The sequence below is a fragment of the Toxorhynchites rutilus genome, chromosome 1 (assembly GCF_029784135.1).
Source record: "Toxorhynchites rutilus septentrionalis strain SRP chromosome 1, ASM2978413v1, whole genome shotgun sequence".
NCBI lineage: Eukaryota > Metazoa > Arthropoda > Insecta > Diptera > Culicidae > Toxorhynchites > Toxorhynchites rutilus.
Genome location: NC_073744.1, coordinates 204,116,588 through 204,246,132, shown reverse-complemented (window position 1 = coordinate 204,246,132; position 129,545 = coordinate 204,116,588). Strand labels below are relative to the sequence as shown.

Here is a 129,545-nt window from a genome sequence, read left to right as displayed (position 1 = left end):
ACAACCATGTACTTAGTTTTATGAATGTTTAATTTTAGCTTCTTCCACGTCAACCAGTCATCTAGATATTGCAGTTCATGGTTCATTTTTGTGTAACAATCTTCCAAAGTATCTGCCACAACGAATATTAGTGTGTCACCAGCAAACAAGTTCACGTCGCTATAGTTTAACACCTGTTCAATATCATTTATGTACAGCAAGAACAATAATGGTCCCAGAACACTTCCTTGAGGGACTCCCAAATCAACTGGCTCCGCCGAAGATTTACAGTCTTTATACCTAGTGATCTGTGTTCGCCCGTAGAGGTAACTCTCAAACCAATTTAATGCAGATCCTACTACAAAATAACTGGAAAGCAAATCTATTAATTTTCGACGATCAATTGTTTCGAATGCCTTTTTAATGCAATAAAGACGGCCAGAACAACTTTCTTTTTCTCGATAGCTTGCTTCCATTACAATAGCAACAAATTCAGAGCCGTTTCACACGAATGGTGTTCCCTGAATCCAGATTGATCATCAACCAAAATCCCGTTTCTAGTTATATGCTCCAAGAGCTGTTCTTTAACTACTATTTCTAGAATTTTCTCGTACATTGGAAACATGTTAACTGGCCTACGGTCTTCTGGCCTAGACGAATTTGGGAGTTTAGGAATAGGTATGACGATAGAATTTTTCCACCCATGCGGACATTCGCCCCGGAACATTGATTCATTTACTATGTGAAGAAGATTCTCCTTGATAATATCAAAAGCATCTATCAACACTTTTTTGCTGACATCTTCAACTCCTGCACAGTTTCCTAAAATCCATCACCAATTTCCTCAGTGCTTCAATGTCAATGGCCCTGAAACATCTCAACTGGGAAGACAGGTTAGTGTAAATGAGTTTTGAAAGTTGGTGCTACCGGGCGACCAAGTAACTGAATACAACACACACCAAACCGTGATAATACGGTTGAATTATTACCTCGTATTAGATATAATAAAGGGAGTAGTTGAAGAGCAAGCATTCGCGTAAGACCTCTTTAATCGCATATCCGAAACTTGGACAAGGTGTCTATTCCGCTGGTTGGTTATCGGGAAGTGAGTCCGGGAAGTAGTGGGCCAATAGTGGAGATTGGCCAGAATCCGAAAACGGACTAGTTTACAAGCTGTAGACAGGATATAAAGCCGCGCGAGTTAAGAACCCTGAGTGAGATACCGCACAAACGACGTCTGTTACACAATTGAAGGAGTAACAAAAGGACCGCATGGGTGTACATGCAGTTGCCGGAGGTTGAAATTGTGTGTCCTGGTGATTAATGTTCCAAGAAGACCAAGGCTCGGAGGAGTACGAAAGTGGTTCAGATTCACCACGACCAGCAGATCAATTTGTAACTGTACGAAAAACGGAAAAGATGGTGAAAACTCCAGATGAAGGGCAGGAGACTGCTCAACTACGAGAAGAGTTGGTCGCTAAAGAAGCTGAAATTACACAGTTGCAGCAGCGCTTAGCACTGACTACCAGTAGCCATGTGAGGGCGGTAGATCGGCGGCCAGATTTTCGAGAGTTACGTGAGCTAGTGAGTAAATTCGATCCGAAACAAGCCACGTGTCTTTCTGCAGAAGAGTGGATAGAGGAGATCGAGACCACTGCTGAACATCACGAATGGGACGGTCCGACTAAACTACATTGTGCTCGTCTGAATTTGGAAGGGTCCGCTAAGTTATGGTGGACTGGTGTGCAAAATGAAGTAGCTACATGGGCACTGTTTTCGGCGAAGTTGACGAGAGCTTATCCATCGGATCGTGATCCAATCTACTATCACACGCAGATGAACAAGCGTCGAAAGCTGAGAGATGAGACAATCGAGGAGTACGTCTACTCTCAGGTGGCTTTGGGGAAAAGAGCTGAATTTAATGAAGGTGTAATAGTAAAATACGTGATCGCTGGATTGGGAGAGTTCGCGTCTAAATCCCGAGTGCAATTGGGTGGTCGAATTGAGACTGTGGAAGAGTTAATATCGCAGTTGAAATGGATGGAGAGTATGAACAGTACTCCGACAGATCTGGTTGGAGTATGTGTACCTGAAAGAAAGAAGGAGAAGGTGGTCGCGTGCTATAGGTGTAGGTAGACGGGACATAAAGCAATATCTTGTCCGACGGTTCCTGAGAGATGCTGCTACAATTGTGGTGTTAGTGGTCATATGGCGAAAAATTGTCCGAATCCGAAGCCGCCGAAGGCTGGACCATCACGGATGCAAGTAGTGGACGAAGAAAACAACTTCGTGCGAGTCGTGGAATTGGGAGACATGAAATTGACTGCGCTCATCGATTCCGGGTGTAAAGTATCCACGATTCAAAGTCGATTCGCGGAAAAAGTTGGCAATATCGAAACGACCAACACGACTCTAGTTGGCTTTGGGGGAAAGAAAGTTAATGTGGATCAAATTGTAAGAACGGTAGTGAGACTCGATGACATTGAAGTGCCAGTGAAGCTGAACGTTGTTCCAAATTGGGCTCAAAGCACGGCACTGATTCTTGGTCGAGATATGCTAAATACAGATGGACTTATAATGGTGACCCGCAAAGGCAAGGTGGCGTTTCGCCTGGACCAGGAGCAACACACCGTTCATGAGCAGATGGTTGTGGAAGTACGGCCGAGGAAATACGAGACAATGTTCACTATAGACAGTCAAGTACCACACTCGAAAATAGGAGAAGAAGAGATAAATGCTGACGGGCCTAAGAAAGAAATTCTGGTATTAGTGAACCAATTTCGATCTTGCTTCGCGACGAACATGCGAGAGCTAGGAGTCGCAAAAGGTACGGAGATGAAGATAGTATTGAGTGATAAGGAGCCAGTTTACATCAAACCACATCGCATGGAGTACGCGCGAGAAACTGCTTTGCGCGGCATAGTAGAAGAGTTGATTGATGCAGGTATTGTCACCGAATCGAACTCACCCTACAGTAGCCGAGTCGTGATGGTGCCGAAAAAGGATGGAACATTTCGTATGGCAGTCGATTACCGACTGTTGAATAAAAAGACAGTGAAAGACCGCTATCCTATGCCCGATATTGAGTGGTGTCTCAATAAGCTCAGTGGGGCAGAAATGTTTATTACGGTGGATCTTTATTCTGGATATTACCAAATTCCAGTAGCAGAGGACAGCCAAGAGTGTACCGCGTTTTCCACTCGTGACGGCCATTACCATTTTCTACGAATGCCGTTTGGATTAGCAAATGGATGCTCAGTATTTCAGCGAGCTATGAATCACCTAACAACGAAGTTGCGGAAGGAGGGTATCGTTGCCTATATTGACGATCTGGTAATCGGTGGGAAAGACGTGAAGGAATTGCTATGTAAATTCGAAAAATTGCTCGGAGTGCTTAAGGAGAGTGGATTTACCATTAATTTGAAGAAATTGCACTTCTTCAAGTCGTCCGTCGATTTTCTCGGTTTCGAAGTGTCAAAGAACGGAATTCGACCTGGTGCCATTAAAACATAGGCCGTTCAGGATTTTCCCGTGCCGGAAAGTGTATTGCAAGTGCAACAATTTCTCGGATTGGCTGGATTTTTCCGGAGATTTATTCCACAGTTCAGTGTGGTTGCAGCTCCATTATTCTCGCTGTTGATAAAAGATGCCAAGTTTGAGTGGAAAAGTGACCAGAGTGACGCGTTCGAAAAACTGAAAAACGAACTCGGTGAGCGACCAGTATTAGTGTTGTTCGATCCGAATCGAGATTTGGAACTCCATACAGACGCATCTCAAGAGGGCCTGGTTGGTATTTTGTTAATGCGTATGGATGAAGGTTGGAAACCGATCAGCTACTATAGTAAGCGTACATCAGAGACCGAACGAAAATACCACAGTTACGAATTGGAGGTGTTAGCAGTAGTGGCTAGTGTTGAACGATTCAGACATTACTTGATCGGGAAGTTTTTCGTGCTCCGTACTGACTGTAGTGCAGTGAGAGATACGTATGAGAAACGTGACATGAATGCTCGAATCGGGAGATGGTTTTTGAAACTGACTGAATATGATTTTTGCATGGAGCATAGACCAGGAAGCTCCATGAGACATGTGGACGCTTTGAGTAGAAATCCTGTTGGAAATGGTGAAAGTATTGAACCTATTCTGTGCGATATGATGCCCATCGATATAAGCCACAGTGACTTTCTAGTGGCACTACAGAGACAAGATCCTCGATTGTGTGACATTATTGAAGTGTTGGGGAGAGCCCCGTTGACCGATGAAGAGAGACAAATTCAGCAGTGTTATCAGTTGGATCGGCATCGTCTGATAAGAGTGGTGGAAGGAGAAAAATGTTTCGTGGTTCCAAACCGTATTCGTTGGCGTCTAGTGCACGCATACCACGATGATATGGGTCACTTCGGAGAGGAAAAAGTGTTGAAACGACTGAAACAAAAATTCTGGTTCCCGAAGATGCGCAAGTATGTACGGTCATACATACAAGCGTGTCCACAATGCGCGTTCTATAAAACTAAAGGTGGAAAGCCAGAGGGATATTTACATCCCCTACCCAAAGAACCCATACCATTTAGAATAGTGCATATGGATCATATGGGGCCATTTGTCCGATCAGCTAGAGGTAATTCGTACGTGTTGCTCCTCAGTTGCGGATTCTCGAAATTTGTGGTTGTCCGAGCGGTTCGGTCGACGAAAACAGAACCGGTGTTGAACTTCTTGGAAGATGTGACAGCAATATTTGGAACGCCGAGTCGCATCATCACAGACCGAGGTACTGCGTTTACTGCGAAAAAGTTTGAAGAGTATTGCCGAGTGAACACTATTGAACACACTAAAACAGCAGTGGGATCGCCTAGATCGAACGGACAGGTTGAGAGAGCAAACAAAACAGGGCTCGACGCAATTCGTTGTATGGTTGGTGGAAAGAGTACGCGTTGGGACGAGCAGCTTCCGAAGATTCAGTGGTCGATAAATAACATGCCGAGTTCGACCACAAACCTTACTCCAAGTGTGTTGGTGTTGTCTTATCAGCCACGTGATTTACACCAAAACGCCATCATACTGACTCTGCAAGACGAAGCAGATAACATGGTGGAGGATGCTTCTGAACTACGACAGCAAGCGACGAGAGCGATCGAAAGGAGACAGCAACTACAAAAGCGGTATTTTGACAAACGCCGCAAAGAGCCGGTGAGCTACGAAGTCGGCGATATGGTATTAGTAGAACGCGATCTTACGGCGATGGGCCATAGTCGGAAATTAGAATCGAAGTTTAAAGGCCCATATGTAGTAAAAACGGTGCTGGGGAACGATCGCTATGAGCTGGAAGACATACCGAACTTGCACGGATCGCGCCGAGCTAGAACGACGGTGTATGCAGCTCTGAAAATAATTTTATATTATAAGGATGAATTTTGGTAGAAGTACTAGACAATTTATAGTAAAAGGAAATTGTAAAGGGTCAAAGGGTAATCAATCAATGAAGGGTTCAGTGATTGGACTCACTAACGTTCACTTAGCAAGAAAACGTGAATGTTTGAAAGTATTCAAATCAAAAAATCTATTTTGGGCGGGACGAAGTTTGTCGGGTCAGGTAGTAATACCATAAAAATGAATCCATTATAGAGATGGCTCCAATTAACCCATCAACGATCAATCTGTTAAAAGTATTTTTTGTTTAAGTCATTGGTATAATTTTGATTATTGTCGTTCAAGAAACCTCAATGTTCATGGTTTATTTTTCCAATCCTCCATTTTCCGGGAAACGACGTTTATGGTTGATCCCGTGTCGGCTCCCCGAACTGTTAAATGTTCTCAACGTAATATTACTTGCGTAATTTTTATTATTAAAAAAGACGAGTGGGTAATGTCGGGGACATAACCGGAGTGACGTAGGACTATACACAGGGGACAGCTTTTGTTAAATATATATTTTAAATATATTGTTTAATTTCTTCTCCTACGTGAATACCTACCTATCTACCTGAAAAATGGATTAGTTTACTGTTTACTCTTTATGAATATGTTGATGGTTCTGAAAAAAACCTTTGGTGTTGTGTTTTTGTTATCACTCGATATTCCTATCTTGTTCGGTTAAACCTTCCTGTTTAGCTATTGCGTTTGCCACTCGCCACAGCTTTCACAGTTGGAAAATTTCTTCCCATCCAGCTTGTGACATGTTGTTCAGTAAATTACATTTAATGCGACGTGCCGGAGAACACTTTGCCACTCACTGAAACTAATTTTTGCCTTGATGAGCGCCGAACCGAAGCTGCTCTGTTCTGGATGCGGGTTTTCTGATTGTCGTGAGCAGCTTTGCAAGCCAACTCGAGCACTCCGACGGCCGAAACTCTATAATCGCTGTTAGGTATACTGGTGCTCCGGCACCAATCCGTTCGGCCTAGTTACCCTTTCGGAGCAATCAGTGAATGCGACCAACAGGGAACTGGAGACCTGCACGATTCGAGCGAGACTTTGCCTTTCCCTTAACTTGTCCTCCTTTGTTACGTCCACGATGCCGATGCCGTACAACCACACGGGTTTACGGTTTGAAAGAAAATAAGATATTTTTTTGGGGTCCGCGTGTTTTATACTCTAGCGGTACACACTCACAGGATAGATACAAATCGGCATATTCAGCCAGAGGGGCGAGTCCAACGAGACGAACGAATGAGCGTTAAAAGAGAGCGATGGCAAAAAATACATTCATTACGATTTGTTCGCTCGTTGGATTCACATGCAGGCTACAAAGGGTCCTTTTCAGGATCACAAAATTATCTTCAATCTAAAGAGTTTATTGTTTTGTTATCACTCGATATTCCCATCTTGTTCGGCTAAACCTTCCGGTTTAGCGATTTGTTGCCACTCGCCACAGCTTTCACAGTTGGAAAATTTCTTCCCATCCAGCTTTGTGACATGTTGTACAGTAAATTACATTCAATGCTACGTGTCGAAGCGCCACTCAGTGTCGCATTGGAGACGATTTTAACCTGTAATTGAACATTTGCGATGAATGTGGTACAGTGTCGACTTTCAATGTGGGGTCATAATTTGGATCTCTATTTTTACAAAAATGTCCAACTAAATATGTCGCATTACATGTCCGTCCAATTAGCTAAATGTCGAACTAATTGTAAATTACTGTACCTTCAATCTGGAAACAATTTAAGAATTGGTGAAAATTGAATAATCAGGAAAGTCCCCAACTATCAATAAGCTCAGAACAACTGCCAAATTCACATACTCATCAGATCCTGGCAAACAAATGATGAAAACATCAATTTGTGTTTTATTATTATTTTGGATAATGTTTTAGAAAGCATTGAACTGTATTTCCTAAACTCTTTTTTGGAAGGTTTAATGGCCCTGACAAGCGCCTTGTTTTATGGAATGGTTCCAATTTAGAAAACTTAGTACTCGTGTTTTTGAAAAAAAAACATTTCGAACGCCCTCGATGCCGCCTTGTTGTGGATTTGCCACCAAAGCAGTTTGTATAAAGAACAAACTTTTTTCTTCTGCTACCTGATGCCGTTTTGCGATTGCGTTTGCCACTCGCCACTCGCTGCAACTGCTTGTTGTCTTAATGTTCACCGAACCGAATGTGTTCTGTTCCGAATGCGGGTTTTCTTATCGTCACGAGCAGCTTTGCCAGCTAACTCGATCACTTCGGCGGCCGAAACTATATAACGCCGGCTAGGTGGACTGGTGCACTGGTACTAACGCGCTCGGCCTAGCTACCCTTGCGGGGAACTCCAGATCAACACGGTTCGAGCGGGATTTTGCCTGTCCCTTCACTTTTCCTCCTTTACCATGTCCAGACATGGCTGCTTGGGTTGATTTGTTGATGTGTTGTGATGCGAACCGATGTGGTGTACGGTTTGAATGAGAATGATCGTTACGGCAGCGGAGGGGGGATTTTTAAGCTGACTGGCTGGCTCGAGAATTATGCATGTGTGAGACTGCGACCAATGTTTCGTTCATTTTTTTCTTTTTCCTTTCCAATCGTGCTTCATTCTATTTCGTTGCTGCTCTGGTTGCCCGTTTTGGTCGGTACGATTTGAGGAGCACAAAATAGACCAATCAAAAATGGGCACATAGTGCATTTTGACAATGCTTGATATTTCACAATTATTCAGTTATTTATCTCAAGAAAAATGAAATGTTATTCGTTATGATAGATGCGTAGATATATTTCCTATCGATTGATGCAAAAACCTTTGCGATCTATTGAGAAATGCTCGAGTTATAAGCGTTCCAAATCTTGCATTTTTTCCTACTTGTTCAGTGCCTAGATTTCCATTTCACCCCCTATATCTTCGGGTTAGACGTAGTCCTACGTCAAAAAATCATCATTGAAATAGAAAATCCATATCAGAAAAATAATGTTCCAGATTCCTTGCAGAAAATTTAAAGAATATTCATTTTAAAATTTAAAAAAAATTCTCCACAATTAAAGAATGATAAGAAGATTTTTTGCGAAGGAGGTTATGATTTTTGGAAATTTTATCATAAAACATTCACATTCCCGATTACTGTTCTGTTTGGCATTTATAGTAACGTTTGTAGTTAAAAACATTGAGTTGCGACAATATTGTGCACATTTATTGATCATTGAGGGAAATTCTTCCAACAGATGCGGTACTACAAGGAAAACACAAAATATAATCAGTAACCTTCACCAATTCCTTATATTATGGAAATTTGTTTTCCATTTTGAAAATATTTGCACACAACAACTCGCAACTGGTAAGGACATTCACTCGATATGCTCGTATTTGGTCCTTACATTTGGAAATGAAATCTTAGAGCAAGTGGTTAATATCATACTGCTATGTTTCTCCTAGACTAGCCTTCAATTTTTCCCTTATCCTCAAATGGTTTAAATTAACAAATATTGGAAGCACACTCATTTTACCATACATATATTCTGTACTTCCTATTCTGAGGAATGGGTGTAGTCGTGGAGTATAATTTTTATACATCACTGCGAATGAGGCATGCGTTAATCGCATGCTAGAAATGTAAATGCAGTGATCTTTCGTGCCGATACTGTGGAAAAAGGAGATATTGCAAATTAACCCTGTCCGTTCAAAAACTTATTGGGTATAAATAGTCCTTGCGCGATTTCTAATACTCCAATTCTTTGTGTGGACACCGACTGGACAACATCGTTGCTGGACGAGCTGAACGGCGAGGGATCGAGTGCCTTTCTCAAGGCAAGAGGGCGGAGGTGGTAGCGCTGAAGTAGAGTAGAGTAGAGTTTTCAAAGGGCCTTTCTCAAGGCTAGAGACGAATGAACTGCAAAAGTTTAAAGTCTCTATAATACAATACCTTCCTTCCTTCCTTCTAATACTCAGTCTCACTCCAACTAGCGAGCAATCAGCAGCATCTAATGCTGATGTCACACACTACGGTTTTGCTCGACACAAACCTCAAAAGCGAAATCGTTCCACACGATGAATCGATCTCAGATGATCGAACAGTTCAAAATCTACATACTATAACCTTTTGAGAGGGTATATATAATACATTGCGTTCCCCTGGATTAGCAGTCACACAATATAGTAAGTTCTGTTTGATGAAAACCTCCCTCCAGGAGGAAACGATCATCATCATTATTTATGAAAAAGCGTGTACATGTACATATTTGCGCACAGACTGTGTTGGTCAGACGATAGCTCGGTACCAGGTCCCCAACAGACTGTCTCAATGACTGAGGAAATATGAAACTCTTACTTGTTCCATATTTCCAGATGTTCTTCGACTCCTATTTCGATTGTGCCTTCAGAATTGTGCTTCCTGTAGCGATCAGACAGTTTAAACCCGTTCGAATTGCTTTAAGAATTAGGGACCGATTCTGAACGGGGAGTATCACAATGTCGACTGATACCTCTTCGATTCGCAATCACTGATTGTTTTCATAAAAGACAGTATGACAAACCCCTGATGTTCACTCGATCAAACCATTTTAGTGATCAAAAAAAGAATCTCAAGACGAGTTGAATTAAATGATTCTATAGTCGCACATCGACAACGCGGTCTTAATTAACTTAATTAACGGTCAAAATTAACAGCAATTTCAATGACAGATACATCATCTCTTTCAACAAGACGAATAAATGTTAAGGCATGGATTTAGAGCATTATTACAAATATTTTTTTTATACTCAAAATACGGTAAAAATTGTTAAAAAGACGGGGCAATCCAAAATGGTTCGAAAAAACGGTACTGTCCCGTTAAAAACGGTACATTTGGTCAGCCTATTTTAAAAGGAAAAGATAATCATCGTTCATTATTCATATGTGAAAATGTGTTTATTTCCCCGTAAAATATATTGCTTTATTTGCATCATGAACACATACAATTTCTTCCAGTTTTATATTCGCAAATAAAGAGAATATCCGGCTGCCGGATATTTAGAAGCGAATGAACTAAAAAATTTTAAAGCCTCTATAATGTAGAAATTAGCAGTGCGCCCCTCGTTTGATATTACAGTGCATCAGAAATAACGGCAACGCTGCCATAACACATACATTGACATCAAGACTTTTTCTTTTGTTAAATTTCATTCGATCTATAGATACAGTGAGAAACACACGTGAATAAATTCGATACTAGTTTTTCTATTTTACTTTGTGGTGTAAAATACTTTTTCTTGATCCGAATTAATCTAACAGGTTATGGGCCCAGTAGCGTATTGCGAGTGGTCGTAAAGTTTGTTCGATTCGGAAAATAAAAGTGAAGTGCTTTCGTATAATTTTTTTTTCTATCGCGTGATTTGGAGACAAGATGGCGGATGCAAAAATCGTGCTGGAAAGGCTCAATAATTTCAACTGGGCAAGCTGGAAGTTTCGCGTGGAACTGCTGCTAGTTAAGGAAGAGCTGCATGATTGTATGATGCAACCGAAGCCGGCGGATCCAACTCCACAATGGAAAACGCAGGATGGAAAAGCTCGTGCGATAGTCGGGTTGGCATTAGAGAACGATCAGTTATGCCATGTTATGAGTGCAGAATCAGCGAGCGATATGTGGGTAGCATTGAGGAGCTACCATGAACGAGACTCTCTAACCAATAAAATACATGTTTTACGAAAATTATTTTCATTGCGATTGACAACAGGTGGAAACATGTCACAACACCTAATGCAAGTAACGGAGCTGGTGCATAGGTTAAACTCGATTGGTGAAAAGCTGGAAGATCATCTAATTGTTGCTATCATAATGTCGAGTCTACCCGAAAGCTATGATGCACTACTTTCTGCCCTGGAAAGCCGTCCAGTAGAAGAGTTGAAACTTGAGTTCGTCAAGGGTAAACTTTTAGATGAATGGAGGCGTCGTTGTGAAAACAAAGTCCAAGACAAAGCATTGAAAGTGTTTTCTCATAGTGATGGCAGTTCAAAGAAAAGTAAACTTTGTCACTATTGTAAACAAGAAGGACACTTAAGGCGATTTTGTCCGAAACTGACAGCGGACAAGCAAATGAAAAATTGCGAGAGTGCGAAAAGTAAATTTCAACAGAAAGCGAAGGTCTCTGTGATACAGCAGAATAATGAAGATAACCTCGAAGTGTGTTTTACGGCAATGGCAGAAGCGTGTTGCTTTACAGATAGTGCTAACGAGCCGGGAGAAAACAAGTGGTTGCTAGATTCTGGGTGCACTAAGCACATGACTGGCAGAAAAGAAAATTTACAATTACTTTCGGAGTCGAACGAAATTGTTTGTATGGCAAATGGTACAAAAGTTCCAGCGAAAGGTATCGGTGTTAGCAAGCTGAAAGTGATTTGTGGAAGCAGTGAATCTAGAGACATAACTATAAAAAATGTGCTGTTCGTACCAGGTCTTGCTGGAAATCTCTTGTCAGTGAGTCGAATTATTGATGAAGGCTTTGATGTCATCTTCGGATCTGACGTTTGTAAAATACTGCGTGGGGGTAAAGTGATAGCGATCGGTGAAAGAATAGGCGGTCTGTTTTATTTGAAGCAACCAAGTCAGCAGTGTTTGTTATCAACAGCTGTTCATTCAAATACATGTCAGCATCTTTGGCATCGGCGCTTAGGTCATCGCCACCCATATGCAATAAACAGGATCGTCAATGAAGGAATGGGAATCGGTATAAACATACGTGACTGTGGTATTCGATCTGTATGCGGAACATGCTGTAAAGGAAAGATGTCGAGGGAATCGTTTCCAATTTCGGAATCCAAGTCATCAGCGGTTTTGGATCTTATTCATTCCGACCTTTGTGGACCGATGGAGGTCACGACACCAAGTGGCAACGAGTATGTAATGACGATGATTGACGATTACAGCAAATTTACAATCATTTATCTCTTGAAACATAAGTCAGAGGTGTATGAAAAGATGTTCAGTTATGTTAGCTTAGTGAAGAATATGTTTGGTAGAAAACCAAAGGTTCTGCGAACGGATGGTGGTGATGAATATTCGAGTAATAAATTGAGGCAGTACTTGAAAGAAAATGGAATTGTTCTACAACAGACTGCACCTTATAGTCCGCAGCAGAACGGAAAAGCAGAGAGAGCTAATCGTTCATTGATGGAAATGACACGATGCTTGTTATTGGAAGCGAAGCTAAACAAGAAGTATTGGGGAGAGGCGGTGATGACTGCTTGCTATCTGACTAATCTTCTGCCTTCTTCCAAGTTGGATTCTACGCCCTATGAGCTATGGTATGGAAAGAAGCCTAAATACGATCATCTTCGAGTATTTGGATCGAACGCTTGGGTTCATATACCAGCTGAAAAGCGCAAGAAATTGGATGAGAAGGCCATTAAGCTGAAATTTGTCGGATATGCGGAGGATAGGAAGGCTTGTCGTTTTCTGAACATAAGTACCGACCGAATCCAAATTAGTCGCGATGCTAAATTTCTGGTGCTGGAAATGGATTCTCAGGAGTCAGTGCCGGTGACGACTGAACCCCAATCTACTGATGTTGAAGTAATGCTTGGCAGTGGTAGAAAAGCAAATCAACAAGAAGGTGAAGCTCGTGGTATGGACGAGGATCGAAATACTTTGGATGCAACATTACAACCTGCAGATACCAGCTATGATAGTGCTTCTGAGAATGAATTTTTCGGTGATGCATCCGGCGAAATAGTGTTTGAAGGATTTCTTCCGGAATTGCGTCGTTCATCGCGAATCAATAAGGGCAAAAAAAAAAACAAGTCGTTTTGATTTAGAAGCTAATGCTGTGTGTCTTGTTAAGGAGGAGCCACGAAACGTAAATGAGGCTAGAAAATCAAATGAAGCAGCCAATTGGGAAAAAGCTATGCAAGAGGAGATTACAAGCCACGATACCAATGGAACGTGGGAATTGACAGAGTTGCCTGTCGGAAGAAAAGCAATAGGCAGTAGATGGGTGTATAAGGTAAAATGTGATGCGTTCGGAGAAGTAGTGAAGTACAGGGCTCGTCTGGTAGCGCAAGGCTATTCGCAGCAGCACGGGGTTGACTACGAGGAGGTGTACGCCCCGGTTACAAGCAAAACCTCCTTCCGGGCGTTACTTGCAGTTGCGAGTTTGCACAACATTCCACTTATACATCTTGACGTGAAAGCTTCATATCTCCACGGCGAGCTTCAGGAGGAGCTGTATATGAAGCAACCTCCTGGCTTCGAGATACAAGGAAAGGAGAATCAAGTGTGCCGTCTCAAGCGTAGCATTTATGGCCTGAAACAAAGTGCCAGATGTTGGAATAATCGATTACACAGCATATTAATTCAGTTGGGATTTCACCAGAGCAGCAGCAGACGCGTGTTTGTATACAAAGGCAATCAATGGCAAGTTGGCCTATCTATTAGTGTATGTCGACGACATCGTTCTTGGTTGTGTCGATGGAACATCCACTCGTTTAATTTTGAAAGGATTAGAAGAACAATTGGATATTACGAATCTTGGTGAATTAAAATATTTCTTGGGCATGGAAATAATACGAGAAAACGGAAACTACAGTTTGAGTTTAACTGGCTACATCGAGAAGATAGCTGCTCGATTTGGAATGACCAATGCTAAATTTGCAAAAACTCCAATAGATGAAGGATTTTTGAAGCAGGAATGCAACGGAAAATTTGAAGATCCATCAGCGTATAGGAGCTTAGTAGGTGCGTTACTGTATATAGCAGTACATGCACGACCGGATATCTCTGTGAGCACTTCTATTTTAGGCAGACGAGTAAGCAGTCCTTCACAGACAGACTGGGTAGCTGCTAAAAGGGTGGTACGCTACTTACTTGTCACCAAATTTTGGAAATTATCGTTTACTGGCGACGCAGGAGAGCTGATTGGCTACACAGATGCGGACTGGGCAAGTGAAATATCAAGTCGAAAATCTACTTCCGGATTTGCCTTTCTGTTTGGTGGAGCGGCTATTTCGTGGATAAGTCGGAAAACAGTGTTCAGTGACTCTCTCTCTTCAATGGAAGCGGAATACGTCTCTTTATGCGAAGCGTGCGAGGATGATATATGGCTGAGAACATTACTAAAGGACTTGGGCGAGGAGCAGCATAATGCGACGGTTATTTATGAGGACAACCAAAGTTGCATCGCTTTGATCAAATCGGAGCGAGTTACAAGAAGATCCAAGCATATTGATACTAAGGAACAGTTCGTGAAAAATTTATGCGAAGAAATGAAAGTCGAGATTAGATACTGCTCAACGGACTCGATGGCGGCTGATATACTTACAAAACCATTAGCGGCTCAGAAACTTCGACGTTTTGCTGAAATGCTGGGAATGCAGACAAGGATTAAAGGAGGACGCACTGAGGAGGAGTGTAGAAATTAGCAGTACGCCCCTCGTTTGCTATTACAGTGCATCAGAAATAACGGCAACGCTGCCATAACACATACATTGACATCAAGACTTTTTCTTTTGTTAAATTTCATTCGATCTATAGATACAGTGAGAAACACACGTGAATAAATTCGATACTAATTTTTCTATTTTACTTTGTGGTGTAAAATACTTTTTCTTGATCCGAATTAATCTAACATATAATTCATCACGTTCGTTCGTTGTCGGATATTCGGTATCCGGTATCAGGCCAAACTATTATCTGTTTCATCACTAGTCGATTCAGTATTTCCCGGTTAACGATAATGATATTGTTCTTACAGAAAATTCCACATTTTGCATACAGCGACGAGATTGATGTGTCCCAATTGGTACAGCTCCGGGACGCGCTCAAAGCAGAAGCCCTGGCCCAGGGAGTGAAGCTGACTTATATGCCTTTCTTTGTGAAGGCCGCTTCCAATGCCCTCAAGCAGTTCCCCATCATAAACAGCTCCTTCGACGAGGCCAACGAATGTTTAATTTACAAGTCGTACCACAACATCAGCATCGCAATGCATACCCCGCAGGGTCTGGTTGTACCTAACGTCAAGAACGTTGAGCAGAAAACAATTCTGGAAATTGCAGCCGATATGAATGCCCTGCAGGAGCGGGGCGCCAAAGGCGCTCTCACACCAGATGATTTTCTCAATGGAACATTTTCGCTGTCCAACATAGGAATCGTGAGTCTTGTCAGTAAATTGCAAATCGAGCTTTAACTATAGTTTATGTTCTTTAATCTCTAGGTCGGCGGAACCTACACGCACCCCTGCATCATGCCCCCACAGGTCGCAATTGGTGCTATCGGGAAAACTAAGCTGCTGCCCCGATTTGATGCCTCGGGAAGCGTGATCGCGGCGCACATCATGAACGTCAGCTGGTCGGCCGACCACCGGGTAATCGATGGAGTGACTATGGCCAGCTTCTCGAACGCGTGGAAGAAACTGCTTGAAAATCCCCAACTTTTTCTGCTGACAGCAAAATAACAACGCGTCGTGCCATAATTGAACGATGAAAACGCAACACGCTTGCATTTGGAGAAGATGATTAGTCCTAGACTATTACCACTATTGCATTTATTAAGTGATATACAGAGAGATATTATAACGCACTTTTAGATTATTTTAATTTGTATATACGGGGAAATATACTGATTGCACACCGATGATATCGCGTTTATTAAACTTACATTTTATTTAACAAAAGCATGTACAGAGGAACTTTCGAAGTTCTAAGAACCATCCTGGGCTAAGTCATTTGCCAAAAAATCAAACGTCTGATTGAATCGAAAAAAAAACTAAACTCACGGAACATTCTTTGGTCCGTGATTTCGTGGCCTTAAAATTAACTTTCACTTGATAGTTGCTGCTGTCCACCGCTGAATGTGATGCATTTTGAATCTGCTGCTGCTGTTGCGGCTGTGATGCTTCGATAGTGGAATGAAGTGCGACTGTAAAGTCGGGTTCATGTTGAGTACAACGGCGCTCCGATAATTATGCTAACTATGAGACAGACGGTATTTGTCGTTCCTCGTAGTCAAAAGTTGCATTTCCTGACAGCTTCTGGAACACTACGTCTGTCAGTTTTGATATGCTAGCGACAGGAACTCATCGCGTCGTCGCAGGTATTCATTGTAGCGGATCTCACCGAACCTAGAATTAACAATTAAGATCAGTTAATTATATCTGTATCTCTCAATCGTGTCAGATTACCAACAATGGGATTTCGACCTTTGAAATATCGTTCTCTGTGTGAAAATCCCATTTCGAATCGAACACTAACAATTCACTTTTTTGTGGAAATAGGTTTCTCGCCTTTCATTCTTTGTACGTCAACGATAAGGCATTACGGTTTCTCGTTGAAGGTGCTTCCAATCATTTGGATTTGAGCATAGATCTGATTCCTTTGAAAGAACCTTCTTTCTTGCTTTTTAGTTTCTTTGAAAGAACCGCTACTTGATGTAGATGAACGTTCCCTATTGCCTAATCTCTATCAAATCTGTAATGTTAAGTTTTTTTTCACAATCTCAAAGTTCGATGCTGAATTCAATCATAACATTTTTCGATTCTTAAATTTAAAAATTCCTTTAGAACTTGATAATTAAGGTTCCCATCTGCCGAAACTTCTTGAAGTTACAAAGTAATTATTGAGACCATACGAGGAGTTGACATCTTCTGTTCGTTTGCAACCAAATTTCCAACTTGGTTTTTTCCTCTCTATTATATAGTACTTTCAACACATTTTGGCTGGTTCGTCACTTTTACTTCCATTCTTGGAAGAATGTCTGAAGTGAGAATTGAACTCCTGACTTTTAACGTGACAGGTATGGATGTTAACCTCCTTCAACTTGGTATAAATTACAGATGATTAGCAAAACTCGGCCAAAGAAAAACTTGCAGCGAAAACCATTTTAATTTATGTTCATATCTGGGATAATTCACATTCACATCACAGAACCTTTAGTTCGTCGCTTTATGTCCAAATACTCTTTTTTTTACGACAGAGGACATCCATAAACTTTTTAACGGTATCCTCTGTCACCAGTTTTGAGGCTTTTTCCATTTTTTGGTGAAATCTTCCTTCTTATTTACTTTTTTCTTTCGTATTCTGCACCTTCCTCAGATTTTGTTTCACGATCGCCTATTATCTTTCGGTCAGACAAAGTATTGGGACAGTGTTGATGTTGTTTTCTTCTTCTGTCTTCTTGTGTAGGAACATTAAACCACTGCGATCATTAGTTTGATTTATTGTGCCCATGTCAGGGGCGGCTGATCACTGTCTTCGTGCCAGCGGGGACTCGCAGCTTACATATATTTGCCAAGCGGATTCATCCAGACACATTGATTTTGAAGTCTGTGTTGGGCAAACCGTAAATCGGGCCAATCCAAACTGGGTAGTTAGGGCGTTTAGATAACGCTTAACATTTTACAGTTTTTTAATTGTTTATCTAATGAAAAATAACATTTTATTAATTGTGTTAGATGCGTAGAAATATTCCCTGTCAATTGAGGCAAACATATTTCCGATCCATTAAGAAATGTTCGGGTTATAAGCTTTCGGAATCTTTCTTTCTTTTCTTGCATGTTCTGTGTTTAGGTTTTCATTTTACCCCCGTATACTTCGGTTAGACGTAGTCCCACGTCAAAATGATGGCCCTTCTCAAAAAGTAGTCTAATTCTCATTTGAAGATTTTAGGTATGCAAAATTGCTTAACTAACTAATGTCTTTCCACCCACAACGTTGCATTGTTATCTGAAATAGTGCTGCCAACTCTTAAGACGAGTTGGCATGAAATCCGTCAATTATTGCTTAAGATGCATAAGAACGCATATTTCTAGATAACGTCTATGTTAATGGAAGGCCTACTTCCCTCCCTCGTACCGTGACCAGGCTGAGCCATTTTGGTACTGAACTAAAATAGCTAGCTAGTTTGGTTTACACTAAAGTAAAAATGGCACAGATCGCGCATCCTGCGAACTAAATTTCAGCAAGCTTAAATTGATGAAAAATTATCTGCGTTCTAAAACGAATAATAAGTATAGTATAAGTATAAGAGTATAAGCGAAGCTGGTAATGATATTCCTAGCCCTCTAAATACTAATAAATTGCTCAAAGTGAACATTGGTATGAGTGAGTCCTTTACCCAAAATATCACGATCTCAAAACTAGTGGAAAAATCGGAAAAAGTGGTATTTTTTGGGGTGCCATTTATAGGTGCGAGTATAGAAAAAATACACTGTTCTCCCACTCTTCTGAAAAAAAATCCATCGTTTTTTCGGAATTACTTTCAATGTTTGTCACTGATGCAAATTTTCATTCGCAGAAAAGATGCATTTTTTTTATAACGTTCCTGCCGATATTGACTAGATATTAGCATTTTGTGCCATCTCTTTGAGACGAATTTCATGCCAACTCGACTTAGGCAGCACTATCTCAGATAGTAGTGAAACGTTGTGGGTGTAAAGACATGGGTCATTTAAGCAACTTTGCATACTTGAAATATTCGAAAAATAATTAGACTACTTTTGGAAAAAAGCCAATTTTTTTTCTTAATTTTTACAAAAATTTATAACTTCAAAACTATTACACCTACAAAATTCTTGTCAAAGGATGAAATGTAGGAAATTGTTTAAATTTTCACAAAAAAACACCAAAAAATGTTTGAAAAAAAATTTCGCTGACAAAAGTTATTTTAAAAATTATAATTCATTTTTCTCAAAAACAGGAAGTGGGTTATATCTATGGTATAACCGCAATGGTGACGTAGAACTATCGTTGATTTAGTGATCATTTGTTTGAAGTTGAATCTGAATCCATTCTGAATGAAAGAATAAATGAATATTTGGGAGACTTCGAAAACGAGAGCGTTACGTTGGAGGTACAAGATTTTATGCATCCAATATTGGATATGAAAATATCCTACTGATGGGGAAGAATAATCTTCAGAAGCCATCCTGCTAATTGCACTTGATTGAAAAATAACAGAACCAAATGTATTTGGTCGCAGAAAAACATAAAATAAAAACAATAAAATAAACTCTTTCGCTTGCATGTTATTTACAATGCCAAGGGAAACTGGCAGATTATTTTGCAGAAGCGATATCTTTCCGGACTCTTCTCGAAGTCCACCACCAGTGGTTAATGCTAACTCGATAACCACCTGTTAATTGCACTTGATTGAAAAATCACAAAACCAATTGTATTTGGTCGCAGTATTATATGGATAGAAAACGTTAAAATAAACTCTTTCGCTTGAATGTAATTTTAAATTCCAAGGGGAACTGGCAGATTATTTTGCAGCAACGATCACTTCTTTCCGGATTCTTCTCGATAACCAGCAAACGTAAAGAGTTGCGCGCGTGTATGCGTGTGTGTGTGTGTGTATGGCAATTGCTCCGATGCCTCAAGCGGAACCTGGTATTCTCTCGGTCGTCTTCTCTTCTCTTTCTGATGGATCGGCTATTCTGCGCTCCTTCACAGTCCAAACAAACAGAATGCGTTTCAGGTTAGGTCAGGCCAAGTAATGAATCCCTTGAACCCTCACCATCCAGCTCGTTCAACTCGTTCAGTAACGATGATGTCTTGTCGATGTCCTCACAAAAAATGAATGCGTCTCACCACCAGAATATCGCTTAAGTATGCTTTTTGTACGTGACTGAATCGAAAGAAGGTGTGGTTTACGATGGCAATATGGAAGGCAAACTAGAGGCGAATGAACTCTTTGAGTTTGCAACTTTCGGCGACTGAGCCAATAATTGATTGAAAATTATATGATTTTCGCGATGCGAAACATTTTCCATTGCGAGCGCAAACTGTATTCGATACGAAAATATCCTACTGATGGGGGAGAATAATCTTCAGAAGATTTCCTGCTAATTAATTACACTTGATTGAAAAATCACAAAATCAATAAATTCGATCGCAGCAGCACTTTGTGGATAGAAAACATTAAAATAAACTCTTCCGCTTGAATGTAATTTTCAATTCCAAGGGGAACTGGCAGATTGTTTTGCAGTAACGATGACATCTTTTCGGATTCTTCTCGATTCTTCTCGAAGTCCACCACTAACTAATGCTAACTTTATTACCACCTGTTAATTGCACTTGATTGAAAAATCACAAAACCAAATGTATTTAGTCGCAGTGTTATATGGTTAGAAAACATTTAAATAAACTCTTTCGCATGAATGTATTTTTCAATTCCCAGGGGAACTGGCAGATTATTTTTCAGCAACGATAATATTCTTCCAGAACCTTCTCGATGCTGGATGGCATTGAAATGAAAGAAGTTCCGTACGTATATATGTGTGTGGCGGCTGCTTCGATGTCTCAAACGGAACCGTTTTTCGATGCTGGTATTCTCTCGGTCGTCTTCTCTTCTTCTGATGGATCGGCTTTTCTGCGCTTCCTCACAATTCCAAACTAACTGAATGAGTTTTAGGTCAGGCCTGGTAATTAATCTCTTGATCACTCGCCGTCCAGCTCGTTCAACTCGTTCAGTAGCGATGTTGTCTTGTCGATGTCCTCACGAAAAATGAATGCGTTTCACCACCAGAATATCGCTTAAGTATGCTTTTTGTCCGTGATTGAATAGAAAGAAGGTGTGGTTAACGATGGTAATTTGAAAGACAAACTAGAGGCGAATGAGCTCTCTGAGTTTGAAACTTTCAGCGACTGAGCAATAATCGATTGAGAATTATGTTTTTCGCGATGCGAAACATTTTCCGTTGCGCGCGCATCCAATATTGGAAACGAACATATCCTACTGATGGGGAAGAATACTCTTCAGAACCTTTCCTGCCAATCACACTTGATTGGAAAATCACATAACCGAATGTATTTGGTCGCAGTGTTATATGTTATATGTAAGCACCTGTTAATTCGACTTGATTGAAAAATCCCAAAACCAAATGTATTTGGCCGCAGTGTTATATGGATAGAAAACATTAAAATAAACTCTTTCGCTTGAATGTATTTTTCAGTTCCCAGGGGAACTGGCAGATTATTTATCAGCAACGATTGAATCTTTCCGGAATTTTCTCGATGCTGAATGGCATCCAAACGAAGAGTTTCGCGCGTGTATGTGTGTGTGTGGCGGCTGCTCCGATCTCTTCCCGGGGAACCATTTGCGGCATCACTCTCCTCCTGATGGATTCCCTTCTGGCCTAAGGTGCACAAACAGGCTCTTGGTGACACCGTTCATTCGCGCTTTCATGATAAACGAAGAGCTTCACCACAACAGCGACAACATGCTCCAATCGCTGTTCAATTAGAACTGAGTGGATTTCCGAGTGGCGCTCGCTTATATACCGATTGGTGATTTCAATAGCATGTTTTGAAATAAATTTTAAGACTATTGAAACAAGTTTTTGGATAAAAAAGAAACAAGTATATAACGCGTAGACATTTTATCTTTCGAATGAAGTGTTCATCATACCATTTCGTTCAATTGTTTAGGAGCTATTAATGCTTATTTAAAATCTCGGTCTCCGGCGTAACGCTTTCGTTTTCGAAACTTTGGTTTTACACCCCGGTATAGAAATGAAAGACGTAGTCCTACGTCAAAACGTTTTTTTTAATTTCCTAAAATATATATATGATGAATAGCCCTTAAAATTTCCAACAAGTCGTCCATACATCGGAAGATTAACACTTTTACAGGGAAAAAGTTTTTCTAACAACTTTTTTATATTTTTTTTGGAAAAAATACAACTAATCCTAATTTTGTTTAATGTCAAGATAGCGATATAGTGTATTCGACAAAGTTCCAAATCTTGTTAAGATATAAACTTTTGTCGATGACATCAACTTTCTATCTTTTATAGTTTTTGAAATATAAGTCATTTTTGTATGAAGACTCCTGAAAAAAAAAAATGTTTTGCTCGTAACATTTTTGTGTGTAAATTCTCACGTTTGACGTGATCTTGACATGTTTGATAATTTATGATAATTTATACATAAAAATGTTACGAATTAAACATTAATAATATTATTCCAAAGAAAATAATTAAAAAAAAAGACGGGTGGGTAATGTCGGTGACAAAACCGGAGCGACGTAGGACTATACAAAGGGGACAGCTTTTGCTAAATATATATTTTAAATATATTGTTTTATTTTCTTCTCCTACGTGAATACATACCTATCTACCTGAAAAATGGATTAGTTTACTGTTTACTCTTTATGAACGTGTTGGGGGTTCTGAAAAGAACCTTTGGTGTTGTGTTTTTGCTTTTTTTTTACAAACTTGATTCTTGATTTTTTTTCTGAAGGCTTTGTACTTATTAAATGTTCAACGTCGGGCATCTTTCGGCGTATACACATATCGTACAATCAAAGTGATGGCTGTGATAGGGAATGCATAGGTGGTCATCAGCTCGTTCACTATCATATATTTCACTATTGAGCACATTACCGTACCTTAAACTGTGGTTTCGGAAACGAATGAATTGTAAGATTTGTAGTCTTGCCTTGATGAGTTGAGGGGTAGAGTGAAATGAAATGAAATACAGTTTGAATAGATAATAATAATATATAGTGGTTTTGAATTTAATGGTATATAGTAGAGCTGAAAAATGGATAGGTTTATTTAATGTATTTGTCCTTATTGGTGAGTGAAGCTGTGAAATTAGGGAATCAGTTAAGTAATGGCCTTTCCCTTAACTTGTCCTCCATTATTACGTCCACACATCCACGTTGCTGCTTATTTTCTTTTTATGATGTGATGCGATGCGATGTTAAACGATGCCGTACAACCACACTGGTTTACGGTTTGAAAGAAAATGAGATATTTTTTTGAGGTCCGCGCGTTTTGTACTCTAGCGGTACACACTCACATGATAGAGACAAATCGACAGACTCAGCCAAAGGGGCGAGTCCAACGAGACGAACGAATGAGCGTTAAAAGGCAGCGATGGCAAAAAAAAATACATTCATTACGATTTGTTCGCTCGTTGGATTCACATGCAGGCTAAAAAGGGTCCTTTTCAGGATCACAAAATTGTCTTTAATCTAAAGAGTTTATTGTTTTGTTATCACTCGATATCCCCATCTTGTTCGGCTAAACCTTCCTGTTTAGCGATTGCGTTTGCCACTCGCCACAGCTATACAGTTGGAAAATTTCTTCCCATCCAGCTTGTGACATGTTGTACAGTAAATTATATTTAATGCGATGTGCCGAAGCACCACTCAGTGTCGCATTGGAGGCGATTTTAACCTGTAATTGAACATTTGCGATGACAGTGGTACAGTGTCGACTTTCAAAGTGTCGCATTGCATGTCCGTCCAATTAGCTAAATGTCGAACTAATTGTAAATTACTGTACTTTCAATCTGGAAACAATTTAAGAATTGGTGAAAGTGGAATAATCAGGAAAGTCCCCAACTATCAATAAGCTCAGAACAACTGCCAAATTCACATACTCATCAGATCCTGACAAACAAATTATGAAAAAATCAATTTGTGTTTTATTATTATTTTGGATATTATTATAGAAAGCATTGAACTGTATTTCGTAAACTCTTTTTTGAAAGGTTTAATGGCCGTGTTTTATGGAATGGTTCCAATTTAGAAAACTTTGTACTCGTGGTTTTGAAGAAAATCATTTCGAACGCCCTCGATGTCGCCTTGTTCTGAATTTGCCACCAAAGAAGATTGTATAAAGAACAAACTTTTTTCTTCTGCTACCTGATGCCGTTTTGCGATTGCGTTTGCCACTCGCCACTCGCTGCAACTGCCTGTTGTCTTGATGTCCACCTAACCGAATGTGTTCTGTTCCGAATGCGGGTTTTCTTATCGTCGCGAGCAGTTTTGCCAGCCAACTCGATCACTTCGGCGGCCGAAACTATACAACGGCGGCTAGGTGGACTGGTGCACTGGTACTAACGTGCTCGGCCTAGCCAGACCAACACGGCTCGAGCGGGATTTTGCCTTTCACTTCACTTTTCCTCCTTTGCCATGTCCAGACATGGCTGCTTGGGTTGGTTTGTTGATGTGTTGTGATGCGAACTGATGTGGTGTACGGTTTGAATGAGAATGATCGTTACGGCAGCGGAGCGGGGATTTTTAAGCTGACTGGCTGGCTCGAGAATTACGCATGTGTGAGACTGCGACCAATGTTTCTTTCATTTTATTTTCTTTTTCCTTTCCAATCGTGCTTCATTCTATTTCACTGCTGCTCTGGTTGCCCGTTTTGGTCGGTACGGTTGGCACATAGTGCATTTGGACAATGCTTGATATTTCACAATTATTCAATTATTTATCTCAAGAAAAATGAAATGTTATTCGTTATGATAGATACGTAGATATATTTCCTATCAATTGATGCAAACACCTTTGCGATCTATTGAGAAATGCTCGAGTTATAAGCGTTCCAAATCTTGCATTTTTTCCTACTTGTTCAGTGCCTAGATTTCCATTTCACCCCCTATATCTTCCGGTTAGACGTAGTCCTACGTCAAAAGTTGTTGTTCGAAAAGCTTTTTCCATGTAAATGTGCCCATCGTTCGATGTATGGAAAACTTGTTGGAAATTTTAAGGGCTATTTATATCTTTTTTTCAGAATTTTAAAAGCATATGTTTTTGGGAAAAATAAATTTTAATTTTCAAAATATTTTCAATGCAATTTTTTTCAAAAAATTATTTGATAATTTTTAATGAAAAGTAATTTCCTACATTTCATTCTCTAACCAACTTTTTGTAGTAGATCTTATAATTTTTAAATTTAAAAAAAAACTACAAAAAAATCTATTAGACCTACGAAATTTTAGTCACATATATGCTAAATGGAACGTAGGAAATTATTTTGGTTTTCATTAAAAATTGTCAGAGAATTTTTTGGAAAAAAATTTCATTGAAAAAAAAATATTTTGATAATTCTGAAAAAAAAAAAGATATAAATAGCCCTTAAAGTTTCCAACAAGTTTTCCATACATCGGACGATGGGCACATTTACATAGCAAAAGTTTTTCGAACAACAACTTATTAATTTTTTTCTTTGAAATAATACTAGTAATGTTTAATTTGTAACATTTTTATGTAAAATCTATCGCATTTTACATGCTCTGCTAACTTTTCTCTATTTAGAAACATGTCAAGAACATGTCAAACGTGAGAATTACGAGCAAAACATTTTTTTTTTCAGGAGTCTTCAAACAAAAATGACTTATAGTCCAAAAACTATAAAAGATAGAAATTAATGTCTTCGACAAAAGTTTATATTTTAACAAGATCTACAACTTTGTCGAATACACTATATCGCTATCTTGACTTTAAACAAAATTAGGATCAGTTGTATTTTTTTTCAAAGAAAATATAAAAAGGTTGTTAGAGAAACTTTTTCCCTCTAAAAGTGCCCATCTTCCGATGTATGGACGACTTGTTGGAAATTTTAAGGGCTATTCATATATATTTTTGGGAATTTTCAAAAAATACGTTTTTGAGAAAAATGAATTTTAATTTTTAAAATAACTTTTTTGTCAGCGTTATTGGTATTTTTTTAAATGAAAATTGAAACAATTTCCTACATTGCATCCTTTGACATGAATTTTGTAGGTATCATAGTTTTTCAGTTATAACGTTTTGTAAAAAATTAAGAAAAAAAATTACTTTTTCCAAAAAGTAGTCTAATTATTTTTCGAATATTTCGAGTATGCAAAGTTGCTTAAATGACCCATGTTTTTACACCCACAACGTTTCACTGCTATCTGAGATGGTGCTGCCAACGGCCATTCGAGTTGGCCTGAAATTCGTCTTAGTCAGTTTAAGAATATATTTTAAGCAATAGTCGATGTGATGAAGTCGCACCCAAATCAAATCAGCACCATCCGATTAATTACACTTACAGAAGCGACTGGATGTGCATGAACTGAAGTCTCTCAAAGCAAAATGAACGATTAAATTATACTCACCGAATAAAATCGAAATCAATATTCGAGTGTTCCGCTTGAATAAGCGCCCAAACCGCCCAAAGGAAGTGCGAAGCCAGCGCAAACTGATTCACATGCACGTAAAGCTTTTCCAAATCACTCTCCGTGCATGATTCTCCGTTAAACTCCTCCAGGTATACCCTCAACCATTGCAGCTGGAATTCCTTGCTTGGATAACGATCGTAATCGATCTCATCGATTCCTAAAATGGAACAAACATCTAAAAAAAGCTCGCTTCTGAATCGTCAATCATGCCCTATCTACCTGCAAACTCGGTGAAATGATTCCCGATATCGAAAGCCTGATGATTGTACGCCGCGTACTCGTAGTCGATGAACGTGACTCGATTCGTGTCCGAACTGAAAATGACATTCCCCAGCAGCAGATCGTTATGGCAGAAAACAACCGGGCTGTCCAGCCGGCGCAATTTACCGTAAAGATCGTCAAAGTCACGTCTCAACTGGGCCGCACTTGGGAATATCTTCGATATCCTACAAATATTGAAAACAGCGATAGGTAGCATCGATATGGCAACACTTGATCGTGAGAGTCGCAGACCTTCTCCTACTAATCGAGAGAAAGAGAATGAAGCTCCACTCATATTCAACGGCAACCTCATCACTAAAGATGGTGTTTTTCTACATCCCGTACAGTAGGAATGAACCTTACAGCATCATAAAGGTATCGAATCAATTCCATCTAGCGCGAATGATTGTGCTATAAACGGTAAGCGTGCGCACTTTCATTGCCTCGCAAAGTGCATCTAATTTACTATGCAAACTTCGTCTGAGCAACGCACAAAAACGTGAGGCAATGGGCTATCACTACTCACCTTGAATGCTTTGATGGATCGCTAAAAGTCGGCGGTATTAGCTTGAGGAACTGGTCGATCTTCGCTTCCAGCATTGGTTCCCGGTTTCCGATCGATCCATCCTTAACTTTGTGCATCTGGGCCATTCGTGTGGCCACTAGCCGAGCGATTCTTTCCTCCCGACAGCTTTCCGGCGTGAGCGTTACTCCGGGGACATACTCGTAGGCGAGTCCATTGCGGAAGGTGGCGTAGAGCGTGGGCGCAAAGCCGTACCGATGGAGCAGGCGAATGTTTTCCGTTTCCTTTGTCCGATCAATCAGCAGGTCGGTTTTGTTGCCATACACTCGCACCAGCACCACATCATCCGAGGTCCCATCGGCGTCCTCGTCGACGTTGTTGTTTTGATTGAAACATCCGACCAGCTTGTTCGTGATACCGTCCGTGAACAGCTGGGAAATGCAAATTAGACGAGGGAAATCAAAGATATAATTGGAGCATTGTCATATGTGATAATGAATAATAGCAACAACAAAAAACTTGAAGTGGGTTATATCTGTGATACAACCGCAAGGTAGACGTAGGACTACCGTTGGCTCTGTAATCATTTGTTTAAAATTGCATCTCGAAAGTATCGCGACATTCGAATTTACGCGGGTTCGTATATTCAATTCTAGATTTTTTGTGGCATTATGGTCTCTCACTTATGCTGACCGGCTATGGCTCTGGCAATGTTTAATGGAATGGGATAGAGTGGATCACTCTATAGCTACAAGAGCTGTTCTAAAAGTATCACAATTTTTGTATACCCACGGATTACTTATATTCGATTTCAGTTGTTGACGTGCTCCGGCTTCCGGCACGCTTTGCGTCGTTTACATCTTTTCGACACTCCAATAAACGTTGTTTCGCTCCAAGGTAAGTTCACAACATTCGAAATGTGTTCGCTAGGGTGCCAATGAATGCATGGGAAAAAATCGACCCTAAAATTCCAAAAAGTTACTCTATGCAAAATGTTCACCACCTCGAAAAAACACCCTTTGCCGAATTTCAGCTCAATCGGACTTAAGGGAGAGTGGCGCAAAACGGTCAAAGTTTGAGTTTTTTAAAAATCAAAAAATCACCCAAGGGGGAGGAAATCGGGGTTTTCGGGAAAAAAAATTGATGCCAAATGTCTTAAAATTGCATGAAACGTCGTGATCTAGTGTAGATTGGTTGTAGGTGATTCTAATCTACCCCACTTGTGTTGGATGCATGACGAGGATATAAACTCTTTGTTGCCGGTGAATGCTTCCTCCGAGCAAGAAATCGCGCTGAAAGAGTTGGTTGTGGGATGCGGTCTCTATCAGATTAATGATTTGACAAACGTGCATGGAAGACTGCTTGATTTAGTGTTCGTCAATGAGAAAAATGTCGATTTATTCGAGCCCCCGTTGCCCATGCTTAACATCGATCATCATGATAAGCCCTTCGTCTTGAAATTCGAAATCGCTAGTGAAAGCGACAGCTCGAACGTCTCGGATCCTTACGATTTTGATTTTAGTCAATGCGATTTTGCGTCGCTAAGTTCAACGATCTCCGCTGTTCGTTGGGACGAGTGTTTGAACGGGTGCAACATCGATAAGGCTGTTGCCATTTTTTATCAACGTGTGCTTTCAATAGTCTGTGATGTCGTCCCTGTGAAGAAACGACGTCGATCCGGTAGGAAGAGACAGACATGGTGGAACAACGAGCTGCAGCATCAACGAAATCGTCTCCGCAAAGCTAGGAGACGCTATTTTCGGTCGAGATGATTTTCGGTAATGATGATGGTTAACTTAAACAATATTTGTGAAATCTTCAATAGTTTGAGCCCGCGCGCGTTAGCACACATAGACAACTTGAGATAGAACATATGCAAAAACAATTCTTTTTAATGAAAGCATTCAAATGGGTTTAATGTGGAAACCAGAGGTAAGCTAGGGATAGCTCAATCGGAATACTTGTAAATTCATCTTCTCAATAGATAATTATAACAAGATTTTTCTGTGTTGTGGCAGATCTTATTGCAGATTCAGGTTGACACGTTTATACCCCAGATTGAATGTAGGGCCTGAAGTATCGGCTGGAATTAGGCTTAGGTTTGCTCAGCTGTCTGGTTTCGAAAACGATTAACAGACCGTTGTCGGGTATCCAGTGAAGCGGGAATTCCTTTGTAAATTTTAGGCTAATGCTGACGTAGGTATTGGGTTCAATTCCTGATCGGTCAAGGATTTTTTCGGGTTGGAAATTTTCTTGACATGCCTTGGGATATGTAAAGTAATGGGCCTGAAGTATTGGCTAGAATTAGGCTTGGGTTTGCTCAGCTACCAGAACTCGGAAACGATCGCAAATGCAGGCCGTGACCGGGGATCTGATAAAGTGGGATTTCCCTTGTAAGTTCATGGCTAATATTGACATAGGCATGGGGTTCAATTCCCGATCGGTCCAGGGTCTTCCCGGGTTGGAAACTCTCTCGACATGCCATGGGTTAAATACGTTAAGTTGATAACATAAATTGTTCTTCAATTAGGAATCTATGTTTGTAATATAACCAGTCCGTTTGTTTTGTTTTTTACTTCAATGTGCTTACTGGTTATTTTAATAATTGTTACATAAAGATCAACAAGAGAACTCGTACAGTACAAACTTTTTGAGGAGATCATCATTATTATTTCATTATTTCATAAAACGAGGAAATTATTGTCTTTTGAGTGTATGTGTGTCCGTGTATTTTTCTTGTCAAGACTATGGTGATGATGGTATTTTTTTTTTTTTGCTTTTATATATATCTTAGTTATTCAACTAAATTTAAAAAATAATTGTGAAGTCTGCAATAGTTTGAGCCCGCGCGCGTTGGCAAACATAGAGAAACGTGAGATTGAACAAAAGCAAAAGAATTTTTGATCGAATAAAACAAAGTCATTCCAAGGGGTTTAATGTGGAAACCTGAGGTAAGCTAGGGATAGCTCAATCGGAATACTTGTAAATTCATCTTCTCAACAGATAATTATATCAAGATTTTTCTGTGTTGTGGCGGATCTCATTGCAGATTCAGGTTGACACGTTTATACCCCAGGTTGAATGTAGGGCCTGAAGTATCGGCTGGAATTAGGCTTAGGTTTGCTCAGCTGTCTGGTCTCGAAAACGATTAACAGACCGTTGTCGGGTATCCAGTGAAGCGAGAATTCCTTTGTAAATTCTAGGCTAATGCTGACATAGGTATTGGGTTCAATTCCTGATCGGTCAAGAATTTTTTCGGGTTGGAAATTTTCTTGACATGCCTTGGGATATGTGAAGTGATGGGCCTGAAGTGTCGGCTAGAATAAGGCTTGGGTTTGCTCAGCTACTAAAACTCGGAAACGATCGCAATTGCAGGCCGTGGCCGGAGATCTGATAAAGCGGGATTTCCCTTGAAAATTCATGGCTAATACTGACATAGGCATTGGGTTCAATTCCCGATCGGTCTAGGGTCTTCCCGGGTTGGAAATTCTCTCGACATGCCATGGAATGAATACTTTAGACAAAGGCTTAAATTGTTCTATCGATTAGTAATCTATGTCTGCGGGATAACCAGTCCGTTTTCTTTTCAATTTAATGTGCTTACTGGTTAGTATGATGTAATAAACTCAGTAACTCAATTATTATCAATAAGATAACTCGTTCCGCTCAAGCCTTTGTAGGGGAAAGAGGTGGGACCATCATCATCATCATCATCATCATCATTTATTTTCGGTCGAGGAGTGAACTACGCAAAGCTGAGCTTCGTGACCTTGAGAGCGAATATAACTCTTTGAATGCGCGATGCTTTAGCAGCTACATGAATCACACGGAAACCAGGATTAAGCAAGATCCCAAATCGTTTTGGTCGTACGTCAGAAGTAGAAAACAGACGAAAGGAGTTCCACATCACGTCTTCTACAAAGGAATTTCTGCCGAAACTCCTCTCGAATCGGCAAACTTGTTTTCGCCTTTCTTCAGCAGTGTGCTAAGAAATGACCGACCACTTTCGTCTGAAGCATACCTGAATAGTTTGTCTCGTTATAGTTTAAATATGGCACCTTTCAACTTTTCTGCCGACGATGTGCTGAACAAACTGCAGGGATTGGATGTAGCCAAAGGCGCGGGACCTGATCGTCTATCTCCGTTTTCCGTCAAGAACTGTACCGACGCGCTAACCGTTCCTATCACCATCATTTTCAATCGTCCCATAAAGGAGGGTGTTTTCCCAAGTTTTTGGAAAACTACTACTATCACTCCTATACATAAAACTGGCAGTATACATGACGTCGAAAACTACCGCGGCATCTCTATTCTGAGTTGCTTGCCTAAAGCCTTAGAGAGTCTTATCCACGATTCATTCTATCCTTACGTGCATCGGATAATTTCTGAGCACCAGCATGGATTCGTGAGAAACGTTCGACCACAACAAACTTGATGGTTTATGTCTCTTCGTTGGTCACCGGTCTGGAAAAGCGGCTGCAAATCGACGCCATATAAAGGGTGTGTCACATCAAATTGCATCACGGAAAAAACGCTGTAGAAATTCGCTCAGTAGACCGATCCTTTTGAAAATTTTAGACAGTAAAATAAAAACTATTAAACAACTTTTTTCATTTTCTTTTTATTCATACTTCGAGCCCAAGCCCGTATGCTCGCACCTTCCTCTTTACCCCGTCCATAAGGTTCTGTACAACGTCAGGTTGTAGTTTTTTTTGAACAGAAATCCATTTTCTCTTGAAGTCCGCCTCCGATTTGACAACTTTTGGGTTCTTCCGGAGGGCCTGCCATATTTCTCTATTGGGCGAAGCTCCGGCGCGTTGGGCGGGTTCATTTCCTTTGGCACGATGGTGACCCCGTTGGCTTCGTACCACTCCAACACGTCCTTTGAATAGTGGCACGAAGCGAGATCCGGCCAGAAGATGGTCGGGCCCTCGTGCTGCTTCAATAGTGGTAGTAAGCGTTTCTGTAGGAACTCCTTAAGGTAAACCTGTCCGTTTACCGTGCCGGTCATCACGAAGGGGGCGCTCCGCTTTCCGCAAGAGCAGATCGCTTGCCACACCATGTACTTTTTTGCAAACTTGGATAGTTTCTGCTTGCGAATCTCCTCCGGAACGCTGAATTTGTCCTCTGCGGAGAAGAACAACAGGCCCGGCAGCTGACGAAAGTCCGCTTTGACTTAGGTTTCGTCGTCCTTTACCAGGCAATGCGGCTTCGTCAGCATTTCGGTGTACAGCTTTCGGGCTCGCGTCTTCCCCACCATGTTTTGCCTTTCGTCGCGGTTAGGAGCCTTCTGAACCTTGTATGTACGCAGGCCCTCCCGCTGCTTGGTCCGCTGGACGAATGAACTTAACAAATTCAGCTTATTGGCGACATCCCGGACCGAACTTCTCGGATCACGTCTAAACTGCTAAACTACGCGCTTGTGATCTTTTTCACTGACGGAGCATCCATTTTTGCCATTCTTCACCTTCCGGTCGATGGTTAGGTTCTCGAAGTATCGTTTTAGTACTCTGCTGACCGTGGATTGGACGATTCCCAGCATCTTACCGATGTCCCGATGTAACAACTCCGGATTCTCGAAATGAGTGCACAGGATTAATTCACGACGCTCTTTTTCGTTCGACGACATTTTTCCAAATTTACGAAAAATTGACAGTGAAGCATGGCCAACGTGATCTATACACTCTTATCTGATTATAAGCGAAAGCTGAAGATATAATTCCTAAAAATTAAATTTCTACAGCGCTTTTTCCGTGATGCAATTTGATGTGACACACCCTTTATGTCGACTTCACAAAAGCATTTGATAGAGTTCCTCATTCTCTTGCGGTGGACAAACTTAGCAAAATGGGCCTACCCGCTTGGTTAACTCGCTGGATACTGTCCTATTTTACCGAACGTCGTGCGTACGTGCGCATAGATGGAGCAAACTCGGTCCCTTTTGACATCACATCCGGAGTGCCCCAAGGTAGTAACCTGGGACCACTTCTATTTGTGCTGTTTGTCAACGATCTCTGTCACTCGATCAATTCGCAGAAGGTAATGTTCGCCGACGACCTCAAATTCTACCGGGTAGTGTCATCTATAGTTGAGTGCTATGCCATCCAAGCTGATATCGACGCATGACTAAACTGGTGAAAGCAAAATGGAATAGAGGTCAACATAAGTAAATGTAATGTCATCTCTTTCTGTCGGACAAAAATACAACAACATTTGACTATAAAATGTCCGCAAACAGCATCGTCAGAGTCAGCATTGTAAAGGACCTCGGAGTGCTTCTTGACAGTAAAATAAACTTTTCTCAGCACATAGCAGCAACAACAGCTAAAGCATACTCGGTGCTTGGATTCTTGAAAAAATCTATTGCTTGAAGACAATCTTTTGTGTGCTGGTACGTAGCGTACTAGAATATGGCGTTCTTGTGTGGACGCCATACCATGCCGTTCAGGTTAACCGAATTGAGCGAATTCAACGGAACTTCCTTCGTTATGCGCTTCGCTTGCTACCGTGGAATGATCCTATCCGGTTGCCACCCTACGAACAACGTTGCGCTCTAATACACCTTCCGACTTGGAGAGTAGACGTATTCTGCTGCAGCGGCTTTTAATATTCGATATGCTCAACGACAATGTGGACTGCTCAGCACTACTGGAAAACATAAATTTCAACGTTCCGGCCAGAACAACGCGGTTTTCAGTTTTTCTTCGTCTACCGGTGCATCGTACTCTTTTTGGACAAAACAACCCGTTGGATGTATGTTGCCGTCGTTTTAACGAAGTGTCTTCAAATTTTGACTTTGCTGTATCCAAGAACGTATTTAAAAATAGGATTAATCTGTCTTTAGGACTTATATCGAAGACAAGTATAATAAATAAATAAATAAATCTCGAAAAAAATTTTTTGTTAAACGTCGGCACTCCGGGACTTTTTTTCGGAGTACAGTGGAAACGGGAATAGGTGCAAAGAAGTGAAGTGAGATGTAAGCGTAGTGGGGACGTAAGTGTAAGTGGATACGGAAATAAGGCCCAAGGTCTTTGACATTAAACGCTCACGCAACAAATTTTGATAACTTCTACTAAAGTGAACCGATTTTTATTTTTAATAAACGAAAATAAAGTTTATTTTACGATATTTTCGATGTAACCACCCCTTTTTCGATAATGTGTTTTAAACGGTGAACAGAATTAAATTCCTCAAAATTTTGTGGTTTATTAGTATAGCAACGGTCCAGAAGAAGTAATCGACGACGAGAAATGTTGAAATTCTTACCATAAGAACACAAAGTTTCATTAAGGCTTTAGTTGCTCGAGTAACACGGTTTCACTAAAAATACACGTTCTTGTAAATTGTACATCTTGACACTAGAAACTATCCGATCAGACTGAACGTGTAGCCAAATATTATCGTCCCGAAGTGGGGAATGCAGTGTTACCATCGACGGAGCTAAAAAAAATGTTCATAAGGAGCTATTCGATTTTTTTTTGCGTGAGCGTTTAATCTGAAAGACCTTTTAATATGTATTAAGAAAAGTATATAATGTAATTAGGTCATGTTAATAAATGTAAAATAGAAGATTTTTTCATCAACTCTTAAAGATCTTGTTATCCTATTGTATAAAACGTATTTTTGATGGAAAAGTTAACTTTAATTCATATGTTTCAAAAGGAGTTAATATTATTTCGGATAAAGTGTTTTGCACAATGCTTAGCTTATGTTTTATATGCCCCATGACCATTTAACGCAGCAACACTAGCAACTCGAATGTAAGTAAGTAATTATAACGGTTCGAATATACAATTACAATTAATTAAAACGTCAAGCAATTTCAAGCAAATGAGAAATATTAGTCTAACTAATTATTTCTCTCAATATGACAATTAATCGATTAGGTATCCGATAACGATTAATCGTATCGAATAACAAACTACTGAAAAGTATTCGATTAGTTGATGAATGATCGAGGATCCCTACCTGCATGTATTCGCGACGACGGTTTTTCCAGGTGCCTTGATTTTGCATTCGTGTTCAGGAACACATTCCGATCATCACAAAAGCAATCATTATCAATAAGCTAGATTGTTATGATTTCAATAGCCTCTTTTCAAAGCAATTTTTAAACTATTGAAACGATTTTTTGGACAAATAAGTGACAATCATATAACGCTTTGACATTTTAGCTTTTGAATGAAGTGATTATTATACCACTTCATTCAGCCGGTAAAGAGGTATTAACGTTCAAAACCTTGCATTCCAGCGTCACTCTCTCGTTTTCCAAGCTTTGAACTTACACCCCGGTACAGCAATGAAAGACGTAGTCCTACGTCAAAATCTAGGGGCGCAATATCCGCGTGATCAATTCAACTTCCATTGAATTAAAATCTGACATTAGAGTAATTAAAAATTTATCAGCATGGTCAAAGGCAATATCAATTTCTGCACTGATCTGACATCGAAACGATTGTGAATATTGCTAACGCGTCATTAAGATTGATAAGACATTCCACGGGTAGCATCAAATCATAATGTAGTAATAACATCATATTTAGAGTAACCGTTTTTAACAATAAAATGTCTCACATGCTTATAGGAGTAAATTCGCAAAAATAAGTATCATGGTGTTTTTTCACACGGTCCAACAAGCGTTCTACTTCGCTGTGACTCCCATTTGCTATTGGTTAGGTGGCTAGACGAAGTAAATTGCAATTGCAATGGATTTCCGGAATGAGTTTTCTACTACCAGTGGCAATGAGCAAACCGGTTTTAGAGCATGACTCAAAAGTACACGGCTTCATTGCGCGCCTCTTTGTTACATTGCTGAAACTATGATCGTTTCAGAAGATTACCTCTGATTTACTGCCAAATGTTTATTTGTTCATCATGAGACTTGTAGGACAGAGTCAGATGATTCGCTCAAACTTAAAACATAATCTGTGTCAAATGTTATCATTCATCATTAACCATCCCATAGAACTTTGGTCCCCGACTTTGTCGTAGAATTAATCGTTATCAGAAACGCGTTCTTCGGTTTTCTATTTGTTAGAGGATGTAGGAACCATAAAGAAAATTAATATTTTTACGCGTTACTCACCTTGAAACGAACACAATCCGTCATCCAGTGTGGCCGAATGACATTAAGTACTTCCTTCGCGCCCCCGATCACATCGTTCTCATCGATGGTCAGATCTAGCTTGAACACTTCGGCCATTTATTCGTACTCAATCTCGACCAACGTATTTCCTGGATAGTAGACTAAACTAGTGATTCCCCTCCGAAGAGCCTTGTCGCCAGGTTGCCCTAGGATCGACCAAAAATCTTGACCTGCAAGATTATGAGCGCTTCGCGAGATTCGTGGTTCACTGCTGCCCGTTATCAGGCGCCCTCGGTTGATTGTCAGAGCAAATATTTCCCGACGGAATGTCAGCTCGTCTCTCTGATTTACTACTGGTGATAACCCGTTCCACGTCGATCGGAACACAGTTTGCACGCGCTTCGAAGTCAGAGTTGCTGCCCAATGGCCTAATGCTGATCTTAGGGCGCGCACCACTGTAAAGCTTGAGTCAATATCTCGTTTAGCACCTGTATGTTATCTCTTGCAATTATTTGGTTTCATGCGGGGTGATTTTCTGTTCAAATGCTTTGGTTTAGGTTTTGCACACGAGTGAACCCAGATCCAACGCAGAAAAAGGACGTCGAAATGAATCGAGCAATGAAAACAAACTGTGACAGTCGGCGCGAGACAAAATTATTCAAGCAGAAGTACGAGCATACGGAGGGAGTCAATCGCAAAAGTGACCAACTGTTCGTGTTATTCTCGTCTCTCTTTATCATTATCTCCCGACTGGATTTGTTCAGACCCAACCACGCGGGACGCTTTTGCGGCTCTCGTCTGTGGATGCCTTGCGTAAAGCGTGCATTCTTCTGCTGGTATACGTGTTACCGCGCAGTCGCATGAATTCGCAACTCGGCATGTGTTTACGACAAATTCGTTCGCTGTGTGCTATGTTGGTCCACGAGTCCAGCACAGGGTACAAAAATTTGATGTGATACTAGCTGACCCGGCAAACTTCATCCCGTTCAAAATGGATTTTTTGTTTTCAATACTTTCTAACATACACGTTTTTTTACTAGGCGAAGGTTTATGGATCCAATCGCAGAACTATTCATTGATTGATTTTCTAATTGACCCTTTACAATTTCCTTTTACCACAAACTTCCTAGTATTTCTACCAAAACTCATTATAATATAAAATTATTTTCAGACACAATTCTCGTTCAAGATTCTTCATTTACTTGCAAATAACATGTTTCTTCGTTACATGGAATACATGTTTGATACAGAAAGTATGATAAAATGAAGACAGCTCAAATCGAACTATTCCTCTCTCGCGTTTTTCGCTTACCAATACATTTGGCGATTCATTTTTATTTATATAGTTAGGAGATTTGGGAGTCCGTTTTTTCATCTGAAAATCCATTTCTACTTTCGAAAAAAGATCACTTTTGTTAGCGCAAACATCAAACGGACTAAGAACGCTTATAACGATGTAATTGTAGAAAATTTGGGATTTCAATTCTCCGGATTTTCCTATTTTTCTTCTGAGTTTTCCGAAAGTTTTGTCATGTTTAGTTATTATTATGGTTAGTTGAGATATGTGTAATATTTTTATGGGACCCTCCTTCTCCTTCCAAAGCAGGGAGGAGTGTCAAACCATCATAGAAACATTTATTGTACTCTTAAATTCTCACATTCCAATTCTTGTTCCATTTGCCCTATTAGTTCTCGAGTTATGCAGAAATTTGTGTTCTGTTTGTATGGGAGACTTTATCTGTCAACGAGTGTCAAAGATTTGACCTCCGAACAAACAGTGTACGGTTACCTTAAGAATCAGACAGAAAGACAGACAGACAGAACTCCATTTAGGAAGAATAAGGGTAAAACCTACACTCTAAGCATTTCCACATATTTCCAAGACATCCCATGTTTCTTCAATTTTAAATCATTACAGTACCCCTCTACAACATTTCATGAACCGTTCTACAGTATTTGTTGATCTTTTTGAGTAGAACTCGAATTTTGATAGAATACAAAAATTGATGCGATTGCGGGTAAGATCGACATCCTGTCGGGGTAAAACCGACGCGTTTAGAGAAACGAATGAAAACTTGTTACAATAATTCCAAAGTATTACGAGGTTATTTATATACCATGGGGACACTTCAACAGGGTAGGGAGGGGATAGTTGTCAACTATATGTAATTAAATTGCTCAGTTTTGGCATGATAAAAAAGCAAACAAATTCATGTGTTTCAACTGCAAGAAAATTCGAGCATTCGACACATACGATGAGTCTCGAAGTCTTGGCAGGAGTATCCCCGCTTACTCTTCGGTTCACAGAATTATCTTACAGATTTCTCATCCGTTGCAAGATCATGAATCCATTGGTGATTGATAACTTCTACTCCAACTGACTCCTCAGTCAAGTTTTATGTCTTTATACTATGAGTACCTTACCTATGAAGTGCACCCTTCACAGGGCATCTCCAACCAAGTTTGCTTCCCATACTTTTGCAATTCTGTCATTTTTTATCTGTCCATGAGACAAAAAAATCCATGGAATCAAAGATCATCTACGATCCAATGTTATTCCGTCGATATTTTCGGAAAAATATGGGAGAGTTAGATCTGATAAAATGTGCTTTACCGACGGTTTATTCATAAACGAATCTACTGGCTTCGGCATCTTCAATAAAAATTCCAGTGCCTCTTTCAAACTCAAAGATCCTTGTTCCGTGTATGTCGCTGAACTGGGTGCGATATACCACGCACTAGGGATCATTGAAACATTACCCATCGACCATTATTTTATATTTTCAGACATTCTCAGCTCAATAGAGGCAATCCGCTCAATGAAAGTTGATAAACGCTCATCTTATTTCCTAACAAGAATAAGACATCTATTGAGTGTTTTGGTCGAAAAATTATTTAAGATTACCTTAGCATGGGTTCCCTCTCATTGCTCGATTCCGGGAAATGAGAAAGCGGGCTTGTTAGCTAAGGTGGGCGCATCAGAAGGCACACTTTTTAGAAGGCAAATTGCTTATAATGATTTTTTCCACATTTCTCGTCAGTACACGCTCGTAAGTTAGCAGCACATGTGGAGTGAAAATGAGTTCGGTCATTGGTTACACACGATTATCCCTAAGGTCTCGACGAGTGCATGGTTCAAGGGGTTGAATGTAGGTCGTGATTTCATTTGCGTGATATCTCAGCTTATGTCCAATGTCCAACCTAAACGCGCATCTTTATCGCAGCAAACGATCTATGTGATTGTGGCGATGGCTACCACGACATCGAGCATGTTGTCTGGTCGTGTATCCGCTTCCATGCTGCCCGCTCTCAGCTTTCCAAAGCATTGAGGGCACTAGGCAGACAATCGGACATCCCCGTCCGGGATATCTCAGGTAGCCGTGATCCTGATCTTCTGAGTCGTCAGCGCAATGCGAGACCTTTTCCGCAATAGTTCCGGGAATTTTCAGATGGTACTAAAGGGTGTGTCACATCAAATTGCATCACGGAAAATACGCTGTAGAAATTTAATTTTTAGGAATTATATCTTCAGCTGTCGCTTATAATCAGATAAGAGTGTAGAGATCACGTTGGCCATGTTTCACTGTCAATTTTTCGTAAATTTGGAAAAATGTCGTCGAACGAAAAAGAGCGTCGTGAATTAATCCTGTGCACTCATTTCCAGAATCCGGAGTTGTCACATCGGGACATCGGTAAGATGCTGGGAATCGTCCAATCCACGGTCAGCAGAGTACTAAAACGATACTTCGAGAACCTAACCATCGACCGGAAGGTGAAGAACGGCAAAAATGGATGCTCCGTCAGTGAAAAAGATCACAAGCGCGTAGTTAAGCAGTTTAGACGTGATCCGAGAAGTTCGGTCCGGGATGTCGCCAATAAGCTGAATTTGTCAAGTTCATTCGTCCAGCGGACCAAGCAGCGGGAGGGCCTGCGTACATACAAGTTTCAGAAGGCTCCTAACCGCGACGAAAGGCAAAACATGGTGGGGAAGACGCGAGCCCGGAAGCTGTACACCGAAATGCTGACGAAGCCGCATTGTCTGGTAATAGACGACGAAACCTACGTCAAAGCGGACTTTCGTCAGCTGCCGGGCCTGTTGTTCTTCTCCGCAGAGGACAAATTCAGCGTTCCGGAGGAGATTCGCAAGCAGAAACTATCCAAGTTTGCCAAAAAGTACATGGTGTGGCAAGCGATCTGCTCTTGCGGAAAGCGGAGCGCCCCCTTCGTGATAACTGGCACGGTAAACGGGCAGGTTTACCTTAAGGAGTGCCTACAGAAGCGCTTACTACCACTATTGAAGCAGCACGAGGGCCCGACCATCTTCTGGCCGGATCTCGCTTCGTGCCACTATTCAAAGGACGTGTTGGAGTGGTACGAAGCCAACGGGGTCACCTTCGTGCCAAAGGAAATGAACCCGCCCAACGGACCGGAGCTTCGCCCAATAGAGAAATATTGGGCGATTATGAAGCAGGCCCTCCGGAAGAACCCAAAAGTTGTCAAATCGGAGGCGGACTTCAAGAGAAAATGGATTTCTGTTCAAAAAAAACTACATTCTGACGTTGTACAGAACCTTATGGACGGGGTAAAGAGGAAGGTGCGAGCATACGGGCTTGGGCTCGAAGTATGAATAAAAAGAAAATGAAAAAAGTTGTTTAATAGTTTTTATTTTACTGTCTAAAATTTTCAAAAGGATTGGTCTACTGGGCGAATTTCTACAGCGTTTTTTCCGTGATGCAATTTGATGTGACACACCCTTTAATAGCGTATTAGAAATATTTTCAATGCATATTTTTCTAATTTTTCAACTGCCTATTGACCATTCTTCATTGAGTGTCTAGATGGCTTCCAAAATGCTCGCGGGGAAAAAATACCACCCCTATTCTATATTTCGATCGACTTGATAAAATTCCATTCTGTATTCCGTTCAAGTTGTTTTTGCATTTCGTTCAATCTGCTTCTCTTCGAACATTAAATGGTCCAATAATAGGGAACACAAAATTATATCTCGAACGAAATAATGGTTTCGAACGAAATGCAAATCCGGCGGAATGCAGAATCGATGTATACATCAGAAATCTCACGACTCATTCATTTTTTTTTTTACTAACCTTGTCCGAAAAGTTATTTGAATTGCTCTTTGGTTTTCCTTTCGAAAAATCGAACAGCAACTAATTTTTCTGTGGAAAGCTACCATATGGTAAGGTTTTGGCATCAAATAATAGCTCAGTTTATTAGCTATCACTTACCATCAATTTCATTCGATTTTGTATAACTTTATTGGACAATAAATTCGGATTAAAGCAACTATGTGCGAAAAGTACATAATCTCACATAACCTAATAAATAACAAAACTTTCTAAAATGCAAAAATATGTAAACTTTCTTACAGTATTACTTTAATAAAAGAACACACATTGTGATGGAGAAAAAAACATTGGATTGAACCTCCTACAGGATCATACATGTAGGTTTTAGCCAATGTTTTTGTTTGGCGATTTTTCGGTTTTTTGTCATTTTTCGGAAAACGGAAGGACGGAAAAAAATAATTCTTGAAGACTTGGGTTTCTGTAACGTCAATAATCAAAATTACACCAATGTAGTTCGTGAAAATAATTATTTTAACAGCTTGGTCGTTAATGGGTTAAACTGCTGAGAAAACTTTCTCATAAATTGAATAGAATATCGAAAACTATTATATCTGTTTGATATATTGTTATATACAAGTTGTTAGGTAGCTGATCCGAAATATTTCAAGTGATAGAGGATCGTATTTGGTGAAAAAAATCTTCCACGCCTATGGTCGAATCTCATCTACGAAAGAATTATTGAACTTTTCCTTGAGACCGTTTTTTTGCCTTAAACTGACTTTAATTTAAAAATTACGCTGCTCAGCACGATTCAATTGCTTTCATTTGAGAAAATTGTGCATAAATTATTTTTTTTTTATTAATTCGTTAATTTTTTCAGGATCAGTAACTTAAGTTTAAAGGAGCCGAATTCTTAAATATAATTTTAAAACTATATATATAAACAATTTTCTTACATCTATGGTTAGTAAGGGGGAAAACCGATTACTCGCGGTGTACTCGAGTTTAGAAGGGTGACATATTTTTAGGAGAAGGATGTGATATAAGGAAATTGTAACAATGTTGATGAACACTCAATTCTTAAATCTGTTCGTATATCTATAGTGTTTTTACATTTCAACTTATTCTACTATTTATAGCAAGGAGACGAATTACCCGCAAAGGAAGGAAGGAGGGTATAAGGACATAGGGACAATCACACACGAAGATCGATAGCTTTAAGAAAAACATATATATGGGACATGTAATCAAGGTCTAACCGAGCCAACACATCTCTCACCGGTACATTGGACTGTCTTCCTCGGGCCCGAAGGGAGTTTTCTAAATTCGATCTGGCGACCAGATACACCTCGCACGACCAAACAACGTGCTCGATGTCGTGATAACCTTGGCCACAAACACAGAGATTGCTGTCGGCAAGATTGAAACGAAAGAGTAGTGCATCTAACGAACAGTGATTGGACATGAGTTGGGAGAAGGTGCGAATAAAGTCCCGACTCAATTCCAGACCCAGTTAGCGATGGTATTTTTGCGGACTAAAGAATAAAATTCATTGAAGGCGATTTGACGCTGATAAATATCGCCTTCAATTGCACCTACCTTTGCTAATGAGTCAGCCCTCTCATTACCCGGAATGGAGCAATGTGAAGGGACCCAGACAAAGGTAATGACATAACAGCGTCTGGTTAAAGCACTCAAATTTTCTCGTATTCTCTCAAGGAAGTACGGCGAGTGCTTTTCCGGCCTCACTGAACGGATAGCTTCGACAGAGCTAAGACTATCCGTTACAATGTAATAGTGTTCAACAGGTCGTGAGGCGACGCTGTCCAGCGCCCAATGAATTGCTGCCAATTCAGCAATATACACTGAGCAAGGATTCTGAAGACTGTGTGAGGTGCTAAAAAATTCGTTGAACACTCCAAATCCTGTGGACTCATTTATAGTGGACCCATCAGTAAAATACATATTATCACAATTGATACCCCTATATTTTTCATCGAATATCGTTGGAGCGATCCTCGATCGTTGGTAATCTGAATATCCATGGATATCTTGCTTCATGGACAGATCAAAATGCACACAGGAATTGATGTAGTCAGGGAAACAAACACGGTTGGGAATATACGAAGAAGGATCAACCTGCATGGAGATGAATTCATGATATGAACTCATGAATCCGGAGTGAAAATTTAGCTCGATCAGCTGCTCAAAATTTCCGATCACCAATGGGCTCATGACCTTACACCGGATGAAGAACCGAAGAGATAATAAATTGAAGCGATCTTTTAGTGGGAGTAGGCCTGCCAAAACCTCGAGACTCATGGTATGCGTTGAGGGCATACATCCCAACGCGATACGGAGACAAAGATACTGAATTCGCTCGAGTTTAATGAGGTGTGTTTTGGCAGCTGATTGAAAACAGAAACTGCCATACTCCATCACTGAGAGAATAGTTGTTCGATACAACATAATAAGATCTTCGGGATGAGCTCCCCACCAGGTGCCGGTAATTGTACGGAGAAAGTTTATTCTTTGTTGGCATTTTTTACTCAGATACCTAATATGGGCCCCCAAGTACATTTGGAGTTGAACCAGACCCCAAGATACTTGGATGACATAGCATGAGTGATCGGTTTACCCAAAAGTTGAAGCTTTGGTTTGGCTGGTCTATGCTTCCTAGAAAAGACGACCATCTCTGTTTTCTCCGTGGAGAATTCGATCCCTAGCCCAATGGCCCAGGTTGAAAAATTGTTCAAAGTATCTTGTAAGGGTCCTTGCAGGTCGGATTCGTTTGGTCCTACGACAAACACCACTCCATCATCTGCAAGTTGTCTTAGGCTGCAATTTTGTGTAAGGCAATTGTCGATGTCGCTTACATAGAAGTTGTACAAAAGGGGGCTTAAACATGAGCCCTGGGGGAGGCCCATGTAAGAGACCCGACTTACTGCCGAATCTCCGTGAGAAAAGTTCAATTGTTTCTCACAAAGCAAGTTGTATAACATATTATTCAATAGAGGCGGCAGACCCCGAGAGTGTAATTTGTCCGACAAACCCTCTATTGAAACAGAATCGAAGGCCCCCTTTATGTCCAAGAATACTGAAGCCATTTGTTTTTTTTCGGCGTAAGCCATTTGAATTTCTGAAGAAAGCTACGCAAGACAATCATTCGTCCCCTTGCCCCTGCGGAACCCATATTGTGTATCTGAGAGTAGGCCATTCGTTTCAACCCATCGATCAAGGCGAAACAAGATCATTTTCTCCAACAATTTCCGTATACAAGACAGCATTGCTATTGGGCGGTACGAATTGAAATGCATAAATTATGTTGTGAATCATTTAAATTTTTGCAAGATAAAAAGAAAGATAACAGTGTGGTGTCAAGGAAAGAATCGTAGAATGGTTGGGCAGCTTCAATTTGGTTGATAGAAACAATCCAGTTTATCATGCATTTTTGGAAAATTTATAAAAACCTATAAAAGCACAAAAAATTAGGTTTCATCTTTACCTGTAAAAGTTACTTGGTTCCATTAATTTAATTTTTTTACAACTGCATTCTACCCAAAATTTTCTTATCCTTCAAATGAGTAGCATCATTACCTGGTGGATGTATTTTGAACTGATGGTTGTATTTAAAAAAATATTCTTCCTGTCCACGTGGACTCGATCCATACCCCCTCCCCCCTCTCCGTGGACAAGCGTGGACATTGTCTTACCCCCTACCCCCCTAAAGTTGCCCACGTGGTATGTGGACAGCCCCACTCAATTTTCGAGTAATTTAGATAAACCAATGTTTTTTTTTTCAAATTCAAAAATGTTCGCTCTATGTTTGTTGCTTTTCTCAAAATAAAAACATGTCTTCTCATCTGACATTAGATGAGTACACACGAGACGAGTGTACTCGTCCTTGGCAGCTTGGCAACGAATGGGTTCATATGAGTTTTTGTACTCTTACATCCTCACATTCCAATTTTGGTTCTATTTGCTCTATAAACCCTTTGCGGTCGTTCGGGACTTACGGTGAACGGAAAGATCTACAACACAAAATGCCTGCCGGAAGTTGCCATCTTCATTCAAAAATCACATCCAGACGAGGATGTGGTATTCTGGCCGGACATGACCTCCGTCCAGTAAGCGAAAAAGTCGCTGGAGGAGATGAACCGCTGGAAGATAGATGTTGTTCTGAAGTCCACCGGTCTCCGGACGTTCCCAAGCTGCGTCGCATCGGGAATTTCTGGGTGAACCTGAAGCGAAGGGGTTCACTCCAACAAGTTCGTGGCGGAAACGGAGGAGGAACTAATTAATAAAACTAAGAAAGAACTGCCCAACAGGTCGTTGAAATACTTTTATAGCATGGTCAGTAGAAATATGTTTTATGGAAAATTTGTTTAAACTATCATTAAACTATCATTTGTAGTTTTTTTTTATGGTCATTCGAAAATTTTCCATTTTCGAAATACAAGCTTCGGAAGGTAAGCTTTTTTTTATAACGATAAATCGGACTACGATTCTAAACGCAACACTTCCTGTATAATAAGTAGACGAAGTAATCTTTATTTTCCAGAATTATCAATGATGCGTCAGTTCAATGTTGAATATTTTGTAATACAGTTTGAATTTTTGTTTTTATTTTCATCTTCTTAAAACATGGTTTGGAGGAACGGATCCAGTTAGCGAAAATCTCTCCTATTACTGATTAATTGTTCGACGTATCGTTTTGCTAGAGTGATTATGACAACTATAGTTTTAAATAGCACTGATAATAAAAAGTGGGGGAAATTTAAAATACATTTGCGTAGTAAAGAATAAGATTTTTAAAGCTAATGGTTACCATCGTATTTTGTCTACGTGTTCTCACGAGTTTTTTTTTGTTCGTGGATTCGGGTTGATTTTGTTTCCCTTTTGTTTCTCTCATTTCTGGGATTACATAGCTTGTTTTTTTCTTGTTTTCATTCTCCAAAGGGTATAATTTTGTTACACTAATAATAATTGTAGTAGATCATAGTTTTTTTTCCTCGATATCTTAATTAGTATGCTTTTGTTCTTAAATCATTTTCGTTTCTCTCAACCGTAGGAGACGGTAACAAATACAGATTGAGTTTATGATTTGTGCGGTCACTTCTCTATGCGCGCCAGATTGATAACGCAAAAGTAAAGAGCAGGCAGCACTTAATGTTTTGCATATATCGAAAACAGAACACATATTACACATATTATAATAGTTCGCATTTGAAGCGGCGGCTCGAACCGAGCTTGTTGTGCTTTCGGTTCTTCTTCCCTCTTTCCTTGTCCTTGCGGATCTCACGCACGAGCGTGTAGAAAGCGTCATCGACCCCCATCCGGGTTTTGGCGGACGTTTCAACGAAGGGAACTCCGTACTGTTTCGCCACCTGAGAAAATACAGAATAAAATTTGGGAATGCTCGATTGTCAAGACGAAGGACTTACATCTCTCGCCTGGTTCATGTCGACAGCCCACGCCTGTAGATCGCATTTGTTCCCAACCAGCACCATGGGAACCTCTTCGGCATCCTTAACGCGTTTGATCTGTTCTCGATAGGTTCCTGTTTTGAAACGAAAGCCAAATAATGTTGATTGTGCACAAAATTAAACAGAACCGATTTAACTTGCCTATATCTTCGAAGCTTTTGGCACTGTTGACAGCAAACACGAGCAGGAAACCTTCACCGGTTCGCATGTATTGATCACGCATAGCGGAGTATTCCTCTTGACCAGCAGTGTCCAGTATGTCCAGCAGGCAAGTCTCGCCATCTATCGACAAGAAACGAAAAAACAAACATTGATGTCGAAGGTTATTATCCACTTAATTGCACTAACGAAACTGATTGATCTTCTCTCCGCATATGACTCATTGTTGTTCTCGAATTGTTTCATGTGCGCTCGGAAGGGTTGTTTCTTCATCTTGCATTCCACCACTTCTCTACCTGTGCCTTCCACCCACAACCCGGGCGGAATGACTAATTGGTTCCATCTTGCAAACAATACAAACTAACAAACACAAATTTTCCACCGAGCACACATTAATTAAACAAAGTTCTTTCGCAGCCGATCGCATCGAATTGAACATCCCATCATAATATCCCTATCAAGCAGTAAATAGAGGAAGAAAAAAATCAAATCCACAAACGAACTCACCGATTACCACCTGTTTGCGGTAAGAATCCTCGATGGTTGGGTCGTACTCGTCCACGAAGTGGTTCTGGATGAGCTGTATCGTAAGGGCGGATTTGCCAACGCCTCCAGCCCCAACCACCACCAGTTTGTATTCGGTCATATTTGTTGCTGCACTGCACTGCACCGACTAAGAGTAGTAGTGCCTGCCTACCTACCTATCTGCCTTCCTGCCTACCCGGGTGGCCGTCGGAGAGCGTCGCGTAACCACACTTTCGACTTCGAGATTGTCTTACAATTATTTTCTTCACGGCATCCACCCCGATCCGATGGTTTGGTGGCGCTTGGTTTGCAGCGAAACAAACAATCTTTTTTCTTGCTCCGTGATCGTCACTCCGTCACCGTCTTCGTCGTCGTTGTTGTTGGTTTTTGATTGGTTTGACGTTGGTGTCAGATGTGACAGCTGAATGCGGGAGCTGCAGCGCTTTGAGCGAAAGAAGCGCTAACTGGGGGAGAGTAGGATAAGTATTGGAGAATTCTACACTCAACCGAATATGTGGTTAGTTGAGGGGCCATCCACATCCCACGTGGAGAGGAAAAGCATGATTTAAGACTTCCTTCTCCACTTTAGATTTTTTCAATTGTGTACATGCCCCATTATCTCTGCTTAATCGTTACCGTCAACTCAATACAGAACCTTTCCGCTATCATTTGAGGAATCATCAGAGGATGCGTTTCACGATGCGTAGCAACACAAGCAACAAGTTTGTTCACTACCCAGCAAACATTAAATCGTATAATTTTGCACGTACTAAGTCTTACAAGTTCATATCATGAATTCGTCTCCATGCAGGTTGATCCTTCTTCGTATATTCCCAACCGTGTTTGTTTTCCTGACTACATCAATTCCTCTGTGCATTTTGATCTGTCCATGAAGCAGGATATCCATGGAATTCCAGATTATCATCGATCGGGGACCGTTCCTACGATTTTCGAAGCAAAGTATGGGCGTGTCAATTGTGATAATATGTACTTTACTGATGGGTCCTCTATGAATGAGTCCACAGGATTTGGAGTGTTCAACAAATTTTTTAGCACCTCACACAGTCTTCAGAATCGACGTCAGAATCTATCGTGGCGCTAACATCGATTCAGACCACTACCTGGTGATGGTCAAACTGCGTTCTAAACTGTCAGTCGTCAATAACATAAGACACCAGCGCTCACCACGATACCACCTACGACGACTACAGGAGCCGAACGTTGCTGCAACATATTCGCAGCGTCAGCAGAGACCGTCATCGGGAATGAACAACGAGGACAACGGAACGAATGGTTTGACGACGAGTGCCGAGCGCTCCTGAACGAGAAGGATGCAGCACGCGCAGCCATGCTGCAACGAGCGACTCGACAAAACGTGGAACGATACAGACTGAAACGAAGGCAGCAAACCCATCTCTTTCGGGAAAAAAAGCGCCGCCTGGAAGAGAAAGAGTGTGAGGAGATGGAGCTGCTTTATCGTTCTCGAGAATCGCGGAAGTTCTTCAAGAAACTAAACGCCTCGCACAAAGGCTTTGTGCCGCGGGCCGAAATGTGCAGAAACAAGGAAGGAGGCATCTTGACGAACGAACGCGGGGTGATCGAAAGGTGGAGGCAGCACTACGATGAACACCTGAACAGCGCGCAGACAGGAGACCTAGACGGCGTTGAGGAGGACTACACCGGTGCAATGAACAACGACGACGTACCACCCCCGACGATGGGTGAAGTTAAGGAGGCCATTAATCAGCTCAAGAACCACAAAGCAGCTGGTAAGGATGGCCTCGTAGCGGAGCTCTTCAAGGGAGGTCCGAGAAAACTTGTAGAGTGCATGCACCGGTTGATAGTCAGGATCTGGGACACAGAACAGCTACCGGAGGAGTGGAAGGACGGGGTAATCTGCCCCATCTATAAAAAAGGCGACAAGTTGGATTGTGGGAACTATCGTGCCATCACAATCCTGAATGGTGCCTACAAAATTTTGTCTCAGATCCTCTTCCGCCGCCTATCGCCAATAGTAGGTAGATTTGTGGGAAGTTATCAGGCCGGATTCATGCCCGGTTGCTCGACGACGGACCAGATTTTTACACTGCGGCAGATCCTCCAAAAGTGCCGCGAATATCAGGTCCCTACACACCACATCTTCGTCGACTTCAAGGCCGCATATGATACAATCGACCGACGACAGCTATGGAGGATCATGGACGAACACGGCTTTCCCCGAAAGCTGACAAGACTGATTCAGGCAACGATGAACGGTGTGCGGTGCAGTGTGCGGATCTCAGGTGAGCTGTCGGAATCATTTGAGACTCACAGGGGACTTCGACAAGGCGATGGAATCTCCTGTCTGCTCTTCAACGTGGCGCTGGAAGGTGTTATGCGGAGAGCGGGCTTCAACATGCGGGGCACGATTTTCAACAAGTCTAGTCAGTTTATCTGCTTCGCCGACGACGTGGACATAATCGGAAGAACACATGCGACGGTAGCCGACTTGTATACCCGACTGAAACACGAAGCAGGGCTGATTGAGCTTGGGATCAATGCGTCTAAGTCTAAATACATGCTAGCTGGAGGGACTGATCGCAACAGAGTTCTTCTTGGTAGTAGTGTTGTGATCGACGGCGACGAGCTCGAGGTGGTAGAGGAATTTGTTTACCTTGGCTCGTTGATAACAACTGACAACAACAACAGCCGTGAAATTCGAAGACGCATTGTCAATGGAAGTCGTGCCAACTATGGGCTCCGCAAATCCTTGAGGTCCAACAAACTCCGACCCCGTACGAAGTGTACCATGTACAAAACCCTAATTCGACCGGTTGTTCTCTATGGGCACGAAGCATGGACGATGCTTGAAGAGGACTCACAAGCGCTTGGAGTTTTCGAACGCCGAGTGCTCAGAACAATATATGGTGGTGTACAGGAAAGCGGAGTATGGAGAAGGAGAATGAACCACGAACTGGCGCAACTCTACGGCGAACCCAGCATTCAGAAAGTCGCCAAGGCTGGACGAGTGCGATGGGCAGGGCATGTTGCAAGATTGCCGGACAGCAGCCCTGCAAAGATGGTGTTCGCATCGAATCCGGTAGGAACAAGAAGGAGAGGAGCCCAGCGAGTGAGGTGGTTGGACCAGGTGGAGCAGGACTTGGCAAGAATCGGTGCAGCCGGGAGTTGGAGAACTGCACCCATGGATCGGGACTATTGGCGAAAAATTGTGAAGAAGATCTAATCTCTGAATGGGATGTAGTATCATTATAAATAAATAAATAAAAAATAAAACAGTCTTCAGAATCCTTGCTCAGTGTATATTGCTGAATTGGCAGCAATACACTGGGCGCTGGACAGCGTCGCCTCACGACCTGTTGAACACTATTACATTGTAACGGATAGTCTGAGCTCTGTCGAAGCTATCCGTTCAGTGAGGCCGGAAAAGCACTCGCCGTACTTCCTTGAGAGAATACGAGAAATTTTGAGTGCTTTATCCAGACGCTGTTATGTCCTTACCTTTGTCTGGGTCCCTTCACATTGCTCAATTCCGGGTAATGAGAGGGCTGACTCATTAGCAAAGGTAGGTGCAATTGAAGGCGAAATTTATCAGCGTCAAATCGCCTTCAATGAATTTTATTCTTTAGTTCGTAAAAATACCATCGTTAACTGGCAACGCAAATGGAACGAAGATGAATTGGGCCGGTGGCTCTACTCAATTATCCCTAAGGTTAGCCTCAATCCGTGGTTCAAAAGTCTGGACTTGAGTCGGGACTTTATTCGCACCTTCTCCTGACTCATGTCAAATCACTGTTCGTTAGACGCGCTGCTTTTTCGTTTTAATCTTGCCGACAGCAATCTCTGCGGTTGTGGCCATGGTTACCACGGCATCGAACACGTTGTTTGGTCGTGCGAGTTGTTTTCCTTAAAGCTATCGATCTTCGAGTGTGATTGTTCATACACCCTTTTCCCCTCCTTTTCGTCCTTCGCGAGCTATCGGTTCCCTTCCTACTAACATTAGAATAATTTAAATTGTTAATACATATTAGATGTAAGGATAGTTTTAAGAATTGAGTGTGAAGTGTCAGTGTGAATGAGAATGTGAATGTGAATGTGAGTGCGAGTGTAAACACACATCTCCTTACATCCCATCCTTTACCTAATGAAAATGTGTCACCCTTCTAAACTCGAGTCGACCGCGAGTAATCGGTTTCCTATTTCATTAACCATAGAATTAAGGAAACAACATGTTGATATATGCTAGTTGAAATATAGTTAAGAGTTTGGCTCCTTTAAACTTATGTAACTGAGCCTGTAAAAATAAACGGATTAATAAGTCTTACAAGAAATCAGAATAAATCATAATCGCATATAATATCAATCAAAGTATGTATCGTGTATATTTGAAATCGCATAAAATGTAAAAACACGATTTTATATATCATTATCGAATTAGGTCGCAAATCGGTATAATAAACATTAATTTTATGATGTACATTGTCGTAAAATATATTTAATCCGCATCATATGCGTATATTACGCTGATGCAGTTTGTGTGTCGTATAAGCGTATAATTTAAATCGATTCAGTACTGTAGTAAATCGTGTTGCATGCTGAAGAAAATCATGAAACAGTAAATCATATTAGATCCTAATAAAGAACATATTACATCATATTGATATGTCAATGGAAGGCTGATGCACTCGAAAGTTTTAACCGCTGTTGAATCAAATTTCAGATAACCGCGCGAGATAGCTGGTGGATGATAATCCAGACGACCGGAGTTCGAACCCGCATCGTAGCAGTTTTCACCAAACATCAATCTGTGCCATTTTAAACATTCATATTCCACTCCCAACACAAGTCTATTAAATAATTATTATTTCTACAAATATAAATACTCATATATAAAAATGGCGATTCGTGAGGCTATAATGAACATTTTACGAAAATATTTTGCGCCATTTGTTTTTTTTCTATGTCTGTAATAAGTCGTATATGAGTATGGCAAACGTCGTATTAGGTGCGTTGACAATTCATGAATATATTCATATTAGATCGCAATTCAATTTCAACATAATCGCTATTATAGTCGGTCAAAGTTGCATATTCATCCAAACTAATTCGGTAAGCATTTGCCATGTATGTATATGGCCTCCACTTTTGCATGCATATGCCAGTTAGGCGCATTATATGCCAACCAAAATTTAGGGCGTATGATGTTATATATGCGCTTGTTATGCGATTTAATGTTTGCTGGTAGGTGTTTTTTGGAGAATACCAAGTTATTCAATAAGTCATATTAAATTATTAATTTATTTGGGCTCGCGTATCAGTCGCAAAACTGCTCTCAACTAGGATTGTATTTGCGCTAATCTTGATCATAATGAAGCAGTGCTACTCTTTTCGAGGTTATGGAGATTAATACTTATGACAGACATACAGCTGTACTAGCGTTGTACTTCGAAAATTGTATGTCTGTCATCATATACATCGCTAGAACCATGCAAGCAACTCGGTACAATCGCTGTACCTGTACCGACCTGTTTCACCGCTGTACATGGCTACAGTTGTACTGTGTCATAGACGGTTATTGGTGGGTAGCATGAACAAACCGAATCAGAACACTTGGTATACATTCTTTTTATTGACTTTCTCTTGAGTTAATAACTCAAATTGGAAACATATTTGTTGTGTTTGATAGTTTAGACACTAAATAAAAACCTTTTTCATTGAAATATTGGTGAAAATACAATGCAATAAATTCAAATTTCTGATTGTCAGTTTGACATGCGGTACAATGTACAACCAAAGTATGTGTGTCATGCTATCGTGGTACCTGTACAACGCTGTACACGTACAACGCTAGTGCAGTAGTATGTCTGTCCATGGTATTAGGGAAAACATTTCGGTGAGAACAAAAGTCCCCATACTTTCATGTATTTGCAATGCCAATTTTCCCAAGTCTGCTTGGTTGTGATGGCTGTGATGGGGAAACCGTAAATCGGGCCAATCAAAACGAGGCAGTTAGGGCGTTTAGATTACACTCAACATTTTACAGCAATTCACTTATTTATCTAATGAAAAACAACATTTTGTTAATCGCGATGGATGCGTAGAAATATTCCCTATCAATTGAAGCAAACATCATACCGATCCAATAAGAAATGTTCGAGTTATAAGCATTCGGAATCTTTCATTTTTTCCTACATGTGCTGTGTTTAGGTTTTCATTTTACCCACCATATACTCCGGTTGGACGTAGTCTCACGTCAAAAATTAAGAATGTCAAAATACTTCCAGAATAGAGCGAGTAATTTTGACGTGATTGATCGCACGATCTCATGCATATCGCGGCACAAAATAGATGGAAATTTCTGCTGTCCTCCTTAACACTCCTATACTCGCGCATTGGTCTGTCAGACCGAGAAAACAATAATTCGTTCATTTCTCAGAAAATATCATCACTACGACTTTGCGATTCTCTCTAGCTTCGTTATTCGTCGTTCGTCATCGTTTAGCGTATCGCATGTGTTGGTACAAAGGGGACGTGTGTCAGTATAGGAGTAACTTTTTTGGACAAGTGCCTTTTTTCATATTCTGGAATATTGTTGAATGAAATGTATAAATTAAAGTTAGTGGCGTGGAACATTTATTGAATGTAATCCATAAAATCATTACCGGATTATTCTAATTTGATTTCAGTCCATTTTGTAACTGGATTGAACGGATCCATATATTAACTATTAGTCGATATATTCGTATGTTCAAAAACAAAATATTAATGTTTGACTTTCGTATCGTTATTCGCTAAATATAATAGTCATACATATACACACTTGTGAAAGAATTTCACTTGTGGAAGAATTGTAAACAGTAAACTATAAACTAATCGGTGGCTTATGGTAATTTTTAACAGTTACAGTTTCGGGGATATTTTTTTATAATGGACAATATCGACAAGAAAACAAGAAAAAGAAAAGGAAGTTCCTAGAAATCTTTTTATACCATTTTTTTATGCCCCATCTAACAAAAGGTATTAATTCTTAGTTTATAGAGACAAAGAGTATTAGAAATATGCAAACTTTATATTCCAGAACCTTTATCATCTGGTAATTATCTAGAAGATCGTTATATATCCTTCTCTTCGATAAAAGACCCCAAAAACACGCAACAACTGCATGAAATGTAAAAAGTCACAGGAGGGCTGTGTCCGGGACACAACCGCATAGTTGACGTAGAATTCCGTTAGGCTATCTGTTGATTTTGTATATGTTTGAAGAATTACATCGTTAAACTCTTTGATAATGATTCGGTGGCTCTGAAAAGGGCTCTGTTTGGTTGTTGGGTATTGTTTGTTCACTCCTCCAGTGTTTACCGAGTGATGATGACAGATGGATGGTAAACAGTGGATAGTAAACAGTCACAACACACAATCGGTCATTGATATGAAATTTCACGAAGCAACCAAGTTCCAAATTAAATTTTTATTTGCTAGAATTAATCGTATCACTCACCTTAGTTGCAATATAAAAAAGCCCCCGACTTGCATATATTTGCAATGTCGATTTCCCCCAGGCTTGGTTTGGATGTCTCTGTTAGGGAGCACACTTCGGTAGGAACAAAAAGTTCCCCCTACTTACATGTATTTGCAATGCCGATTCCCTTAGGCAGCTTGGTTTTGATGTCTCTGTTAGGGAACACATTTCGGTAGGAATAAAAGTTTTCCCTACTTTCATGTATTTGCAATGCCAATTTCCCTCAGACTGCTTGGTTTTGATGTCTCTGTTAGGTACCCGCTGCATGTGTCGTCAATTTCAACCAATCAGGAGTGGGTATTTCCGTTAGGATAGGGGTTGAGATTTTTCAATTGTTCGATAGTTAGTTTAATGATATATATTATTTTCTTCAATATAAAAAATCGTTATGAAGTACTGAAATCGATTGACGCAAAAATTTCATCAACCCATCATGAAATGGCTGAGTAATAAGCGTTTGAAATTGGACAATTTTCACGATGTGCTCGATTTTAGATTTTCAATTTGTATCCCAAAATGTTCCCGAAAGACGTAATCCTACGTCAAAAAAAAAATATGTTTGTTTCGAGCATGCAGTTATGCTATGTTCTGATTCTTATATGAAATCGCAATCGATTAATATGTTTTTATGTTATTTTATAGCTCTTTATACCTCCGTGAATTATATTCAGTTGCCTACTTTTAATTAATAACAGTGAAAAATTCGAATTTCGTTATTTGTGTGTATCAAAAATTACTCTATTTTGAGGAGGCCGAATTAGATGTCTATTAAAACATAATAAAGACGAAGAAATTTTATATTTCTTTTTTTTTCTATTTTTTTGAGTTTTTTCACTCAATCATACCTTCTTCTTCAAATAAATGTCAATAAAGCCTGAAAAATACACAATGGCAACATTACAGAGAAGTTCAATTTTCGGTCTGTGACACCGTGCGCGACGTGTTATGATTTTGTACGCGAGTACAGGAGGGTTAACAGGGTTCTACTGTGATTCGAAGTCATTCAAGATCTACTATCTGAACACGCGTGGCGCTGCAAACCAAGACGGGTCTATGGTACTAGGTGAGGCCGTTTCGTCACTAAGTTGGTTAGGGGAGCGGTATATGAAAACAGTACGGAAGAAAGCAGAAGAGGAATTATTTCCTTGAAGCGTGAAAGAGACAGACTGATCACGGGCGAGCTTGGGCACAAGCGTAATGTGTTTTGTTTACAAACAAAACACGGTAGACTTCCAAGATGGCTGAAGAGTGGTTTTAGCAAGTTGGCCCACCTTAGGATATACTTCTACGCGCCTTGCTGCAAACATCTGTGTCATAGAGCATAGACTAGAAGATAACATTGGCGCTGCTGTGAACATACAGTTTGTTAAAACGTAAAGAAAATTTTCATCTAGAAAACTATTAACAATTGAGCTTCAAATAATTTGTAGTCCCGGAATTTTCCATGAGCTTGAAAATAAGGTATTCTGTCAATAATTACTCATCTTGACATCTGGTAACTATGAGCTCTATTATTGGGAATCCCACACAATCACTGCACTCGATTCCGTTAGTTTGCATGTCGGCATTCCTATTGGAAGGTTTGATATCTCATCTTCTCCGTGTAATTATTCTTATTATTTACACACTTGTGAAAAGCACTTCAGCTACTATCGTATATAAACATTAACCAACTGGGAGAACGGTCAACAGTTGCTCGTCTACGCAATGATTTCGGCTCGAGCTCTCCATTATGTTTTCAAAATCGGAAATCGTGCCAAAAATGCGCACTTTTTCCGGGAAATCCTCGGAATGAAGGTAAGTTTCCGGTGGCCCCATTACGAACCGACACTGTGAACGATTTCGCTCAGAGATGCAGCAGCAATAACGAGGGTCAAGCTGTAACAATTAGTGTAATTTCATCAAACACCTGTTGTAATCTTATGCGGTAACGATTTATCACTTACAACAACCAACACACTCGTTTGTTGTGGCGATAATGAAATTCATCTCGTTCAAGGTCGCTTGAGGCATGATAAACGTGATTCATGAGCTTTGTGTACTGTTTTAGGTTCTAAGGCACGAGGAATTCACCCAAGGTTGTGATGCCGCCTGCAATGGGTCTGACTCGATTCGGTTTGGTGTATTGCGCGCATAATTAGCTTTGCAATCCTTCTAGCCCTTACGACAACCGGTGGAGCAAAACAATGATTGGATATGGACCGGAATCGACGCATTTTGTGATCGAGCTGACGTACAATTACGGCGTGAAGGAATACACTCTGGGAAATGATTTCGGCGGAATGACAATCAAATCGGCGGATGTGGTTGAACGCGCCTCCAAGAGCAACTATCCCATGGAACGTGATGGTGACCGGTATGTGCTGACGTCCCCCGATGGGTACAAAGTTTTCGTTATCAACGAGAAGCACGGGGAAAACGAAGATCCCGTAAAGAAAGTCACTTTGAATATTACCGATTTGGAGCGTTCCGTCAAATACTGGCAAAATGCGCTTCAAATGAAGCGTTTGGGAGCTGACGAGAGGTCAGTCCAGTTGACCTACAAAGAGGGCGGATTTGTTCTGGAATTAAACAAGATTGCCGATCCTTTGGATCGGGCCAAGGCATACGGTAGAATTGCTTTTGCTGTCCCGCTCGAAGTGCAACCGAAGATAGATGAAACCATCAAGAGTACCAACAATACCATTCTTACGCCGTTGATCTCACTGGATACTCCCGGGAAAGCCACTGTCCGTGTGATTATTTTGGCCGATCCGGATGGTCATGAGATTTGCTTCGTCGACGAGGAAGGTTTCACCGAGCTTTCCCAGGTGGATCTGGCAAGCGATGGTGAGCTGAACAAGTATATCAAGAAGGATCCATTCCAGGAACAATAGTGTTCCGAAATTTGTGTTACTTAAACGAAAGGCAAATAAAAGCACTTGTGATTGTTTAAAACTTTATTTTAGCATCCATCCAGCATGCCTCATCGAACCACCAGGCTTTGATGTCTTTATAATACTGCATTTTTTCTTTTGTACCGATGGCGTGCAGCTTCTGGCAGAGTTCGCAAAACGGCTGGGTGTCTGCGATCCGATAATGATCCTTCCACCAAAAGTACTTGATGTAGTGTTCAGGATTCTCGGCGAGGAACACTAAATACTCGACCAGATCCTGGACGGTGGCGAACTGTTGCGCATCGATGTACGATTTCGGAGGTACGAATTTGGTATAATCCGCTCCGCCAAATACCACCGGGATGATGAAGCTCTGCATAGCGTAGTACATCTTCTCGGTGACGTAATCCTTACAGAGAGAGTTTTCGAAGGCGAAGTAGTACCGATATTCATCGGTGAGCATTTTGGCGCAACGGGGCGAGTCACGGGGGCATCTGGGGATGAATGGAATATAAAAAATCACGATTAATGTAAACTGACCAAACGTCCCGCATTTCAACAAAATGTCCCGCGTTAGATTGCGTCCCGCGAACCGTCCCGCGTTTGGCAAAAGAAACGAAAATGTCCCGCGATATCAATATATTTCAATATCACAATTTGATCATGTTGATTTTCTTAAACGGATGACCTCAAAAAAAAAAACTTTTATTTGGCAGAGTGCTCAAGAGCGCTTCTAATGCATCGAAAGATTAATACGTTGAGATAGTTTCATCACACCGACAGTGGGCTTTTTGTTTAGAGAGTGTCGACTGGAAGCGACAGCAACAAAATTAGAAAATGATTTTTATAAAAGTCCCCTCTTCATCCGCAGGGACCAACGTGAGTCAGACGAAAAGTTCATCTTTGGTCCCCTAACTAGCGGTCAGGGCTTAACCTTTTAAATAAGCCGAAAGAACTAGTGTATACTCGACAGGAAGAGGCAGGGTTGTTTGATGAAGTATCTTAGATGAAGCGCTGGGTGATCTTACGGAAGTTGGCCGGAACCTCAACCATGGCCGATAAAAAGATGTAAGTCGACGTGTTCTTTTACCTTTTCGTGGCTTTGGTGGTCGACTGTCTCTCCATTTTAGCCATTCGCCCAAAAGTTTTCTATCGGTCGCAGCTGGGGAATGTTGGGAAGGTTGGCCGTCTTCACGACAATGTTTATCTCCAGACGATCCATCCTCCAGTGATCTTTGGGCATAATGGGCTGATCCAAGGTTCGGCATAAAGACCAAATCACCTTCGCCACTTCCGGCAAGCACATCATATGACTCGAAAGAAGAGCGGTTTGACCATTCCCTTCACGTCTATCAGAGAAGAACCTTCTTCGAGAACTTGATGTGGATGATATATTCGACGTCATCGTTACCTGGAGGACGTAAAATACCCGGTCCCCTGCCATTCGTTGAATTCTAGCATCAAGTACGTCTCATCTTTCATTATGAACAAGGAAAGAAGTGTTTCATCAGCACCTTATGCTACTCCTTCTGGGTGATTGCATGCTGCTCAGATACGGCCGGTCTCGTTTGGCGCTTCAGCATTAAAATGTCCATTTTGGACAGATTCTCCTTCGCCGTTTGGCCGGTTGCTTCGATGCACCGGCTTAAGGAGCGGCAGGGAGATGATGTTGTAAATACCAGATCGGCTATATGTGGTGGACACAAAGTGCCTCAGGATGTCCAACTTTTTCGCTGTAGGGTGGAGCTTGCAGTATGAAAAAATCATTAAGTTGCTTGACAGTGCTTCTGCTGCGAATCAACAGCCTTGAATCATTTATGTTGTAGGCTTAATAAACGTAAGATTCAAGGAAAATTTGGTCCATAAAATTATATTTCATCACCGTCCGAAATTAGTCCATTTTTTGAATGCATACGTTAAGACTAAAATCGATGAAAAATGAATTGGAATTTTCGAGCATTCCATTCGGTAGTTTGAAGAAAAATGTAGAACTTGAATCTTGCTTGCCAGGCGTAAATGCTCTGATTGAGCGTGTGGTTTTCAGGCGTAAACAAAATCTAAACCACCAAAAAATCACAACTGGGTGCCGATACTTAGAAATAAATAATACCGATCAGATTAGATTCGCTAAATTATGGTTTATGTTCACATAACGTATATACATAACTTTTTTTTTGTGTCCCGCGTTAGACCTCTGACCATCTGGTCACTTTAGATTAATGCCATTGATAAAATCAATCGATTCATTCTATTATAGAGCTTCTAACTCTTTATAAGGCCGTGGAAACTAGGCAATGAGTCGACTCCAACTTCAGAGTACAGGTTGGACTCGATTATATACAGACTCGATTATACCGTGAAGCTCTCTTATATCAGCCAGAGCATAATTCCACCCACTTGACATAAAATACTGTTTTTTCACACTAGCTATGGGGCTGTTCACATACCACATGGACAACTTTAGGGGGGGTAGGGGTTACGAAAATGTCCACGGTGAGGGGGGAGGGGGTTTTGATAATGTCCACGTGGACACGTTAAGTATTTTTTAAAGTAAAACATTCATGTTAATAGTAAAAATTTAATGAGATATTTTTTGTATTTACACGATTTTTTGAACTTCACGCCCGCCCTGAGTATTCAGTATTCATCAATAAAAAGTCTGAACTGCCTGAGAGTGCTGCTCGGTCAAACATTCATATTTTTTCATATGACTGAACCTCTTTCCTGAAATGTATATTCTGAAGGTAACGCACATGAACTAGGATCCATCAATTCATTCCAATCGGTAATAGAGGGCCATTAAATCCGTCAGGATAAAGACACATAATAACACAAAGAATGTTGGAGTTTTTGTAGTATTAAAAATCACGACTTAAGTGCGGGTTGAATTCAGCTTTTGCTCTTGATGACAACACTGTTTGGTTTTTTTTTCGAGAACTCTCAAGGATTTCTGAACATTGAAACGAACAACAAATTCTTCCATGAGTAAATGGGCCGTATCTCTGGATATCTATTTCTTCTATTTCTATTTCTTTCTATTTCAATGATGTTGTTCTTCATTGATGTCTGGTAATTTTTCTAATATGCTTCTTTTGAGTTGACTGGAAAGTTCATGCTGCTACTGCTGAATAATTAAAAGAAAAGATTGATCTTTGATGCACATGAATTAGTAGTTTCGCTACAGATGTCGAAATTCACCGTTCATGAGAAACGAAACATCACGAAAAAATGCTACAATGCATGGACTACATATCAACCCATGTTACAGAACCCGATCGGATTTCACATATCGCATATCGCAATAAGAAGTAGATGTTTTCTTCGAATGGTGCGTGAAAAGTCTTTTAGATATTAATGTGAAAAAAAGTAATATTATATCGTATACTCGAAAACATGAAACTAATGACTGCATATGTTCTCTAGGATTTGAAACTGTAGAGAGATGCGTCAAAATTAGAGATTTAGGTATAATTCTTGATTCGAAACTTACTTTTGGCAAACATTACAATACAATGATCAATAAAGCAAATAGTATGCTCGGTTTCATAAAAAGATTCAGTTACAATTTCAGTGATCCATACACAATAAAAACATTGTATGTAAGTTTTGTAAGATCTATTTTAGAATATTGCAGTGTTGTATGGGCACCCTATCAAGAACTGCACTCCAATCGAATAGAATCAGTACAAAAACAATTTTTATTATTTGCCCTGAGAAAGCTAGGCTGGACAACATCTCCCCTTCCCCCATATGAAGCTCGTTGTATGTTAATAAATATTGAAACACTTGAGAAACGCAGAGAAAATGCCACATTTTCATGTTTAATTGACTTAGTTTCACACAGGATTAGCTCTGAAAACTTACTTGAAAATCTAAATTTTATGCACCAACACGAGCCTGGCGAGCACGGAATTTGTTTAAACCAACTTCATTTCGAACTTTATATGCTATGAATGGTCCACTTAATAGAATGATGAGAACGTACAATAAGTACAGTAATGTAATTGATGTGACAATGACGAAGAAATTATTGAAAAAGTCATTGACTGAAAAATCATTGTATTCGAGAATTACAGTTTTGTCATATACAGTTTGTTTGTTTGTTTGTTTGTTTATTGTCTAGTAGCGTAAGATATGAATCTTATGAATAATTTGCTACCTCCGGTTTTGAAATTGGCACAGACATAATTATAATCTATCCTATTCTTTACTATCGTTATAATAAAATTCAATTTACTCGATTCCAAAAATTTATGCAGCCACTCTTGAAGATTGCTTCCGAAGGGGAACGCTTCACAGCGGGGGGTAATGAGTTCCAGTTTACCACACCTCGAACGAACAATGAATTAGCATAGCATGCGGTGTTGTTGGCAGGTATTACCAGGTTCTGCAAGCGGCGTCCACGAGTTTGGATAAGTTTCCGATAAAGTATGCCAGGAGACTTTGTCTTCAATAGATTCCATAAAAAAACACAGGATCGGTGCGCGTAAAAGTTTTGTAAAGAGCACCCAATGAGGTGCTGTTGCAGGTGACTCACGTGATCAAGGCGGTTCAGCCCATATACATATCTCACACAGCAGTTTAATGCGACACGCAGCCGGTTGAAAGATGTTGCGCTGGGGCGGACGTGGAGGACGTCGCCAAACAAAAAATGCGACAGGATCAGTGATTTAAACAGTTTCAGTCTGGTGGCGGTCGGGGCAGTGCAGGTACAGCAGTAAAGCATTCGAAGACTAGCATAGATCTTTCCACATTGTTGAATTATGAGTTCGTCCCATTGGAGATCATGTTGGAAGATAAATCCTAGGTTGTTGACACTTTCCGACAATTCTATACTCTGCCCGTCCAGTTTTAGTTCAGATTCTGGGGAAATAAAGCTTCCAGCTCTACGACGTCGGCTTGTTATGAAAAGTGCTTTGCTCTTAGCAGGATTCACTTGGAGTTCATTCCGTCGCGACCAATTCGAAACCCGTTCAAGATCAGCATTCATCATCCTGATTAAATCCCGAGTACATGGACCAAGCCTACCAACGTATAGTTGTACATCGTCGGCGTAAATCTGGATGGAACAGTATGTAAGCACCGTCGGTAGGTCGTTGATATGGCAGCAGAAAAGCAGAGGACCGAGAACTGAGCCCTGAGGTACTCCTGACGAGACTTCGACACTGCTTGAACAGTGGTCACCACAGAAAACTGTCTGTCTTCTCCCACGCAGGTACGATTCCAACAGGTTTACGGCAGTAGAAGAGAAGTTAAACTGAGAAGCTAATTTGCCAAGCAATTTGCTATGTGGAATAGTATCGAAAGCCTTAGAAAAGTCGAGCAGTAATAGTATGCCAGCACCTTTTTTATCAACAATGGTTCCTAAATCGTCGTACATTCGAAGAACTGCGGTTTTGATGCTCTGTCCTTTACGAAAACCGGCCTGACAGTCAGTTAGTAAATCATTTTCCTCTATATAGCTGGTCATTTGGTGTTTGAGGAGCTTCTCGAAAGCCTTTGACAATGCACAAAGGATGCTAATAGGTCGTAGATTGAAGATATCGTTCAAATGCGCTTTTTTCTTCAGTGGCAAAACCTTCGCATGTTTCCAGGGATAAGGGAAGGTGGAACTACTGATAAACATGTTAAATAAATGCGTAATTTGTTGCACAACTAATGGTAGTATGATCTTGAAGAAGTTAATCGGTAAACCGTCCATTCCCACGGCGTTCGATTTGATGTCCCAGATGGCGTTCACGACTTCCCAGTAGCGCACAGGTCGAAATGAGAAACTGTACAACGATGGTGGTGCTAGTCTCAAAGGTACAGCTTCTCGATGAGTATTTCTCGTAAAATTTGCAGCGAATGTACGATTTACATCATCTGGATCAAACGCACAAGGTCGCGACTGTTTATCTTTGCCTACTCCAAGACTCTTTACCCGCTGCCATAAGGTTTTCGAAGGTATTCTGCTGTCTAAAAAACGATTTAGGTACTGTCGTTTAGCTTGAGTTATTTTCGCGTTGGCGCGATTCCTCAATATCTTGTACCTCTGCCGCCTGACGTCCTTCAAATGTGAAGGTGCTTGCAACCAATCTTTGTACGCCAAGTCACGCTCAAGCAGGAACTGATGAACACTATCAGTGAACCATGGATTGTACTGTCGACGACTGGCAGTGACACGTAGAGGAATACACACATCGTGTACTCTTTTGATGTGAGCGTTGAAGAATTCCATGGAATCGGCTGGACATTCCATCGCGTAGAATTGGTTCCAGGGGATGGACAGAATTTCGTGTTCCAAAACATGCGCATTAAAATTTGCGTAGTCTCGATAAGTACGTGGAGTGGAAGGCCGTAAGACGTCGAAGTCAACTGACGCATAAATTAAATCGTGCTGAGAAAGCCCGGGAAAGCTGACCTGTCCAAATCGCAAAACCTTTTCGTTGTTGTTGGTTAGGAAGAGATCAAGCTGTGAGCACCCTCCACCATGAAAGAACGTTGGTTCGTCGCTCACGGATGACAGAGAAAAAGTACGGAGCGTTGATTCGAATAACGTACGTTTGTTACTAGATCGCATCAAGTCAGTATTAAAATCTCCCAGTAGAAAAATGTTTTCATAGCATGCGGCGTAATTGGCCAACTTCTCCGCCAAAAAAGACGAGCAGTCGTTTTCCGGAGGATTGTAGATGACCATAATCAAGATTCTGATACCTTCTACTCGAAATTCCAACGCCAGACATTCAGTCTTGTCCGTCGAATCTTCTGTGAGAGTCGTGCCGAAAACCCTAGAACAGTTTAAATGATCCCTATAGTAAACTGCAATGCCTCCGCCGCGCTTATATATTCTGTCATTCCTCACGACGGTGTAACCAGAGACGCTGATAATACGATCGCTGATCTTATGACTTAGCCATGATTCCGTGAAACACGCAATTTCGACTTTTGAGTTCAGCAAAAAGTTTCGAATCTCATCAAGCTTACTGCAATTACGCGCGCAAAGACTTTGGGAATTTCCATGGCAAATATTCAGCTTCCCAGAAAGTAGAGCAGCATTCAGCACCGCCCCCGGAATGTTCGTGTAGGTGTGGTTGTGTGACGATAGCATTATGTGTAGTAAGGGAAGCAATTTTTCGAGGGCTGCATAATTACGGAGGAGCGGAAAACAAATATTTTTAACATACAATATTTAAATCAAGTCACAGTAAAATAAACTACTACATATCAACATTACTTCAAAAGTGTACGAGAAAACACAGAATTACTAACAGATTTACAAACAATTATCCAGTTCATTCTCCGACCGTATAGCTATGGGTGGTCCGCCAACTGCAACCTTCACATAGACGATTCCTTCCTTGGTGAAAACCGATGCCAATTTGCCCGCCTTCTTCTTATGTAATGCAGCCGATTTAAGCTTACGCGCTTCGATGGAGAGGTTCTCGTTAACATACACGCGCCGATCAGAATCCAGTCCAATATGCCGTAGTGTAAGATCTCGTTTCCGCAAATATGCACTGTAAAACGCATCTCGCGTAGCCTTCAATGCAAACTCCGCAACAATGAGGCCGTCACCGTCCAAATTTCCGCCAGATTTCATGCGCCTAGTTTGCGCCATCAAGGTGGTCGTGTCGTTCATCGCTAAGTGTTTTCCCATTTCCATGAACATCGATTGTAAATTTTCGCCGTTCCTGAAAGGGATGCCGCTTATGATGAGTTCGTTGCGGTTTTGCATAACTCCGACTGTCTGGAACATATCATCCACCCTCGAATTCAGCAAATCAAGAGCAGTGTCGTGGTGTTGGAATTTTGCAGCACATTCTTCTTTCACCGATTTAATTTCATTCTTTAGTTCTGTTTTAACGGAGTCAATTTTACAGTTTACGTTTATTTCATTTTTATTTATTTCAGTTCGTACCGTGTCGATAAGCTGTTTCGTTTCAGAGAATTGCTGCATCATCGTCCGTAACATTTCTTCCATCGTGGTCGGATGGTCATTCTTATCATGTTCGGCCGAAAACATCTTAAAACAGTTATTGTCATCAGTTCGCAGTCGCTTGTTTGTTAATATTGTATTTTTGCTGGCTTCAGCTGCAGGCGGAGTACGTTGAGTGCTCATAGTGTGTCAAAAAGGAACGGAAAAAAAAGAAACAACACTGGTTGGATGCGTGTGTGTTTGGTTCAATGGGAATCGAGTGTTGATGACTATCTAGCGACACAATAGCAGTATACAACACACAATCGGCAGATGCAAATTCTGGTTCGATAATAAATAGCCAACTAAATATCGTACGAACTGGATAACACGTACATATGTAATTCGGACACACAGGATCGCGATGTACTGGTCAACGATGATTTAATACGGGTGAAACAACACTTTTGGAGTAATTTAATACGCGGCTGTTATCGACACATACCGGTCTTTTGTTTCTCCTATGAACAGTGACTCAAATCCGTAATCGTACTTCACCATGCAGATCTCTTTTCCCTTCTTTTGAAAGTCGAAAACAAGCTTTCGGAACATTCTATTTAGATAACATTATAGTGTTATATGAGAGTTAAAAGGTTTGCTATCTGTTTTCAGAATAATGGTTTTTATTCCTTTAAAAATGGCGAATGTATGTGCTAATGTAAGAAAATTGACTCAAACTCATAATCGTACGCTGGTTGAAATCTCTACTCGATTTCGAATGCGTTGGCCAATTTCCGAATTCCATCATTAGTATTGTATCCCTTGTTCATTGCAACTATCTTTAGCTGTCTTTAGTCTTATCTACGAGTTTTTTGGTGTATTCAGAAGGTATATTTATCAATTTTTTCATTATGTGGTTTTTCAAATCGTTAATTTTAGAAATTTAATGGTTTCTAAATTTCCTACACAGATAACTTCCTTAGTTTTTACTGTGATAGATGTCGGAAGAATGTGCAGGAACATCAATAGCTTTTGAGTAATTGTAATGTAACCATGTGCGAATTCATATGTCTTGAGCTCTGGGTCATTGTCTTGGCAAAATTTGAATCCTCAATTCTATCCCATTTTGTTGACACTTTGCTTCATGTTTTCCTTCAGGATGATCGAGTAAACATTCTGACTCAATATACCATCGATGAAAACCAAATTCCTCATACATGCACCCTCATATCATCCCTCCACCACCACCATGTTTAAACATTTCTTTTGGATTTTTTTACGTTTAATTCATCGTTAGCATCCTTCATACGAAACGATAACAATCAGAGTCGAAAATATCAAATTAGGACCTATCTGTGGAAATAACATCTTACCAGTAAGACATTGATGTGTTTCATGCTGTTTGGAATAGTCAAATTGGAGTTACTGATCTTTTTTGCTGAGAAACGGTTTGTCCCTCTGTGCTTCCTAGGCACATTACAAACTTTTTGTTTGCTCAATTTGGTTTTTATCGATGGTGTAATGGATCCGAATGTTTACTTGAACATCCTAAAGGTGTAGTACGTAGCAAAGTGTGAACAAAATGAGATGGAATCGAGGATTCATGTTTTGCCAAGACAATGACCTAGAGCTCAAGACATATGAAGTTCGCACATGGTTACATTACAATTACTTAAAAGTTATTAATATTCCTCCACAATCTTCCGACATCAATCCCAGTAAAAAAACTAAGGAAATTATCTATGTAGGAAATTTAGAAACCATTAAATTTCAAAAAATAATGATTTTTAAAACCACATAATGGAAAAATTGATAAATATACCTTCTGGATACACCAAAAGCTCGTAGATAAGGCTAAAGACAGCTAAAGATAGTTGCAATGAACAAGGGATACAATACTAACGATGGAATTCGGAAATTGGCCAACGCATTCGAAATCGAGTAGAGATTTCAACCAGCGTACGATTATGAGTTTGAGTCAATTTTCTTACATTAGCACATACATTCGCCATTTTCAGAGAAATAAAAACCACTATTCTGAAAACAGATAGCAAACCTTTTAACTCTCATATGACACTATAATTTTATCTAAATAGAATGTTCCGAAAGCTTTTTTTTGACTTTTAAAAGAAGGGAAAAGAGATCTGCATGGTGGAGTACGATTACGGATTTGAGTCACTGTATGTTTGCTGCGTTTCAGTTCGTAATTTATTATTAATACTGAAGACATGATACCTCTTATAATTGATTTTCATAAATATAGCTATAAATTATTCATTAAGTATATTGTAATTGTAATGTAATGTATGTAATTTGTTGTCGTCGGGTTGAGTAGCGTACTGGAGTGGACGTGTGTTTTTGCGCTCCGTGCTTTGACCTTTATGTGCTTGCGATTCCTGCCGTTTAAAAGTGTCATAACCAGTGAAACTGATGAACATTGTTCTAGTGGAATGAAAACCAGTGAAATTCGGTTGAACTCCATGTTTTATAGTGAGATAAAAGACGGGTGGGTAATGTCGGGGACATAAACGGAGTGACGTAGGACTATACAAAGGGGACAGCTTTTGTTAAATATATATTTTAAATATATTGTTTTATTTTCTTCTCCTACGTGAATACCTACCTATCTACCTGAAAAATGAATTAGTTTACTGTTTACTCTTTATGAATATGTTGATGGTTCTGAAAAGAACCTTTGGTGTTGTGTTTTTGTTATCACTCGATATTCCCTTCTTGTTCGGTTAAACCTTCCTGTTTAGCTATTGCGTTTGCCACTCGCCACAGCTTTCACAGTTGGAAAATTTCTTCCCATCCAGCTTGTGACATGTTGTTCAGTAAATTACATTTAATGCGACGTGCCGGAGAACACTTTGCCACTCACTGAAACTAATTTTTGCCTTGATGAGCGCCGAACCGAAGCTGCTCTGTTCTGGATGCGGGTTTTCTGATTGTCGTGAGCAGCTTTGCAAGCCAACTCGAGCACTCCGACGGCCGAAACTCTATAATCGCTGTTAGGTATACTGGTGCTCCGGCAAGAATCCGTTCGGCCTAGCTACCCTTGCTGAGCAATTGGCGGATACACCTACGGGGAACGGCACACGTTCCCCGTAGGTGTATCCGCCACGGTTCGAGTGGGACTTTGCCTTTCCCTTAACTTGTCCTCCTTTGTTACGTCCACGATGCCGATGCCGTACAACCACACGGGTTTACGGTTTGAAAGAAAATAAGATATTTTTTTGGGGTCCGCGTGTTTTATACTCTAGCGGTACACACTCACAGGATAGAGACAAATCGGCAGACTCAGCCAGAGGGGCGAGTCCAACGAGACGAACGAATGAGCGTTAAAAGGCAGCGATGGCAAAAAATACATTCATTACGATTTGTTCGCTCGTTGGATTCACATGCAGGCTAAAAAGGGTCCTTTTCAGGATCACAAAATTATCTTCAATCTAAAGAGTTTATTGTTTTGTTATCACTCGATATCCCCATCTTGTTCGGCTAAACCTTCCTGTTTTGCGATTTGTTGCCACTCGCCACAGTGAAAGCGAAGGAAAATTTCTTCCCATCCAGCTTTGTGACATGTTGTACAGTAAATTACATTCAATGCGACGTACCGAAGCGCCACTCAGTGTCGCATTGGAGGCGATTTTAACCAGTAATTGAACATTTGCGATGACAGTGGTACAGTGTCGACTTTCAATGTGGGGTCATAATTTGGATCTCTATGTTTACAAAAATGTCCAACTAAATAAGTCGCATTACATGTCCGTCCAATTAGCTAAATGTCGAACTAATTGTAAATTACTGTACTTTCAATCTGGAAACGATTTAAGAATTGGTGAAAATTGAATGATCAGGAAAGTCCCCAACTATCAATAAGCTCAGAACAACTGCCAAATTCACATACGCATCAGCTCCTGGCAAACAAATTATGAAAAAATCAATTTGTGTTTAATTATTATTTTGGATAATGTTTTAGAAAGCATTGAACTGTATTTCCTAAACTCTTTTTTGGAAGGTTTAATGGCCCTGACAAGCGCCTTGTTTTATGGAATGGTTCCAATTTAGAAAACTTAGTACTCGTGTTTTTGAAAAAAAAAACATTTCGAACGCCCTCGATGCCGCCTTGTTCTGGATTTGCCACCAAAGCAGTTTGTATAAAGAACAAACTTTTTTCTTCTGCTACCTGATGCCGTTTTGTGATTGCGTTTGCCACTCGCCTCTCGCTGCAACTGCCTGTTGTCTTGATGTCCACCGAACCGAATGTGTTCTGTTCCGAATGCGGGGTTTCTTATCGTCGCGAGCAGCTTTGCCAGCTAACTCGATCACTTCGGCGGCCGAAACTATATAACGCCGGCTAGATGGACTGGTGCACTGGTACTAACGCGCTCGGCCTAGCTACCCTTGCGGGGAACTCCAGATCAACACGGTTCGAGCGGGATTTTGCCTTTTCCTTCACTTTTCCTCCTTTACCATGTCCAGACATGGCTGCTTGGGTTGGTTTGTTGATGTGTTGTGATGCGAACCGATGTGGTGTACGGTTTGAATGAGAATGATCGTTACGGCAGCGGAGCGGGGATTTTTAAGCTGACTGGCTGGCTCGAGAATTACGCATGTGTGAGACTGCGATCAATGTTTCGTTCATTTTTTTCTTTTTCCTTTCCAATCGTGCTTCATTCTATTTCGCTGCTGCTCTGGTTGCCCGTTTTGGTCGGTACGATTTGAGGAGCACAAAATGGACCAATCAAAAATGGGCACATAGTGCATTTTGACAATGCTTGATATTTCACAATTATTCAATTAATTATCTCAAGAAAAATGAAATGTTATTCGTTATGATAGATGCGTAGATATATTTCCTATCAATTGATGCAAAAACCTTTGCGATCTATTGAGAAATGCTCGAGTTATAAGCGTTCCAAATCTTGCAATTTTTCCTACTTGTTCATTGCCTAGATTTCCATTTCACCCCCTATATCTTCCGGTTAGACGTAGTCCTACGTCAAAAAAAAGTGACATCAGATCGAGAGAAGCCATTTTTTTTTGGCTCGTAATTATTTGTTAGTTAGAATTTTCTCTAACGTTGTGCTCCTGATTGTCGGCACTTTCGCAATGTGCTCTTGTTCGTCACGCTCTCGGTTTCGTGTCTCTCTCAGTTCTCGCGCTCTCAAATGCGTGTTGTGTTCTTATCGTCACGTAATCGGTTTCGGGAAGACTGTTTACAAATATATGTTATGGGAAAATCTATGCTTAGCTTCGTGTGATTGATTTGGAGTTGCTAACGAGTATGAAGATGTTCTTTGTTTTTTTTTGCACCGCCGTAGTGAACGTATCACATCGAAAGGAAGCGCTGACATCGCTGGACTGAGGATACGAGCTAAGTTTTATTTTTCATCCCTATCTCATACATATTATAAACATTACATTTAATTTATTGTGGGTTCCTGTGGGTGTGGGTAGAGATTTACGATTTCATTTCATTTCATATAGCAGCTGTGTGTTAACGGTTTCAGATTTGAGTACAATCATAGGCAAAACAGGAGTTCCCGCTGCAATCAGTGACTCGAATAAGTGGAGGTGACTGGCGGATGTGTGTGTGTGTGTAGCGTGTTTCTGAGCGAGTGCGGATTTATCCGGAGAGTGAGATTCATCATCCTCTCTAGCGAGTGCGTCCTAATGTTCGGTTTCGTTAACTGGGCTGCAGCAGTTGCAATGTAAGCTGCCATTTGAATTCATCTTGAAATGACCGACTCTGAACCTGAGAGAGAGGAGCCAGCTGAATGACAAATAGTTTGTTTTCTTCTTATTCTTTTTACGCATTCTCATCAAGAAAATTCCAAACTGACAATTTCAATCAAGCAAGTTGTTGTCATTCATTTATGAGAAAGGTGTTCAAACTTGACGTGAACCTTTGTTAGTGAGTACATTTGTGCGTTTTATCCCCGATTTGATTTTTGACATAGGAATGCGTCTAACAGGAATATATGGGGGGTAAAAATTTGAACAATGATCATGTAGGAAAAGAATAGTGGGTTATATCTATGATATAACCGCAAGGTTCACGTGGAACTACCTTAGCTTAGCAATCATTCGTTTGTATTGATTAAATTCTTGATTGAATGAAACAGTTTCCAAATTCAATTGAGTTCAATATATTTGCTCTGTGAGTGAAAAAAATGAACAAATGCCGTGTAAAGTCAATTCATTTATTGTGATTGATTGTTCTTCGTTACAAGTAAATTTAATGACGGACCTTTTACGTTTGGTATGATGACTAGAACAAAATATATGTACGGAAGAATTATCAAACGTTTGATGAACCAGCCTAAGGCTGAAAATCTTTCCAATAAAGACAAAAAAAAATTATCAAACGATTATTTTATTTTACATTTCCCTCTGAAGTTTACATCCCAAAAGTGTACATACTTCTCGAATCTCGAATTTGCTTGAAACTGGGAAGTTCATTCGCTTCTAGTGTCTGCACGATTTTCCCAGGTTCCTAAGTTTAGAAGATCATGTTAGGACAGACATATTCCACTCTGCACAAAGGCAAGCGAGGACAAAAGTACTCGCAGTTTGCATTTATTTGCAGAGCCGATTTCCCCAGAAACCTCGGTTTTGAAGTCTGTGTTAGGGAAACACATTTCAATCGGAACAAAAATACCCCCGATTTGTATGAATTTGCAATGCCGATTTCCCCTAGGCTGCTTGGTTTTGATGGCTGTGTTAGGGAAACCGTAAATCGGGCCAATCAAAACGATGCAGTTAGGGCGTTTAGATAACGCCTAATATTTTACAGTTATTCAATTGTTTATCTAATGAAAAACAACATTTTGTTAGTTGCGATAGATGCGTAGAAATATTCCCTATCAAGTGATGCAAACATCTCTCCTATCCAGTACGAAATGTTCGAGCTATAAGCATTCGAAATCTTTCATTTTTTCCTGCATGTTGTGTGTTTAGGTTTTCATTTTACCCTCCATATATTCCGGTTAGACGTAGTCCCACGTCAATAATAAAAGATGTACCAGGTCAGCCCACATCATGGCTTCAAACATTTTTTACTTTTGATAATTTCGATATAGTTGTCCTAAAGAATTATTTCGATGATTTCTAAAACAAAATCCGAAATTAGAAGCAAACTGACTTTTATGATTTGTTTGTCGGTGGAGATCTTGTGTGAATTTATGGGTGTTTTGGGCCTATTTGTGACTTTTTCCGATCGTTCATTCAGTTTTCGCGAATTCTTGTATTCTTTCACTGGTTCCAGGTTGATCTATTGCTGCAAGCTCGACGAATCGACTTTTGCAATGTGGGCGATGATTATCTATCTCCGATGCAATTTGAATATGCAGCGTACACCCAGGTTTTTTTACGCGAATTTTCCAATTAACGCGGTTTTTTTACGAGATACGTATCCCCCGCATAAAAAAAACCTGTGTGTATGTGGAATACTTAAAATAAGAGCTAATCTTCCAATGAAAATAGCCAACATTGATTTCTCTCAGGTGCATTTTGAGGGAATTTTGTTTGTGTCGGAAGGAAATAATACTAGGTTGACTAAAAAGGATGCTGTGTCTGCATTTTTAACAGGCATTCGTATGAAGATGAGAATTATACTACCAGTCTCTCGTCATCTTTGCCATGATATTCCTGCCCATCACTGATGGACCATTCATATACAATATTTAAATTTGACATGCAGGTTTAATCAAGGCTACAGTATCACTGAAGATCCAATCGAATTGACCGATAGTGAAGGTGAACCAATAGTCTTGTCAAAAAAACTAAAAGGGTCAAGATTCTTTCTCCCCTTTATGTGTGATATAATTTGTATACCATTTCCCATATACAACATATCTGTCGCTTCCAATCAGTCTGCATAAATGTTGCGCTCACTCTGCCCCCCTCACAACACCCACTTCCCGTGTGTGACATTGATGAGTGAACATTTTTTGTGCGAGTTTCGAGCAGGAATGAATTGTCTTTCTCAAGATTCATTGTACTCCTAATAAGTGCTCGAAAGATGTAATCTTACGTTGATCGCACTTGATCGAAGAAATTACAAAAAGAATGTATTTGACCGCAGTATTTGATAAACTCTTTCTGATAAGAACTGGATTTGATTTGCTGAAAACAATATCTTGTTTTCTCTCGTGTTGTGCGTTATGTGTGGCGATGGTAGGTTTTTTCGAAGCTGCTGTTGGTTTCTATGAGTTCGGCGTTTTCGGCTTGCATGCAACGATTTTTGAGGATTTGTTTGACTTTTGCTTTCGGGCAGCCACACCAGCAGTAGCAGCAGCTTTCTTCTTGCTGGTCGCCTTCTTCACAGCAGCAAGTTTGTTTTTTTTGCAGCAGTAACTGTCCCAAAATGATCTAACCGCTGTACAATTATAATTGAGTGGAGCTGGCACCTACTTATATACAGATTTTTGTGATATCAATAGCTTGCTTTCAAAGCAATTTTTGAGCTATTGAAACAAGTTTTTGGATCAATAAATAACACACATATAACGCGTAGACATTTTATCTTTCGAATGAAGCGGTTATCATACCATTTCTTTCAACCGGCGAAGAGGGTTTATTGCTCAAAATCCTGTTTCTCCAATGTAACACTCTCGTTCTCGAAGCTTTGAACTTACACCCCAGTATAGAAATGAAAGATGTAGTCCGACGTCAACATTATTTTCACATAAAACGTCTTGCAAAAAAATGTCATGTTGAAATTTTCTACATATTTCAATACTTCCCCTTGGTTCACCGTGACTGGTTCGCGCTGACATCAGGGTGATCACAACAAACGCGAGCTGGCTCCTCTCTCTCAGCTCTGAACTAGAGATGGGCGAGCGCTCACGAGCCGCTCATTTTAGCCGGTTCGTCAGAAAGAGCGTAGGATCCACCGTTTTATTAAAAATGAGCCGCGGCTCTCAAATGAACGGCTCTTGGATGGGCCGCGGTTCGGAAAAGACCCACGGTTCTTTTATGAACCGTGGCTCTTTTTTGAGCCGCGGTTCATTCGGGAGCCGTTCATTTGAGAACCACGGTTCAAAAAAGAAATGTGGTTCATAAAAGAACCGTGTTTCTTTTAAGAGCCGGCTTATTGGTAATGAACCGTGGGTCGTACGCTCGTTCTGGCAAACCGTGGGCTGCGGAAGTGCGGAAGAAATATGTGTTTCCCATGCTGCTTTTCAAGCGGTTTTATTTAGCTGTTTGTATGGTTGTTAATTTTGGCGGATTACGTATTTTCTCGAAACCCCATAAATATGGGTATTAAACGAAAGGGCTTGACTAGTAGAAAACAGTTATTTATAAAAAATGCGAATCCAGAATGGCTGCCTCCCCAAAATGGCGAAACATGTATTTTTTCAAAACCCCATCAATATGGCTATCTAATGAAAGGACTTTACTAGTAGAACACAGTTATTTATGAAAAATTTAAATCCAAAATGTCGACTGTTACAAAATGGCAGACTACATTTCTTCTGAAAACCCCATCATATGGGTATCAGATGAAAGGGCTCGACTAGTAGAGCACAGTTATTTATGATAAATCCAACTCCAAAATGGCCAATTACTTTTTTCGTTTTCGATACCCCGCTAATGGGTATCGAATGAAATAATTTGATTAATATAATACAGTTAATCATGAAAACATTCCATTCCAAACATTTTAAAAATTGTTGGGATGTAAAGCGGGGAGAAAACTGTGTCGTTATCGAAAACTGCTGTACTCTCCCGACCGATAATTCGACATGATCAACATTATATGAATCAAGAGCAATCAGTTCTAGTGATTATAAAAAAGCTCTGTATTGAATTAATTTCGGAGCTGGTAATGTTTTTTACAAATCTTGAGTCAGACGAATTAGTAGCCTAACCAATACTGCTAGATCCTCGCTTCAAGCAGCAAGGTTTTGGGGATAACAGAAAGTACAACTATGCACACTAGTTGTTGATAAGGACGCTAAAAACGACATCCATGGAATACACGCCTACGAAACTACTAAAAATCGTTGGTAGTGAAGCGCGATCATTTGTATGGGAGGAGTTTGATGCATTGGTTGGCAATCTTCGATTCTCACATGATCCAAAAGCTGTTGCAATATCTATTGTAGATAAATATTTAGCGGGACCACATTTGCTGAGAATAAACGACCCTTAGCTTTGGTGGAATGAAAGGAAATCTATCTCTCCGCGGCTCTACCATTTTTTTTTGAAAATATTATGTATTCCGGTGACTTCAGTACCATGTGAGCGAGTTTTTCCGAAAGCAGGACAAATTTGCAGTGAAAGATGTAATAGACTTTCAACAGATAACATTGAAAAGATAATGTTTATAAATTAAAAATAAATAAAGAAGATTATTGTGATGGAAACATATCAGAGAAAACCTTCAGTAAAGTAATATTTTTACTATTCTCTGCACTGATTATTGTTTTAAACTTTATTGTTTATGTCTTCCATTCTTTACATATCCGAATAAACCATTTCTTGAAAAGAGCCGTTGAGCCGCTCAAATGAGCCGGCTCTTTTCATTGAGCGCATGGCTCTGAGCCGCTCACTGAAATGAACCGTTTTGCCCATCTCTGAACTCCACGATGTGCCTCACATTATGGAGTTGTCAGAATTCACTTTATGTTGCGTATCTAAAGTAGTTTGTGTAGATTGTGATTAGCTTGTATTGTTGCCAAAAAATATTATTCTCTGCATACAGAATGACTTGGAAAATGGAGGAGAAGGATTTGGTCACTCAACCCTACTGTTCGCAAATGTTTGTATATGTGTTTGTATGTATTTGTATTTTCTTTTTTTTCGAGTTTCTGCTGTACTATAAACTATGTTGTTTTTTTTTTTTAAATTCTGGATTCCAAATAAGGTGGTTGCAGAATTATAATTTCAAATGTCTTTCCTCGTCGATTCTATGTTGAGCCTTTTTTTTTTTCAAAGGGTCGAGGAACTCGGAATTTCAAATCAGATTCAGTGTTCACACACACACTCTCGTGTACTGTGATGGTGGATGCGACTGTGTGCGAGAGTGTGGCCGTACGAGATGTTAAGGTCGTGGGATTGCAGCTGCATTGAATGATATTGGTGTGGATGCATTGCTTTCCCTCGCTTTGTTCGGACTCGCTGCTTCGAGCGGGCAGAGTGGTTTGTTTTGACGTAGGATTACGTCTTTCGGGAACATATTGGGGTACAAATTGAAAATCGAAAAACGAGCACATCGTGAAAATTGTCCAATTTCAAACGCCTATTGCTCAGTCATTTCACGATGGATTGATGAGATTTTTGCGTCAATCGATTTCTGCACTCCATAACAATTTTTGATATTGAAGAAAATAATATATGACTTGAAACTAACTATCGAACAGTTCAAAAATCTCAACCCCTATCTTAACGGAAATACCCACTTCTGATTGGTCGAAATTGACGACACATGCGGCGGTTCACTAACAGAGACATCAAAACCAAGCTGCCTGGGGGAAATCGGCATTGCAAATGCATGAAAGTAGGGGGGATTTTTGCTCCCACCGAAATGTGTTCCATCAAAAACAAGCTGCCTGGGGGAAATTGGCATAGCAAATACATGAAAGTAGGGAAAACTTTTGTTCCCTAACAGAGATTTCAAATTCAAGGTACCTGGGGAAAATCAGCATGTTAATACCCTCGTGGTTGATAGATTAACGCGCGCACAAATGGATAGTGCTCATTATAACTAGCGTGGACATTGCTGATTGCATATGTGCTGACAAATATGTTGAGGGCGATGAACGAGTGTTTTTAGTGTTTAAGAATATTGAAGAATAGTAAGAAAGTTAAAGAATGATGTTTCAATGAACTGAATAGAACTTATGTTTGATAGGATATAAATGAAATTTTAATTTGGAACTTTTATATTGGTTACTTCGTGAAATTTCATATAAAAAATTTTTCTCTGTAATAAAGTAACACGTTTTTTTTTCTGGTGAGAAACAATGATAAGTGTGTTCTCTTGTGATACGCATCACTAATCACCATCCTTCTATCATCAGTCGGTTGTGAACACTGGTGGAGTGAACAAACAATACCTAGCAACCAAACAAAACCGCTCTTTTTAGGGCCACCAAATCATTATCGAAGAGTTTAACAATGTTATTCTTCAAACATATCCAAAATCAGCATACAACAGATAGCCTAACGGAATCCTACGTCAACTATGCGGTCGTGTCTCGGACACAACCCTCCTATGACTTTTTTTTTTCGTCAGTTGTGCAGTCAAATTTTTGTGTGAGCTCGGATCCACTGTCAACGTAGCCTTGGGTGCAGTTATGTTGAATCCGAGTACATATGGTTTGATTGTACGATAGCTAAGATAGGGAGACGAGCTATTTTGTTCGCTTGGTCTGGCCGATTTCGGGTGGCGCGAGGGGACACTGACAGCCGCACCAGTGCAATTCTGTGTAGCTGTTTACTTCTCGCGATTGCATACGATTCGAGTGGCCCCATTTTCGCACAGAGGTTCATCAAATCTAACCAAAATATGTAACTAGTATGAACATAGTAGCTTTAGTGAGTTAATTTATACTCTAATTGAGGGTGATTGTTTCTAGATGAGTTCTCTCGGTTACCTTCTCAGGTTTCCCCACAGTTAAAACTTCGCAGTTGCGATTGGATTTCGATAACAAATATGTGAGAAAAAATTTAAAATCTAATTAATGTTACAAGTTTTCCTTCTCAGGATACCTAAAGATCTCTGCCGCGTGTTGAGATGAGATTTTCAAAATTTAGTTCAATTCAATAGATCGCGTTTACATTATCACATCACTTACCACAGTGAATCCTGATTCTTACCACTTCCCACTAACAATTATCCCTTCCTTGATAAACGCTAGGGAACCACGCTATAGAGGCGACCCTTCTGGCCTTCGGGCGGCGAATATCATACTAACATTCCTTCCCTTCCCCTGGTGACTGTAAGGACGTGGCCGGCGTCGTTATTGACCATTTAAAGCTCGAATCACCGAAAATTGCATAACGAGAATGATTTGCTAGTCCCAAGCGTCATTCTGTGTGTTCTTTGTGCAATTTGGTTGGTTCAGGTCAATCACGGAGAGCAACTACGAATTGTACAGTCTACCCAAGCTCAAGTTCAAGCTGTAATGTATGTAATTTGTTGTCTACTATAGTTTGACGAAATAAAGAAATAATGCGAAAAAGAACAAAAACTCATAACATTTATTGGCGCATCCTGTATTTAGAATGTTGAACGAAATGCATTTTTTATATCATACATATTGAAGGAAAATAGGTTTATCATGGCTAAAAAAATTCGAGGGGTTTTATCCGAAACACGACCGCTTAGGACGTAGGACCACGTAATTATTTTTTTTAAATTTGTTTGTCATTTCGAATATTGTTTGCGAATACGTCAAAATTTCATAAATAACTCTTTAGTAAAAAGTTCCGGGGACTCCGAAAAGGGTTAATGGCTTGCGAGGTTTTGTAGAATCATTTCGAGGGGCAACGATTTTTTATTGCCTTTGCGAGAACAATACACTGTTTGGGGGGTTTTTGTTGTGTGCTTTTTGCATTCCATCGTGTATAATCTACAGACATGAACGAGAAAGCGCTGAAGTGAACTTCACACAATTTTGTTTTTGCTTTTGGGGGTGCTCCCTTGGCCGAGTGGTTAGCGTCATAACTAACATGCCGGGTGTTCGGGTTTGATTCCCATTCTGGTCGGGGGAATTTTTCGTCAAAGAAATTTCCTTCGACTTGCACTGTGATCACGCGTATTCTAGAGCTTGCCACTCAGAATGCATTCAATGCGTGTTATTTGGCATAGAAATCTCAACTAAGTACTAATAAAAATGACGCAAGTAATACTACGTTGAGACGGCGAAGTTCCCCTAGGAACGTTAGTGCCATTGAAGAAGAAGAAGAAGAGAACAATACACTAGTTGGTCATATGTCGCAATTTGTTTCTTTATATCAATGCACGCTTTGCATTGAGTAGGGGAAATGGGAGGAATTCGGACCCCCAAAGCAAATCGCCTAATATTTCCGAACCAATACGGTCTAAATGAAAAAGCTCACTGAGCTACACTTGTTTTCTCTCAATCAATAATGTTTAATCTTTATATCAAGCTTCACATTACCAAATATACAGTGAGGGGCAAAATAAAGTGTCCAAATTATTTTTTTTCCATTTGTTTCATTTTTCGTAATTTCATGTGTTTCGTAATAAATGTTTCAAAACACATCGTAATCATTTTTAAAATATTATTTATTATGTTCTTTTCAAGTTTTGTTAATGTTACGCTGGTAAAAAAAAATTTCTCTGATAGAAAAAGTAAAACAGTTAATATTGCAAAAAGCAACAGGGGCAAAATAAAGTGTCCAACTCGAAAATCGATATGATTTCGATTAGTTTCCATAGTGAGGCCCCTCGAATTTGTTTGTTTTGTGTATTTTGACGTTGCATAAACAACTGGCTTGGCTCTGGAGCATTCAAACAGATGTCTACATCCGAATAAGTTGTAAAATATGGAGAACGCAAAAAATTTCGGTTCCATTCCGTTGTTCATCCGGAAACTGGTTGTTCGTGATGTCAATAATGGCCAAATGCACTGGGAAGTGGCCAAGCACTACCAAATCAGCAAGACAGCGTTATTAAAAACAGAAAGTGGGTTATATCTATGGTATAGCCGCAATGGTGACGTAGGACTATCGTTGAATCAGTGATCCTTTGTTTGAAGTTGAATCTGAATCCATTCTGAATGAATGAATAAACGAATATTTGGGGGACTTCGAAAACGAGAGCGTTACGTTGGAGGTACAAGGTTTTATGCATCCAATATTGGATACGAAAATTTCCTACTGATGGGGAAGAATAATCTTCAGAAGCTATCCTGTTAATTGCGATTGATTGAAAAATCACAAAACCAAATGTATTTGGTCACAGTGTTACATGGATAGAAAACATTAAAATAAACTCTTTCACATGAATGTAATTTTAAATTCCCAGAGGAACTGGCAGATTATTTTCAGTAACGATTAGATATTTCCACAATTTCCTCGATAGTGGAAGCCCACCAGTGGTTAATGCTAACTCGAAAACCATCTGTTAATAGCACTTGATTGAAAAATATTTGGTCACAGTGTTTCATGGATAGAAAACATCAAAATAAACTCTTTCACATGAATGTAATTTTAAATTCCCAGAGGAACTGGCAGATTATTTCCCGGATCTTTCTCGATGCTGAATGGCATCCAAACGGAAAGAATTCCGTGCGTGTATGTGTGTGTGTAGCGGCTGCTTCGATGGTCACCTTCTCTTCTCCTGAAGGATCGGCTTCTCTGTGCTCCCTCACAGTTTCAAACAAACTGCTTGTGTTTCAGGGCAGATTTCGATCCTTCGCTGTCCAGCATCCTCAGCAACGATGTTGTCTTGTCGATGTCCTCACGAAAAATGAATGCGTCTCACCACCAGAATATCGCTTAAGTATGCTTTTTGTGCGTGATTAAATCGAGAGAAGGCATGGTTTACGATGGCAATTTGGAAGACAAACTAGAGGGGAATGAACTCTCTGAGCTCGAAACTTTCGGCGACTGAGCAATAATCGATTGCGGGCGCATACAATATTGGATACGAAAATATCCTACTGATGGGGAAGAATAATCTTCAGAAGCTATCCTGTTAATTGCGATTGATTGAAAAATCACAAAACCAAATGTATTTGGTCACAGTGTTACATGGATAGAAAACATTCAAATAAACTGTTTCACATGAATGTATTTTTAAATTCCCAGAGGAACTGGCAGAATATTTTCCGGATCTTTCTCGATGCTGAATGGCATCCAAACAGAAAGAATTCCGCGCGTGTATGTGTGTGTGTGTGTGTAGCGGCTGCTTCGAGATCTTCCCGGGGAACCGTTTGTGGCATCACTCTCCTCCTGATGGATTCATGTCTGGCCTAAGGTGCACAAACAGGCTCTTGGTGGCACCGTTCATCCGCGCTTTCATGATAAACGAAGAGCTTCACCACAACAGCGACAACATGCTCCAATCGCTGTTCAATTAGAACTGAGTGGATTTCCGAGCGGCGCTCGCTTATATACCGATTGGTGATTTCAATAGCCTGTTTTGAAAGTAATTTTAAGACTATTGAAACAAGTTTTTGGATCAAAAAGTAACAAGTATAGAACGCGTAGACATTTTATCTTTCGAATGAAGTGTTTATCATACCATTTCGTTCAGTTGTTTAGGAGCTATTAACGCTCAAAATCTCGGTCTCCGGCGTAACACTTTCGTTTTCGAAACTTTGATTTTACACCCCGGTATAGAAATGAAAGACGTAGTCCTACGTCAAAATCATGAAGAAGATGAAAACGTTCGGATCGGTGGTGGATCGCCCGGGAAGAGGACGGAAGCCCAAGACAGATGCCAGAACGGACAAGAAAATCATTCGTGAGGTGAAGAAAAACCCAAAAATTACGATCCGGCAGATACAGGAAGAGCTCCAACTTTCGGTATCGCGTCGTACTGTCCGTCGCCGCACCCAAGCGAAGAAATACCATAGCAAGATCGCAGTGAGAAGGCCTTTCATCAGCCAGGTTGTAAGTTATGGCTAGCTCAGTGGTACTGGTTTGTATAATTACCTCAGGGTCGGCTCTTACCTAGGAACGAGGTGGACTCACGAATACAACGGAAGCTGTTGGTGATGGATATGATAAGAATATGATCGTAATAAGGACAGAATGGTAAGTGTATTTTTTTAAATTTATTATATATTTTTTCCTTTCTTTTCAGGTTAGTAGGTTAGAAAATCGTTGCGGCCGAACAGGAACAGGTTGAATCCAGGTAAGTATGTTGGTTGATAATAGAGAGAGAGGGTTTCTGTGGGTTTTTTTTCTACTCACGGTGCCCGCACACGGGGATCGGTCTCATCGGTCCAAGTAACGATGAGCGGTGGCTAGGCTCGACCAGACCTCACCGCTCTGCAACCTTCGAAACGTTCGACCGACTCACCCGTATACGTGTGGAGCAGCGATAACGTTGGGGGCTCGCTGACCACCGGCGTTTTCTCCGAGGTACCTCTTCCGTCGTTTGAATCCAGCGAGGAGGGTGAATGTCGCCCGGCTTGTGCGGTTCCTAGGACGTGCAACTCCTTCTTCCCTTATTGTCACTCGCACTTCACTCAAAAAGTACAACTTTAATTTTGACGATTTTTCGGTATAATTTCTTCGACGGTCCGTGAGTTAAGACCGATTCGAGCCATTCTAATCTTCCTTTACGGCTCGAATCCCTCTTTTACCTCTCTCTCTCTCTCTCTCTCTCTCTCTCTCTCTCTCTCTCTCTCTCTTCTATCCCATCTCTCTATCCCCTTTCTCTATCTCCTCCTATTAATCTTCTGCTCCTTTTTTTTCGTCCTTTAGGACTAAAGATTCCTCATTCCTCATAGGTTGTAAGGAATCATTGTTAAACATTGTTAGTTTTTTTTATATTTTTTTTTTGAATTCGCGTGGCAGCATGCAATGCCTTACAGGTAGGTAGGTGATGATGGGATTTGGGCATGTATTAGTAGGGTGTATAATTATGGGAGGTACACTCACTCTTCGGTCCGTATTACCATATGGTTTATGATTATATTTTGTTGCGGTTTTTGTAACCGTAACAAGGTGAATAAGGCTAAGCGGCTCAAGTTCGCCAAGGAACACGCCGATAAACCGCTCGAATACTGGAAAACAGTGTTGTGGACCGACTAATGGGGTGGGTAGTTTGGTAAAAATTGACGGAATCATGACAGCTGAGTCATATTGCAATATCCTGCGGGAAAACCTCGAGGTATCCCTCATCAAGACGGGCTTCGAAGAGCGCTTCGTTTTCCAGCAGGATAACGATCCGAAGCATACGGCCAAGCTGAGGAAGTCATTTTTCCGTTCCTGCCGCATCAAACCCCTTGAATGGCCCCCACAAAGTCCTGATCTGAACCCCATCGAAAATCTGTGGGCCATCCTCGATGCTCGGATTTATAAGACTGGTGTGACAAATAAAAATACTTATTTTGATGTCCTGGAGCGCGCGTGGAAAGAACTCGACCCACAACACTTGCACAACCATGTTGAAAGTATGCCGAAGCGCTTGCAGGAGGTGTTGAAGGCTAAAGGAGGCCATATCTATTATCAAATCGTTCTTGTTTGCCTACAGTTTGATTTATTTGAAGCTATACTGATCTGGACACTTTATTTTACCCCTGTTTTTTTGGAATATGAACTGTTTTTTTTCTATCAGAAAAACTTTCTTTTTTACCAGCGCAAAATTAACAAAACTTGAAAAGAACATAATAAATAATATTTTAAAAAGGATTACGATGTGTTTTCGATAAATTTTAAACATAAAAATGAAACCAATGGAAAAAAAATAATTTGGACACTTGATTTTGCCCCTCACTGTATCATATAATACAAGAGATGATTTTTGGACATTAAAATTTGATGCGGGGTGATTTGGACCGTCAGTGGGGTGATTTGCTCCAGTATGACCGAGGTGCCCTAGCTTTATTTTGCATCCTGCGATAACAGACGGAATAAGCTTATGTTTAGCAGCCATCACGAAATGATGACTCGGTAGATTAACGCGATGTTCGAGATGCATGAATCGGTACCTGCTGCTGTTGAGCCTTTATCACCTTGGCTCAGGAACACACCTCTTTCGGCGCGTAAATTTATTTGGGAATAAAAATGGAATTTTGTTACCAAACGATCACGTTTCCCCACCCTTCCCCCCTCCCCCCTCCACCGATGGGTTTCCAACACGGAAACGCGTAATATACAGTTGAACAATCCGCATCCGAATATAAAACACATAATTCCAAAGATACATATTCAATATTAGAAAGTTAATTTATGTTAACAGTTTTATTTCAGAAGTGTATTTCTTCTATCTGGAAATCTTAAAGCTTCCTGAGGTATTGGCAGCAGCAACAACAATCCTTGAAGTGGATTGTATATTGTATATGAGCTTCATCAGTGCCGAATTTTTCGAGTTTTTGAAGCGCACCAAAACGAACAGGATATTTTATATGCATTTATCAATTAAAAAGAATTTCAGGGAAAGAAAAGATAAAGTAGGAAGCATGTACTGATATCTATAGATCTTCACTTGACAAAGGATTGAGGAGTAACGGGTCGAAATATCAAAGCGATTCCCGAACGCCTGTAGCTTCGATATAATTGATCACATGAAAATAAAAAAATAGAGCATTTTCAAGCTACAAATTTCTAGTTTAGACATATCGTACTCATTGATTTTTTACTAACCTTACCCGAAAAATTATATTGTATTGCTCTTTAGTTTCTCCCATTTATGTTGTTTTGATTTTCTTCCACTTAAAACCTTATCAAAACATCATTTATGACATTCCAACAGTTTACTAGAGAGTAATTCAACGCCAAATTGATCAGCCACTGCCCCATCCTCACCCATTATTTGAAATTTGTTCAATTTTTTCAAAAAAAATATAGCTCTGCCCATTTGAAATAAGTTTTTGAGGGATCAATTAACTTCCTATTAAAATTTAAAGAAACTTTCTCATAAGTTGAATAAAATATTCTTATATACAGGTTGTAAGGTAGTCGATCCGAAATATTTCAGATGATAGAGGATCATGTTTGATGATACAAATCTTCCACGCTTATGGTCAAATCCCAACTACGAAAGAATTATTGAACATCCCTTTTTGCCTTAAACTGATATTAATTCGAAAAGTACGCTGCTCAGCACGATTCAATTGCTTCCATTTGAGGTAATTTTGCAAAAAAAAAATCTGTTGTGAAACATTTAAATTAGGGGAAGATAACAAGAAGGAAAACAGTGTGGCACCAAAGAAGGCATTGTAGAGTGGTTGGAGAGCTTCAATTTGGTTTATAAAAACGATTCAGTTTATCATGCTTTTTTGGAAAAATTAATAAAAACCCATAAAAGACACATTAAAAAGTTCTTCTTTACTTCTTAAGGTTTCTTGGTTACAAAAAATCCATTTATTGATAAATATGGAGAGTTTTGAAATTCTTGAACATGCATTATTTAATTTAATTTAAGATGATTGGATTCAAACAAAATAATCTTCCTGTCCACGTGGACTCAGTGTATACCCCCTCCCGCCTCGCCGTGGATATGCGCTTTTCGCTTTTCCTTCGTTGTTTCTATTCTAGCGGCTGCATTAATTGCCCGTTATTGACAGCTCTGCTCGGGAAAGCATACAAATGGACAAAACAAATGTATGGGCAAATGGGAATGCTTCCAATTTTCATCAATTTAAACCATATACAGATTATGGGAATGTTATGTTATAGCATATCAAACAAATCATAGAAAATTTCCGATTCGATTGGTATGCAAATCGTTAAAATCCGTTCGCAGCAAAAATAATTATTAACGTTAACTTTATTTCATAAAAACGTGACCTGTTTTGTGATTTGGCATCTCTAATGTAAGACGGGGTCTTACATCGAAAATCACGTTTACATTTTTTTAACGTGATATAATCGAAATGTTGATGTGCTGTAAATCTATGAACAACTACTGGTAGGGGAAAAGGGGAGAATTTGGACCACCTATGCAAATCGCCTAATATTTCCAAACCAATACGGTCTAAATAAAAAATATCACATTGTATACTGAGCTACCCTTGTTTTCTCTCAATAAATAATGTTTAATCATTATATAAAGCATCAATCTACCAAATATATCATAAAATGAAAGAGATGATTTTTGGACATTAAAATTAGATGCGGTGTGATTTGGACCACTGTGTGTTTAATCGAAAAAATCATACTTATGTTTATGTAAAGTATTTTGGGATACTGTTACAATCAGCAACAATGTTTTGGGATCGATACCAGGTGTCTTGGCCAGATTCCAGACCAGAAAAAAAAATGGGTAGGTTATATCTATGATATAACCGCAAGGTTGACGTGGGACTACCTCAGCTTAGCAATCATTTGTTTGTTAGATTAAAATTTTGATTGAATGCAGAAATTTCCGAATTCAATTGAATTCAATATATTTGCTTTGTGAGTAAAAAGATAGTATAATGCCATGTAAGGTCAATTCATGCAATAGATTATGTTCTTCGTTAAACAAACACATTTCAGTCAGAATAAAAATGACCCCGATTTGCATGTATTTGCAATGCCGATTTCTCCAGACACCTTGGTTTAGAAGTCTTTATTAGGTAAACACATTTCAGTCGGAACAAAAATACCCCTGACCTGCATGAATATGCAATGCCAATTTCCCCACGCTCCTTGGATTTAAAGTCTGTGTTAGGGAAACACATTTCAGTCGGAAGAAAAAAAAGACGAGTGGGTAATGTCGGGGACATAACCGGAGTGACGTAGGACTATACAAAGGGGACAGCTTTTGTTAAATATATATTTTAAATATATTGTTTTATTTTCTTCTCCTACGTGAATACCTACCTATCTACCTGAAAAATGGATTAGTTTACTTTTTACTCTTTATGAATATGTTGATGGTTCTGAAAAGAACCTTTGGTGTTGTGTTTTTGTTATCACTCGATATTCCCTTCTTGTTCGGTTAAACCTTCCTGTTTAGCTATTGCGTTTGCCACTCGCCACAGCTTTCACAGTTGGAAAATTTCTTCCCATCCAGCTTGTGACATGTTGTTCAGTAAATTACATTTAATACGACGTGCCGGAGAAACACTTTGCCGCTCACTGAAACTAATTTTTGCCTTGATGAGCGCCGAACCGAAGCTGCTCTGTTCTTGATGCGGGGTTTCTGATTGTCGTGAGCAGCTTTGCAAGCTAACTCGAGCACTCCGACAGCCGAAACTCTATAATCGCTGTTAGGTATACTGGTGCTCCGGCACCAATCCGTTCGGCCTAGTTACCCTTGCGGAGCAATCAGTGAATGCGACCAACAGGGAACTGGAGACCTGCACGGTTCGAGTAAGACTTTGCCTTTCCCTTAACTTGTCCTCCTTTGTTACGTCCACGATGCCGATGCCGTACAACCACACGGGTATACAGTTTGAAAGAAAATAAGATATTTTTTTGGGGTCCGCGTGTTTTATACTCTAGCGGTACACACTCACAGGATAGAGACAAATCGGCAGACTCAGCCAGAGGGGCGAGTCCAACGAGACGAACGAATGAGCGTTAAAAGGGAGCGATGGCAAAAAAATACATTCATTACGATTTGTTCGCTCGTTGGATTCACATGCAGGCTAAAAAGGGTCCTTTTCAGGATCACAAAATTATCTTCAATCTAAAGAGTTTATTGTTTTGTTATTACTCGATATCCCCATCTTGTTCGGCTAAACCTTTCTGTTTAGCGATTGCATTTGCCACTCGCCACAGCTTTCACAGTTGGAAAATTTCTTCCCATCCGGCTTGTGACATATTTTACAGTAAATTACATTCAATTCAAATAATATGGACCCCGAACTCTATGTTTACAAAAATGTCCAAATAAATATGTCGCATTACAGGTCCGTCCAATTAGCTAAATGTCGAGATAAGTGTAAATTACTGTACTTTCAATCTAGAAACAATTTAAGAATTGGTGAAAATCAATAAGCTCAGAACAACTGCCAAATTCACATACTCATCAGATCCTGGCAAACAAATTATGAAAAAATCAATTTGTGTTTTATTATTATTTTGGATAATGTTTTAGAAAGCATTGAACTGTATTTCCTAAACTCTTTTTTGGAAGGTTTAATGGTCCTGAAAAGCGCCTTGTTTTATGGAATGGTTCCAATTTAGAAAACTTAGTACTCGTGGTTTTAAGAAAAACCATTTCGAACGCCCTCGATGCCGCCTTGTTCTGGTTTTGCCACCAAAGCAGATTGTATAAAGAACAAACTTTTTTCTTCCCCTACCTGCTGTCGTTTTGCGATTGCGTTTGCCACTCGCTGCAACTGCCTGTTGTTGTCTTGATGTCCACCGAACCGAATGTGGTCTGTTCTGAATGCGAGTTTTCTTATCGTCGCGAGCAGCTTTTCCACTTCGGCGGCCGAAACTATATAACGCCGGCTAGGTGGACTGATGCACTGATACTAACGCGCTCGGCCTAGCTACCCTTGCGGGGAACTCCAGATCAACACGGTTCGAGCGGGATTTTGCCTTTCCCTTCACTTTTCCTCCTTTACCATGACCAGACATGGCTGCTTAGGTTGGTTTGTTGATGTGTTGTGATGCGAACCGATGTGGTGTACGGTTTGAATGAGAATGATCGTTACGGCAGCGGAGCGGGGATTTTTAAGCTGACTGGCTGGCTCGAGAATTACGCATGTGTGAGACTGCGACCAATGTTTCTTTCTTTTTTTCCTTTTTCCTTTCCAATCGTGCTTCATTCTATTTCGCTGCTGCTCTGGTTGCCCGTTTTGGTCGGTACGATTTATGTAGCACAAAATGGACCAATCAAAAATGGGCACATAGTGCATTTTGACAATGCTTGATATTTCACAATGATTGAATTATTTATCTCAAGAAAAATGAAATGTTATTCGTTATGATAGATGCGTAGATATATTTCCTATCAATTGATGCAAAAACCTTTGCGATCTATTGAGAAATGCTCAAGTTATAAGCGTTTCAAATCTTGCATTTTTTCCTACTTGTTCAGTGCCTAGATTTCCATTTCACCCCCTATATCTTCCGGTTAGACGTAGTCCCAATCTGCATGAGTTTGTAATGCCAATTTCCTCAGGCATCTTAGTTCTGAAGTCTGTGCTGGGGAAACACATTTCAGTCGGAACAAAAATGCCCCCGACTTGCATGTATTTGCAATACCAGTTTACCCAAGCTCCCAAGCAATGGATTTGAAGTCTGTGTTAGGGAAACACATTTCAGTCGGAATAAAAATATCCCCAACTTTAATGTATTTGCAATGCCGATTTCTCTAAAGCTGCTTGGTTTTGAAGTCTGTATTAGGGAACACAGATCGGTGCGAACAAAAGTTCCCATACTTTCATGTGTTTGCGATGCCGATTTCCCCAAGGCTGCTTGGTTTTGATGGCTGTGTTGGGGAAACCGTGAATCGGGCCAATTAAAACGAGGTAGTTGGGGCGTTTAGATAACGGTTAACATTTTACAGTTATACAATTGTTTATCTGATGAAAAATAACATTTTATTAATTGCGATAGGAGCGTAGGAATATTCCGTATCAATTGATGCAAACATCTTTCCGATCCAGTAAGAAATGTTCGAATTATAAGCATTCGGAATCTTTCATTTTTTCCTGCATGTTCTATGTTTAGGTTTTCATTTTACCCCCCATATATTCCGGTTAGACGTAGTCCCACGTCAAAAGATTGACACCATCTCGAATTCTGCATGAATCTTTTCACTGCTGTTCGAGCATATTCAAACACTTTTGATGCTTGGTCAATGAAAATCCGTTCTCGATGACCTGAAGGAAATTACATTACACAAAATCCAAGTTGAGCCGTAACTTTTGAGATAAAGGAGTGGTCCAAATCACCCCGTGTTACCCTAATGCATTTACACATATCAAACTTGCACTGTTCGTTTTAGAGCATATCTACGCAGTGCTCTGATTCTACGCCGTTCACTCAAGAAAGACAAAAAATATCAAATTCCGTTGGACCAAAATGTAAATGTGAAAGAAACAGTTATTCCTTTTGTATGATTACTATTTGTAGCATAGCACTATTCCGATGGTTTATGACTGCGATGGGTGACACACTCGGAGCAACATCAAATCAATGGAGTCATAGTCACTAATAACACACGCGCTCCGAATTAATCATTTAATGACACATTGAGCATAGCTTCAAATATTCAGAGGCGACAAACAAATGATTCTTATGTTAACCCTATACGGCCTATACTCACTCCATGGTGCCGCACTTTCCGTAAACATCCACCTCCATAAAGCGCTGGATTGCCCGTACCAGATCGTCCCTCCTGGAGAAGGTTTCGCAGTGCGATATAAACTGTACCCCCATCTTGGTTTTCACCGTGGCCATCTCGAGTAGCGTTTGGTTGAAAACGACCTCGTGGCCCACCATCTGCGACTGGAGATCCTTACCGGGTCTCACCACGCGCCCACTATCTCGCTCAACAAAGTTGTTATAGTTCCACACAATGTCCGAATCTAGCCGATACGTCATGGTCCAGTTGAAGAAATCATGATCCCCGCCAAGGAGATGCTTCGTATGGGCAGGCGATTCCATGGTCGCCGCCACGAAAATCTGTCTGCTCGAGCGAACAGAGGGTACCTTTCTGAACACCGAATACGCCCACGGTTCGGCGATGTGGAACACAAGAGCGTCGTAATCCGTCACCACTGGCAGCAGGTCGTGATTGCTGGTGAGGACACAATCCGTCCGGGGGCACTGGGTTGCTCGGAAATAGTCCGGTCCGACGGTTTCCGTTGGCAGCTTCCAGAGCTTGTCCTCGAAGAAGTTGGTGTAGAGAAGGATGTATTTGGTTCGCTTTTCGGTGATGGGCTTGTGGTTCTGGATGTGTTCTTCCAGGATTTGATAGTAGCTTATCGATGGTTTGAGGCACTGGGTGTGGATGAGTAAGGCAGTCGCTATCACAAGTGTGATGAAACCGAACGCAAGGCACAGGGTGAGGCGGCCCCGTCTCATTTTTCTTATCATAGTGGCACCTGTTGGTGATAGCGATCTAATGCGTGGTATGGTGTATTGATGGGGTTAACTCAAAGGTAAGGTGCGGTTGATTCACGCGCAATCACATTTTTTGTACTTATTCCAGACGGACGATGCTATCACAACGGGGTGTGAACGCGTTCGCGCTATCAATCGAACTGATTCACCGAACCACTAGCCGAGCAGCTTCAAGCCGGCAAAGTGGTCTCTGCGTGTGTTCCAACGCCCGCTAAAAAGATGCACAGTGGAAAAAAGCTAACGCAACGTTTCAATTCTACAGTAAAATGTTTGTCGAATTCTGAACAACTAACGAATTGCTGCTTCTCTCTGCTTCTCGATATTGTGAATCTAATGCATGTCAAAACCGAATCTTTTTCACTGTGCATATGACGATAGAGAGTGATGTTTCTTTTAGACGAAAACTATCGGCATTAAGGCGCCGCCATGGAAATGGAGCAATTGGTGACTAACGGTCCCCGAAATGGGAGATGTCCTTTGTTAAAGCGGGTTCGAACCCACTCTGGGGGGCGTTCCCCCGGAAGGAGTCTTCATAGTGAGGTAATTTCAAGTGAGGTCTAACAACAGAAAGTAAAACCTACGTTTAGATTTGATGTGAATGAAACCTAACAAGTGTTCTTCTAACGTGGTATCGTATTCCATGTGAGTATTGGGACAAACTGCGTTTACGAGGTATGCTTTTGCATGTTTTTACCCCTCTAAAAACCGTTTCGATAGCACCTGAAACCGGAGAAAACCGACAGAATAATGAGCTCAAACGGGCGCACTCCAATCGGATGTCACCCATGTTGGGCTTATCCGAAACGATCGCCGACACATTTACAAAGGCGAAGTACACAAAGAACCACAAACACCTAATCTAAAGTAAACAACGGTCAGAGCCTGCACTTAGCTATTGGCAGCATTGCCTAGGAATGCTTCCATATTTGATGAGATAGAGCCGAGCGGAGTTGTATGTCGGTTGCAAACAAATCGGTTCCCTCGGCGTTGAAGCGTGAAATAGGGGGGCGAACGTGATAAACAACATGGATTGGGATGTCTCTCTAGGATTGACATCTTTCGCACTGGCTCCAAACAGTCTGCAGACCGGGCTGTATCATCATAATTTGGATAACATCGGCGAGGGGGAGTGAAATGCGATCCTTCACAAGCTAGGCGAAATTTGAATTATATGCTCGTGTATTTTTTCTGGAACGTGAGTAATATTCATTGAATGGATCCTTGAGTTTCGACGATTTAAGTATATAAAATATATGAACTGATTGTAGTGTAATTGCTAATGAACCTAATTTTCAATATATACAGGGTTTCCAACTTTAAATTCCGAAAGTAAATTGAAATAAAACACACTTAGAATTCGAATTTCGATGAAATTTTTATTTCAAATTAAAGTTTGGTTTATGCCATTATGTGTGAAATACAACATCATTCAAATGTCCACCTAGGGCTTCCTCGCACACCTTGACCCGGACTTTTCGGCACATATGGGGCGGTATCTCGGTCATAACTTTACGAATGTTGTCTTTCAAATGTTCAAGAGTTTGCGGAGAGTTGGCATAGAGACGGTCTTTCGCATAACCCCACAAAAAAAAGTCTAGCGAGTTCAAATCGTATGATCTGGAAGGCCAATTAGCATCACCAAAACGCGAAATTATGCGTCCCTCAAATTTCGTTCGCAATATGGCCATGTTCGGTCGTGTTGTGTGACACGTGACGCCGTCCTGCTGAAACCACATGTCATCCGTATCCATATCTTCAATTTGTGGCAAAAAAAAGGTTAACATGCGGCCATAGCGCTCACCATTCACAGTTACCGTCTCGCCGTCCTCATTTTCAAAGAAATACGGCCCGATGACTCCACCAGACCATAATGCGCACCAAACAGTGACTTTTGGCAGATGCGATGGCCTCTCAACAATCACGTGTGGATTTTCTGAGCCCCATATACGGAAATTTTGGGTGTTCACATAGCCACCGTGCTCGAAATGTGCCTCATCGCTGAAGAAAATTTGATGCGAAAATTCAGCATTTTGCTGCTGTTGTTCGTTCACCCAATCGACGTATGCCCGACGCATTCCATGGTCACCACGCTCTAATTTTTCTTCCAGTTGGACTTTATATGGATGTAGGTGCAAGTCCAAATGCAAAATTCGCCACAATGATGTGTTTGACAAGCCCAATTGCTGAGCACGCCGTGGAATCGAAACATTCGGGTCATCCTCCACACTGGCAGCAACAGCAGCAATATTTTCGGCCGAACGCACATTACGATGATGCACAGGTTTCACAATATCCGCTACGGATCCAGTTTGTTCGAATTTACGCACTACATTAGCGATTGTGTGCTCTGTAGGCCGTCCATGACGACCAAAATCCGTCCGTAATGCTCGAAAAACATTTGCCGGTTTTTCATCATTTTTATAGTATAATTTAACAAAATTAATACGTTGTGCGATTGACAGTTATGTCAAACGGTTGTGAGCGCAGGGCTGTATACTTTTGTATACTTTGTATTGGATGTATTTATTTCGATAACGGTTGGTTCTACAATAACACGTGTTTCTCCATGTTATGTTCTTCATAAAAATTATATGCTGACTCGATAAAAAAAGTGTGGCAGGCTAGAAATATTGTGGCGCGGGAACAACATCATGAGTATCAAAGCCTCACAAAAAAAAGCTTAATTTCTAATTTATTCTGAAGTAATTGTAATGGAGGTGAAGTCCTCATTTAACGAGGATAAGGAATCGAGGTGGCCCATCCAAGTCGACCGCCGACACGCCGTCGAAAGCGGCGGTCTTTCGCACGCAAATATGTGTTCCACTGATTGCCTGGTTAGTTTCAAACATAGGATACGATTTTCCGTTTTCCTGTATATTCGTACTGTTTTATTTAGCATTTTTTATTTTTCGACAACTGCCCAGACTGGTTTACACTAGAATGTGTGTCATATGCATAGTATGGCCCTTTGTGCAATCTATGCATATAAGCACATACCTGAGAGAATCGAGCAGCTGTGTAAGGGTATTTACTTATACAGTGGTAGACATTCGTTTAGCCGCACCCTATTTTTCCTCAATATTTTTATAATAAGTCAATTCTTTGTACAGTTTTGCTCATAAAAGATGATTATTGTTTATTTTCATCGAATTCATTCTAAAAAAAGTATAAATTCACTTTTTTTTCTAAGTAATTTAAATAAGTGGAATCAGGGTGGACATTCGTTAAGCCGCATCCTAAAATTTCAATAAAAGAAAATTTGTGCGGCAAATTTCGAGTCCAATCGGTAGCTAATATTTAGTATGTCCCCCTCCAATTCGGATCACTTTGAAAACTCGATTTGGCATCGAGTCAGACAGCTTTTATAGTGTTGCCATATTGATTATAGCCCAACATTACTGAATTAATTGAGATTGGAAATGTTGTCAAATTGTCATCCGTTCGCATAGACCATCTCGGCCAAGATTCTCCGTAGGTTCTCTTTGGGATTGCAATCGACTGCCAGCAGGTCATTCAGGAAGCGGAATGTCCTTCTCGGCAAACCATGCCTTCGATCGCGTGGAAACGATCTATGTATAACCCTGCTGAAAAAACGACATCCTCGGTAGCGTTATTCTCAATATGGCCAATCAAAACGTCCTCCAGTAATTGAAGATACTTTTCGGAGTTCATTCGGGTGAAAATGAAACAAATGGGAAGCTTGCTGTGATAGGAAACGGCTCCCCACACTGTCAAACTTCCGCCCCCAAAGTTTCGCTTCGATCTCACGACATGCCGTAGACTTAAATTGTACCAATAGCAATGGTAACAGTCCGGATCATCCAAATTAAACTTTTTTCGCCGGAAAATCAACATTTCTTCATTCTAGTTTCCATTCCATGTATTGCCGGGCGAAAATGAGATGGTTCTGCTTATGGGTGGCGGTCAGTTTCGGCTTCCCTTGAGGTTTCTTCCACATGATGTTTGGTGACTCATTCAAGATGCGCGCAATATGCCTCTTCGTTACTGGAACAACCGATTCGGCCTTAATGTATGAGCAGGACATCGTTTCCTGGTTGCTTCATGTCTTATTCGACCTTTAAGACGCAAAGTAAATTTGGTGTTCCCATTTGTCGGTCGTTATATCCCATATTTCTGGCACTATTTAAAGAAATTCCGTACCACTTTCTCAGATAGACCAATTTTTGTTACGATCGAGCGATTAGAAAACTTTTGTTCACTGACTATCTTTATTATTTTCCGCCCCTCTTCCGTCAATAGAATATCTTTCGCCATTCCTTTAAATTCTACGTAAATCACTAATCTGACCAACTTCTTACGTTGCACATCTAATATTTATCTTGTAAATTGAACATTCCCAAGTATTTTTTTTTCGAAAAAACACAGATAAAGGCCTGGTGATTATGCGAAAACTCGATTTTTATGCCCTGCGGCTAAACGTATGTCTCGGGAAAAAACGACGTTTGAATGTTTATATCCACCGATGCCGCCTTGTATGTGTGTGTGTGTGTGTGATTGTGACGCTGTAATTACTTCGCCTGCTTTTCTGGCTTACTGTTCGTCCGGGTCTCAAACGTCGTTTTTAGCTCCTTGAATTCCTCGTTAAATCCACTTCTTTCACTCACTCGATATACGCGTCCTTCCGCTCTCGAACGTTCACACTTATCTGTCTTCCTACAATCAAGGATCTTCTATCCTCAGGTCAATCCAATTCAAAAGTCAAAGTTATTCATATTCCAGGTACGCTTTATTCGGCATAGAACCCTACACCCCTACCCTTCATTAGATTAACAAAAATATCATTGAACTTTAGGCTTAATCTCAATATTTAATAAAGTCCTTCAGACGACTTGGCTCAACTCTATTTCTCTTTGATCTTGTTATTACGTTCTCTTCACTAAAATCTGTAACTGACTCTTCCAAGTTCACCGCGTCCTCATTTGCGCTTGATACCGGCACTGGTATTTGTTCATCCTCATGTGATTTTTCATCCAGTTCCTCTGAATCACCTGTACCCTTTAGTAAGACCTTCAAATGCGCAGCACTCCTGTTGAACACCTTCCCAGTTAAACTTGAGCGAATGGTTACATACAAGGTACTAGTCGTGTTTCATGAACTCTCGTTCTAGGAGCATCATCGCAGGCCTCCCACTAAATTTTCTTGCTAGACCCTCACACACACAACAGGTTCTGAAATATTCAACGGCCCATCTAGCCACGGTGATCATTCTAGGCCCTCACACACTAAAATGTCATGTTTACACCGGGCCCCCTAGCCACGGTAATCATTCTAGGCCCTCACACACTAGAATGTCATGTTTACACCGGGCCCCCTAGCCACGGAGATCATTCTAGGCCCTCACACACTAGAATGTCATGTTTACACCGGGCCCCCTAGCCACGGTAATCATTCTAGGCCCTCACACACTAGAATGTCATGTTCACACCGGGCCTCCTAGCCACGGTAATCATTCTAGGCCCTCACACACTAGAATTTCATATTTACACCGGGCCCCCTAGCCACGGTAATCATTCTAGGCCCTCACACACTAGAATGTCATGTTTACACCGGGCCCCCTAGCCACGGTAATCATTCTAGGCCCTCACACACTAGAATGTCATGTTCACACCGGGCCCCCTAGCCACGGTAATCATTCTAGGCCCTCACACACTAGAATTTCATATTTACACCGGGCCCCCTAGTCACGGTAATCATTCTAGGCCCTCACACACTAGAATGTCATGTTTACACCGGGCCCCCTAGCCACGGTAATCATTCTAGGCCCTCACACAATAGAATTTCATATTTACACCGGGCCCCCTAGCCACGGTAATCATTCTAGGCCCTCACACACTAGAATGTCATGTTTACACCGGGCCCCCTAGCCACGGTAATCATTCTAGGCTCTCACACTCTAGAATCTCAAATTTGCATCGGGCCCCCTAGCCACGGTCATCATTCTAGGCCCTCACACACTAGAATGTCATATCTACACCGGGGCCCCTAGCCACGGTAATCATTCTAGGCCCTCACACACTAGAATTTCATATTTACACCGGGCCCCCTAGCCACAGTAATCATTCTAGGCCCTCACACACTAGAATGTCATGTTTACACCGGGCCCCCTAGCCACGGTAATCATTCTAGGCCCTCACACACTAGAATGTCATGTTCACACCGGGCCCCCTAGCCACGGTAATCATTCTAGGCCCTCACACACTAGAATTTCATATTTACACCGGGCCCCCTAGCCACGGTAATCATTCTAGGCCCTCACACACTAGAATGTCATGTTTACACCGGGCCCCCTAGCCACGGTAATCATTCTAGGCTCTCACACTCTAGAATCTCAAATTTGCACCGGGCCCCCTAGCCACGGTCATCATTCTAGGCCCTCACACACTAGAATGTCATATCTACACCGGGGCCCCTGGCACCGGTCATCTTTCTAGGCAACTCTAGAATATTTAAATTACACCGGGTCCTCTACCACGGTAATCATTCGGTAAACCCTCACACGCTAGAACCTTTTCAACAATATCACATTTGCCGGAGTCTAACTTTTCAGCTTTATTTAAGACATTATAATTCAAAGCTCTCTTCAAAACATTGATTCGATTATATTAAAACTCTGATTATCCGTGAACTTGTCACTCAATTTCGAGCCTCTACTGTATAGCTTGTGACTTCAGACTTCTACTTCACATAAATGGGTTGTCACTAGTCGCCAGTTGGAGGCGTGAATGTCGCTTCATGAAAATTATTATGTGTTTTCTTTGCCGTTCTGTTTCATTTCACCTAACCTAAAACTCGAATTTCTTCAATCGGACGCGGCCATTTTATTCATATGGCACACGATACAAACACGTCATTTTGAAAAAAAAAAGAGAAATACCTTTAATCCTCGTCGCCAGGTGTAATTACTTCGCCTGCTTTTCTGGCTTACTGTTCGTCCGGGTCTCAAACGTCGTTTTTAGCTCCTTGAATTCCTCGTTAAATCCACTTCTTTCACTCACTCGATATACGCGTCCTTCCGCTCTCGAACGTTCACACTTATCTGTCTTCCTACAATCAAGGATCTTCTATCCTCAGGTCAATCCAATTCAAAAGTCAAAGTTATTCATATTCCAGGTACGCTTTATTCGGCATAGAACCCTACAGACGCACGTCCTTTCAATAAAAGTAACTTAAATATACTATCACTACAGCAAATAAGTATCGCGATAAAAAGAACATTCCTAGTTGTTTTGTAAGTGTTTCAAGTTTTTTTTTCAAGTGCGGCTAAACGAATGTCCATCACTGTACTTCCCTTTTCTTCTGTTTATTCAATCATGCAGAAGAAGACAAAGGGTGATCATGTGTCATTTTTAAACACAAGTCTAGATAGTTAAGACCTATATAAATATAAGACTGAGTCAAATCAATCTATGACTACAAAAATATATCTTCTATATATATAAAAATCTCGTGTTACGGTGATTGTTACCGAACTCCTCCGAAACGGCTCGACCGATTTTGATGAAATTATACTCAAAATACTTGGTAGGTATGAGAATAGGTTGTAAACTATATATGGTACCGGTAGGATACCGATAACCATACATTTAATACCGAATAGGGTGGCTCTATGCAGAAAAAAAGATCTGGATATTTTTTTTCAAAAATTTGACTTCATACCATACATATAACCTTAAATTTTGACCCCAATTCCCTATTTTTAATTGCGATTTTATTATTTTTGTGTCAAAAATATTCTAATAATTTAACCGTTGTTCGTTTTTTCAACAGAACGAATTTATTTAACTTGTTCAATGACTGATGGCGTAACGCCCGCTTCTTTGAACATCCATCTACAAATACACAAGTAACATCAATTCATCTAAAGCAGGGAGCATCTCCGACGAGCTGGAAGCCTTTTTGAATGAGCACAATGAGTTATCGAAATTCTTCAAATCACATTTGCTCGGATTACAAAATGACAATCACGCTATTGCTATATATTTAATGTGAAGAAAAAACAATAATCTGGAATTCATCGTTGACACACACCGTTCTTACGACCCTCGCTATGTTCTTCTTCAATGGCACTAACGTTTCCAAGGTTTGCCTTCTCAACGTAGTACTACTTGCGTCATTTTTATTAGTAAATAGTTGAGATTTCTATGACGAACAATATGCCTTGAATGTATTCTGGAGTGGCAAGCTCAAGAATACGCGTGACTACAGTGCAAGTCAGAAGGGTTTCTTTAACGAAAAATCTCTGGCATAAACATTAGACCAACGAGACCCCGTCACAGATACTTAATTCATTATGAACATCATTTCTCATTTTGATTTAATATTTATGAACATGCGACGAAACAAACAGAGGGCGCGCTCGATGGATTTTTATGTTTATCATATGGTGATTTGACATGGTCAAGAAACGCCAATTCAAGATATCGTAAGCTGTGCCAACAATTTATGGTCGACATATACGCGAAGGTAGAGATTGAACGACTGCAATTCTTACTACACAATCAACAAAAGCGGTGCGAGACACTATCATGAGCAACGCCGACACAGCTTTAGTTATAGCCAGGCCAAAGCGCAATGCATTGTCACGACATTGCGCGTGTGTTCAAACACAAAATGAAGTTCGATCGTATTCTTCCCCACATATTGTTGGTTGTATTCTGTTGAATGGAAAAAGCGCAATTTTGCATTCTGTTCAAGCTCAAGTCCAATCGAGTTGAGCAAATGTGACAACCTTGCCACGCAATTCGACGTAAACAACATTGGTATCTATGTTTCATTTCTATGAAGCAAAAATAGTAATGGTTTTTCGGGTGGAATAAACACGCAAAATTTAGCATTCAAACACATTCAAAACAAATTTAGCATCCAAACGAAATCGAATAATAATTTTCATTCAAATTTCAACAATTTAGAATTATTTCCGGAATTATGCCGATCAGATAGAGAGTAAATTGAACCACAAATACGGATGACTTATTTTGACCATTGTTTCGCGACAAGGCGAACGAATTTAAGAGTGTAAAAGTCGATTTCGATTGAATTGTAAAATCCGATCACTCATATGCATATATGAATATTGAGTTCTACAAATCGGTGAAGAGTAATAAAAACATCCATGAATAAAGGAAGCAATATGGCTGTGTTTCAAACTTAGATTATCGATGTGAATACTCCTCGATTGAATGACAACGATAAAATAACGCGATTCCAAACAGGCCGATTAATCAGCTCCATTGAAGTTAGCTGGCGTATCGCTGTTTTCCAATTTATGAACGAGACCAAGCTGTTATAAACTAAGCCATGTTGAAAATCACATGCACGTATTTTCTAACAAGGAGACAGCAATAAACATTGATTTTCTATATTTCATTTTTTCTACTTTACGACAAACTTATATTACTTTTTTCAGTTGACGTTTAACTTTTAAGAGATCAAACATGTCAGTTACGTTAATGAAATACACCAAGAAACATCATATAACCTTTCGTTCAAATCATTTAATTCGTTTTTTTATCGGTCACATTCGGTTTATTTTAAAGATCGTTAAAATATTCAAACACACTAACAATACATTAGTATGTTTTATTCAACACCCAAAACATTCACTTGAAATAATTTATTTGGCAGAACAACGTTTGCCTGGTCAGCTAGTTATAGATAAAAATAGTATTATTTCTTTCGTTATCACGTTGTCCGGAACATGGTTTGTAATAACTTTATAGCCCTGTAAGACCGCGACTACTCAAGCTATCATAATTTGATTTACGTGAGTATACCCTTTCGATCTTCTAAATCAGCAGCCATTTTAATTCATTTATTGCATTTTTACATAACTAAACAACATACTCGATGTTATGACATCCTGGACCACAATTACACAAATTGTTAGTAGTGAGACCTACACGATAAAAACGAGAATTGAGCACAAAATGATTGGACTGTATGTATAATATTAAGTTAATGCCTATTATCGGTAAAGTGAGAATGATTCATTTTACGCATAAACTCACATTATGAGCTAACGTCCGAATTTAAGCATAAAGATTGCTCCGTGCGTCGGGGAGGAAGCGAGTGGATAGTGCAATCGAAAGAAAACATACCCAATTAAATCGTCAAATTGTTAACTTTTTGTTACTATATTCACTGTTCATATTTCAAGCAAAAAAAAAAATTGTGGATAAATTTCCTGTCTAATGATATATAACACAACATATGTCGCAATAACCATGTTGAGTAATATGCGTTTGAAAACTCTTAATAAATCGTTACATTTTTCGTAGAGTGACCCCCTATATAGAAATCAAAGACATAGTCCTATGTCAAAATCAAAGGGTGTCTGAATATCTGCTAAGGTCGGTTAGGTTTGGGTTTCACTGTTTCGTAATATTTTGGTTACTAGCCCCGAGTTGCCGTTAGTAATCGGTAGTGGTATCCTTAGATTTAGATCAGGTTAAGGTAGACTAAGTTAGGTTTAGGGTTTCTTCTCTTTTTAGCAAACGAAAAATGCTAAATCAGAGAACAAGAAGTGAAATGTAACTAATGAAAATGAAATAAGTAAAAGGAATAAGAAAAAAAAATCGCTGAACCCGAGCTATAGGACAAACAAATCGTTCCCATTCAGTTTCGAGACAAATTTCATGCCCTTATGGTGAACATCAGAACCTGCTCTCCCAAGGTATATTCTGCAAATGTTGCGGAAATACTCCCCGGGTCGTAATTTATTCGTGAAAGAAAGTTGAACCACTGTCTGTCACATTTTAGTTTTCCCCAAATCCAACCGTGTTGAAGATCATTATACGGGTTGTTTCTACGTATCTCTGCAAATGCGAATTTTCAACGATTCTTCAAATCAACACCAAGGCCAGAAAATCAACTCCAGAAAAAATGTGTTTACTCATTTAATTTATTCATGAGATGCTACAGGGGTGATCCTTTTATTTACAGTCAATGAGATTTCTGTTGGTTAAAAGGGACAGCATAAACCGATACAACAACGTTTATAGCTTCACAATAATAGTGCGCGGTACGTGGAGCGTCGAAAAATTCGGCAGGGTTGATTAACTTGAAGGGATGATATGCATTATTCTGGCGCCAAAATAAATTGTCGACGCTTCGATGGACCCGATATTGATTATTTACTTATCTATGAAGGCATCTACTCGTATGTCTATGAACAGTTTCGTTTCAACAAGATCAATTGGGAGCAGTGGATTGAGTATTTCGTTTTCCATATGAGGTAAGAGCAACATGATTAGAGCATTCGATGATAGGCTTTCTCGCTGACAACATTTGTCGAAATGGATGAGTATTAGTTGAACCGACAGAATGGTGGCCCATGATCAAGATGAGCAATTTGGTTCCATCCTCTCGTCTGGCGCCGTCTCGTCTTGTTTAACATCAATTTGTGAAGGAAATGAAAAGCTAATGTATATGTATTTACGACCGTGACATAAGAAGGTTATCTTTTATCGGTCTCATGGTTTCTATTTACCATTTTTCTGCAAATACATGGCGTTTTTTTTCATTTTTTTCCACTCTCTCAATATTTTCGTATCTAGATAAATGGATGAAATGGTAGACTAACACAAAACTCCAAAGTTTCTCATTGCATGGAATGAAACAGCGATGTGACAGTGATATGAATTATTAGAGACGCATAAGATAACACAGTAACAAACAAGTATTTTATTTCTAAAATGTTATTTAATTCCGCTAATTTAAAGATTTTACTACGTAATCGTTCTAAGTAGCGTCCTTTTTGAATTACAACCATTTTAAGGCAATCAGAATCCAAAAGCATGAAAAGTTCAATTACTTAATTATAGTTGATATTCGACCATATTCCTAGAAGGATTGTTTTACATTGATTATTCTGGGTTAGCTATCTAACGCTCTGTATGCTCCTGGTTACTGATTGTCGAACAAAATTACTCAAAACAATTAATAAATAAGTAAGCAGTAGGAAAACCAAACGTCAACAATCAAACCCATTTCAATTAATCCTACTGCCTAATTGCCGGCTAGTCAGACCAACTCCACTCGACAGCCCATTACCCGACTGCAACCACCGCACCATCAAGTGATAACTTATGAATGAGTTCGTGTCCAAACTGCACAAATTTGCCGGGGGCAACTGCTGGATGCCGTGAAATTCAACGGCTTCGATGACGTCGAAGCTTGTTTGCGGACAGACCATGTGGTGGCTGTGAAAATCACCCACATTTTCCCAAACAATGTGACTACCGTAACACGATTCCTTGTTTTCCTTTCCGAACGGTTCCGCAAGAGACACTCAACGATGACGACCTTCTTTTGTGAGATTGCTTCGCATCCTTCGTCCTTACAGCATGATGCAAACGAGCGTGTTTTGCTATGATGATGGTGGTGGTGGGTGGTGGGTGGGCGTCGAGTGGTGCGCCCGAGTTATGCAATGTTCGAAACATGCTCGAAGGGGGACGCAGAAAGGCAACGGTAAGAGGGCGCGCATGCGTTCCACCTCTAATCGATAGTTGAATTGGGGGTGCTCGCGATTAGGTCAAACTTGGCTGGTGGTTGGCAAATTGGGTGCATCTTTTCGGGAGATATCGCTATCTGTGACTGCATCGGTTCAGCCTCAGTACCATCCCGATTGGATTCAGTGTGAATTTTGACAAAGTTTAATTCAGAAAACGACGGTTTTTCCACGAAACTCTGGTTGCCCTTATCGGTGGGTATAAAGTTGGCCCCAGTTTCGCGTCGGCGCTCGACCGCATCCCAGTCGACACAGGCAGTCGATCTCAGAAGTGAAAATTTTCGGTAGCTCTAAGGTGCTCGCAGGAATATTTCTCCTCGGGAAACAAGAAAAATCAGCAGCAAATTTCATCGAAACTCCTTGATGACTTTGCAAAGAGACGTAAGTAAGATCGGAGCGTTGTGTGTGATAGGAATTTACTCGGTGGAAAAGTGTTCCAATCCGAAATTTTCGGAAAATCTTTCCTTGGAAATGGTGCTGATTGCATATCTTCACGCGAATCCAATTGGATTTTCCTTAATCCAATTTTTCCTCCGATCGCAAAGAGCCCAAAGTGGTGGAAAGTTTTTTCCCTCGATTTCTTTTCAGAAGAAAACCTTTTTTTTCTGCGAAAATCAATATTTTTCTCAAGTGCTCAAACGTTTTTCGTCGCCCCAATGGCTCCCAATTTTTCGCATTCAATCGCCGAGACGTCGTGACCTATAGGCGTGTGTGGGGAGGAATATTATATAGTCGACATAACTGCATGGGATGCTGGGCTCGTGATTGGAAAAAGTGCTCTGCTTCCCACCCCGATAATTGGATGGAGAAGTGAATAATTGATGTATGTACTCCGGAGCGGTTGCACACTAGCCAACGGAAACGGAAATGAGATTTTGTTAGGTTGCAGTGCAAAAATAAAATAAAATAGATAAAGCCACTGCGTTCACTATAAAGATGTGGTAGCTCGTCATCCTGTTCATTTTTTATGCAAATCGTGCGAAGGAAGAAGAGGGAGGGAGCACAGGGTGTTTATTATTGCTTGATTGCATTGCCAGTCGATGACCTTGAACTAAATACGATATGTAAACATGCAGAACCTTCTCGAGGTTTGATTTTTTCCCCTCTCGTTTCCCTTTGCAGACACTTCGATGTCTCGGTAGTCTAGATAATGCTTAAGCTACCCAAAGGATTAAAGAAGAAAAAGAAGGGTAAAAAATCGAAGAAAGATCAAGAGCTTTTCACCGAGGAGGAGTTAGAGCAGTACCGACGGGAGCACCAAACATCCGCACTCAATTCGGCCGCTCCATCGGACAGCGAGGATCATCCGGGCGAGAAGTCGGAGAACGACGAGGAATGGTCAAAGTTTGCCGCACTTACCACAGGTATCGACTCAGTGCTTAAGAAAACTCAGGTTGATCTCGATCGCATCAAGGAGAGCTCGTTCTTCCAAAAGGTTCCAACAAAGGTAGAGCTTGAAGCCAAGGAAAAAGAGGAGCGTCTGAAGGAACAGCAACAGCAACAGGAGCAGCAGGAACAGCAAAAGGCTGCCGAGGAGCTCATCAACGCTGTTGTTGAGCTCTCCGAGTCGGAGCCCAACTCGGAAGCAGAGGAGGACATCTTTGACACCGATTATATTGATGCCATCGCTTCTGGGGAGTTACCGATCGCGTATGTGCCAGAGTCACCTGTTTTAGAGTCGTTTGAAGGACCGGATCCATTCGATACATCGTACGCGGAGAAGATCATCAAGGGACCAGAGGTTTCCAAACGTGGCAAGAAGATTGTTAACATCGGCGCCGCCGTTGAGGTACTCACAGGCCGCGTAGAGAACGTTTCGACGAAAGCTTCCATCCGTAGACCACGCCGAGGACCCGAGAATCTTCTTCTAGAGAGCTTCGACGAGGGTCTACCAGACGGGGAAGAAGCCAAGCCGGTCGTTCAGGAAGCCAAACAACATTCTATACTCACTCTTCTAGACGATCCAGCCGAAGTTTCGGGTGATGTGCCGATTGATTTAAGCGTATCGTTGCATTTAGCGTTTCAGAAGGAGCAAGACGACACAAAAGAGGAGCCAAAATCAGAGTTACAGCTTAACTTTGACGAGTTTGACGATCTTTGCAAACGCCAGCCAGCGGTTGAAGGGGACAATTTTGAATTACTTGTAGGTGAGGTTGAGCCGGAAGGTAATGTTCGACATATCGTAGATCTATTCAGACGACTAATCGTTCTCCTTTTGCAGCTTGTAAGAAACCAGCTCGCCCGCCACCGCCTCGTCCAGCTACAGGACCACGTATTGTACCAAACGTCGACGAGGAGGAGTTCGACCTCGAAGAGGACGATCCATTCGACACCGGTTTTGTCGAGCGAGTCCTTCCAGCGACCGTCAAAGAGGACGACGACTTTGATCCGCGCGCCGGTGACGATTTCCCCCCTCAAAAGGAGGAAGAGGAAGACGATTTTGACTTCGACCCTCGGGGTGGAGAAGACTCATCAACTGCGCCAACTCGGGTGAAAACCCCGGATCTTTTCTCGGCGGAGGAGCATTCCACCCTACAGATCGCGAGCTTCCAGGCCAAAGACCTTCTGTCAGGAAGTTGCGTTGATTTAACTGACATCTCTCAAACTCCACTCGAAGTTGCAACAGCTGCGGACGTTGCGGAAGATATTGTAGATCCGTTCGACACATCGGCCGTTAATTTGATTGTTGCACCTGGTAAGACCGAACTCAAGTTCTTGGAAAAAGAGTTCCTTTCAGACGAAGCTGGTGGATTGAAACATTCGCTTAGCGATCCGGACTTTGATCCACGAGCCGACACCGAACCCGAATCCAAAGAGCAGCAGGACGACTTTGATTCTATCGTTCAGCGCAAGTCATCGCTGAGTTTGCACATCAACTCGGCGGCGGCCAAAAACAAGACAGTTCTTTTTGCGGTTCCCACTCCGGATCTGTTGAAGCTCGACGGGGATCACTCCGTGACCAAGAAACCACTCACGCCGTATTACAGCCGGGAGTCCTCTCTTCCGGAGTCGGAGACACTTGATCCGTTCGATACTACCTTCGTTCCAAGTATTGTGCCATCTCAACTGGAACTTAACCTCATCGAGAAGGAACTAAACAATAGCACAGCTCTGAAGCATAGTTTATCCGATCCGGATTTCGACCCGAGAGCGGACTCTGAGGTAGAAGAGCCTAAACGAGCAGCGCCTAAGTCCGATCTGCTTGGAACCGACGACAACTACAATCAAAAAGTCCTAACGCCAGCCCAGGAACTTGAGCCGGAGGACATCGATCCGTTTGACACTTCGATTGCTGTAAACATTCAACCAGGTCGTGCCGAGCTAAGACTTCTCGAGAACGAATTCAATTCCGAAGTACCAGTTGCAAGCAATCAGGACTTCCTCTCAGATTCGCAAGACTCCGGTTCCATTTTTGTGAAGGTTCTCACACCCCAACTAAACAGCGTAGCTGACGAGACTGACATCGATCCATTCGACACTTCGTTCGCAGTCGACTTGGGACCAGGAAGAGCAGAGATCAAGTTACTAGAGAACGAATTAATCGCTCGCGAACACTAAATAAACCGAGAAAAAGATGGCAAACCCCTTCTTGATGGACAATGAGCCGATGGGGGGCAACGAGCCAGTCTGCAACCCATTCCTATTCGGCGATGACGCACAAGATGATGCTGAGAGCGCGGCGGGGGTGGATGATAATCCATTCTTGGCGCAGGCCAGCAATCCATTCGCGGACTTTGGTGGTGAGGCGGAAGAACCGGCAGTAGCAGTCGCACCAGCAATGGCCAGCATGAATGATCTGTTTGGGACTGCGGAGGTCAACGCGGTGGTGACAACCGGTGCCGAAATCTTTGGAGTAAGTGATAGCGTTATGTCTGTGACACATCATCAAACTTCAAACAGTGCTGCAAACTTTTTTGACACTACAATCAATGACGACGATGATCTGGTCATCCCGAAACCGATGGACCTGCAGTTGGGACCCCACACCAACAACAATCTGATGGATGATGCCATGATGCAGGCATACTCTAGTGAAGATGAACTCAAGTCGGCCAAAGGGAACCACAAAATGCCACCTCCCAGACCTATACCACCCTCCCAAGCAACGCAGCAACTGATTAGCTCGATCGCGAGCCAACTCGATCAAACCAGCACAAATCTACTGCAAAAGATTCCGGCTACCAGAACGCCCAGTCCGGTGTCCATGAGAGATCTGCACTCTCCCAGTCCAACACCTGAATTTGGCGATCTGTTATCCGCAGGGGACCAGCTGCCCCATTCCGACTCGCAACCCCAGGACAATTTCTTCGGCACTGGTATGACACCCGTTGGTAATGACAATCCTTTCGCTGATCCCGTAGTCCCGATCGCTGCTAAACCCGAAGTTCAGAAGCCTCCGCGTCCAAGACCACCTCCACCACGCCCAGCCCCACCTAAAAGCTCACTAGTTTCGTCACCGGTTGCAGCGCCCCAACCCATTCCTGCACCCCAACAGGAGGCAGATCTGTTCGATCTTTTTGGCACCACGACTTCTAAGACTTCTCCACCAAAACCACCGGCACATAAGACCAAGGAAGACATTCTATCGCTTTTCTCGACGCCTACTGTGGCACCTGCAGCCGCTCCCGAACCGAAGCAAACCGATTTGCTCAGTGGTGACTTCGATGACATATTCGGGGGAACCAACGAAGGATCCCAAGCGTTTATTCCCTACCTCTCGGAGAATCTTGTGCAATCTCAAATGCCACCCCCACCACCGGAAGCTACCACGGTCGCAGCACCATCACCAGCAACAGCCTACGAAGCGGAAGTCGTTGAACCATCTCCGATACAGCAAGAGCCACCGGTCAGCTGCGAGCCCCCGGTTGAGATCGAGCAACCCCACGTCGAACAGCAGCCCGAGTTCGTGTTTGATGTAGCTCCACCCGCTGAGTGTATGACGATCCGTTCGGAGGGCTCCACCGATCCGAGTCCAACCGGGTCGAATGTTACGTCCAGTAACATCCCGAGTTCGGTTTCGGGAAGCATTGTAAACATTGCCGCCGATGAGATGAAAATTGATGAGGCGCTACCCGAAATGAACGCTCCGATGGAACCATCGATGGAACCATCGATGGAACCCACCATCGATGACCATCCGATGATGGTGGTTCAGGACACGCATAATCACGTGGACGCGTTACCGCCGGTAGCCATCTCCACGATTGCTTCGCAGTTGTTCTACACCGAACCGGACGTGACAACGGCGGCGATGGTGACGGCAGATAGCGGTGCCATCAATCCGTTCGCGATGGAAGATGATGTGCCGTACACGGCGGCGGCAGTAACGGTCAGTAACGATTATGCGAATGATTTGTTTGGAAATACCGCGAATAACAATAATACGGTACTGGCGGATCCATTGGAAGGTTTCGGGCAAACGCAACTACAGGAACCTGACGCGTTCGATTCGTTCGCGGCCAAATTTGAAGGGACACACAACAAAGGTGGGAATATTTTCTTGGACGGGGCGGATCTCGGCACGGAGGTCACTGCGGACGATGCATTCGGGACGGCTGATGCCTGGGGAACGGGGGAGGTTTCCGGCGGGGGATTCGATACTGGGAACGAAGGGTTTGGGAATGATGATGGGTTTGATGATCCGTTTTTGACGATGCAGGCACCTCCGGTGCCGGAGGTAAGTTCGCTTTGTTGGGGTAAGGATCGAATAATGGTTAACTGTTTTGCAGGGAACTCCATTTGGGCGATCTGACTCGCGGGATTCGGACGAAGGAAATAATCAGTTTAGCGTTGTTATCCGACCGAAAGAAGGAATCGATATGGGCCTAGCACCCGCCTTGGCTCCACCGCCGAAGAGCCCACAGACTGCGTCGATTTACTCAGGCGATTCTTCACCCCGAGTGAACCCATTCGACAGGGGAGAGACTGATGATGCCACGCTGGAGTTAACTCTTCCGGATTGTAAGTTTGAAGCGATTTTTTTACCTTTCCTTTATGGCGCAGATCTATCGATCCATAGCAGTCAAGTGTTGGTGATATTTCAAACTCTTAAGGTGACCGTACCCTGTTTGTCCGGAGGTTAAATATTTGATACTTTTTGACAGATAAAGTTTGGTTTGGTGTTTGTACAAACATCGAACATGAAAAAAATCAACTGAAATATTTATGGTAACATAACCATGTTTCGAAGATTCGAAGATTCGAAGAACAGACCGAAAAAATGTTTTAGGCATCCAATAATTGAATATTTGTTTGTCGTGTTTTGTGTAGAATAAGGACACGTTGATCAAATTTTATCTGTCAAAAAGAGTCAAATATTTAGCTTCAGTCAAACAGTGTATGAGCACCCTTATAATAATTCCGACCGAGGTTGATAGGTTGATTTTTTTACGTTAAGTTAAGTGCTGATTTTGTTTCTTTAAATGCTTATTTTTGTTACTCCTATGAATCCTGTCAATTGTTTTAATTCTCCTATTTTGTTTTTGATTAGAATATGTATGTTGTCAGAGTTTTCATTTAGTGAAGGATATTTTGATCTTATCTTTTTATGCTCAGTACATTCTTGTAAGATATGTGAAATAGTTTATATACTCTTCTATATACAATTAATCCTACACTATTTTGAAAGTTTCTCGTTTTATATTCGTGTCATTGCATTAAACAATGTTTTCATTAATTTAAGTACCAAAAAAATTCTAGATTTTTTATTTATTTAGAGATCGAATGCTGATCTAATTTATATTTAAATGTGTTCGTAGGTTTTTTTGCGTGTCACGAAAATATTCAATAAATTTTTAATAATTTTTTTTAAATCTCTTTTTTTCAAATTCAATTTTTGATTTTAACATATTTCTGTATTCGTAAAATGTGGCTGGAGCCTTTTCACTGTATTGAAAGCATGAGGTAAAGCGTTTTTTTTGAATGATTTTTCTGAATGAGAGAGAGAGAGAGACTTCACACTTCTGACATTCTTCCGAAAATGGAAGTAAAGCTTCGAACCAGCCAAAATTGACAAAAATCACTATAATACAGAAAAGAGAAAGATAGAGACACAAAGCGAGAGAGAGAGGTTGGCAGTACAACTCTGAAAATGAGGTGAAAAAAATTCAGAAGTATGTTTTCTTCATAGATAGAATAATATGGTTGATTGCTCAAAATAAGGCGACTAATTCTGCATTTATTGTTGGGAATTCAATCTTCCACTATAGGATGTTTTCTCTTGTCCGTCGTATATTCCGTATCCCATTTTTCCTTGTGTTTTTGATCCGTCTGAGTTTTTGAAATATTTGAAATTCTTTTAAACAATTACTATCTTGTTAATTGATTATCAGGTATTTTTCTTGGCATTCGTGAGAGTTGGTGGTTATTTAAAAAAATGTACAATGCTTATTGGTGTTACCAGTGCCATAAACATATTTAACAATTGGACATTTATTTTTTTTAAAATTAGTTTAGCACACTCTGTATAAGCTTAGAACCCTGCTCTTACTCTCAAGGGAAGCGCTCCTGTTTTGGCTAAGATAACAGAATTTGGAGTCGATTTCATGTATCTCGTTGATATTCTGAGATTGTGATGGATACATTATTTTTAAAGTTTCAAATATCGTGAATTTTTCTTTAGACGTGGCAGTCATTATTGTTAATTTGTAATCAGTAAGCAATTGTGCTCCCTTGGCCGAGTGGTTAACGTCATAACTAACATGCCGGGTGTTCGGGTTCGATTCCCGTTCTGGTCGGGGGAATTTTTCGTCAAAGAAATTTCCTCCGACTTGCACTGTGATCACGCGTATTCTAGAACTTGCCACTCAGAATGCATTCAAGGCGTGTTATTTGGCATAGAAATCTCAACCAAGTACTAATAAAAATGAGCAAGTAATACTACGTTGAGACGGCGAAGTTCCTCTAGGAACGTTAGTGCCATTGAAGAAGAAGAAGCAATTGAACTACGGTTTTCGAGATTCGTGGCATGGTGGCTGGATGAGCTCTGTTTTGACGTAGGATTATGTCTTCCAGGAATATATGTGGAGTAAAAATTGAAAAAAAATCATCGCACCGTGAAAATTGTTCCATTTCAAACGCTTATTATCACAGTCATTTCATGATGGATTTAAGAAATTTTTGTGCCAATCAGTTTGAGCACTGCATAACAATTTATTAAATTGAACAAAATTATATCTATCATGAAACTAATTATCGGACAATTGAAAAATCACAACCATCCTCCAAACGGAAATCTTGCGTTCTGATTGATCGAAATCGAATATACAACCCTCCTTTTATACTCATAATTATTGCTCAGTCATGTCCTGATTTACGGCACACATATCAACTGTTTGTGAAGGCCGAGAGTTTAGTTCAAGTTGTTCTTTTTATGCTAGAGACAACCCCCGAGAGTTCATTCGCCTCTAGTCTTGATTATCCTTATTGGCCATTTCAAGTCTCTATAATTCAAAACATGATCAACATGACTGAAGTAGTTCTTTCAAAGACTGGGCTAGTTCGACTTTGCGTAGTAGGTGTTGTTATCACTTACAGGCCCTTCGTCACAATGTGACAGTCGCCATGTCACGTTTGGATTTTTCGCATTTTTAACTCGTATACTACTCACTTGGAAGATTTAAAAAAATGGTAAAAATCTATTCATTTCGTTTAGTTCCAATATATCTTTTTGTAATTCTTCTCTCAATAATTGTTTGATGTTTTCATATTTCGATGACTGCATGGACATTTTTCGAGAATATAGTTTTGGCGGCGGATCAAGTTCAAAGTGTTCGGAAGTCAGTGGGAGAGTTGAGTCTATGTCGGCGATGCTCTCTTATTCTTCACATGGCATAACTCGAGAACTAATCAAGAAATCTCACTCTCTAAAGTGGAGGGGAAGATGCTGCCATACAAATGAAATACGAATTTCTACATATCCCGAGAACAAACAAGCAAAGGGGTAAGCGCGAAACTCGAGGAAGGAATCGTCCGATTTGAGATGTCATCATTTTGTTCTATTTTCTGTATCAAACATGTATTCCATGTAAGGGGGAAACATGTTATTTGCAATTGATTGAAAAATGTTGAACGAAAATTGTTTCTGAAAATAATTTGATATTACAATGACAAGTTTTGGTAGAAGTACTAGGAAATATATAGTAAATAGTAATTGTAGTTAATAGTAAAATGAAAATGTAAAGGATCTATTAGAAGATCAATTGGACCCATGAACGTTCGCTTAGCAAGGAAACGTGAATGTTTGAAGGTATTGATAACAAAAAAATACATTTTGGGTGGAATGAAGTTTGCCGGGTCAGCTAGTCGTATATATAAAACAAGGTTTCTTCCACATACGTATAACTCATCATCACAGGAGGTCGGTTGATCACATTTGAATCATCTATATATCGTAGAGTTTGTTTTCATCCGAATAAGAATGATAGAATACTTTGGAGAACATTCGGAAAAAAAGGAAAATTGGGAAAAATGGGTTACGCATTTGTGCTGCGGTGGAAAGTGAAATCGAAAAAACGATTGTGCATGTTTTCTACAATGATAAATTTTTCGAACTGGAGGTAATGTCTTCAAATGGAATTAATATTTTTTTTTTATTTTCACGACATTGAGAATAATGGTTCGTCATTGTGAAAATAAAATGAATAGGAAAATTCGAGAAAATCGACTACACATATGCATGTTTCGCAGTGAAATTCATCATCTGAACGATAACACACAAACTATCTTGAAATATATTTGAAATTTTTTTTAACCAACCAAAATATTCTCTAAAAATAATTGATATGGCAGAACAACGTTTGTCGGGTCAGCTAGTATTGAATAAAATTTTAGATAAAATGTTGTGAACAAATGATACAACCGGTTCTTCTGATCGGTTGGTAGTTCGAGTGTTGATAATATCAAATATTCACGTTTCTCCCGAAATTGTTTTTTTTTCTAATTCACAATCGATTTTATGCCACTCGAATTTGAATTATTGATTAATTATTGAAAAAATTCTGTAGGGTTCTAAAAACCTACATTTTTTTAAAGTAAGTACTCACGTGCTCAGTGAAAAAAACACGAATGATGTTGAAATATTTGCGTAACATCTTTTGTTTTCATAATTTGTTTGTCTTCACAGGCTCACATTGGTGTACAAAAGCTAAGCTCTCAATTCTATTTATCTTCCCAATTGAGTATTTAGGGGGGTCTCCGTAGCCACATTAGTTGCGCGTTCGCTTAGTAAGCGATCGATCGTGAGTTCAAAACTCAGGGCCCTCATTGACCATCTTTGTGTTGTTACAGAATAACTACATCCACGCAACAATCATCAGCGATGGAGATCGATCCACGGTCGAAATAAGATCGATTTATCCATACAACTGCTCTGCTCTGCAAGAAACATCGGGTTGCTGTTCTATAAATAACTCAACAATGATCAACAACTGTCTCCGTTGTCCGGTCTAACTGGATAATGGAAGAACAGATAGAAAACTCTTACGCCTAAATGGCTACTGTGTAAATGTGTACCATATGCAATGGTATAGAAGGGAATACTCTAACGCCGAAAATGGCAACTGTGTAATGTGCTAATTATAGATATGATAAACATGTGACATGTACACGATTAAAATTCGGCTCTGTTACAGCTTAAATGCTAATGAGCCTAAAATAAACAGAAGGGATAAAAAAAAAATTGTATTTATATTTTTGCTCATTCTATGGTTAACAAAATGAGAAATTGATTACTCATGAACGTCTATAATTCATTAGAATGACATATTTTAACCAAGAAGTGGGGGCATATGATAATATTGGGGCAACTTTGATTTATTATTGTTGATTGAACAAGGAGATTGATAGCTCTAACAAAAACAATATTTTGAATTTGGACATGTATTCATATCTCGTATGTCCATGTAATGTGCTCGATGTCGTGATAGCCTTGTTTGCGTTGACTCATAAAAAGGGGTTATTTAAAGAGGGGCGTAGTTTGAAGTATCAAGAACAACTTTGCCGAAGGTCACTTTTATAGAGGAGTTCTGAACAGTGGCTTATAAGCCTATGCACACTCGGAAATTCAATGATTTGCTCTTGGTATTTCCTAGGAGGAGTGCTCCCGTGGTCGAGTGATTAGCGTCACACCTAACATGTCGGGGGTTCGGGTTCGATTCCCGTTCTGGTCGGGGGAATTTTTCGTCAAAGAAATTTCCTCCGACTTGCACTGTGGTCACACGTATTCTAGAGCTTACCACTCAGAATGCATTCAAGGCGTGTTATTTGGCATAGAAATCCCAACTAAGTACTTATAAAAATGACGCAGGTAATACTACGTTGAGATGGCGAAGTTCCTCTAGGAACGTTAGTGCCATTTAAGAAAGAGAATCATTTTAATCGGAAGATAAAATTTCTAACAGTTATATGTTTGCTCCTTATTGATTGCCGAGCAAACGATAGTCCTACGTCCACCATGCGGTTGTATCATTTCTAGTTTTTCTTCATATTGATCAAAGTAAACGCGCTAGGTGTGGAACATTGAACGTTCCAGAGAAAGAGCGCGAGAGTGCGCAAATTTTAAAACATCGCAACACTCATTCTCGTGAAGCTAATTGCTACTGAAAGTTGTACTCAAAACGAGTAGAGAAAGTAACTTAATTTTTGCATTGCAATTATGTATTCGATTTTGTTCTGTCTAATTTTGTCTTGGCAATTTTGTGTGTACTTAGGTCGGAGTTGCAGGAATTTTCAACAGTGTGTAATACACCTTCATGGTTGGGAATTGATTCAGAATCGTTTTGAATGGAACTGTCCTCCATTTTTTCTTTAGAAAGAACCATTTCATAAGTTTTTTCCTTCTACCTCTCATTTCCCTTACAATATCGTCATTATCAAGTTCTAAGTATCGTCTCAATCCATATGTTTGGTCACTACATGGATTCAAAGAGGTTTCTTCACCCAGACAGTCTTCGAATCTAGAGAAGTTATCATCTTTAATTCTCATATATTGTTCACACAGCTTCCACTAGAACAAAAGAAAAAAAACTCTAACATGACCTCTATTCTGAATTATTCTACCTAGCACTTCACTGTTGTCTATCTAATAGGTAAAATTAAAGAAAATCCAGCTAAAATCAATGCAACTGCTTCTCAACACTTCAATTTTACAAAATTAATGAATATCTATCAATTTTTCCTTTGTGAAAATTTAACACGTGGCGCGAAAAAGACCTCACTGTTAAAGGGTGTGTCACATCAAATTGCATCACGGAAAAAACGCTGTAGAAATTCGCCCAGTAGACCGATCCTTTTGAAAATTTTAGACAGTAAAATAAAAACTATTAAACAACTTTTGGCATTTTCTTTTTATTCATACTTCGAGCCCAAGCCCGTATGCTCGCACCTTCCTCTTTACCCCGTCCATAAGGTTCTGTACAACGTCAGGTTGTAGTTTTTTTTTAACAGAAATCCATTTTCTCTTGAAGTCCGCCTCCGATTTGACAACTTTTGGGTTCTTCCGGAGGGCCTGCTTCATAATCGCCCAATATTTCTCTATTGGGCGAAGCTCCGGCGCGTTGGGCGGGTTCATTTCCTTTGGCACGAAGGTGACCCCGTTGGCTTCGTACCACTCCAACACGTCCTTTGAATAGTGGCACGAAGCGAGATCCGGCCAGAAGATGGTCGGGCCCTCGTGCTGCTTCAATAGTGGTAGTAAGCGCTTCTGTAGGCACTCCTTAAGGTAAACCTGCCCGTTTACCGTGCCGGTCATCACGAAGGGGGCGCTCCGCTTTCCGCAAGAGCAGATCGCTTGCCACACCATGTACTTTTTGGCAAACTTGGATAGTTTCTGCTTGCGAATCTCCTCCGGAACGCTGAATTTGTCCTCTGCGGAGAAGAACAACAGGCCCGGCAGCTGGCGAAAGTCCGCTTTGACGTAGGTTTCGTCGTCAATTACCAGGCAATGCGGCTTCGTCAGCATTTCGGTGTACAGCTTCCGGGCTCGCGTCTTCCCCACCATGTTTTGCTTTTCGTCGCGGTTAGGAGCCTTCTGAACCTTGTATGTACGCAGGCCCTCCCGCTGCTTGGTCCGCTGGACGAATGAACTTGACAAATTCAGCTTATTGGCGACATCCCGGACCGAACTTCTCGGATCACGTCTAATCTGCTTAACTACGCGCTTGTGATCTTTTTCACTGACGGAGCATCCATTTTTGCCGTTCTTCTCCTTCCAGTCGATGGTTAGGTTCTCGAAGTATCGTTTTAGTACTCTGCTGACCGTGGATTGGACGATTCCCAGCATCTTACCGATGTCCCGATGTGACAACTCCGGATTCTCGAAATGAGTGCGCAGGATTAATTCACGACGCTCTTTTTCGTTCGACGACATTTTTCCAAATTTACGAAAAATTGACAGTGAAGCATGGCCAACGTGATCTATACACTCTTATCTGATTATAAGCGAAAGCCGAAGATATAATTCCTAAAAATTAAATTTCTACAGCGTTTCTTCCGTGATGCAATTTGATGTGACACATCCTTTATGTTCTGTACAAATTTGTTCTTGCACGAAGCTAATATTTGGTTGGGTTTTCAGCAACACCCCAACTGCAGCGCACCGATTCGCAGGAAACGCCACCGACGCCACTCTTCGATGAGGACGTATCGCAACCGCTGGAGGACTTCCCTCGCGTTGTGTACTCGGGTGAGGGCTGGGAGATGCAGCTGCGTCAGCCCAACAAGAAGAAGATCACCGGCCAGCGGTTTTGGAAGAAAATCTACATCCGCCTGGTCGTACAGGGTGACAATCCGGTGCTCCAGCTGTCCAACGCGGCTACCGACAAGGAACCTTTCCAGGAGCTTCCCCTGCAGGCATGCTACTCGGTGTCGGAGATTAGTTCCCAGCAGTACGACAACTTCGGTAAGATCTTCACCATCAAGCTGCAGTATGTGTTCTATAAGGAACGACCCGGAGTGAGGCCAGGACAGGTGACTAAGGCCGAGCGGTTGACGAACAAGCTCAGCCAGTTTGCTGCGTACGCCATCCAGGGTGACTACCAGGGCGTTAAAGAGTTGGGTAGTGATTTGAAGAAGCTGGGTTTGCCGGTGGAACACGCGCCACAGATCTCCCAGCTTTTCAAGTTGGGTTCGATGAATTATGAGGACATGAAACAGTTTTCGGTCTGTATTGAGGAGGCGCTGTTCAAGATGAACGTACACCGGGACCGAGCCTTGACGTATAAGACGGAAGAGGTTCAGGTGACAGCGGTTGACGAGCTGTACGTTGAGCAAGACGCAGAGGGTCGCGTGAATAAGCAGATTGCGAGGGTTCGTCTATTCTTTTTGGCGTTCCTTTCGGGTAAGTTTGGTGCAGAATACATTGGAAGCGCAGATATTAGGATTGTAAAATGGTTGTTCTTCTTCCAGGGATGCCCGACATCGAGTTGGGAGTGAACGATTTGTGGCGTCAGGGTAAGGAAGTCGTTGGCCGACACGACATCATTCCGGTTGTGACTGAGGAATGGATTCGATTGGAGGGGGTGGAGTTCCACGGGTGCGTCCAGCAGGACGAGTATGAAAGGAGTCGCACCATCAAGTTTAAACCGCCGGACGCGTGCTATATCGAGCTGATGCGCTTCCGCATTCGACCGCCCAAAAATCGGGAACTTCCGTTGCAGTTGAAGGCCACTTGGTGCGTTACGGGCAACAAAGTGGAGCTTCGGGCTGACGTTCTGGTGCCAGGGTTTGCCTCACGCAAGCTTGGGCAGATTCCTTGCGAGGATGTGTCCATTCGGTTCCCCATTCCCGAGTGTTGGATTTATTTGTTTAGAGTAGAGAAGCACTTTAGGTAGGTTGAAAAGAACAATCTTCTTAGGGGCTTAGTGAAACGCTAGTTGATTTCAGGTACGGCTCGGTGAAGTCAGCTCATCGTCGGACGGGTAAAATCAAGGGTATAGAACGTTTGCTTGGCACCATGGAGACACTCCAGGAATCGTTGATCGAGGTGACATCGGGGCAGGCCAAATATGAGCACAATCATCGGGCTATCGTGTGGAGGTGTCCTCGGCTGCCAAAGGAAGGACAGGGAGCTTACACTACGCATCAGTTGGTGTGCCGAATGGCACTGACAAGCTTTGATCAGATTCCTGAACAGCTGGCTCCGTACGCGTACGTGGAGTTCACCATGCCGGCCACACAGGCGTCCCATACCACGGTAAGATCAATCAGTGTACAAGACTCGGAAAGCGACGAGCCTCCGGAGAAGTACGTGCGATATTTGGCTCGGCACGAGTACAGGTGAGTGTTGGGTTAGCGATCTCAAATCCACTAGTTTGAACTCATTGACGAATTCTAGAGTTGGCATCGAGCACACGACGAGTGAATCGCTGAATCCATACCTTGCGGCGACGACCGTTTCGAAGCCAATTCAGGAAGAGCAGCCGATGGCTACGACGCCGATCGCACCCAGCGATTCCGATTCCGACTCGAACTAAAGCGAGAGGTGGGCTTTTGGTGACTAGTTTTCAATAACGGTAAGTTCAAAGCAATATTTGGTGAAATCGGTGGTGTTAAAGTGCGCGCTGGTTTGGTTGAAATTGAGATTTTGGATTATACATTCTCAGCTTATAGGCGGTGAGGTTATCCACACACTAACAGCTTTCAAAGAGTTCACAAGTTGGGAAAAAAGTTATGAAAACTAGAAATAGATGTTATTGAATTATATTAGTTTGACAATAAATCATATTTATGACATAAAAAATAAAGCTTAAACCAGTAACAAAACAAGTATTACGAAAAGGATATCATTACTATAAATACCAATCTTATTTAAGAGTCGGAACAGAGAACTGTTATGTTTAAGGGGGTTAACTTTTGTTCCGTGAACTTGTTTTCCGTTAGAGCTTTTAACAAATTTTCTCACTTGTCTGTACATAATTTAGTTAAAGTATGGTAAAACAACAATCTAGTCATTAGTTTATCACGTAGTTATAAACATGTACTATCTATCGTAGAATATCAACAGAATGACTTAATAGTAAACAAACAAAGAAACAAAACAAGTACACACCTAATGAATGTTGAATATGCAGAATATTGATACTCGTTGCAGCAGTTTAATGCAAACTTGATTGTTAGCGTTTTTTCTCGGCAAATGTCCAAAGAGCAGATCAAAATCATCGCTGTTCCCTCCTCGCTGCTTTTTCGGTATCACACATATCAGTAGCTAACTGATTTAGTTCTCGATTGAGTTAGTATCCCCGAAAATAAACAACTAAACTGACATTCAACCGAGGAGGGGATGAACCATGCAGATATTGTTGAATTATAGACCGAGGAGTCTTTGCTGCAGCTTAATGCTGCTCATGGTAAATGTGAACCATTTGAATATCATTGTGTGTGAGAAACATTACGAACTGAATTTAAAAAAAAACAAAAAAAAAAACAAACAAGACGGAGCAAGCTAACGCTGGATAACTATAAACTTTAACCATTACCGCTAAAAATAAAACGTTAAATGTAAATCAATGAACTCATAGTGATGATGACCTAAAAGAAAGTAAAAATGACGCAGAGATGCAGAGGTGTTGAGGAAAAGGTGAACTAAGTGAACAAACGCGTACATACTTACACTAAATGAATGTAACCCAAAGAAAGTAATGAAAACAATATTGAAATATACTCTATATATACATTACTGAAAACGATCAGAAGTGAAAAAAAAATGGGATTGAATTTTTTGTCACCGTAATGCACACGGAAAAAAGATATCACTGACCCAATCCTTATGAAATTTTCTCGAGTGCATTCAGAAACTTGATGTAGCACACATTCGGTTGATTGTATTATCATTTATAGTCGTTTTGTGACATTCTTATCAGTTGGGTACCGCAACAGTTGAAGATCTAAACCCTTTCACGAATTTAGACGATTTTAGTGTTAGGCCGATTACACATTATCCGGTTTCTGCCGGACCGGTTTCAAAAAACGCCGCTGGGTTTGGACGGAAAACCGGATAACAATGTGAAAGAGACCTCGCGCTACACAAAACCGTACATCTCTTACATACAAATACACTACACAAAACTGTACATCTCTCACATAGCCATGCATGCATTTATTTATATAGTGGATTGACAGGTACACATTGCTGCAAATATTCCGGCTACATGCAGCTGATTGCAGACCGAAAATTTTAAAACCACAGCTGCTGCGGCAACCACGAGCGTTTTCATATTGTGTGGCACATCAGGAGCATGGTCAAAGTAAGAGCAGCCCTCACGGGCATTAGCGCATCCTGGATCATAACGGTGTTCTTGCAGCACCTATCGTAAATACTTCCGCCCCACTTTAGAATAACTAAATTTAGTCCAGCTGCGGTGTAGTCATTCATACGCTCAGTTATTTTGTTTCTAAACATACACAAATAGCATGATTTTTTCACACGTTCTGTTGCCACATATTGATTCAACAGTCTCAGAAACAAGTGTACAATTTTAAGACAGAAAAAAAAATAACATTCCGTAAGAAGCTAGTGGCACTATTTATTTATATGAGTAATGTGTTCATTTCCTGTGATTATCTTGGAATTTTGAGATAATATATGCCCTTCCATTCATTCTAGAGTGTTTTTTATTTCACCATTACAGTACAAATCTGTACGATTAAAATAACATCATAATTCCTTCCTAAAAATAACATAATGATTCCTTCAAATGCTATCCCATTGCTGCATTCGCAGATCCTCGTCCAGAAACGGGCTCAGCATATGCCGCAATTCGTCGAGCACCTACTTCTGGGGCAGCGGTAGCTTCTCGAGCGCATAGCAAATCAACGCACAGCTATTTATACGCGGATCTTGGGCAAAGAATGCCTGACTCAGATATTTTAATTTGAGATTTGGGTGATTTTGTTATGACAGAACCGATGCTTCGGTGTCGGTTCGATCACCGATCACAGATCGGACATTTTGGGCTAGAGTTCCTCAAGCCGAGCCTCGACCACCTCGTCGTCGATCGCGTCCCGAATCAGGTCAAACTGTCTGAAATACCCAATAAGAATATTAGGAGAGCTTTTTTTGATGTGCTCAAATAAACAAAGACTGACCTCCTCATAAATTCGATAAAGTCGCTCAAAATATGCCCTTTGAAGAACCAGTTGGAGATTTGTTTGACATCATCGAACTTGTTCAGTAGCGAATCTGTGAACAATACAAAAACGGAAGATAATTTAAGAACTCGTAGTTGCTGTGAGCTAAACAAAAACAGAAGTTAATTTAATAGCTCGATTAATTTGTCTGAAGACACTACACACCGTTGAACACAATCCATGGCAAAACACTCCATGACGACCTCGTGTGCCTGTGATCATTGCTTAGCTTTGAGCAGAAACTTTCATCACTGAAATTTTTCACTGCAGCTAAACAAAGAAGCGAAATAAAAAAAATTCAGTGTCCATACCCCTTGCAAATTCTGTTTGATTTCAAAATCAACAAACAAACGTCAAATGCCACACACATACTAATATATGGGGCGAAAAATTGCCTGAATTGTACTAATACTAACAGACATGAAAACAACTGTCAATTCGCGTGGAGGTTCGTGCTCCGCTTTTGGGAAATGATAGTGATAATTGATTTTCGGGTGCAGTTAACACATATTTAAAAATAAAAATTATGAATGAAAATTAACATTTTCTTATAAAATATGTTCTTAATGCAATAGAGTTACACGTTCTTTTGCAAGTGATGAAAACCCCCTGAACAAGAATTGTGTTTGATGATAATTTCATATTACAATGATGAGTTTTAATGACAATATCAAGAAAAATGGTTAAGTATGAATCAGTATTACGAGTTTTAAGTGATCACATAATATAAAGTAAAAATTTTCATTAAAAGTTTGAACAATTTAACTGTCTTAAGGTCTGATATTCTCATAGAAAATGATTTACTTTCCCAAACCGGTGTCTGTACCAGACGTCGACACAATACTACTGTCATCGCGTATAATGCTTGTCCGATCACCGGACATTGCAGTCGCAGTGGACGGCTGCATCACGACGCCGTGAAGAGGTTGGTACGGTCGAAATTTGCCATTTGGGATTCTAACCGGTCCGGCGGAAACCAGATAACGTGTAATCGCCCTGACAGTTTTCTCTGAAGAATTTTAAATAGAAGTGAGTTTTTTTTATCTCATTTATTTATTTACTAGCGGCCCAATTCTATGTTTTAATAAGTTTACCGCAAAGTCATTTGAATAGCTTTGCTGTTGCACTCAAACAGACTCTCGCAACTTATTTTCTTTTCTTTTATTCAATGTTTCTTTTTTAGTCCAAATATCTCTATGTCTCGAACATCTACTCTTTCTCTGCGATCAATTGTTGCTCTTCCAATTTTGACTTTGAATTTCAACTCTCTACTCTTCATTTCCTACTATCTACTCTATACTTTGTTCTCTCTTCTCTCTACTCTCTGCTCTTTATTTTAAACTTTCCACTTTCTCTCCACTCTCACTACTCTCTACTCTCTACTCTTTCTACTCTCTACTTTCTCTAATCTCTTTACTCTCTACTCTCTCTACTCTATCTACTTTATCTACTGTCTACTCTATCTACTTTCTACTCTCTCTACTCTCTCTATTCTCCTTACTCTCTACTCTCTCTACTCTCCCTACTCTCTACTATCTCTACTCTCTACTCTCTCCACTCTCTACTTTCTACTTTCTACTATCTCTACTCTCTACTCTCTCTACTCTCTACTCTCTACTCTCTTTATTCTCTACTATCTCTACTCTCTACTCTGTACTCTCTCTACTCTCTCTACTCTCTACTTTCTACTCTCTCTACTCTCTACTCTCTACACTCTCTACTCTCTACTCTCTACTATCTCTACTCTCTCTATTCTCTACTATCTCTACTCTCTACTCAGTACTCTATCTACTCTGTACTCTCTCTACTCTCTCTCTACTCTCTACTCTCTACTCTCTACTCTCTACTCTCTACTCCCTACTCTCTACTCTCTACTCTCTACTCTCTACTCTTCCTACCCTCCCTACTTTCTACTCTCTCTACTCTTTACTATCTCTATTCTCTACTCTGTACTCTCTCTACTCTCTCTACTCTCTCTACTCTCTCTACTCTCTACTCTCTACTCTCTCAACTCTTTACTCTCTTTACTCTCTTTACTTTCTACTCTCTACTATCTCTACTCTCTACTCTCTCTATTTTCTACTCTCTCTACTATCTATTCTCTCTACTTTCTACTCATTCTACTCTCCTTACTCTCTACTCTCTCCACTCTCTCTACTCTCTCTTCACTCCTCATACTCTCCCTACTCTCTACTCTCTCTACTCTCTCTACTCTCTCTACTCTCTACTCTCTACTCTCTCTACTTTCTACTCTCTACTCTCTCTACTCTTTACTCTCTCTACTCTCTTTACTTTCTACTCTTTACTATCAGGTCAATCACGGAGAGCAACTACGAATTGTACAGTCTACCCAAGCTCAAGCTCAAGTTCTACTATCTCTACTCTCTACTCTATGCTCTCTCTACTCTGTGCTCTCTCTACTCTCCCTACTCTCTCATCTCTCTACTCTCTCTACTCTCCCTATTTTCTACTCTCTCTACTCTCTATTCTCTCTACTCTCTACTCATTCTACTCTCCTTACTCTCTACTCTCTCCAATCTCTCTTCACTCCTCATACTCTCCCTACTCTCTACTCTCTCTACTCTCTATACTCTCTACTCTCTACTCTCTCTACTCTCTACTCTCTCTACTCTCTACTCTCTACTCTCTCTACTCTCCACTCTCTCTACTCTCTTTACTTTCTACTCTCTACTATCTCTACTCTCTACTCTGTGCTCTCTCTACTCTCCCTACTCTCTCATCTCTCTACTCCCTCTACTCTCCCTATTTTCTACTCTCTCTACTCTCTATTCTCTCTACTTTCTACTCATTCTACTCTCCTTACTCTCTACTCTCTCCACTCTCTCTACTCTCTCTTCACTCCTCATACTCTCCCTACTCTCTACTCTCTATACTCTCTACCCTCTACTCTCTACTCTCTACTCTCTACTCTTTACTCTCTCTACTCTCTACTCTCTCTACTCTCCACTCTCTCTACTCTCTTCACTTTCTACTCTCTACTCTCTACTCTGTGCTCTCTCTACTCTCCCTACTCTCTAATCTCTCTACTCTCTCTACTCTCCCTATTTTCTACTCTCTCTACTCTCTATTCTCTCTACTTTCTACTCATTCTACTCTCCTTACTCTCCACTCTCTCTACTCTCTCTTCACTCCTCATACTCTCCCTACTCTCTACTCTCTATACTCTCTACTCTCTGCTCTCTACTCTCTACTCTCTACTCTCTACTCTCTACTCTCTACTCTCTACTCTCTACTCTCTACTCTCTACTCTCTACTCTCTCCTCCCTACTCTCTCTACTCTCTACTGTCTCTACTCTCTCCTCTCTCCTTTCTACTCTCTCCTTTCCACTCTCTCTACTCTCTACTCGCTGCTCTAAAAAAACGCACACACAAACACATACACGCAAACGAACACACGCAGACGCACACACTCTCTCACACAAAAAACGCATCGCAGCTGCTCACTGCTTTTTTTTTTTTTTTTTTTTTTTTATAGAGGTGAGGAACGCTCTACCAGCCTTATCTGGGAAGGGTTAACCCAGACGTCGAGTGGGGATCGCACCCACAAAAACCAAGCCCTCTACTCGTTGCCTTATTCCCCCTGGGACCACATCTAGGCGACTACTTCAGGGGGCGGCTGTGCTCATGCACTCTTCGAGTTTTCAACGCTGACTAGCGTTGTCCTTCCCTTTTTCTCAACATTTTTTCTCTCTATTCGCTTTTCATTCCACTGCGCTTATGTCCTCTTCGCAGGCATCCATTTACCCGTCGAGACGTGTACCGATTAGGAATTGCCCTCCAACTTGACGCGCAACCCGTCACAGTCACCCTCGCGGGATTTCTCACCTGTCGAGACGTGCACCGATTAGGAAGCGCCCTCCAACTTGACGCGCGCCCCGTCACAATCACCCTCGCAGGATTTCTCTCCCAGCGGAGTGCCGATTAGGTGGTGCCCTCCTACATGACGCGCACTCCGTCACAGCTACTCTCGTGGGGTATACACCATTTTGATCACGGCTTCATCCTTCGCGGTGTTTCTCCATCCAGGCCACGATCAGGCGTTGCCAGGCAGGCATTTTTGCTGTTCTCCGCGGCAGTATCCGGTTACCTGTCGAGACGTGCACCGATTAGGAAGCGCCCTCCAACTTGACGCGCGCCCCGTCACAGTCACCCTCGCAGGATTTCTCTCCCAGCGGAGCGCCGATTAGGTAGTGCCCTCCAACATGACGCGCACTCCGTCACAGCTACTCTCGTGGGGTATGCACCATTTTGATCATGGTTTCATCCTTGATGCTCGCTCCTTCGAAACGTTCGCAGTGTTTCTCCATCCAGGTCACGATCAGGCGTTGCCAGGCAGGCATTTTTGCTCTTCTCCGTGGCAGTATCCGGTTACCTGTCGAGAAGTGCACCGATTAGGAAGCGCCCTCCAACTTGACGCGCGCCCCGTCACAGTCACCCTCGCAGGATTTCTCTTCCCAGCGGAGCGCCGATTAGGTAGTGCCCTCCAACATGACGCGCACTCCGTCACGGCGGCTCTCGGGGGGGACTATCCGGTACTACAGCCGTCTCGATTATTCATCTCTTATGGTCAGGCGTTATCCGCATGCTGGTCGGTCCTCCACTTCCGCTGTAGCTCGGACATGATATGTACGATTGCACTGTTTACTGCGTTCCAGGTGCCCTCGTCACGACACATTTCCTCCACGATATTCCCAGCATGAAGGGTAGGCAGCCCCTCACGCACTGTGGTGAATCTGGGACATTCGAATACGATGTGTTCCGGTGTTTCCTCCACATTTCCACACTCCGGACAAAGAGGCGATCTTGCGTGTCCGAACCGGTGCAGATACTGCCTGAAGCAGCCATGACCAGACAAAAACTACGTTAGATGGAAATTTACCTCTCCGTGTTTCCTGTTCACCCAGCCCATTAGTGTCGGTATGAGCCTGTGCGTCCACCTGCCGTTTTGCGCGGCACTCCACTCTTGCTGCCACCTAGCCATCGACTCCGCCCTCATTAGCTTCCGGATTCCTCTGGTTCCCCTCCTCCTATAGCACTCGCTGTCCTCCGCCAAGATGATGTCTATGGGGACCAACCTGGCTATGACGTAGACCGCTTCTGTTGACACGGTTCTGTACGCACTCGCGACTCGCATCGCCATGAGCCGGTACGTACTATTCAGCCTCTTCGTGTTCCGCTGAGTTTCTAACGCCGCGATCCAGGCTGGACCACCGTAACGTAGTGTCGATGAGGAGACACTAGCCAAGAGGTGCCTCTTGCTGCTGCTTGGGCCAAAGTTGTTGGGCATGATTCGTGTCAGTGCATTGATTGCCTTCGTTGCTTTTTTACAAGCGTAGTCGACGTGACTGTTGAAGTTCAGTCGATCGTCAATCTGCACCCCCAGGTATTTTAGGTCTCGCTTCGAGGTTATCGAGTGCTCTCCAATTGTGATTTCTGCACGTTGCACCGCCCTGCGGTTGCTGACAATCAGCATTTCCGGCTTGTGGTGGGCTATCTGCAGTTTCACACTTTGCATCCACCTTCCGATCATGTCTATCGACTCGGTCGCGAGCATTTCGACCCGTTCCAAAGATTCCCCTGTCGCGAGAATAACGATGTCATCCGCGAAGCCAATGATCTCCACACCTCTGGGCAGATTCTGTTTTAGTACACCATCGTACATACTGTTCCAGAGCGATGGGCCCAGGATAGAGCCCTGCGGAACTCCCGCCGTAGTTTTAATCTGCGCCTGGCCCGTGTTTGTCTCGTACACCAGCACACGGTTCTCGAAGTAGCTTCTCAGTATTCTACACAGGTAGTCTGGGACTTTCATCGTGTGGAGCGCAGTCGCGATGGCCTCCCAGCTGGCACTATTGAACGCGTTCTTAACGTCGATCGTTATCACTGCGCAGTATCGATTTCCTCTGAGCTTCTGTTTGGATGCTCTGTTGGCTCTTTCGACCACTATGCGAATGGCATCTACCGTGGATCTCCCTTTCCGAAATCCGAATTGATTATCGGACAGTCCACGAACTCCCTTCGTGCATTCCGTCAGCCTATTAAGGATGATTCTCTCCAAAAGTTTCCCAAGAGTGTCCAACAGGCATATGGGTCTATACGATGCTGGACCACCCGGCGTCTTTCCTGGCTTGGGCAGTAGTACTAGCTGTTGTACCTTCCATCGATCCGGAAAGTAGCATTCGTCTAGACACTTCTGCATGGCTGTCCTGAACATATCAGGGAATGCTAGGACTGCCGCTTTCAAAGCTACGTTGGGGATTCCATCTGGGCCAGGCGCTTTCTTCGTTTTTAGGCGTTTGATAGCTGCAACTAGCTCATCGTTCGTCACATCTCTGCGTTCGATGCTATCCTCATCCTCTCCATATGGCGTGGGTGGCCAGGTCGTTGGGTCGTGCTGCGGAAATAACCCTTCCACGATAATTTTTAATTTTTCGGGACACATTTCGGAAGGTGTCGTTGGGCCCCTGAGCTTCGCCATCACCATTCGGTAAGCATTGCCCCATGGATTGACGTCCACGTCCCGACATAACTCCCTGAAGCAATTAGATTTGCTCCGCTTAATCGCCCGTTTAAGAGTGGATCTAGCCTCTCTGAATTCCACTCTCCGCTCTTCTCTGGTGTCTATGCTTGACCGTTGGAAACGTCTTCTGGCGCTAAGGCAGTTGGCCCGAAGCACGCCAAGTGCCTCGCTCCACCAATAGGCTGGAGGTCGCTTATACCTGGGTTCCCTTTTTCTTGGCATTGTTATATCACATGCTGTTGCTAGCGTTTCCGTCAGTTCATCCGCGTTCATGTTCAAGACGTCGCTTTCCACGCGTAGTGCTTCGATGAAAAGGTCCTTGTCAAAGGTTTTTGTCTTCCACCTGCGCGGGCATGTCCTATTTATCCGTACTGCCACGGAGTTTCGTTGGCCAATGGTATAACGGATGGCTTGATGATCACTGTGGGTGTATCCTTCACATACCCTCCACCTCATTTTCGTCATTAACGAAGGACTGCAGAAAGTCAAGTCGATGATGGACTCTCGACCCTCTCGGCGGAAGGTACTAGTGGTGCCCTCGTTGCACAGGGTAACATCCAACTTGGCTAGAGCTTCTAGTAAACTAGTCCCTCTCGCGTTGGTGCATCTGCTTCCCCACTCTACTGCCCAAGCATTGAAATCCCCTCCTATAACGACTGGTTTTCGTTCGGCGAGCTCCTCGGTGAGGACATCCAGCATATAGTGGAACTGGTCCATCGTCCATCTGGGAGGTGCGTAGCAACTGCAGATTAAAATTCCGTTGATCTTTGTGATCACGAAACCCTCGCGAGACCTCGAAACTACCTCCTGAATGGGATATCGGCCCATGACCTGGATGGCGGCCATTCCTACTTTATCCGTCACCCAATTACCGTTACCGGGGGGAACGCGATACGGCTCCGCGATAATTGCGACATCACATTTTGTTTCTGTCGTTGACTGCCACAACAGTTGCTGTGCGATGTCACAATGAT

General features: G+C 41.1%; 7 protein-coding genes across 7 annotated transcripts; 4 read left to right on the top strand and 3 right to left on the bottom strand.

Moving 5' to 3' along the window:
• Positions 1 to 15,089: 15,089 nt before the first annotated feature.
• LOC129761706 (lipoamide acyltransferase component of branched-chain alpha-keto acid dehydrogenase complex, mitochondrial-like) lies at positions 15,090 to 15,806 on the top strand. Its single transcript, XM_055759445.1, has 2 exons — positions 15,090 to 15,503; positions 15,567 to 15,806. The coding sequence occupies exons 1-2, from the start codon at positions 15,090 to 15,092 to the stop codon at positions 15,804 to 15,806; spliced, it is 654 nt and encodes a 217-aa protein (XP_055615420.1).
• A 126-nt stretch (positions 15,807 to 15,932) lies between these two features.
• On the bottom strand, positions 15,933 to 36,789 carry LOC129778504 (ethanolamine kinase-like). The gene is made up of 5 exons (XM_055785436.1): positions 36,162 to 36,789; positions 27,077 to 27,504; positions 26,509 to 26,735; positions 26,227 to 26,446; positions 15,933 to 16,472 (listed from the first exon to the last, which is right to left on the bottom strand). Exons 1-5 carry the CDS (start codon positions 36,276 to 36,278, stop codon positions 16,400 to 16,402), a joined length of 1,065 nt encoding a protein of 354 aa, XP_055641411.1. The 5' UTR covers positions 36,279 to 36,789; the 3' UTR covers positions 15,933 to 16,399.
• Positions 36,790 to 45,774: 8,985 nt separating this feature from the next.
• LOC129762825 (GTPase HRas) lies at positions 45,775 to 47,814 on the bottom strand. Its single transcript, XM_055761371.1, has 4 exons — positions 47,401 to 47,814; positions 46,876 to 47,016; positions 46,693 to 46,808; positions 45,775 to 46,635 (listed from the first exon to the last, which is right to left on the bottom strand). Exons 1-4 carry the CDS (start codon positions 47,537 to 47,539, stop codon positions 46,459 to 46,461), a joined length of 573 nt encoding a protein of 190 aa, XP_055617346.1. The 5' UTR covers positions 47,540 to 47,814; the 3' UTR covers positions 45,775 to 46,458.
• An 8,652-nt stretch (positions 47,815 to 56,466) lies between these two features.
• Positions 56,467 to 57,871, top strand: LOC129762396 (glyoxalase domain-containing protein 4-like). Its single transcript, XM_055760623.1, has 3 exons — positions 56,467 to 56,731; positions 56,985 to 57,034; positions 57,093 to 57,871. Exons 1-3 carry the CDS (start codon positions 56,642 to 56,644, stop codon positions 57,808 to 57,810), a joined length of 858 nt encoding a protein of 285 aa, XP_055616598.1. The 5' UTR covers positions 56,467 to 56,641; the 3' UTR covers positions 57,811 to 57,871.
• On the bottom strand, positions 57,866 to 91,520 carry LOC129762395 (alpha-(1,3)-fucosyltransferase C-like). The gene is made up of 2 exons (XM_055760621.1): positions 90,579 to 91,520; positions 57,866 to 58,304 (listed from the first exon to the last, which is right to left on the bottom strand). The coding sequence occupies exons 1-2, from the start codon at positions 91,349 to 91,351 to the stop codon at positions 57,866 to 57,868; spliced, it is 1,212 nt and encodes a 403-aa protein (XP_055616596.1). The 5' UTR covers positions 91,352 to 91,520.
• A 12,488-nt stretch (positions 91,521 to 104,008) lies between these two features.
• LOC129768503 (protein stoned-A-like) lies at positions 104,009 to 107,465 on the top strand. Its single transcript, XM_055770203.1, has 3 exons — positions 104,009 to 104,288; positions 105,030 to 106,072; positions 106,129 to 107,465. The coding sequence occupies exons 2-3, from the start codon at positions 105,058 to 105,060 to the stop codon at positions 107,463 to 107,465; spliced, it is 2,352 nt and encodes a 783-aa protein (XP_055626178.1). The 5' UTR covers positions 104,009 to 104,288; positions 105,030 to 105,057.
• Positions 107,466 to 107,481: 16 nt separating this feature from the next.
• On the top strand, positions 107,482 to 120,448 carry LOC129768495 (protein stoned-B-like). The gene is made up of 6 exons (XM_055770190.1): positions 107,482 to 109,584; positions 109,637 to 109,868; positions 117,481 to 118,242; positions 118,311 to 118,731; positions 118,788 to 119,180; positions 119,239 to 120,448. The coding sequence occupies exons 1-6, from the start codon at positions 107,482 to 107,484 to the stop codon at positions 119,375 to 119,377; spliced, it is 4,050 nt and encodes a 1,349-aa protein (XP_055626165.1). The 3' UTR covers positions 119,378 to 120,448.
• Positions 120,449 to 129,545: the final 9,097 nt, after the last annotated feature.

Coding starts and splice junctions, on each gene's coding strand:
- LOC129761706 (XM_055759445.1), top strand. CDS start 15,090: ATGATATTGTTCTTACAGAAAATTCCACATTTTGCATACAGCGACGAG. Junction 15,504..15,566: donor CGCTGTCCAACATAGGAATC/GTGAGTCTTGTC, acceptor TTTAATCTCTAG/GTCGGCGGAACCTACACGCA.
- LOC129778504 (XM_055785436.1), bottom strand. CDS start 36,278: ATGGCCGAAGTGTTCAAGCTAGATCTGACCATCGATGAGAACGATGTG. Junction 27,505..36,161: donor CGGATTGTGTTCGTTTCAAG/GTGAGTAACGCG, acceptor TGCATTTCCCAG/CTGTTCACGGACGGTATCAC. Junction 16,473..26,226: donor ATTGATTTCGATTTTATTCG/GTGAGTATAATT, acceptor TGTTAATTCTAG/GTTCGGTGAGATCCGCTACA.
- LOC129762825 (XM_055761371.1), bottom strand. CDS start 47,539: ATGACCGAATACAAACTGGTGGTGGTTGGGGCTGGAGGCGTTGGCAAA. Junction 47,017..47,400: donor CCGCAAACAGGTGGTAATCG/GTGAGTTCGTTT, acceptor TCTTGTCGATAG/ATGGCGAGACTTGCCTGCTG. Junction 46,636..46,692: donor ACATGAACCAGGCGAGAGAT/GTAAGTCCTTCG, acceptor GTATTTTCTCAG/GTGGCGAAACAGTACGGAGT.
- LOC129762396 (XM_055760623.1), top strand. CDS start 56,642: ATGATTTCGGCTCGAGCTCTCCATTATGTTTTCAAAATCGGAAATCGT. Junction 56,732..56,984: donor GGGAAATCCTCGGAATGAAG/GTAAGTTTCCGG, acceptor GTACTGTTTTAG/GTTCTAAGGCACGAGGAATT. Junction 57,035..57,092: donor TGTGATGCCGCCTGCAATGG/GTCTGACTCGAT, acceptor CAATCCTTCTAG/CCCTTACGACAACCGGTGGA.
- LOC129762395 (XM_055760621.1), bottom strand. CDS start 91,351: ATGATAAGAAAAATGAGACGGGGCCGCCTCACCCTGTGCCTTGCGTTC. Junction 58,305..90,578: donor GGAAAGTGCGGCACCATGGA/GTGAGTATAGGC, acceptor ATTCATCCCCAG/ATGCCCCCGTGACTCGCCCC.
- LOC129768503 (XM_055770203.1), top strand. CDS start 105,058: ATGCTTAAGCTACCCAAAGGATTAAAGAAGAAAAAGAAGGGTAAAAAA. Junction 106,073..106,128: donor AGGTGAGGTTGAGCCGGAAG/GTAATGTTCGAC, acceptor CTCCTTTTGCAG/CTTGTAAGAAACCAGCTCGC.
- LOC129768495 (XM_055770190.1), top strand. CDS start 107,482: ATGGCAAACCCCTTCTTGATGGACAATGAGCCGATGGGGGGCAACGAG. Junction 109,869..117,480: donor GGAGTTAACTCTTCCGGATT/GTAAGTTTGAAG, acceptor TTGGGTTTTCAG/CAACACCCCAACTGCAGCGC. Junction 118,243..118,310: donor CTTTTTGGCGTTCCTTTCGG/GTAAGTTTGGTG, acceptor TTCTTCTTCCAG/GGATGCCCGACATCGAGTTG.